This window comes from Cyanistes caeruleus, chromosome 15 (assembly GCF_971803275.1).
Source record: "Cyanistes caeruleus chromosome 15, bCyaCae1.hap1.1, whole genome shotgun sequence".
Taxonomy (NCBI): Eukaryota; Metazoa; Chordata; class Aves; order Passeriformes; family Paridae; genus Cyanistes; species Cyanistes caeruleus.
This window is the reverse complement of record NC_141715.1, coordinates 3298803-3417357: the sequence shown is the minus strand read 5'-3', so window position 1 is coordinate 3417357 and position 118555 is coordinate 3298803. Positions and strand designations below refer to the sequence as shown.

The 118555-nt window shown below is 62.3% G+C and overlaps 18 protein-coding genes across 36 annotated transcripts in view; 10 read left to right on the top strand and 8 right to left on the bottom strand.

Moving 5' to 3' along the window:
- Positions 1–3252: 3252 nt before the first annotated feature.
- Positions 3253–5873, bottom strand: RAB24 (RAB24, member RAS oncogene family). Of its 2 annotated transcripts, none has more exons than XM_086851860.1 (8): positions 5714–5873; positions 5254–5322; positions 5066–5144; positions 4873–4940; positions 4675–4774; positions 4282–4332; positions 4121–4183; positions 3253–3753 (listed from the first exon to the last, which is right to left on the bottom strand). In XM_086851860.1, the coding sequence occupies exons 1-8, from the start codon at positions 5828–5830 to the stop codon at positions 3605–3607; spliced, it is 696 nt and encodes a 231-aa protein (XP_086707986.1). In that variant the 5' UTR covers positions 5831–5873; the 3' UTR covers positions 3253–3604. The 2 variants fall into 2 exon arrangements, with proteins under 2 accessions (XP_086707986.1, XP_086707987.1); XM_086851861.1 differs by having other exon boundaries at positions 3253–3669; positions 5714–5872.
- A 78-nt stretch (positions 5874–5951) lies between these two features.
- Positions 5952–7768, top strand: PRELID1 (PRELI domain containing 1). The gene is made up of 5 exons (XM_086851862.1): positions 5952–6131; positions 6378–6603; positions 6683–6796; positions 7014–7092; positions 7494–7768. Exons 1-5 carry the CDS (start codon positions 6040–6042, stop codon positions 7628–7630), a joined length of 648 nt encoding a protein of 215 aa, XP_086707988.1. The 5' UTR covers positions 5952–6039; the 3' UTR covers positions 7631–7768.
- On the bottom strand, positions 6587–9412 carry MXD3 (MAX dimerization protein 3). 2 transcript variants are annotated; one of them, XM_086851865.1, is made up of 6 exons: positions 9102–9256; positions 8998–9027; positions 8782–8896; positions 8521–8686; positions 8247–8442; positions 6587–7834 (listed from the first exon to the last, which is right to left on the bottom strand). In XM_086851865.1, exons 1-5 carry the CDS (start codon positions 9254–9256, stop codon positions 8333–8335), a joined length of 576 nt encoding a protein of 191 aa, XP_086707991.1. In that variant the 3' UTR covers positions 6587–7834; positions 8247–8332. The 2 variants fall into 2 exon arrangements, with proteins under 2 accessions (XP_086707991.1, XP_086707990.1); XM_086851864.1 differs by lacking the exon at positions 6587–7834 and having other exon boundaries at positions 7859–8442; positions 9102–9412.
- Positions 9413–9666: 254 nt separating this feature from the next.
- LOC111935454 (lateral signaling target protein 2 homolog) lies at positions 9667–13471 on the bottom strand. Of its 2 annotated transcripts, none has more exons than XM_086851852.1 (12): positions 13358–13471; positions 12745–12885; positions 12533–12670; positions 12250–12452; positions 12081–12170; positions 11882–11971; positions 11662–11763; positions 11098–11579; positions 10910–11023; positions 10653–10751; positions 10403–10518; positions 9667–10322 (listed from the first exon to the last, which is right to left on the bottom strand). In XM_086851852.1, exons 1-12 carry the CDS (start codon positions 13397–13399, stop codon positions 10191–10193), a joined length of 1749 nt encoding a protein of 582 aa, XP_086707978.1. In that variant the 5' UTR covers positions 13400–13471; the 3' UTR covers positions 9667–10190. The 2 variants fall into 2 exon arrangements, with proteins under 2 accessions (XP_086707978.1, XP_086707979.1); XM_086851853.1 differs by having other exon boundaries at positions 10403–10515; positions 13358–13464.
- A 1561-nt stretch (positions 13472–15032) lies between these two features.
- FAM193B (family with sequence similarity 193 member B) lies at positions 15033–22829 on the top strand. Its single transcript, XM_086851834.1, has 10 exons — positions 15033–15434; positions 16695–16934; positions 17580–17802; positions 17951–18160; positions 18434–18848; positions 19791–19986; positions 20382–20618; positions 21129–22137; positions 22240–22315; positions 22461–22829. Exons 1-10 carry the CDS (start codon positions 15234–15236, stop codon positions 22555–22557), a joined length of 2904 nt encoding a protein of 967 aa, XP_086707960.1. The 5' UTR covers positions 15033–15233; the 3' UTR covers positions 22558–22829.
- DDX41 (DEAD-box helicase 41) lies at positions 22823–29031 on the top strand. The gene is made up of 17 exons (XM_023935823.2): positions 22823–23060; positions 23146–23244; positions 23335–23494; positions 23575–23649; positions 23966–24026; positions 24702–24838; positions 24999–25071; positions 25247–25400; positions 25496–25632; positions 25808–25970; positions 26059–26190; positions 26369–26440; positions 26672–26768; positions 27092–27241; positions 27373–27444; positions 27551–27661; positions 27855–29031. Exons 1-17 carry the CDS (start codon positions 23037–23039, stop codon positions 27989–27991), a joined length of 1854 nt encoding a protein of 617 aa, XP_023791591.2. The 5' UTR covers positions 22823–23036; the 3' UTR covers positions 27992–29031.
- Positions 28666–31656, top strand: DOK3 (docking protein 3). The gene is made up of 5 exons (XM_023935750.2): positions 28666–28755; positions 30066–30359; positions 30460–30553; positions 30639–30811; positions 30893–31656. The coding sequence occupies exons 1-5, from the start codon at positions 28699–28701 to the stop codon at positions 31604–31606; spliced, it is 1332 nt and encodes a 443-aa protein (XP_023791518.2). The 5' UTR covers positions 28666–28698; the 3' UTR covers positions 31607–31656.
- A 151-nt stretch (positions 31657–31807) lies between these two features.
- PDLIM7 (PDZ and LIM domain 7) lies at positions 31808–48577 on the top strand. Of its 8 annotated transcripts, none has more exons than XM_086851835.1 (25): positions 31808–31919; positions 33160–33266; positions 36545–36696; positions 37004–37034; positions 38621–38637; positions 39228–39382; positions 39719–39755; positions 40339–40377; positions 40483–40637; positions 40953–40989; positions 41641–41679; positions 41798–41952; positions 42291–42327; positions 42787–42825; positions 42955–43100; positions 43443–43479; positions 44264–44302; positions 44425–44582; positions 44927–44963; positions 45873–45931; positions 46016–46250; positions 46328–46508; positions 46663–46783; positions 47252–47367; positions 47656–48577. In XM_086851835.1, exons 1-25 carry the CDS (start codon positions 31811–31813, stop codon positions 47740–47742), a joined length of 2325 nt encoding a protein of 774 aa, XP_086707961.1. In that variant the 5' UTR covers positions 31808–31810; the 3' UTR covers positions 47743–48577. The 8 variants fall into 8 exon arrangements, with proteins under 8 accessions (XP_086707961.1, XP_086707962.1, XP_086707967.1 ...); XM_023935822.2 differs by lacking the exon at positions 31808–31919 and adding an exon at positions 32390–32516; XM_086851837.1 differs by lacking the exon at positions 31808–31919 and adding an exon at positions 32505–32995.
- Positions 48578–51231: 2654 nt separating this feature from the next.
- On the top strand, positions 51232–62147 carry DBN1 (drebrin 1). 3 transcript variants are annotated; one of them, XM_086851843.1, is made up of 15 exons: positions 51244–51416; positions 55590–55645; positions 55746–55858; positions 55990–56064; positions 56142–56288; positions 56450–56527; positions 56620–56771; positions 56915–56978; positions 57103–57162; positions 57318–57432; positions 58581–58718; positions 59729–59860; positions 60858–61420; positions 61499–61601; positions 61684–61876. In XM_086851843.1, exons 1-15 carry the CDS (start codon positions 51331–51333, stop codon positions 61752–61754), a joined length of 1953 nt encoding a protein of 650 aa, XP_086707969.1. In that variant the 5' UTR covers positions 51244–51330; the 3' UTR covers positions 61755–61876. The 3 variants fall into 3 exon arrangements, with proteins under 3 accessions (XP_086707968.1, XP_086707969.1, XP_086707970.1); XM_086851844.1 differs by lacking the exon at positions 51244–51416 and adding an exon at positions 51477–51496; XM_086851842.1 differs by lacking the exon at positions 58581–58718 and having other exon boundaries at positions 51232–51416; positions 61684–62147.
- A 516-nt stretch (positions 62148–62663) lies between these two features.
- PRR7 (proline rich 7, synaptic) lies at positions 62664–63696 on the bottom strand. Of its 2 annotated transcripts, none has more exons than XM_086851850.1 (2): positions 63279–63696; positions 62664–63176 (listed from the first exon to the last, which is right to left on the bottom strand). In XM_086851850.1, the coding sequence occupies exons 1-2, from the start codon at positions 63580–63582 to the stop codon at positions 62761–62763; spliced, it is 720 nt and encodes a 239-aa protein (XP_086707976.1). In that variant the 5' UTR covers positions 63583–63696; the 3' UTR covers positions 62664–62760. The 2 variants fall into 2 exon arrangements, with proteins under 2 accessions (XP_086707976.1, XP_086707977.1); XM_086851851.1 differs by having other exon boundaries at positions 62666–63149.
- Positions 63697–68552: 4856 nt separating this feature from the next.
- Positions 68553–83587, bottom strand: GRK6 (G protein-coupled receptor kinase 6). Of its 4 annotated transcripts, none has more exons than XM_086851847.1 (16): positions 83484–83587; positions 80357–80452; positions 77773–77885; positions 77395–77472; positions 77093–77193; positions 75770–75862; positions 75402–75465; positions 74668–74808; positions 73812–74002; positions 73014–73051; positions 72795–72884; positions 72500–72708; positions 72129–72266; positions 71763–71900; positions 71493–71627; positions 68553–70720 (listed from the first exon to the last, which is right to left on the bottom strand). In XM_086851847.1, the coding sequence occupies exons 1-16, from the start codon at positions 83533–83535 to the stop codon at positions 70715–70717; spliced, it is 1683 nt and encodes a 560-aa protein (XP_086707973.1). In that variant the 5' UTR covers positions 83536–83587; the 3' UTR covers positions 68553–70714. The 4 variants fall into 4 exon arrangements, with proteins under 4 accessions (XP_086707973.1, XP_086707971.1, XP_086707974.1 ...); XM_086851845.1 differs by having other exon boundaries at positions 68553–69990; XM_086851848.1 differs by having other exon boundaries at positions 68553–69990; positions 73812–73956; positions 74679–74808.
- A 3093-nt stretch (positions 83588–86680) lies between these two features.
- LOC111945909 (alpha-2Db adrenergic receptor-like) lies at positions 86681–87916 on the bottom strand. The gene has a single exon (XM_023948538.2). It carries the CDS (start codon positions 87854–87856, stop codon positions 86828–86830), a length of 1029 nt encoding a protein of 342 aa, XP_023804306.2. The 5' UTR covers positions 87857–87916; the 3' UTR covers positions 86681–86827.
- Positions 87917–88697: 781 nt separating this feature from the next.
- SLC34A1 (solute carrier family 34 member 1) lies at positions 88698–92825 on the bottom strand. Its single transcript, XM_023935818.2, has 13 exons — positions 92685–92825; positions 92353–92472; positions 92079–92261; positions 91631–91759; positions 91410–91553; positions 91189–91300; positions 90902–91097; positions 90618–90713; positions 90392–90491; positions 89995–90162; positions 89724–89840; positions 89443–89567; positions 88698–89337 (listed from the first exon to the last, which is right to left on the bottom strand). Exons 2-13 carry the CDS (start codon positions 92456–92458, stop codon positions 88783–88785), a joined length of 2031 nt encoding a protein of 676 aa, XP_023791586.1. The 5' UTR covers positions 92459–92472; positions 92685–92825; the 3' UTR covers positions 88698–88782.
- Positions 92826–94230: 1405 nt separating this feature from the next.
- Positions 94231–102308, bottom strand: RGS14 (regulator of G protein signaling 14). The gene is made up of 15 exons (XM_086851833.1): positions 102155–102308; positions 100524–100545; positions 99271–99425; positions 99072–99164; positions 98450–98593; positions 98167–98316; positions 97882–98002; positions 97671–97795; positions 97391–97594; positions 97222–97298; positions 96985–97111; positions 96620–96701; positions 96384–96442; positions 96077–96191; positions 94231–95811 (listed from the first exon to the last, which is right to left on the bottom strand). The coding sequence occupies exons 1-15, from the start codon at positions 102197–102199 to the stop codon at positions 95582–95584; spliced, it is 1749 nt and encodes a 582-aa protein (XP_086707959.1). The 5' UTR covers positions 102200–102308; the 3' UTR covers positions 94231–95581.
- A 1862-nt stretch (positions 102309–104170) lies between these two features.
- Positions 104171–106899, top strand: LOC111935385 (ADP-ribosylation factor-like protein 3). Of its 2 annotated transcripts, XM_086851832.1 has the most exons (6): positions 104171–104248; positions 104590–104760; positions 104850–104966; positions 105076–105126; positions 105836–106021; positions 106100–106899. In XM_086851832.1, the coding sequence occupies exons 1-6, from the start codon at positions 104231–104233 to the stop codon at positions 106145–106147; spliced, it is 591 nt and encodes a 196-aa protein (XP_086707958.1). In that variant the 5' UTR covers positions 104171–104230; the 3' UTR covers positions 106148–106899. The 2 variants fall into 2 exon arrangements, with proteins under 2 accessions (XP_086707958.1, XP_086707957.1); XM_086851831.1 differs by having other exon boundaries at positions 104231–104248; positions 105836–106239.
- A 49-nt stretch (positions 106900–106948) lies between these two features.
- Positions 106949–111098, top strand: LMAN2 (lectin, mannose binding 2). The gene is made up of 9 exons (XM_086851830.1): positions 106949–107091; positions 107373–107554; positions 107635–107753; positions 107836–107953; positions 108178–108257; positions 109370–109531; positions 109839–109953; positions 110340–110459; positions 110605–111098. Exons 2-9 carry the CDS (start codon positions 107413–107415, stop codon positions 110763–110765), a joined length of 1017 nt encoding a protein of 338 aa, XP_086707956.1. The 5' UTR covers positions 106949–107091; positions 107373–107412; the 3' UTR covers positions 110766–111098.
- Positions 111099–111397: 299 nt separating this feature from the next.
- Positions 111398–113838, top strand: B4GALT7 (beta-1,4-galactosyltransferase 7). The gene is made up of 6 exons (XM_086851943.1): positions 111398–111483; positions 111590–111943; positions 112426–112651; positions 112873–112956; positions 113117–113221; positions 113374–113838. The coding sequence occupies exons 1-6, from the start codon at positions 111437–111439 to the stop codon at positions 113527–113529; spliced, it is 972 nt and encodes a 323-aa protein (XP_086708069.1). The 5' UTR covers positions 111398–111436; the 3' UTR covers positions 113530–113838.
- Positions 113839–116193: 2355 nt separating this feature from the next.
- N4BP3 (NEDD4 binding protein 3) overlaps positions 116194–118555 on the top strand; it is a 5708-nt gene continuing 3346 nt past the window's right edge. Inside the window, exon 1 of one of the 2 annotated variants that reach the window (XM_086851289.1) lies at positions 116194–116634. The gene's annotated coding sequence lies outside the window, so the exon portion shown is untranslated. Of the gene's footprint in view, positions 116635–116915; positions 117050–118555 lie in introns of those variants that run through there. The other variant, XM_086851288.1, reaches the window with a different exon arrangement.

The window sequence follows — 118555 nt, the reverse complement described above, 5'->3', positions numbered from 1 at the left end:
AGGCAAAGTAACCCATACCCCTGGCAGACTCTGAGAGAGAGACGCTGCTGCAGCCTCGTGCTGGGGTCACACCTGTGCAGCAGCCTCATGCCAAGGCTGTGATGCTCTCTTGCTGTGTTGGAGGGATACAATCCACCTGGTCATTTAGTCCTGGATCAGCCCTAATTGCACCTAAGGTGGGTGAGAGGTGACTTCTGTGTTGATTCACTGGTGTGGAGCACTGTAGAAGCAGAATCAAGGGTGTAATTATCTCTGTCCCTTCCCTGGTGTCCCACGATGGCTCACAGGAATTTTCCAGACTCATTCCCTCTTCCCATTTCTGAAGGAGATGCAGGCTCTGCTCATACATGAACACTTTGCTGGTCAACATCCTGCTGCCAGGAAAACTGCTGCCCCTGCTCAGAGCAGTGGGCTGGGGTCAGTGGCTGTGACCTCCACCCCACCTCCAGACCCACTTTAGTGTTGGATTTCCACTGTGGGCAGGAGAGTCCCAGCTGCCCTTTGGTGACAGAGGAGCTCTGATGAGGGATAACAGCGTGGCCAGGGCCTTGTGCCCCCCTCGGGTTGAGGGTTGCAGAGGAGGAGACACCACAGGACCTGTGGGATGTGTGGGCAGGAGGGGAGCAGGCACGGGCCACTGTCCTGGGCCACTTGTTCTATATTCCCTGGTGCCCACTGTCAGCCAGGGCTCTGGTGAATCTAGCAGGAGAATTGTCACTGGAAGGAATAATCACCTCACCTACTGCACGTCTCCAGATGCAAATTAGCTCATGATAGCTTGCTTTATTGCTATTCTCCAGTTAAACTTTTCCTATTTAACAAAAAAAAAGCTCACCCGGAACCAGAGTCACTTCAATACACAAAGCATCTGGGTGGTACCATGGGAGCACGAGTTAATTCAGGGTTAAACCCCTGCAGGCAGAGGCTCTGAAGGTGTGGCTGATGTTAAAATTCGGGAGATAAGAGAGATTGTTGAATGTAAAGGACATTAAAGAACTAAGGTGAGAAGGTGCATTTGCTATAAAAGCTTCAGCTAAGTTTCACAGAAAAAAGAAAAAGAAAGAAAAAGAAAAAGCGGCCCTGACCTTGATGCTCTTGGCTGTGTGGTAGCCCTGAGCGTGCTGTGGGTGTGTGCCCAGCTCCTGTCGGGACACCACAGCCAGTGTTGTGACGGCAGGGGGAGTTTGAGAAACCTCAGACCTTCAACACCTTCTGTTTATTTTTAATTTCAGCCTTAACTTCTGATTTTGCTTGATGTTTGGAATAACCATAATTGTAACCTGCTTGTAAAGTGCTTTGCCCTAAATTACTGATGAGGCTTTCGGCCTTTGCTAGCCAGTGAGTGTTAAAGCAAAGTGGCAAATTGTGCAGCTACTCTGAAAGTATGGGGGGATGCTGTGTTTGATCTCCCAGGCTTTGCCCGCGCTAATTACCCACCCTCCTGTGATAGTGATAACGCTGGTAGCAGCATTTGCAGCCGAGGCTGCTCCTCCTGCAGCAGCACAGCTGGGCTGATGGGTGCTTGGGGCTCCCAGGGCCTGGGACACGGGACACTGGAGCTTGGGGACTGCTCTGCCACACACCTGGCTTCAGCAGGAGTCTCAGCTGTGGGATGGCAGTGCCCTTGCTTAGCAGGAGATGGGGGAACGCAAGATTCCTGCTCCGGGTCCTACAAAAGTGATGTAAGCAAAGTTTGGTGCCAGGGGGGACAGGACAGATTGTGTGAGCTTGGGCTGGAGGAGCAGCAGTGATGGACAGTCCCTACAGCACTGAATCTACCTCCTAGGGAAATCTGAGAAATGGGTGTCACTATGGCCTATTTCAAGGTAAAGTTTTAATCAAGTTTGCCCTTGGCAAAGCCCTTGGGCTATTGTGGTGCTATTGTAAACCGTTGGCAGCTTAGCACAGTAGGGCTGGACTCACGGCTCCTGGCCCACGGGCTGGGGCTTCTTGGCCAGCTGATCCCATCCCCCTGGAGCTGGGGCCGGGCTTCAGCACGTGTGACTGAAACAGGACAAGGAGTGACTCGGTTCCTTCAGTTTATGGTGGTTTTGAGACTCAAACCAGTGTGTCACTGAGCCCCATGGGGAGCCCGTGGAGCCACGTGAAGCAAGCAGGCATCTGCTACTGCATGTTCTTTGTGTCCGTTTGGTACTGAGCTGGTTTCAGTTTTTGTTTCTTTTTCTGATGTTTCCGAGTTGTTGACTTCAAAGAACTGGGTTTTGTGTATTTTTTTACACACTGGGAACTTGTTAAAAGGAAAAGCAGCAAGCACTGGGAGGCTCAAGGTGGAGCGTGGCTGGAGCTGAGGGTGGCCCCAGCTGGCGTGGGTGGGAGGTGAGATGTGAGATGTGTTGGCAGCATCAGGAGCGGCAGGGAGTGGCTCTCCCTGCGAGGGGCCATGGAAGCCTTTCAGCAGTGGAGCTCCCAGCCCTGCATATCCTTGGTGCCAAGCACTGCCCCACCAGCCTGCTCGTCCCCAGGACACCGTGTTGGGCACCGTGCCTCGCTTTTAATGTCCCCTGCCACCCTCCAGCACTGTGTGTTCCTGGCTGGGGTCCTGGCTGCCAGCAAGCCGAGGGCCCTGGGGAGGGTGGCTGCCCACTGCCCTTTCTCACTGCCCGGGGACATGGGGAGCCACTCGTGGCAGCAGCGTAAGTTGTTCTGGAGCCGTGAGTGAGAAGTTTGCTTGTGGGAGGAACAGAAAGTTGGTGTGAGCAGCCCCACGCTGCCTTCCTTCCCCTGTGAGGTCTGCTGCCCGCAGTGGCAGCAAATGGGGGTCCCCCACAGGCTCCCTTTCTGCAGGCTCAGGCAGAGGGAAACACACCAGGAGTCAAAGATCCCAGCCAAGGCAGGGGCCGGAGCTGGAGCACTGCAGGGGGGACAAGGGGGTGCTCAGCCCTGGCCAGGAGTTGTCTGTCAGTTGTAAGAAGGAATGTCAGAGCAGGTGAGAGAAAACTACATATTTCCAGCATGTATATTATTTTTAGAAGAGGGAGAGGGGAGAGTCTTGGACCATTGATTACTTTCATTTTGCTCCCCTTAGACTGTTGGCTGTGTATGTGAAACTTATAATGAAAAGAGGGTTGCCCTGCCCAGGTGCTCCCAGAACATGTACTGTAATTCTTTGTATATAGAAGAAAAATTACTGTAAAGTAAAGTTTAACTTTACTCTCGATGTCCTCTTGTGGTTTGTCTTGCTGAGTGGGGGGAGGCAGGGAAGGAGAGCCCTGACAGCCTCACGCGTAGGGGTACGGCTCAGACCACAACGCGTTTTATTTACATTGTACACCTCGAGAGAAGACGCTTAAATAAATCTGCAAAGAATCGAGCATCTCTGAGAGAATAAGTTACTGGCCACCACTGGGCCACCACAGCTCCCACAAACGCCACAGGTGGCAGGGAGGGGGGTCCCCAGGGTGACAGTCCATGATTCCCGGCAGTGCACGGCAGCCCTGTGCCGCTCTGTGTGCCAGGAGAGCAGTCCGTAGGCTGTGCTGCAGCCAGGCACAAACAGCTAAAACACAGCAGGTAAAAAACCGGAGCAGTCCAGCACGTGCCAGCTGCCCATCCGGCAGCAGCGATTCCCTTTTGGCACAGGGGCTCAGTGGTGGCAGCAGCTGTAGAAGTAGGGACTGTTCCTCTGGCCCAGGTTGACACCCTTGTCCTCTGGAAGAGAGCAGGAGCGGCAGGCTGCTGGCACATCCACGCCACCAAAGCTGCTGGTCCCAGCTGTGGGCCCCAGCAGGTCCCCTGGGGAGGGTTTGGTTTCCCATGGAGAAGTGGAGAGGTTCAGGGTCATGGCACAGCTCACAGCCATGGCACAGCCCAGGGCGGGAGGCACAGCCAGGCTGAGCATGCCTGGGCAGGGCTGGTGCAGAGCTGAGCCTGTCCTGCAGCTCAGCAAGGCTCCTGGCTGCCAAAGGCCACCATGATCCAGCTGGGTGGATGTGCTGCATGAGGATGCTGTGATGGAACTCAAACTCCACGACACAATCCCTGGCACGGAGCCACAGCAACCCCAACGGTAGTACTGCCAGACCCCCAAAGCTCATGCTCTGCACCCTCCCTAGAGGCACAGGAAAGGGTGCCTGGGGAGGGACAGGTCCTGCCTACTCACCTGTCATCACCTGGAAGGCAGAGAAGTTGACATAGTCCTCAGCCACCTTTTGGAACAGCTCGTCTGGGGGGACAGGAGGCATGGCAGGTGTGGGTGCCCCGCTGCCAGGAAGAGCCCCCAGCCCTGCTCAGCCAGGACAGCCCCAGTGAGGAGCTACTCACCCACGCTCTGGCCCGTTTTACTGGAGGTCTCAAAGAGGTCTGCTTTGATCTCTGAAATGAGAACCCAGGTTGGCACTTGCTACAGATGCAGCAGATATGGCTCCACAGGCTTGTCTGCCCCCAGAGTCACCCCTTGGGCACAGCTGCTGACAGCGGGCTGGCAGGGACCCAGGACAGGGCTCCCGGCCCCTTGGCCCAGCTGGCCACGTGCCTGCCCATGTCGGGACATGCTGTGCCCAGGGAGGTCCCATACAGGGAGCCCTGGTGCCATTATTCAATGTGTGGGCACACAGCAAGGGCAGAGCTCCTCGTGTGGACACAGCAGCTCAATCCTCCCTCACTCCCCAGCCACTCAATGCTCATGAGCCCAGGAAGGGCCAGCAGCGGCCGTACCGTCAGCGTAGTCCTGCACATCGTGGAAGTCAACGCCCCGCTTCCTCCTGTCCTCCTCCAGCAGGTCACTCTTGGTGCCACACAGGTAGATCCGGCAGCCCTGGGGCAGGAAAAGGGTCGGGAGGGGTGTGCTCATGTCCCCACCACCAGCACCCCTTGTCCTGTGGTGAGGCTTCACAGCCCCCTGGCCCCCTGTACCTCCTCACAGTTCTGCAGCTCATTCACCCAGAACTTGGCTCGCTGGAAACTGCCACTGTCAGTGAGATCTGGGGAGAGGAATCGGGGTCTGCTGACACTGCTCCTCAGTGCCCGACACACTGGTGTCACCACCACCACCCTGGGACCTCTGCAGCCGCCGGCTCCTTCCCTTTCCCGTTCTCCGTGCCCTTACCGTAGCAGACGACGGCAGCCCGGGCTCCCCGGTAGTAGATGCGGCTCATGGCCTCATAGCGCTCCGAGCCCGCCGTGTCCTGGGGGCGACAGGGAAGCGCTCGGCAGGTGACAGGAGTCCAAGGGGCTCAGGGCTCCCAGGGGGTGGCCAGGGATGTCAGCGGGGCGCTGGCAGAGCCCTGCACTTACCCAGATGCCCAGGGTCACTGTCTGGTCCCCCACGCTCATCACCTTGGCCACGAAAGCGGCTCCGATCGTCTGGAAGCGAAATAAGAGGAGCGGTGGGAACCGGCCCGGGGATGCGGGGGCATCTGGCCTGGGAACACGGCGGAAACCGGCGCAGGGACACGGGGGAGTTCAGCCCGGGGGGTGCCGAAGGAGGGTGAGGAAACGCGGGGAGCGAGCGCCGGGCGCGGGAGGGACGCGGTGGGTGCCAGCCCGGACAGGGGGAGGACAACACCAGCGGACGCCGTCCAGGGACGCGGGTGGCAGCGCCCCGGGGACACGGCGCGGAAACGGGGTGGCAGCGGGCAGGATGCGGGGCTGAAACGCCCGGAGCTCATCCCGGGGAGGCGAGGGAGACACGGGGTGCGCCATCCCGGGGACGCGCCGCAGCAGCGCGGGGCCGCGAGGTGCCGGTGTCACTCACGTTCTGGTAGGGTCCGGCGCGGAAGCGGCCGTGGGCGCAGCGCTCCACGAGGCTGCTCTTGCCCACCCCCTCCTGCCCCAGCAGCACCACCTTGGCGTCCACCCGCCTCCCGCTCATCCTGGCGCCGCCGCCGCCGCGGGGCGGGGCCGCACCGGGCGGGGCGGGGCCGGAAGCGAGCGGGGCGGGGCCGGAACCGAGCGGGGCGGGGCCGGAAGCGGGCGGGGTGCGGCCGGAAGTGCGCAGCGCGGGGCGGAAGCGCGCGGCGGGGCGGGGCGCGCGGGCCGCATGGCGGCCGCCCAGCAGGCGCGGGCCTGAGCGGCGGCCCCATGGGAAAATACTGCGCCAGCCTGGGCGTCCTCAAGGGGCCCTGGGACCAGGTGTTCGCCGCCTTCTGGCAGCGCTACCCCAACCCCTACAGGTGCGCCGGGGCCCTCCCCGACCTCCCGCCCCCTTCCGCCAGCCGGGTCCCACCGGGATTGGTGCCACCCCCCCTGTCCTCAGCCCAGCCCTGTCCCCGGGGGTCCCGCGGGCTCCAGCCTCCGGGGATGGGTGTCCAGCGGGCAGCTGGTTCCTCCCTCGCCTTCATCCTTCAGTTCCTGACGATTCCCGGCCCCGGGTGGGAGTTGGCGAGGAGCAGGACTTGATGTTTTCTCCCCCATTTTAGCAAACATGTCCTGACCGAAGACATCGTGCACCGGGAGGTGACGCCGGACCACAAGCTGCTCTCTCGGCGGCTCCTGACCAAGACCAACCGGATGCCGCGCTGGGCAGAGCGCTTCTTCCCAGCCAATGTCGCCCACTCCGTCTACATCCTGGAGGACTCTATCGTGGACCCCAAGAACCGAACCATGACCACATTCACCTGGAACATCAACCACGCTCGTCTCATGGTAGGTGCTGCCGCTGGGCGGGTGTGTGGGGGCTGGAGGGGACACAGCAGTGCCCACGGCTGGGCTGTGCCTCGTGCAGGTGGTGGAGGAGCGCTGCGAGTACCGGGTGAACCCTGAGAACAGCAACTGGACCGAGGTCAAGCGGGAAGCCTGGGTATCTTCCAGCCTATTTGGCTTCTCGCGGGCCATCCAGGTGAGCTCAAGCAGTAAAGCCGCTGCTCATCCCTGCTCTACCCTTTCCTTGTGCTGGTTTTTACACCCTTTCCCTTCATTCTCCCCCACCATCCTCATGAGCTCTTAAGGCATCCAGAAGCATCACTGTGAAAGTCACTGTGACTTTTCAAGCTGGGACAAAGCCCCAGGGGCTGTGTGTGACAGGGCTCGCACCTTCACTGATTTTTCTCTTGCAGGAGTTTGGTTTGGCCAGGTTCAAAAGCAACGTGACCAAGAGCACTAAGGGATTTGAATACGTGCTAGCAAGAATGCAAGGTGGGCACCAAGGGCAGGCTGGGGCTGACCGGGACGGGTCTCTTGGAGTTAGAGGTCACACTGGGAACACTCCAGTCCACGGGCAGGTTGTGGTTTGAACTGATCTGACTGTGAAATCCTCACCCCTTGCCTTTGCCCTGTATCTTGGCACAGCCCGCTCTTCCCGAGTGGAGCAGGCCAGCAGTGATTGCAGGGCCGGGCGAGGGTGGAGCAGGCAGGAGGGGATGGAACATGGCAACAGCCACGTGCCTGTGGTTCCCCTTTGCGACCTGCCTTGACGTGCCCTGACGTGCTGGGGTCAGGAACGCCGGGCTCATCTTCCTCCCTGTGTGGGGAAGTGCCTCGGTGGCGGGGCTGGTCTAGCCGGCACTCCTGTGGGGTTAATGGCTTCCATGTTGTAGGAGAAGCTCCATCCAAAACACTGGTGGAGACAGCCAAGGAAGCGACCGAGAAAGCCAAGGAAACAGCTCTGGCTGCTACGGAGAAAGCCAAGGACCTGGCGAGCAAGGCAGCCACCAAGAAGAAGCAGTATGTGTGAGGGGCCAGCTGCACCAGGACAGATAGGAGACTCCTTAGATTTTATATTTTTAAAGAAACTGTGTAAGTCTGACAATCAGCTGCTGTTTGACCCTTTCTGAGATGTAATTATCATTAAAGAATCTACTCCCACCTCTGATTTGGCTGAGACTGGCCTGGCTAGAGCTGAGCCCAGCGCTGCTCTCCGCTCTGGGGGTCCGGCACTCTGTAGAGAAGACACAGGCCAGGGTTTTACCAAGTGCCTTTACTATAAAGTGTTGGGTCTGTACAAGAGAGCAGGGTGGCTGCAGGAGCATAAAGACAGGTGGCTTAATGCGCTCATTTCCCCTTTCTGGCACTCCAGGGGCAGGAGACCCTTCCTGTAATCGTGTCTGCAGTGGGCAGCACCACCCCATACCCACACCAGAGAGTTCCCAAACTGCCTGGGGGTGTACAGGGGGAGGCAGGAGGGTGTCCTCGGTGACAGCTGGGCCTTCTTCCAGCACCTCTTCCAGTGCCTTGTGGTGCACAGCAGCTGCCACCGTGCAGTGCAAGCCCCATGCACCCAGTGCCACAGCCAGCGCCACCCAGCTGGGGGGGGTAAAGCCGGACTCTTGCCCCCACCTATGGCCCCTTACCCTGGCAGCTGTGATGAGGCTGGCCGAGGCCGGGTTTCCAGCAGGAAGGAAGCAGGCAGGCAGTGCAGAGAAGGCAGTGGGTGCTGTCAGGATGCGGGGCTGTGGGGGCTGGAGTAGCTGTGGTCCCTCCCGGTGCCAAAGCTGGCCAGCAGGTCCTCGCTGAACATCACACCATCTACCTCTACCTCGGCATCCTCTGGGCAACGGTGGAGGCAGGGTCAGGCCCTTGGCTGCTTCCTCTCCCTGCCCACTCTCGTTCTTTCCCCTTTCTTACCTTCCTCGGAGGGCTCTGAGAGCTGGGACGAGTCCAGGCTGTCGGCCCGTGCCCGTTCCACGTCAGTGGGCAAGAGCAGCAATTCCAGGCGCCGCTGCAGGCTCCGCTGCCGGTCCCGCAGCCGGTCCTTGGCCCTTCGTGCCCTCAGTTCCTGCTCCTCCAGCCTCTGGGGACCCGGTGAGCCGTGAGCGGGACGCGAGCTGGGCGGCCCTGGTGCCACACAGCACCTCCCGAGGATGCCGGAGCCACCACCCCCCTCACCTGGATGTGGAGCCGGGCACGGTGCAGGAGGCTCAGCGTGGTAGAACGGGACGGGCCCGCGCCCACCGGTACCTGCTGCTTGAGCCGCTCCAGGCAGCACCGGAGCTGGGCTCTCCTGCGGCCGGGCAGGGGGGGAACGACACGGGGGTGTCAGCCACGGACAGGCTCGGGCTCCGACACCCCCTGCCCCGCCGCTCTCCCCCCACGCCCCCGTACCTGTGCTTCTCCAGCTCGTTGTGCACCGACCTGCGGAAGAGACCCAGGCGATCAGCACCGCCACCACCGCCGTCCACCCGCCCAGCCACTCGCCCACCGCTCACCTGACGCTGCCCACGGCCCGGCGCGACGGCGCAGGGCAGAGCGCGGCGTAGCCGTGCTCGGCCTCGGCCAGGCCGAGCGGGTGCCGGTGCTCGCGGTGCTCCAGGAACTCGGCCGCCTGGAGCAGCACCTGGATGCTGGTGGCCGCGGGCTCCATGGCGGGAGAGGGGGGCTGTGGGGGGGGGGCCGCGAGCCGAGCGTTCATTGGCTGCGGGGCGCCCCGCGCCGCTGACGTCACCTCGGCGGGCAAACAAATTCAGGCGGGAAAGCGCGTGCTTAAAATTTGAATCGGCGGGAGGACTCGGCTCGGGCCACGCCCCCTTCCCGGGGTTCGCAATGGTAGTCCCGAGGCCACGCCCCCAAAGGCCACGCCCCCGGGAAAGGTGCGCCCGCTCCCGTGTCCGCCCACGCGCGCGCCCGGTGACGCGCGGATCGCCCGTGTCCGCCCATGGGAACCGGGCGGGAGCGCGCACGCCCTGCTGCCCCCAGCCCCCGCCCCACCCAGCCCACGGGTGTCCCCAGACCGGCCGCGCCCGCCAGCCCCACGGGAATCACCGCGGCCCAGACTGACGAGTTCTTCTCTTTTATTAAAATCCATCGGGTGGAGGCGATAGGGAAGGAAGGGGAGCACCTTCCTTATCGGGGAAGGGCCCCATCTCCCGGGCACGGCACGGGCGGCCCCGGGGCACCCGCTGTCATGTGAGGGCTGTTTGCACCTTCTCAGGCCAAGCCCCGGGGGGAGACTCTGCCCCGGGCCCAACAGCAGCCAAAGTTCACCTGAAGAAAAACCACCACGAAGCACATTTCCAGCCGGGGGGCAGGTGCACGGCAGCAGCAGGCGGCTCACCGAAAGCAGAGCAGGCCACGGTGCACCAGGAGAGGCGGTCCTGCCATCACTCCGTATAGGCTGCCACCGTCTGTGGGGTCCTGCCCCTGTGCATCGGGGGAAAGCCTAACACCATGTGGGGGGGGGTCCTGCCGCCATGCCCACCAAGCTCTGAGGATAGTCATGGGGCCGAGTTGCTGCCCAGCAGCCCCGGAGCGGCCCTGGGCACCCATCCTGCTGTGGTGCAGATCTGGCAGAGGGGCTCTCACTGGCTCCGGGCACAGCGGGATGCGGGAGGAAGGTGCGTGGTGTAGCAGTGGGTGCACACACGTACGGGTTTGGTCTGGCCATAGTGGGGCAGCACTGCAGTGTTCGGTGAGCAGCGGGCACAGAAGATCTGCCGGGAGACCAGAGAGGGGCTGAGCAGAGCTGGGTCTCTCAGGGAACCCCACATGCCCCAATCCAACCCCATCCTACCTTCCCACAGCTGCGGCAGTGGTGCCGGCGGCGTAGCAGGGTGAAGGGCGAGCGGCAGGCAGAGCACTGGCTGCACGTGCTGTCCGGCACCCACTCGGGCAGGTGGCGGGCACCTGCTGGGTAAAACACATTGGTGAAAGCCCCTCAGCCTGGCTCCCTTCACAGCCAGACCCCCTAAGGCAGGATGGGACAGGATCAGCCCCAGCCTCACACCCTGCCCCAGAGCCGTGGCACCTGGGCAGCCCCTTACCTGCCCTCCGGAGCCCGGCAGCCTCTGCAGGGCTGGAGCACAGTGGGCAGTCAGCCACACCAGGAGCACGTGTCACACAGGAGTCACCATCTTTCTCTTCTGCGGGGACAAGGGTTGTGGTACAGCCAAGCTGGAGCTGGGCGGGCACTATGGCCACTTGTTTTTCCCAAGCCTGGGGCTGTGGCCTTGTCTCACCAGGGATGGGCGATGGGCAGGGCAGAGAGGAGCAGTCCCACATGTCCCTGGGGATTACTCACTGCTGTCACTCTGCTCATCTGAGGGCTCCGCCTTTGAGCACACGATCTTGAAGACTGTTTTCAAGATGCTTCTCATGTCACTGGCAAAGTTGGTCTGGAGCTGATCAGCCACCCCTGCACCAGGAGGGCAGGGGGTCAGGGTGCTGGGGGGATCAGGGTGCGGGGAGGTTGGCTTGGGGGTCACTCACCCGAGATGCAGACGAAGAGGGTGTGCAGCATGTCCTTGGTGCTGCTGTAGCGGGAGCGCAGCTCCAAGCAGCGGGCACCTGGGGTGGCATTGACCCCCATCCCTGGGCCGCTCCCAAGGGGCTGGGGGCTGCGCAGAGGGGAGGTGACCATTACACCAGGGATGGTATGAGATATCCCTGTCCCACTGGATAGGGATTTGCCATCCTGGCCCTGTTCCCTGCCCACCGCACAGCCCCGCTGCCAATCGGTGCTCAGCTCATCCACTGCACTGGGGGGTCCCAGTCGCGTCGTGCTGGTGGGAGGTGGTTGGGTGGCATTAGGGACCTCCAGAAGACTGAATGGAGCAGGGGAGTCCACGCTGGGCACAGCTGCGCCCCAAGCTGGGGAGGTGTCTGGACTGCAGGGATCCTCCTGCTCGGCTGTGCACAGGCTCCTCTCCAGCAGGCAGAGCTCCTCTGCTGACAGCACCCGCAACAGGTCCCTGCCGTGAGGGGTCAGCATCAGCCCCGTGCCACAGCCCCACTGCTGCCCCACAGCCACACCCATCGTCCCCCACGGCACACCTGATCTTCTTCAGGAGGTTGTAGAAGGGGCTGAAGACCCGGGACATCTCCTCAGGGCTCCGCTCCAGGCTGAGGGGACCCTCGGGGTAGATGAGGAGACCGCTGTGAGGGGACAGAGCCAAATTCATGCTGAGGGTTGCCTGGGACCCCAACTCCCCATGGGGAGAAGAGGTTGGTACAGGGCAGGGAACATACCCCCTTCTCCAGGGGCTGCACCCACCTGATAATGGCCAGGCGAGGGATGGTGAACATCAGCAGTGGTTCGTAGCCATCAATCATCTCCTGGGTCAGGTAGCCCAGGTGCAGGGCTCTGGGGACACACAGACACCCTTACAGAGGATCTGAGCCTAGGGATGCTGCCTGTCCTTGGGGCTGGAGTCCCTGCAGCCCTCACCTGACACACAGTGCCCCTCACTCACCTCTCCACTGTCTCACAGAAGAGCACGATGATCTCCTGCTGCCTGTAGATCTCATCAGGAGACTTCACTGCCACCAGCGAGGACACGTAGCTGGAGAGATGGGGAGACTGTGAGGCCCCTACTGTCCTGGCACAGCCCAGGACCCCAGCACCCTAACCCTGCCCCTTACCTCAGCTCAAACTCTGCAAATAGCCAGTCAAATTGGATGAGCACAGCCCGGACAGGCTCTGGGTAGGAGCTGGGTTGGCTCAGGCTTTGCTCCCTCAGCACTGTCCGGACCAGCTCCAGGCTGCACAGCAGATTCCTGGCCTGGGGCCGCAGCTGTGCCCCATCTGATTCCTCCATCTCCAGGAAGGTCCCAGCCAGGAGACACTGCCGGGATAGGGACTGTCAGCAGCCAGCAGCAATGCCTAACCCCAGGGTCAGCTCATGGTGGGGTGCCCCAGGCTCACCTCAGCAGCAAACAGCATGTGGTTTCCCAAGTTGTCCACCAAGAGCTCCTCGGGGAACTTGACCAGGTAGTCACGGCTGTGCCGCTGCGTGGGGATGCATTCCTCCATGATCCGCTCCAGGACGGCCAGCAGGTGAGCCTGGGGAAGGCAGGGGTGTCACCCGCGGCTTCCCGGGGGGACCGAGTCACACCGGGATCCGGGCTGCCCCGTACCTGGCTGAGGTGGAGCTGGTTGAGGAGCACCAGGTACTGCTGCGGATCCAGTTCGGCATCCAGCCCGTTGATCTCGGCCACCACCCGTGTCACCCTCTCGTCGGCAAAGAAGAACTGGGAGAGCAGGCGTGGGTCGGAGCGCTGCGGGAAGGGCAGAGGGGTGATGGTGGGGGCAGCCCGCATCTCCATGTGCTGCTTCAGCGGGATCCCAAATCTCCCATTCCCACAGTCGCGGAGGGATCGGAGCTCACGGATCCACAAACACCTATTCGGGCAGGTACGTGGGACCTCCCACGGCAGCTCTGGCTCCTCCCGGAGAGCGCCGCCCTCCCCACCCACCCGTGCCTCAGTTTCCTCGGGGGCAGAGCAGGATGAACAAGCTCAGCCGCATCCCGGCAGCTTTGGCACCGATCCGTGCGTGGCTGTAAATACCGGGAAAGGTCTCCCAGAGTCCCCCCCCGCTTCCTCCTCCCGCTCCACCACGAGCGACCCCCGCCGCCCCCGCTGCGCCCGGGCTGGCCGGCGCCCCTGGATCGCCCCGACGGGGTCCCCGGGGGCTCCTCCGGTGCCGGACGCAGGGAGGGCGGACCCGGTGCGATCCCCCAGGTCTCACCTTGGGTCGGCGGAGCCATCGGCGGAGGGCAGCGGGCAGCATGGCGCGTCCCGCAGCTCTGCCGCCGCCCGGCTCCCCGCGCCCGCCGCTCGCCGACGGGGCGGGTCGGCACCGGGCACCGCCCGCGGGGCGGATCGGAGCGCCGTCCGCCCAGCCCCGGCACCGGGACGACCCGTCTGCTCCTCGACGGACCGGTTCTCTGTGATGGGAAGGGTGAGGGTGCGTCTGCCGTGGGGCGGGATAGGTTTCACTGCCGGCTTTCCTTCCCGGTCTCGGTTCCTGTCTCAAATTCCCGACTGCATCCCCGGCTATCCTCCCCGGGTTCCTCTCTCCCCGCAGTCCAACTTTCCGGGGACAGGGGCACCCTAGCGCTTCCCGCAGCTCCTCGAGCATTCCCGGAGTGATGGGGAACACCAGGAGAAGCACCCGCAGGCATCTTCACTGTGCAGCGCATGGGTGCGGAACGGGGTGATGCAGTGGGAAGGGGATAAAGCGGCCCTTCGATGGAACAAAGAGGAACCAAGTGGCCAAGAAGAGGTCCCGGAGAGTACTCGGGGTGTTGGGCACGGCAGACTGCCCCGGCTGTGCCAAAGGATGTGTTTGCTCCAAACCTGGCACTCCTGGCCACAGGATGTGGGTGCCGATAATGCAGGTGGCTGAAAGCCTAATGAGGTGGATTCATGGGGAAAAAATCCGTGGAGGATGGTTGAACAAACACGGCGGCGGCCCGTCCTCGGCTTCAGAAAGTCCCTGAGTCATGGCAGTGCCCAGGCTGCACTGGACGCTGTGGGACTGGCCCCAGTTTTGGGGCTCCCTCTGTACCCCACAGACTCCGGATCTGTTTTCAGCCGTATCCTGATTCCCATGGATGGGGATCCCTGTGCACACAGCAAGACTGGAACCCTGCTTGTCCCACAGGTTCCCATAGATCTGGGTACCACAATAAAAGGACATAAAGCTATTAGATTGTCCAAAGGAAGCTGCAAAGAGTCTAGAGGGGAAGTCACATATAAAGCTGCTGAAGTCCCTTGGTCTGTTCAGTCTGGAGGAGAGGAGACTGAGGAACGACCTCATTATGGGCTACAGCTTCCTCAGGAGGGGCAGCCGAGGACAGCTCCAATCTCTGCTCTCTGTGGTAGTAACAGGACCCGAGGGAATGGCTGGAGCTGTGTCAGGGGAAGTTTAGGCTGGATATTAGGAAAAGGCTCTTCACCCAGAGAGTGGTCGGGCACTGAACAAGTCCCCAGGGAAGTGGTCATGGCCCCAAGCCTGCCAGAGCTCCAAGAGCGTTTGTACATTGCTCTCAGGCACAGGATGAAATTCTTGGGGTTGTCCTGTGCAGGGCCAGGAATCACAGAATCACAGAATAGTTTGGAAGTGACCTTAAAGATCATTTCGTTCCATCCCTCTGCCATTCACAGGGGCACCTTCCACTAGACCAGGTTGCTCCAAACTTGGCCTTAAAGCCCCTCCAGGGGCGGGGCAGCCACGGCTTCCCTGTGTCCAGACCTCACCGCCCTCACAGGGAAGACTTTTTTTCCTAACATCTAATCTAATCCAGCTCTCTTTCAGTTTAAACCCGAGGAGTTGCACTCTGATGATCCATCTGGGGATACGATCGCGATGCACCCTCGGTCACGACTGAGGCACCGGCGCCTTTAGGAGCCGCGGGGAGCGGGCCCGGATTCGAACTCGCGGCGCTGCCGCCGCTCCCCCTGTCCGCCAGGGGGCGCAGCGCTGCCCTTTCGCAAGATGGCGGCGGCGGCTTCACCTCCCCGAGCGTTTCTCCCCTCCCTCCCTCCCTCCTTCCCGCGGGCAGGGGCCGGACGGGCCGCGCCGCCATATTGGCTGTTGTCCTGGCTGCGGCGGGCTCGCCATGACTCGCCGGCGGAACAAGGCGGCAACGGCGGCAACGGCGGCGGCAACGGCGGCAGGTGGCTCCGGGCCTCGCCGTGACAGGGTGGTGGGTCCCGACGTCGGGCCTCCCCCGCCGCCACCACCACCGGAACCGCCCGCCCCGCCTGAGGTGGCGGCGGCGGCGGGCAGCGGCGGGGAGTCGGGCAGAGGCAGCGCGCAGGTACCGGGGTAGCGCTGCGGCGAGCGCGGGGCTGGCTCTGAGGGGGGTTCAGCCTGGGCGGGACAGGGCCCTGCCCCTTGCACCCCATCACCCCCGGGCCCTGCCCCATCCCCGCCCCGACCCCCGACTCGGAGCATCCCTGCGGATGGGGCTCGGAGCGTTCCCACAGCGCTCCGCGGGAGGGCCCAGCCCTGCCACAGCCCTGCCACTGCCCTGCCACTGCGCGATGGCAGGTGGCTCCAGCATCCTCATTCAGCGCGCTTCTCGCTGCTGGACACACCTGGCTGCCGCCACCTGCTCCGGGCTGTGGGCAGGGAGGCGGGGGTGGGCGCCGGCTATGGATGTGCTGGGTGGATTGGGGACAGCCGTGGTGTCACCAGCCGTGGTTTCACCCGCCCTGATGGCCGTGTCAGCTGGGACACGGGGTGGCCTGGTTGCTCCCCCCTCGCCGTGGGTGGGCAGGGGGCTGTGCCCCCACTCTGTTCTCCTTGGCCTCTGACCTTTGCTTCACCTTGAGCCTGCAGACGCCATCTGTTTGGCAGCAGCAGTTCAATGCACGGCTCATTGTGGCAGGGCCCCGCTGCGCCGGCAGACAATGGGGGCCCCCTTGCCCGCGCCACGCCGGGCTTGTCACGGCTGTCAGGGCTCCAACCAGCCCGAGGGATGCAGCCCAGCTCCTGCAGGGAAGCCCCAGCCTGGCTGTGCCTGTTCGAGGAGAGCGTCAAGCAGCACGGGGGGCTGCACCCCACCCTGGCGCATCAGCACAGCTGTCTGTGCAGAACAAAGAGGCGGGAGAGAGGGCTTGGGGCTCTTGGGTGACACAGTGGGGGCATCTTTGATGGGTGAGGAGGAAGAGCTGAGGCTGCCAGACCCACCTTTCATTCAATCCCGCACATTCCTGCTTGGGATTTCTGTGGGTCTTGCTTTGCCATGCTAGTACCCTCAGTCTCACTGTACTAGAGGTGATGGTGGGAGTTTCTGATGACTTCCCAGCTTTTCTTGGTGGCAAGGCTGGCTCTTTGGCATGCTGTGATCTTCCCAGAAGCCCAAACGCTCCCAGCTGGCACATGGCAGGTTGGCAGCAGCTGGTCAGCCTGAGGCTGGTCTGCTCCAGTGGGAGAAGGTTCAATGCCACATGTAGACTACAAGAATTTCCTTGGTTTGGTGACAGCATCATGAGGTCTCCTTCACTGTCTCATCTGCCCCACATCTGCGCCGGATCACACCTGGGTGACTCACGGTTTGTGTGTCCTTCCTCAGGTGCTGCCCACCGCCAACCAGTCTGTGCAGACGTGCTGCCTGCTCTGTCACCGGGAGCGCAAGGACTGGGGAGGGCCGTCCCACAATGGGCTGGTTTCCCCGGGCGAGAGGCTGCCACCAGACTTCGTGCCAACACTTGTGCAGAACCTCCTGGGAGAAATGCCACTGTGGATCTGCCAGAGCTGCCGGAAGAGCGTGGAGGAGGAAGAGCGGCGGGCGGTGCAGGAGCAGGCCCTGGCGGTACGCGGTTATGGAGCTGGGGTTTGGAAGACAGGGCTGTAGCTGTAGAAATACGGCACTGACCACCCTGTGGCACTGACTGGGTGTGTGGGTTCCATCCTCACTCTGAGCTGAGTGTCCCAGACGTCCCTGCCCAGGGCTGCCTCTGGCCCAGCAGGGACAGGTCTTCTTGGGGCAGTGTGTGGTGCTGTGGAGGCTCATCCAGCAGCCTGCCATGGCTTGGAGCTGCTGGGCTGGCAAGGCTGACAGTGCCACTGCTTTCCTGCCAGCCCCACTCTGTTGTGCCGCATCCCCCAGCCCCAGGGCTGCTCCCTTCGTGACGCAGAGAGAGGCAGCGGCTGCCAGGGCAAGTGCCTGCCTGTGCGTGGGGCTCAGGCAGAGGAGCTGCCTCCTGCTGCCTGGCTTTATTTAACCCTGCCCTGGCGTGAGTGGGACCAGCACAGGCATGTGGCCCTTGGCATGGCACAGCCTCTGTGAGCCAGGCTGTATTGGTATTGGATGGAGAGGGTGTTTGTCACTCCCAAGATGGTGACAGGAGTGGTTCAGACGAACTGAGCCCCTACTGTGGTGGAGGGAGTCTTGGTGCTGACACTCTGGGGCCAAGGGTGTCCCCTCAGCCACTTCATTCTGTGTTTACTTTGATAGGTCTCGTTATCCCACACATCCTGCAAGTCGCAGTCTTGTGGGGGTGGCTCACACTCCTCTTCCTCCTCCTCCTCGTCTTCTTCCTCCTCGTGCCACGGGAACTCAGGGGACTGGGACCCCAGCTCATTTTTGTCTGCTCACAAGCTCTCGGGCCTCTGGAACTCGCAGCACACCAATGGGACTGCACAGGGCAGCCCTCTTGGGACCCCCCCAGCTGCACTAGGTGAGTTGAAACCAGCTGTGGGGTTGAGCAGGGTTTTCTGCCCAGTTCTTGGCTTAGCTGGTTTCCTTGTGGGCAAGGGTGGGCAGGCTGGGCCTTTGAAAAAGACAGATGGTGCTGGGATTCAGCCCCAGCTCCGCTTTCCTTCCAGGCGACAAGCTCCCCAGCCTTGCTCTGTCTCCGGAGTGTGCCAGCCAGGTGTCGGCCATGGCACCGGGGCTGAAGGCCTGTCCCTACAGCCACACGGCCTCTGCCACCTCCAGCAACGCCACACCGGGCTCGCCTCTGCCTACCTCACTCGACTTCTGCAAGACACTGCCGAAGCAGTTCAAAAGCTTGTGCCGGAGGGCCACCCCGCCAGGTGCGTGCTCAGGGACAGCACCAGCCACAGCCTCCCAGTCTGCTGCTCCAGAGCCTTTCCCCTTGCCCTGTTCTCCATGGGGCAGGGCTGGATCCTGTGGGAGAGGCACACTGACCCCAAGGCCCTGTGTGAGCAGGGATGGCTTCTGTCCCAAGCACTCTGATGTCAGGGAGGAGAAACAGCTTGTTCAAAGGTGGTGGGTGGCTCTGAGCATGGCCTTGCTCTGTACAGCACAGCCAGTGTCTGACTGTCTCTGCTCCTGCCTCTCTGCAGGTGAGGCCTTCCACTCCTCAGAGCATCATCAGCACTCCGACCTCACTGCTCCTCCCAACAGTCCCACCGGCCTCCCCTCCCAGCCACCGGCGCTGATCCCCTCCAAGCAGACACCTCCCCATCCGGGGCCCTTCAGCTCCCCACCGCACATCCCGCTGGGCACCTCCTCGCAGGCCGTGCTCTTCCCTGCTCCCAGCGCGCAGGCAGCGGCCCCCAAGCCGGTGTCCGAGTCCCCTCCGGCCAGCGTGGCCTCCCACAGCCCAGGGCCGTGCAAGAGCCCTCACTTGCCCCCTGCCAACGTGCCGCTGCTGAAGATGCCGCCACCGCTGTCAGGCTGTGCTCATCCCTGCAACGGGCACTGCAGCACTTCACTCATCCCTCCTCCTGCTTCCCACCAGCTGCCCAGCACAAACAGGTGAGTAGAGGAGCCCTGCCTGCTTCCAGCCTCTTTGCGGGGCCACGTGCCTTTTCTCCCATCCCTGCCCATGGATGCACTTTCCCTGTGGAGGGACTGACTGCCCTGGCATGGTGGTGCAGGAAGCTGCTGTCTTTGTGGGCCAGTTCCACTGTTGCAGACCAAAGGTCAAGCTCTTTCTGTCCCAACACATGTTCCTCCTGCGGATGTCCTTTGGTTCTGTGGTGCAGAAGAGGCTGTGCTTCTCCTCCAGCTAGAAGACCCAAAGGAACACCCTGATCAACTGCTGTTGGCCAACAGGACCTATGGCAGTGAGACCTGTCTGGCAGCTGTGGCACTGAGCAGAGGTCCTTGAGAAGATGAAGCCTGTGGACTTGTCCTGCTCATCTGTTCCTCTGGTCCTGTCTGGGCTGCCCATCTCCTGGAAGAGAGCACTCTGCTAATAAGCTCTCTCTGTGGAGAGCCAGTTGGGTCCTGAGCTGGATCTTGAGGAATGACGCTGTGGGCTGTGCCCTGGCCTCCCTGTCTCTGAGCTGGTTAGCCTGTGCCCTTGTGGCAGGCCTTGATCCGGGCCTGCCTCACGTGGGGATCTCTGGCAGCTGCACAGTCCCAGTGTTTCTCACTTGTGCTACCTGCCACCCCCAGTGAGTACTGCACCCTGCCCTGCTCCCAGCCTGGCTCACTGGGCCTGGCTCACTGGGGCTCTGCTGCCCCAGCTTCCTGCTGGCCAGAGGCCCTGAGGGCTGGGAGCAACAGATTGCTGCTGCCATGGGCTCCTTGGGCATCTCCCCAGAAGAGGAGCATGCAGAAGGGTTTGTCCTGCAAATCCTTCTGTTGGGCACAAGATTCCCCAGGAGAGCTGTTGCTACATGCATAGCATGGGGCAATTTTTGAGATCCCCTGGCGCTTGCTCACCTCTTGCCCTTCTCCCCTTCTCCTCAGGGACCCGTCTTGCAAAGGGCACAAATTCCCAAACGGTACCAGCTGCCACCCACCACAGCCCTGCGAGGCAGACGAGGGACTCGGGGAGGATGAGGACAGCAGCTCAGAGCGCAGTTCCTGCACCTCCTCCTCCACCAACCAGAAAGACGGGAAGTTCTGCGACTGCTGCTACTGTGAGTTCTTCGGCCACAACGCGGTGAGTGAGGGGCTGGTCTGCAGCTACCCCTGGTTCTTGCTCTGTGTGAGGAGACATCACTTGTGTACTGTGCCCAGAGTGCAGAGGTGGGCAGGTCTGGCTACAGCTCTTTTCTGCAGGCATGTACATCCCCCACTTCCCTTCTACCCTGCTTCATCAGCCTGCTGGTCCCTTGCTCCCGACTCGCAGCCGCCTGCCCAGCCCCAGGGCTCAAAGCAGCCGGCCAAGCCCTGTGGCTTGACGGTGGAAGAGCTCAGTAGGGCTGTGCTGACTTGTCTTGCTGAGACTGCAGGGGAGGGAGTGGCTGTAAGATCATGGGGGGGCTGTTGGGGGAGCCAGGGCTGCTTTCCCCTCATGCTGGCTGGTGCCTGGCTGACAGCACTTGCCTTCCACAGCCCCCAGCCGCTCCCACGAGCCGCAACTATGCTGAGATCCGAGAGAAGTTGCGTTCTCGCCTCACCAAGAGAAAAGAGGAGCTGCCACAGAAACTAGGGCACAACAGCAGCTCAGGGGAGCCAGCTGTGGACCACCGCAATGTGGACGAGCTGCTGGACTACATCAACAGCACAGAGCCCAAGCCCTTGAACAGTGCCAAGGCAGCCAAGCGGGCACGGCACAAGCAGAAGAAGAAGGTGAGGTTGGGCAGGGACTGGGGCTGCAGGAGGACCAGGCAGGGCTGTGCTGCTGGCAGGGCTTTCCCTTCTCTCCCTTGCATCCATTTGGATTCTTGAATTCTGTGTTACTCTCGTCCAAGGTGGCAGCAGTGCCTGATCCCATGTAGGGCTCCCCCTGCCTCTGTTCATGCAGAGGGTGGCCCAGCCCTCCTGCGTGATTTGGGCTGCAGTGTCCAGTCTGCTCCATGCTACGTTCTGACACCATGCATCTCTGGTAGGGAGAGGCAGTGCCATGAAGGCTCTTTCTGGTGCCTGGTGCCCGGAGCAGTATGAGGTGTGCAGTGACCAGCTGTTGCAATGCCCATGGGGGACATGTGACAAGTTTAGGGTCTGTGGAAGATGTGGCATGGCTGTGCTGAGCAGCTGCCCTTGGGTTTGGTGTCAAGAAAAGCTGGAGCAAAGCTCCGTGTCCTGCACCCTTGGTGCTGAGGCCCAGCCCAAATGATCCTCTTGGCACCTGTGTTGCAGGAGAAGGAGAAAGCCCAGCTGGAGGCGGAGGCCCAGAAGCGGGCAGAGCGTGCCCCTGCAGCCAGCCAGGCCAGGGAGCCAGCCGAGGAGAAGCTGCTGGAGTGGCCAGAGCTGGAGCTGGAGCGGGTGAACAGCTTCCTCAGCAGCCGCCTGCAGGAGATCAAGAACACTATCAAGGACTCCATACGGGCCAGTTTCAGCGTCTACGACCTCAACCTGGATGTCAATGACTTCCCCAAGAAGGCAGCTGTCCTGGAGCAGAAGAACCTGCTCTCCAACCTCAACGGGTCTTCTGACCTGCAGGACATAGACCTGGCGCTGGCCCCGCTCAGCCTGGGCCCTGCCAAGAGCCACACGCTGCTGCGGGGTGAGCTGGGACCCCGATGGGGCGAGGGGCCTGGGGAGCCCCCGCCGGCCCCGCCGGCCGAGAACGGCGTGGTGAAACGCCTGAGCGCCGTGCCCAGCCTGTCCCGCATGATCTGGGTGCAGTCCAAGGCTGTGGACTCTGCTGCGGACGGCAATGGGCTGAGCCCAGAGCCCAAGGAGGGACCGCAGCCCAAGGGGCCGGAGCCGCCGGAGTCGCTGCCTGCAGGGAGCCGGCAGCGGAAGAACAAGCGGCAGAACGGGCAGGCAAAGAAAGGGGAGGGCAGCACGCCTGTGCCCAGCAGCCAGGCCCGGCTGGAGAGCCCTGGTGTGAAGGGGCAGGTGCTGGGAACCAAGCACCCTTCCAAGGCCAGTGCCCCGGAGCCACAGCGGGCGAGCGGCTGTGCCGAGCCAGGGGAGGGCGGCAAGGGGCAGCCTTGGGGCTGCAGCAGCGCTGCCAGGGTGGAGAAGGAGAGAACGAGCGAGTGGAAAGGCCGGAAGGGAGAGGGCAAAGCGGAACTGCCGGAGCTGGCGCCGCAGCAGCCACCTGCCCTGGCCACCCACCTTGCCTTGGGGGGCTCCCCCCAGCCCAAGGGCAAGAACAGGAAGAGCCGAAACAAGGTGGAGAAATCCAATACCTCGATAGGTGAGTGCTGGGAGCACTTCTCTGCGCCACCATCCTCGCCCCTTGCCCAGCTGGCAGCCCCTCCCTGCCCTGCTGGGCTGACCCTCTGTTCTGCTTTCCCAGATGATGTGTTCCTGCCCAAGGACCTGGACGGGGCAGAGATGGACGAGACTGACAGAGAAGTGGAGTATTTCAAAAGGTGAGGGGGGAACCTTGTGGGGCTGAGCTCTGACATTGGGGCTGGAGGTGTGAAAAGTCTGGGAGCTGACTGGGGCTAGAGTCACAGAGTTGGCTGGGGGTCCCGGTGGGCTGGGGGCTGACCGGGGCTGTCCTCTCCCTGTCAGGTTCTGCCTGGACTCGGCCAAGCAGACGCGGCAGAAGGTGGCCGTGAACTGGACCAACTTCACCCTGAAGAAAACCACTTCCAGCGCAGCCCAGTGAGGTGTGGAGGGGCCATCCCCACTCACCCACGGCCGCTCGCCTCTCCTCACTGTGCCCTCCGCCTCACCTTGGTGGGGTCCTCGTTCGCGGGGGGCCCCGGTGCTCTCCTGCCCCGCGGGGACCCCCGGGGCTCCCTCCATCCTCCTGCCCCTCCCCGCGGGGTGATCCCGGCCGTCCCGTCCCCCTCTCCGCGGGCACGCGGCTCCCCGTGCCGCGGGGAAGGACCGTGCTGGACCCAATAAAGAACTTTTTAATTTTTTATTTTATTTAAACCCCGGTGTCTGCTGCTTTCTGCTGAGCCGGGAAAGTTGGAGGGCGGGAGAGAGGGGAATGCAGAACGCATTCTGCGGAAGTTTGGCCGCCGCAGGGATCCGTCTTGCCGAGTCGCAGCTCCCGCCTAGTGGTGCGCTCTGCGCGTTGCTAGGTGATGGCGCTATCCGTGAATACGTAACTTCCGGGATCTCTTCCGGGAAGGAGCCATGGAGGCCGTGGCGGAGCGGAAGGTGGGAGCGGGCCCGGCCCCCGGTACCCCCCCGCTCTGCGTTCCCGGTGCCCCCCGGGCTCCCCTCACCGCGTGTTTCCCCACAGAGGCAGCGCGAGGAGCCGGCGGACACGTCCGACCTGTCCGGAGAGGATGATGACGATTACGTGCCCTACGTGCCCGTCAAGCAGCGCAAGCAGCAGATGGTAATGGGGTAACGGGGCTGCCCCGGGAGGGCTCCGAGCGGCTTTCCCGCCGCGAGGCCGCTCACTCCGTCTTGGTCCGCGTCCTTCCAGCTGCAGAAGCTGCTGCAGATGCGGCGGAAGGTGGTGTCGGAGGAGGAGCAGAGGGACAGCGGGAGCGAGCAGCGGGGGGACGAGGATGACATCCCGCTGGGGCCCCAGTCCAACATCAGCCTGCTGGACCAGCACCAGCACCTCAAAGAAAAGGCAGAAGGTAAGGGAGGAGTTGCTGGCAGGACTGGGTGGCTTTCAGGGGACAGCACACCCCTTCATTGTTTCTTGGCTCTTCCCCAGCTCGGAAGGAGTCAGCCAAAGAGAAGCAGCTGAAGGAGGAAGAGAAGATCCTGGAGAGTGTGGCAGAGGGCCGAGGTGAGTGGGAGCTCTGTGTTTCAGATCTGTCTCCAGAGGTCTCAGGGCAGCAGGAGAGCTGTTCCTGCCTTGGACTCGTACTCAGGGGTGGGACCAGAGGTGACAATGGCTCCTCTCAGATGGCACTGCCTCGCTTGGCTGAGACATGGCTGTGACAGGGCTCTGGGTGTTCCTGTGCCAGAGGGGCTGTCAGTGCTGCTGCTTCTCCTCTTCTGTCTCCAGACATGATCTCCCAAACTTGTCTACTCAAGTAGCTCTCAGTGAGGTTGGTGCTGATGTGGAGAGTTTGCTCTGACTGATATCTTTGTTCCTGCAGCTCTGATGTCAGTGAAGGAGATGGCCAAGGGCATCACCTATGATGACCCAATCAAAACCAGGTAAGTTTCACAGCACAGCTCAGAAGTTGTGCTTCTGAAAACATCACTTCATCGTGGCTGAAGAGAGCTAAAAACCACAGACTCTTGCAGGAGCAGTGTGGCTCTGCAGCCTCTTGCCTGAGTGACTGGCTTTATGTCATTATCTGTAAAATTAAAAGCTGTTGAGTCACATTGGCTTGATAAAGGACATTTATGATAAACTAGAAGTCCTGGGGGTTGGTTTTCAGGTCTGGGAGGTCACTAAGCCACAGAAAGAGTCTGGAGGAGCCTTTGGAGCCAGTGTTGCTTGAAGCAGTGTTGTCAAGGTGGTGATTGATCAAAGACTGGACTCAGTGGTCTCAGAGCTCTTTTTCACCTTCGGTGATTCTGAGGCAGTGTCAGGGAGATGATTGAGGTGTGTTCAGATGTTTTTGTTGTGTCCCATCCACCATCCATAGGCAGTTCTCAGCTCTTAGCTTAGCACTTTTTACTGAGATTTTAGGGAAGGGTATAATGCATGGAACTGGCTCAGATCTGCTCCTGCGCTCAGTCCATGGAGCCCCTTGGGGTTGCCTGTTTTATCTGGGGAGATATTGGAGCCTAAGAGGGAGTTCCCCTGAATTCCTCCCTGGGAGCTGCTGGTTCTGGAGCCCTGGTCTCATTCTGCACCATCACCTGCTTCTGTTGCTTTCACAGCTGGAGAGCCCCTCGCTACATCCTGGGCATGTCGGAGGCGCGGCACGACCGTGTACGCAAGAAGTACCACATCCTGGTGGAGGGGGAGGGCATCCCACCCCCCATCAAGAGCTTCAAGGAGATGAAGTTCCCAGCAGGTAGGCCAGGAGAGGAGCCTGGAAGGGATCCCACCTTTTTCCTGGCTGTTGGCCTGAGGGGTGTTTGTCACTGGTGGAAGAGCTACTGCTGGGACCTGAGTGGGAAAAGAGAGGAAATAGCTCAGGTCACGAGCATGCGTTGTACCTTGTTCTCTGACAGCTATCCTGAGAGGCCTGAAGAAAAAAGGAATCCAGCAGCCAACACCCATACAGATCCAAGGCATCCCCACAATGTGAGTGCTCTGTCCCCATCCCGGAGTACAGAGTGGTTGTTCCCACACCCCACTCAGGGGTGTGGACCAGGCGCTCTTCCCTGGTGACAGATGCACCCTGTCACCTTGCTCAGCCCTGGAGGTTTGAGGTGTTCCATGATGTTCTTTCTGTCCATCGGCCCCATTTCTCTGGCAGCCTCTCAGGAAGGGATATGATTGGCATTGCATTCACTGGCTCTGGGAAGACCTTAGTGTTCACCCTCCCTGTGATCATGTTCTGCCTGGAGCAGGAGAAGAGGCTGCCATTCTCTAAGCGAGAGGGACCCTATGGACTCATCATCTGTCCCTCGGTGAGTGCTGGGAGGAGGCTGTGATTGACTTGCAGTGGCAATCCTAAATTCTGCCTGCACAGAGGTGTAGGAACTAGCTGGTTTTGTCTCCGTAGCGGGAGCTGGCCCGGCAGACCCACGGCATCCTGGAGTACTACTGCCGTCTGCTGCAGGAGGATGGGCTGCCCCCGCTGCGCTGCGCCCTCTGCATCGGAGGCATGTCTGTCAAGGAGCAGATGGAGACCATCAAACAGTAAGACATTCTAGGGGAGTCCATGAGGCTGGAGATGCTCTGTTTTCTGGCAGGGGGCTAAGGAGTGGCACCCTGGCTTCAGGACAGCATAGGGGTGAAAGTGATGTGCTAGAAAGTTGTCCTGCATGGGGCAGGAGTGCTGAGGGCCTGACTGCGGCCTCATCTCACCCCACAGTGGGGTACACATGATGGTGGCAACCCCTGGGCGCCTGATGGACCTGCTGCAGAAGAAGATGGTGAGCCTGGACATCTGCCGGTACCTGGCCTTGGATGAGGCTGACAGGATGATTGATATGGGCTTTGAGGGGGACATCCGTACCATCTTCTCCTACTTCAAGGTACTGAGCTGCCGTGGTAGGAGCATCCTGAAGCTTAATCCTGCATACACAAAGTTGAGTGAGTGCTAAAGGCTTCTTCCCTGTGCAGGGCCAGCGGCAAACCCTCCTCTTCAGTGCCACAATGCCCAAGAAGATCCAGAACTTTGCCAAGAGTGCTCTGGTGAAGCCCATCACCATTAATGTTGGGCGAGCGGGTGCTGCCAGCCTGGATGTTGTGCAGGTGAGGTGTTTGGGTGCTCCCTCGTGCCTGTGTGGGAGGCCAGAAACATTCATGAGGGTACTTAATTCCTTTTTCTGCCAGGGAGCTGGGGTTCATGGCCCTCCTTCCCAGCTGGCTAAGGGATAGCAAGCAGTAGCAATTCCTCTTCTGCCTAACCCACATCTCTGCTTGTTCCTAGGAGGTGGAGTATGTGAAAGAGGAGGCCAAGATGGTGTACCTGTTGGAGTGCCTGCAGAAGACCCCTCCACCTGTGAGTATGATGAGGACAATGTGGTCACACTGGGGCATGGGGGAGTTGGCAGGGGGGACATCCTGTGCAGAGTGGGCATGTGACTGAGGCATGTTCACATATGAGCAGGTCCTGGGACCAGTAGTGCTGTGTGCTCTGCTCAGAGGGAATGGGCTTCCCCCAGGGGCTGTGTTCATGCCAGCAGTGCCAGCCTGCAGAAAGGGCTCTGATACGAGGTCTGTGCTGTCACAGGTGCTGATCTTCGCAGAGAAGAAGGCAGATGTCGATGCAATCCACGAGTACTTGCTGCTCAAGGGTGTGGAAGCTGTGGCCATCCATGGAGGGAAAGGTCAGTGAGCGTCCCAAAGAGGCCTGGGCTCCTGGTGTGACTCCACTCCTGCCAGGGATATGTGTGGCCATGGAATGTGCCAGCCTGGAGCAGCTGTTGATGGTGTGAGGAAAGGCTGTGGCAGTGTCAGGAGTGAGCTCCATGTTGTACATAGCAGGCATAAACACAGTGCAGGTCCCTGTGGGATGTGGAGGCCCCACTGCTCCCTCATTGGCTCAAGGCTGCCTGAGGGGTGATGCTTGTCTCTGAGGCCATAGTATTTGCTGCAGTAGGTAGGGCTGGGAACTCTGCCCTCACTGATCTTCTCTGCTGGGCCTTTGCAGATCAGGAAGAACGGACAAAAGCCATTGAGGCCTTCCGGGATGGGAAGAAGGATGTCCTGGTTGCCACTGATGTCGCTTCCAAGGGCCTGGACTTCCCAGCAATCCAGCACGTCATCAACTACGACATGCCAGAGGAGATTGAAAACTATGGTAGGCACTGGGCCTTGTAGGAGGGCTCTCGAGGCCAGCAAGGCTCTGTGCCTGTCTCTGCAGTGTTTTGGGGCAGGGATGGTGTGTCACACTGTGCTCGACCAGGGCTGATCCTGTCCGTGTCTCCACAGTTCACCGCATCGGGCGTACAGGCCGTTCAGGCAACACTGGCATTGCCACCACCTTCATCAACAAGGCCTGTGGTAAGGAGCAGCATGGGGCTGGGGCTGGAGGAGGCAGCTGGGCAGTGACAAGGGGATGTTCTGAGCAAGCAGAATGTCTTTGCCTGACCTATATCTCTGCCCCCAGATGAATCGGTGCTGATGGACCTGAAGGCTCTGCTCCTGGAGGCAAAGCAGAAGGTGCCACCTGTGCTCCAGGTGCTGCACTGTGGAGATGAGACCATGCTGGACATCGGAGGTGAGAGACCCCAGGCTGCCACAGGGACCCCTGCGGGGCTGCTGTGAAACCTGGGCTCCAGACAGGACCCTCCAGCTCCCAGTGCCACAGCACTGGGGAGACACTGCTGTAGCCCCTTTGCTCTGGGGTGTGGGCTGCTGTCCTGGCATGGCAGTGTGTTGTCCTGGCCTTGACCCCGTCCCTCCTATTGCAGGTGAGAGGGGCTGTGCCTTCTGTGGTGGCCTGGGCCATCGCATCACCGACTGCCCCAAGCTGGAGGCGATGCAGACCAAGCAAGTCAGCAACATCGGCCGCAAGGACTACCTGGCCCACAGCTCTATGGACTTCTAGCCTGGAAAATGTGCTGCCTCTGGATGGGCCTGGGTTCCCTTTCAGCCCAGGGACCTGTCTTGGACTGCTGTGGCCCCTTTTCCAGAATTTTGGTCACTGGGACTGTTGCCATCTCAGCCTGACAAAGCTCCTGCCCCAGAAGGAAGTGTATGGAGCTGTGCTGCAACAGCCCGTTACATCAGTGGTGTGTTGGGCAAGCAGGTAGCAGTTCCTCAGGGCAAGAGAAAGCTCCAGGTGGGGCAACTGGTCTGGCCAGCTGCCTGCTGCCCCTGCCAGCCCCCTGCAGTGGTGAGGTCAGGGTCTTCTGTTGCTCCACACAAATCCACCCAGTTTCTCTGGGTCCATCTCCCTCACCTGGATTTGTGCATTCTCAGTGGGTGGCTGTTCCTGTCTCCCCAGACATGCTGGGAGGATGCTGCCAGGGTGAGGTGGAGCATGCCGTGGTCATGTCAGGCGCTCCCCAAGGTGCTTCCTGTGCTCTGCCCCCACGTTCTGCCCCACTGCCCTGCTGTGAGGGGGAGGGCGGGCACATGGACACCTCCTATGGCCCAGCCTCTGCCTCCCATCCCACACCCCAAAAAGGGGAAGTCTCTCTGAGAAGGAAGTCTGCCCCATGCCTTTCCTTCGACTGCATCAGTCACATTTTCTCTGCTGCGGGTAGCCCGAGTCCCTTATCCTTGCGCTGGCTGCCAGGGTGAGCTGGGCCCATGGAGAGACCAGTGAAGGACGGGATCCTCTATGTGCAGCACACCAAGTTTGGAAAGGTAAAGGGTTTGGGGTTGGTGGAGGGTTTGCCCTGGTTTGACATGATGCCGGGCCTGGGGCTGGGCCCTCAGCAATCTGGGAAGGGGCGACTGGAGCCAAGGAACTGTCCTTGGGGGAGCCCTGGGCTCAGCAGCCCTCTAAGTTTGGCTTTCCCTTGTGGCTGAGGGGACTCATCTGTGTGGGCATCCACTCTGGCTCGCCCCTGTGTTGGGTCCTTCTTGCTTGGTCACCGCGTGAGTCGCAGTGGAAGAATAAACATGCATTAATGTGGCACAGTTCCAGCGTGTGTGTGTGTGTGGGTGGGAGTGGGCCCGTGGGGCAGCACGTGGGACACATCCATGTGGCCTCCACTGGCCTAGCCCTGGGGGGCCAGCACCATCTGGCAACACCCTCAAGGCCTGTGCCCTTGGAGGGGGCACTGGGTGCCGCAGCCCTCAGGGCAGGGTATGGGTGACATGGTGAGAGTACCTGGGGTCAGGCCAGCTCCAGGGAGCTGTTGGGTACACAACAGTAGGTCCTGTTGGCACGCTGGCCACGCCGTAGCAAGGTGGCCATGTCCTGTGGGGGTCTCAATGGATGTGTGGGGCTGCAATCACACTGATCTCCCTGCCGAACAAAAGCCAAACCCTGAAAGCACAGCAGGCATCCCTGTGTGTGAGGGGCTGGTGCCCTGCCACGGAGGAGGCAGGTGGGCTGGGGGCGGTGGGTATTTTGGGTGCTTGGCTGCATCTGGTTCCTGCAGGGTGGAGGCTCTGCTGCACTTTTGAGGTATGTGGTGGCAGGCGCCCCCGCTATCCCATGACAGACTGGGACGGTGCTGGTGCTGCAGTCTCCCTTGGGAGGAAGCGGGCTGCTCAGCAGATGTGAGGCTGCCGGCAGGAGCCTGAGCAGCTCAAAATGGCTTTAATTTGCATCAGGGTCTGTCCTGAGAACAGCTCGGGAGCTCAGCTGCAGGTCGGCAGGCCAGCACTTGCAGCGGGGAACAAAGAGCAGGACCTAGTGCTCAGGGAGCCAGGAGTGAGTGTGACTCACCCCAGTGAGCCATGCCAAGCTCGCTCGGGGCAAGGCCCACCTCAGCCCAGCTTTGGGCCTGCCCTGCCCCACAGTTCAGGGGTCTGTGCTGGCCCCTGTTCTCTGTGCCCTCCAACAGCATCTGGTGGGTGCAGGCTGGGACTCCCCTATGCCCTTCGTGCCCTGTATGGCTCTTCCCAAGCACTGCTGGCCCTGTGTGGAGGGCAGTGCTGCCAGGTGCAGCGGCCAGCTCTTTCCTAACCAGTTTTTCCCTGCCTTTGCCCTTTCCATGCATTAGAGATCCTGGAGGAAGATGCGAGCCCAGCTGTTTGCTGCCAGCCCGTCCGGTGTGGCCCGCATGGAGAAGTTTGACGTGCGGGATGATGGCACGATCCCAGAGAAGATGTCTCTGCAGCGGTGTGCCCGCCGGGTGATCCGCCTCTCTGACTGCGTCTCTGTGGGCCCAGTGGGCACAGAGAGCTGCCCCAAAGCCACTGCCGCCTTCTACCTCACCACCACGGAGAAGAGCTATGTGCTGGCAGCTGAGCAGCGCGATGAATGGATCACCCAGCTCTGCCAGCTGGCCTTCCAGGTACTAAGAGACCTGCTTGGGTGAGCTGGGAAGCTCCAGGGCAGGCAGGGGATTTGTGCTCTCCCTCCCATCCCAGGTCACACTCATCCCTTTGTTTCAGGGTGCAAAACAGACAGGGCCAAGTAGTGCCAGGACGCAGCCCGGCCCTGCTGTCCCCATGGAGGAGAACTCCCTCTACTCGTCCTGGCAGGACCGTACGTGCAGGGGTGGTGAATAGGGCTGGAGTGGGCTGTAACTCAGTGCTGCAGTGCTGACCCCTGGCTTGTTTGGCTCCCACAGTGACTGAATTCTTGGTGCTGGTGGTCCAGACAGATGCAGCCACCCGCTGTGGGCTGCACGGGCACTACCTGCTCTCAGCCCTTCCCCAGAGCCTGACGTTGAAGGATCCCCAGTCCCACCAGCCCCTGTTCACCTGGCCCTACCCCTTCCTTCGCAAGTTTGGCCAGGATCAGGTGAGTCCCCCTCTTCCTTCTTGGGGCTGTTGCCTGCTGAGGGTGGGTGGCAACCTCTCACCCTCTCCTCTGACCCTGCAGGCTGTCTTCTCCTTCGAGGCTGGCCGCCGCAGTGACTCCGGCGAGGGCACCTTCACCTTCAGCACCCCACGGGCCCCTGAGCTCTGCCGGGCTGTGGCTGCTGCCATTGCCTGCCAGCAGCAGGGCAAGGACACCCCGGACCCCAGACTCTTCTGTGTCTCAGACCCCCAGCTCTTTGTACAGGGCTTTGAGCCCCAGGCCTGGGGGCCTGGGAACGATGATCCACAGCCCAGCCCAGCCCTGGCGGGGACACAGCCTGCCTCCCACCCTCCTAACAACCTCCTCCAATTCACCCCACCAGAGCCAGAGGGCTCGTGCCCCATCGTCTATGCCTCCATCGCCCGGGGCCAGCAGCCCCTCTTTGTGCCAGGGCAGCCAGGCTCTGGTGAGCCCTGGGCCGTGGGGAAGCCACTCCCTGAGCATCTCTACGAGAACATCTTCGCTGCAGAACCACATCCAGCCGGGGCCCAGGAAGAGGAGGAAGGGCAGTGGGAACTGGGGTGCCGACAGGCCCCTGAGGGCCACAGCAGTGAGGGGGGGCCCATTTATGACAACCGGGCCGCCATGGCACAGAACACCCGGGCCGCGGGCTGGGGGCGCGGGGGGCACGAGGCGCTGTCAGGGCGCTCCGGGCACAAGCCTCACAGCACCCTCCGGGCCAAGCTGGTGCGGCTGCTGAGCCGGGAGAGCCCCGGAGCTCGGGACTGGGCTTGATGTGGCCGGTGCCGGTCGGTGCCGCTCGGTTAATAAAGGCCCTTCCCGGACTCGGCTCCGCCGCTGCTGTGGGGGGTGGGGGGGGCGGGCGGGGGCAGCTCGGGCCTGCCCGCTAGGGGGCGCCGCCGTGCCCGCCCCGGCCGGCAGAGCCGCGCACGGTGATTGGCCGAAACGCCCGCTGGCTCCACCCCCTCCCGATCCTATATGTGGTGCGGCCGGGCCGGGCGGGGGCGGTGCCCGGGTTCGAGTCCCGCGTCGGCCTGTGCCGCACCGCACCGCTCCCGCCCGCTTCGCCGGGCCCCGCTGGCTGCGGGTGAGTCCGGGGAGCCGGGCCGTGGCGGGGGGCTCCGTTCTCTGCCGGAGGGGATGGGGGCGTGAGGGGCGGAGAGTTGAGGCCTGGCTTAAGGGGAAGGCGGGTGGTCAGGGTCGGGCCCATGTGGGGCAGAGCCGGCGTCCCCGACCCCCGGGAGGGGCGGCGGTGTGGGATGGGGAGGGGTCCCGGGGCCCCCCGCGGGTCAGGGTGGGGCTTCCCAGCAATAAGAAAGACTGCCCTTCCTGTGCACGGTGGGGACCCCCGGTGCAGTCGGGCCCCGTCCCGCCGGGGAGGGGTGGGGGGTATCCGCCCGCTCCGGGCCGCCCCGTCCCGGCGCCTCGCTGGGGCTTGCGCGGCTCCCGGGCGCCGGGAATGCCTGACACGCAGCTCTTCCCCCGGCCCTCCCGAGCGGGGAGCGGGCTGGTGTCGTCTTACACGCCTTATATAGCCCGCACCGGCCCGGGGAGAGCGGGGCCACGCTGGCCCCCGGCCCTGCAGCCGGCCCGTGCGAGGCGTGCGGAGCCCCGCAGCCGGCCCTGTCCGCCCTCGGGAGGGAGGTCCTGGGGCCGTTCGTGGGGGTATAGCGGCTTCTTCCAGGTAAAAGGTGGCAAGAGGCTGGTGCTGGCCCATCTGTCCGGAGCCTTGGCCGGCTGACAGCTGTCAGGCAGGGGAACGCCGGGATTCCCTCCTGCCAAAGCGCCGGAGATGGGCTCGATCCCGGGGAGCATCTGCTCGGCCGGCTGCCGGAGCGCCAGCCCGGCTGCTCTGCCAGGCGCCTCGGGTGGTATCACGCAGCTCCTGTGCTGCTGCTGATAATTCATCCGGCAAAAATGCTTCTGGTTCCCATCCTTCTGTACCTGCTGTTGCTTCTCTGTAGTCTGAACAGCCTTGGCTCTCAGCAGCAGGAATTTCTGGGGTGCTGCAAGGGAGAGCACATCCCAGATTTCAGAAATCAGAGCCCACAAACACTCCACTGTGGGTGGCAGCGGGACTGTGCTTGGCTCCCTGGCACTAGTCAGTGTTAGCCTGGGCCCCTCAGCTCTGACGTCGCTGGAGAAGATGCTGATGGATTTGGGGTGCGTCTCTAACCACAGTGTAGGATGGTCAGGGTGGAGTTACAGCTGGAAACGTGACCTACCTCCTGTCCTACCCTGCCAGGCACTGAGCCCTCTCCTCGCCTGCTCTCCCTGCGTTATTTCCATGTACTCTAACACCGGGATCACACCCTCTTCCCTTGCAGAGATGGGCGACATGGAGTCCTACAAGGTGATGCTGAATGGGCCGGCACCCTGGGGCTTCAGGCTGCAGGGAGGGAAGGATTTCAGCATGCCGCTCTCCATCTCCAGGGTAAGAGAAACCAATTGGTGACACCCATCCTTCCTCCTGCCTCTGTGGGAGGGAGGTCGCAGTGGCTGAGGCAGAGCAGTACGGGGGATGTAGATGAGCTGGGGCCCCGGGAATGCTGCATCCTGCTCTGCCTGGCTCCACATAGGCTTCTTGGTCCCTTATCAGCTGCAGCCCAGCATGGGGGTGTTCCGGGCAGAGAGCTGTAAGCAGAAACGTGAAATTCTGCACAGCCTCTGCGGAGGGGGGCAGGGGAGGCCCCTTCCGGACTGTGCCCACCACAGTGGGAGGGGATCTGCTCTCTGAGATGTGGGACTGGCTTCCTGGTCTGCATCCCAGCACTGGGCTTGGCATCCCAGGACCTAGCCAGTGCCCTTCTGCCCTCCTTTCCACAGCACAGCTCCCAGCTCTGTGCCTGAGGTCACTCCTGAAATGGGCATGGAGAGGAGGAAGCTGTGCTGCCTGTACAGGGATGTGTCTCCCTCCACAAAACTCTCCTGTTTTTTCAGTGAGAGCCATTGTGCTGCAGCTGGTTGTGCCCAAGGCTGCTGGTTTGAGCCTCTCTGGTTGTAATGTTCCCGGGCCTGACCCTGGGTGTGTGCAGGTCCCCGTGCTGGCCATGGCTTTGGCCACGCAATTGCCTTATAAGCCTTGGAATGTGACTGCATCGCCTGTGCCGCTGGCGCTTGGGCAGCTGGCACGGAGGCTGCTTCTCAAAGGACAGCTGTGCTTGTGGCATCAAGTGCTGCTTGGGGACCTGCCCCTGGCATGAGCAGGGCACTGCACACCTGTCCCAGAGGGCACAGATCTCTGTCCCAGCATGGAGCACGGCCCCTGAGGGCACTGTGTGAGGCTGGAGTCGCCAGTGCCGCTGCCCCGGGGCCTGCTGATCTCTGCTGAGCACGCAGAGACTGCTTCAGCGAGTTTATTCTCTAAAAAATGTTTCTCTTGGCTGCGAGCCAGTTCTTAACAAAGGGTCTGGTCGCATGGAGGAGCCTCCCAGAGCCTGGGGCAGGGGCCTCGTGGAGCAGTGCTTGGTGAGGCTTGGGCAGTGCTGCTGTCCTGGGCAGGGCAGTAACAGTGAGGACATTCCCAGGGGATGCAGCAGCTTTGGGGGCTCTCTGGTGAGGCTGGGCTGCATGGCAGGGCAGTGTGCTCCGATGGGAAGGTGTGAGCCTGTGCTGCTCTGCATTCCAGAGGCATCCCCAGACCCAGAGCATGCTGCTGTCCTTGGCCACTGCTTCCCGTGAGCTGGCCCTGCTGCAGAGGGCTGGAGGGAAGTCTCCTGCCCCAGCTTTGTGGGCTGCAGTGGGGCCCTGCTCTGCAGGTCTGCAGGGCTGGGCAGCACAGGGCAACGCTGGTTTGTCAATTGGTTTGACTTTCAGTTGTGTCCATCTGTGTGGCACCCCTGGGTGAGCAGTAAGGCTGTTTCAGCTCAGTGATCACACAAAAGAGATGCCACCATGGCCCTCTGCCATGTACCTCCTGTGGCACGGGGCTCTGCTAGGGTGCTGACATCCTGGCTAGGCAGGCTGTAAACCATGGTCCCTGTGCTGGGAGAAGGACTGAACTCCAGATAGCTGGATGCTGTGTGGTGCATCTGCCGGCTAGGAAAGAGGAGAGGCACTTTGGTGCTAGTGGCAGGAAGGTGCTGAGGGAGGCTCTGTCCTGGAAGCCCCTGGACAGGGCAGTAGGTGAACACCTCTCTGGAAGTGGTGATGGAGGTGCAGGGAACAAAAGACTGGGTGGAGAGGGGAGGAAGGAAGCCCTGGTTAGCAGGTCTGGATGGGAAGTAGGAGGGCTGGCACTGCCATGGCTCCTGGCTGAGCTGGCACCTGTCAAAGGGGTTTCCTGCACGTTGGCATTGAGGGGGACGGAAAATGCTGACCAGGCTGGGTGAGGCTTCATGACGCAGCCTGATGTGCTCTCCCCTTCCTGGGCAGTCGTGTGAAAACTTCTCCCAATTCCTGCTCCTGCCTCCAAACCCAAGCAGCCGCCCCATGCCTTCCCCAACCCTCCAGGGCAGCAAGCTGGGGCTTGCAGCAGCATGACCAGGAGCTGGGGGCATCCCTGCTGCTGGGCACCCTCCTGTGCCAGGCAGGAGGAATGGGAGGCCAGTGTGGGGATATGTGGTGGGGGTACCCATGTCCTGCTGGGAATAGCAGTGGGATGCAGGTGGAACTGGGCCACATCCAGCCCATATGGGGTGTTTGGCCTTGCATGGAGGGTGGTGCTGGCCTAGAGAAGGGATGTGTGGCTCCCAGGGTGAGCCGAGTTCTGCAAGGAGGGGCTGGGACTCTGTGGCAGGGATTTTTCAGCCCTCTAACAGTGCTGGGAATCTGGCTCGCTCCTTTTATGTTCATGTCGAACAGGACTTGAGGAAATACTTGGTCTGGGTCCAAGCGCCTCGAGTTCTTCCATGCTGGAGGAGCAGGAATGGCTGCAGCCTGCCCACGTCTGTCTGTCTGTCTGTCAGTGCCTGAGAGCTGTGTGCGGTGCTGCGGGCTCTGCTCGCCTCTGGCTGTGCATCCCTGGTGGGAGGAGAGGGCAGCATCTGCTTCCCAGCATGGGGTTGACGAACACCGTGCCACGGAGCCATGGCAGGGACAAGGCGCATCCCTGGCACTGTGGCCGGGAAGGGGAACTTGTGGCTGTGCTCCCGGCTGTCCCAGCGGGGCAGCGTGGGTGGGGGCGGGTGTCTCCCTGCCCCGGGAGGGCTCCTGCTCCTCTGTGGGAATGAGGTAATGTCTGTGCCTGGTGGGAACTGGACGGGAGCGCGGGCGGCTGGGGGGAGTGCCCAAGGGGTGCCTCCCCTGTCCTTCCCCGCCCCAGGCGAAGGGCTGGACATGCCTGTGGTTTGCAGTCAGATGTGGGCTGCCCAACGGGCCCTGACTCACTGTGCTCCCTTCCTGCCCTGGGACCACAGGGGTGACTCCAAGGGATAGCTGGGCTTCTTGTTGAGGCTGAGGCAGCACTGCCTCTGTGTTTGGCGTCACGGCGATGAGGCCCTGGGGTGCTGGCAGGGTCCCCAGCCATGCCAGAGGGCAGGGGCTGGGCAGCGCCCCAGAGAAGTGCTTTAACTTCTGCTGCTGCCAAAGGGAAGAGGCTGCTCTGGACTCATGCACTGGGAAATGGGGAGTAATCTGGGGATCCCCAATTACCCCTGGGTCAGGTCTGTGTGGTGTCCTGTGCTGGGGATCCTGGGCCTCATGAGGGTGTCCCTCTGCTCCCACGTCACTGTTTGGCTGTTCCTGCTCTCCCTAACTCTGTCTGTCCTGCAGCTGACTCTGGGTGGGAAGGCAGCCCAGGCCGGCGTGGGAGTGGGTGACTGGGTGCTGTACATCGATGGGGAGAGCACCAGTGCCATGACACACATCGAGGCCCAGAACAGGATCCGCGCCTGTGGGGACAGGCTTTGCCTCACCTTGAGCAGGTAGGAATCATGGGTCCCTCAAACATGGGGTTCTGATATAACTGGAGTGTAATCAGGGCCCTCTACCCAGTGCCACCTCCTGGCATCACCATCTCCCAGCATCACTGCTCCTTACTTAGAGCCAGAAGTCCCTGGCTGTGTCCAAGAGCTCTGCTTGCCTGGATAAGGCTCAACCTGACTGCAGGCCACAGGGCAGTGCCAGCTGGCCATGTTTCCCCTTGGTTGGGTGCTGCATCCCTGGGGTACCAGCATGCTGGTGGTGTCTGGACCAAGTCCAGTACCTGCCCATCTGTCTCCTCTCTTGCAGAGCCCAGAACCAGCTGGGGAAGCCGCAGAAGGTACGTGTTGCTCCTGGTGCCGCAGTGGCAGCTCAGCCTCATCTCAGGGAAAGGGAATCTCCGTGTAGTCAAACAAATGGACTTTGCTCCTGGGGCTTTTAGGGGGCTGGGGTGTGTTTGGAGGTCTAGAAAACCCAGCTAGAGGAGCAGCTTTGACCTCTGGCACTGTGAGGGATCAGAGGGAGAGGGATCTGCGCTGTAGGTGCCTGGGCCCAGACTGCCTGTGCCCCTGCTGGTGATGGGTGTGGGCAGAGATGCAGAGGGGCCAGCACAGGGGAGGAGGCTTGGCAGGTGCAGCACCATGTTTGCTAGTGCTGGGGAGTGCCCTGGCACAGGGAGGCAGGGCTGGGGCTGGTGACGGGTGGCTCCTGAAGCCACCTGCATGTATTGAGCTTTGTGCCATGGGATGGTTGCAGTCGGCGTGTGTGCATGCACCGCCCTGCCACGGGCAGCAGCGAGTGTCCGGGGCACCTACTAATCTTCAAATGACCCTCAGGCTGGGTTTGTGACCTGCTGTCGCTGGGCCAGGTGCCCAGTGGAGTGAGTGCCAGCCTGGCAGAGCCTGGTCTCCAAGGTGCACGTGCTGTCCGGCTTTCCTACCTGGCTGCCTGCTGCGCTGCCTGGCCCAGGGCTGCCCCTTGCATGCTGCTTGACGTGTGAGCCCGTGTCTGTGTGTTTTGTCTCGCTCAGGACTCACTCCCCTGCTCTGAACCCCTGAAATATAACTTCGCTCCCAGCACCGCCCTCAACAAAACAGCTCGGCCCTTTGGGGCCGGCTCACCTCCGAACCCACGGCCCGGGCTGGTGACGAAACCCGTGACGTACGCGCCCCTGGCGCCCGCCTGCACCCCCCAGCACAACGGGTATGTTGCTGTCCATCCTGCTCCCTGAGGATCGGGGGGAGCCTGCTGCCCAGCCCTGCTGCGCCTTGCATGCCAGGCACCCTGGGTGGGAGCGGGGGACAGTGCCCGTGCCGGAGCAACCGGTGGCTGGTGCTGAGGTGGCACAGCAGAAGTGTCACACACAGGGACACGCAGCCACGCTCGTGCCGGTCCTGTGCTCAGTGACGTGTCAGCCTGTGGGGACTCCTGCCAGGCTTGACATGGTGGCTGTGGCAGGACACTGGCTGGCATCTGCAGTGGCAGGGAGACGGTGGCTGTCTGTGCCTGCCTGGGGAAGTCCTGCTGTTCCCCTGGCTGCAGGAAGGGGCTGGGCAGAGTGATGGCCTCCAGTCCTGACCCATGGTTCTCCCCTGACTCTGCTGCATGTGTCCAGCAGCTGCTGGTCCCTGCTCCTCCTGCCAGAGCTGCCATAGGATCTGGGCAATGGGGCGGGATGTGGCATTGATTGCCCTGGGCATCCCGGCCTTTTCTGGAGGCCAAGGGAGCACAGTCTGGTCTCCTGGCATCTGCCCCTGTGCTCCCAGTGTGCTCTCAGCCTTGGGCGAGTTTTGTGTGAGATTCAGGGATAGGGGGACTAATGCAGACCATAGGTGAGTGCTGGAAACTTCTTGGGTGCTGCAGATCTAATTTCACTTTCCTTTTTCTTTCTTTCTCTCCTCCCTTTCTCTTTCCCTCTCCCTACAGGTGCTGAGCCTTGACAAGTCAGTAAGCCTTTTACCTGCTCTCTCTATCCTCCCTGCATGCCTCTTCCCTGCCAGTGCCCCATCCTCTGGGGCAGGGCCAGCCTGGGGTGGGCAGCAGGTGCTGCTCTGCCCATGTGGGTGGGTCACTCCTGTCACTGAGCTGTCCCCAGTGTAGAGGGGACAGCTGCCTGTCTCTGCCAGCTGCTGGGGCCCTGGAGTGTCTTGTGTGTGATCCATTCCCCAGGATGTGGCTGTGCTGGGCAAGGGCTGATGGGCTGTGCTGGGCACGGTGCCCAGAGCCAGGTGGCACTGCCATAAACAGCTGTGGTACAGCTTCCCTGATGGTGTTTTTTTGACCTTGGCTTATTCTTGCTCTGTCCTTTCTCTTTCTGGCCCTTGGGGCCAGTTTCAAATTGCCAGGAATGGTGGTGGTCATTCCAGAGTCAATCCTTCACAGGCCCAGCCTTTTTGAGGGAGGAGTTGTGGGGTGGGGAGTAAGACAAGGTGTGGCATCTCTGGTACTGGTGTGCTGTGATTCTGTGCTGGGGAAGGTGGGGGACAGCCCCAGGAGATCTGTCAGATTTGACAGATGACTCTGTCACTCACAGGCAGCCCCCACAGCTGCTGGAGTCCCCCAGCACCCCTGTGTGTGACCCTGTGAAGCTGCGGATGTTAGAGGACATTGATGACTCCAAGCCCCACAGCTGGACCTCCCAGTCCCGTTCCTTCCGCAAACTGTCGCGGCTGGTGGGCGCAGACAGCAGTGAGTTCCCGCAGGGCCTGGCACTGGCTGACTGCCCAGCTCTGCTGGGGAAACTGGAGCTGGATAAAGGCTTTGGTGCCTCGTGGAGTGTTGGTTTTGGCCCTATGGGGCAGTTAAGCCAGGCAGAGCTGCCTGGGGCTGTGTGGGCTCATGGTGGTGTTGCTGGGCTGGAGCTGTGCTCTGCCCCGTGGCCAGGCAGGGCTGTGTGTTGGGGCAGGTGGGCACTGGGAGGAGAGGTCCTTTTCCCTTTCCTGTTCCTTTTCCCTTTCCGCTGTCTCTGAGCCTCAGTTGCTGCAGACTGACTCCATCTCCCCCTTTCTCTCCTGCTGCACTCAGTGGAGGATGGTGAGGAAGAGCTTGTTAAAAAGCCCAGGTAAGGGGGGCATGTGCTGGAGCAGCAGCAGGAGCCACAAGGTGCCCACCCCAGGCTCAGCCCACATGCCTGGTTCTCTCTTGCTGCTTGCAGTCACTCAGGGGAAGCTCTTTGCTCTGTTGCTGTTTTTTCTCTCCCTCTCCAAGAGTTGAGCTGTTGGTGGAGGTGCAGAGCTCACCCTGCACTCACCCCACAGTGGGCATGGCCAGAGCTCAGCCACTGCTCTGGCCATCACCTTGGGAGAGTCCTGCCAGGACATCTACTGGCCAGACAGAATGTCCAGTGCTGGGTAGAACCTGCTGGGCACTGCTGGCACAAGCTGGGGAGGCCAAGCTCTGCCATTGCTTCTTGAGGAAAAGGGATGAGAAGGCTGGTGCACTGACAACACCTTGCTGGGGGTCTTGGGAGGTGCTAGGCAGCAAATGGATAATGTGCTGTGAGCCTGGCGTGGGGCAGCAGGATGGCAGGGCAGAGCTGGGTGAGTGTCTTTGACTTCTCCTAGTTCTGGAGTGCATTTCTGAGGGATGGGCTGTGCCATGGTCAGATACTGAGTGTTGTGCTGCTGTTCTTTCCAATATCACAGGGATGCCCATGGGTCCAGCTGGGGCACAGTGGAGCCATGGTGAGTGCCAGGTTCTGGTGAGGGCACCTTTGGCAGCACTGCCCTGTGCTGAAGCAGGGTCTGTGCTTGGTGCTGGCTGAAGTTCCTGCCCTCTGTCACTCACAGGCAGCCCCAGCAGCCTCTGGAGCCCCCCAGTACCCCTGGGTGTGATCCTGGGAAGTTGCGGATGTTGGAGGATGCTGAGGGCTGGCAGCCCCGCACCGGGACCTCACAGTCCCGCTCCTTCCGCAGACTGGCCCAGCTGACGGGCACAGATGGCAGTGAGTTCCCTCAGGGCCTGGTGCTGGCTGGGGATCCAGACTGTTTTGGGGGAACCAGAAGTTGGGAGAGGCAGTGGGGTGACCTGGGAGTTTGGGTTTTGTAACTCCAAGTAACTTCCTGAGGGCAGGTGAGCCATGGGAGCTGCCCAGGGCTGTGTGTGGGCTCCTGGTGATGCTGCTGGTCTGGGGTTGTGCAATGGGGTGAGGGGATGGTGAGTGGAGAGGCTGGTTTTCCTCCTTTCCCTTCCTGCTTTTCCTGGACCTTAGTTGCTGCAGACTGACTCCATCTCCCCCTTTCTCTCCTGCTGCACTCAGTGGAGGATGGTGAGGATGAATTAATTAAAAAGCCCAGGTAAGGGAAGTGTGTGCCAGGGCAGCAGCAGGAGCCACAGGGTGTCCACCCTGGGCTCAGCCCACAAGGCTTGTTCTCTGTCACTGCTTGCAGTCACTCAGGGGAAGCTCTTTGCCCTGTTGCTGTTTTTTCTCTTCTCCTTATCCTCCACCCTCTGTCCTGTCCTTTCCTTCTTCTTAGAGCCAAGCTTTTGGCAGAGCCACAGTCTCTGCCCTGTGCTCACCCCACAACAGGCACTGCCAGTGCTCAGCTGCTGCTCTGACAGTCACCTCAGGAGGGTCCTGCCCGGACACCCACCAGCCAGGCAGGCTGTCCCCAGATGAGGTGTCCTCATGCAGGGTGTTCAGGCAGGACCCACTGGGCACTGCTGGCACCGAGCTGGGGAGGCCAAGATGTGCTGGATGCAGTAGGCAGGGGTGGCTGCTGGCACTGACAGCACCTTGCTGGGGGTGTCAGGAGTTGCAGGGCAGGGAACTAAACCAGACCTGGGGCACAGTGTCATGTGGGGCCATGGAATGGCTGCAGGGCTGATCAGGAGTGAGTGCTGTCAGCATTTCCACAAGGCTCTTGTGTCTCTGGGGCTGTGGATGCATATGGGGAGAGAGGGGCTGGTCAAACATTGTTGTGCCACCATTCTTTCTGATATCACAGGGATGCCCACGGGTCCAACTGGGGCATGGGGCAACATCGGTGAGTGCCAGACTCTGGCAGAAGTGTTGGCATATGCCAGGGCATCTTCAGGGGTGCTTCCCTGTTCCAGAGCAAGGTCCAGTCCTGGTGCTGAGCTTCTGCCCTCTGTCACTCACAGGCAGCCCCCACAGCTGCTGGAGCCCCCCAGTGACACTGTGTGTGACCCTGTGAAGCTGCGGATGTTAGAGGACATTGACGACTCAAAGCCCCACACCTGGACGTCCCAGTCCCGTTCCTTCCGCAAACTGGCCCGGCTGGTGGGCGCAAGCAGCAGTGAGTTCCCGCAGGGCCTGGCGCTGGCTGACTGCCCAGGTGTGCCCAGCTTTGCTGGGGCAACTGGATAGAGGCCATGGTGTGTTGTTACATCAGGGCATTGGTTTTGACCCCATTTGGGCCCTTTGTGGCAGCTGAACCAGCGGCAGCTGCTCAGGGCTGTGTGGGCTCGTGCTGGTGCTGCTGGGCTGGAGCCCTGCTCTGCCCTGTGTGTTGGGGCAGGGGTGCAGCGGGAGGAGAGGGCGTTTTTCCTTCCTTTCCCTTCCCTTTCCTTCCTGCTTGGGCCTCAGTTGCTGCAGACTGACTCCGTCTCCCTCTTTCCCTTCTGGTGTGCTCAGTGGATGATGGTGAGGAAGAGCCTGTTAAAAAGCCCAGGTAAGGGGCATCAGCAGGAACCACAAGGTGCCCATGTCAGGCTCAGCACCCCCCAGCCACTTCACCCTTGCTGCTTGCAGTCACTCCGGGGGTGCTCTTTGCACTGCTGGGGGTTCTTCCCTCCCTCTCTGTCCCCTCTCCCTGACTTGAGGTGCTTTCAGAGCTGCACAACGAGCACAGCCAGCACTCAGCCACTGCTCTGTCACTTCAGGAGGGTCCTGCCCCAAGCACCCACCTGGGTAGGGGTGGCTGGTGACAGTCACAACACCTTGCTGGAGATGTTGGGAGGTGCTGGGCAGCAACTGATCTTGGTGTTTTGCGTCCTTTGTGGCTGTGAAGCAGCTGCAAGGCTGCTGGTCAGTATTTCCACGTGGCTTGTGCCTCCATGGGGCTGTGGGTGCATATGGCAGGGATGGTCAAACAGTGACTGTTGTGCTGCTGTTTTTTCCCATGTCACAGGGATTCCCATGGGTCCAGCTGGGGCACAGTGGAGCAGCGGTGAGTGCCAGGATCTGGCCGAGGTGTTGGCATGTGCCAGGTCACCTTTGGCAGCACTGCCCTGTGCTGCAGTGTTGGGCAGGGCTTGTGCTTTTTCCTGGCTGAGCTCCTGCCCTCTGTCACTCACAGGCAGCCTCTGGAGCCCCCCAGTACCCCTGGGTGTGATCCTGGGAAGTTGCGGATGTTGGAGGATGCTGAGGGCTGGCAGCCCCGCACCGGGACCTCGCAGTCCCGCTCCTTCCGCAGACTGGCCCAGCTGACGGGCACAGATGGCAGTGAGTTCCCTCAGGGCCTGGTGCTGGCTGGGGATCCAGACTGTTTTGGGGGAACCAGAAGTTGGGAGAGGCAGTGGGGTGATCTGGGAGTTTGGGTTTTGTAACTCCAAGTAACTTCCTGAGGGCAGGTGAGCCATGGGAGCTGCCCAGGGCTGTGTGTGGGCTCCTGGTGGTGCTGCTGGTCTGGGGCTGTGCTCTGCCCCATTGCCAAGCAGGGATGTGCAATGGGGTGAGGGGATGGAGAGTGGGAGGTTGGTTTTCCTCCTTTCCTTTTCTGCTTTTCCTGGGCATCAGTCACTGCAGACTGACTCCATCTCCCCCTTTCTCTCCTGCTGCACTCAGTGGAGGATGGTGAGAATGAGATTGTTAAAAAGCCCAGGTAAGGGGAGCATGTGCTGAGGCTGCATGTCCCAGGTGTCTGGGCACTGCTGGCTCTGAGCTGGGGATGCTGAGCTGCACCTTAGCCTTTTGGGCATACAAGGAGTGGAGGAGGCTGATGGCACTGGGAAAAGCTGGCTGTGGGATGTTGGGAGGTGCTGGGTAGCACCTGCACCTGGGGCACACTGTTCTGTGGTGTGGCAGAGCTGGGTGAGTGCTGCTGGCTCATTTCCTGTCAGCATCACTACTTCTCATGACTCTGAGCAAACTCTTTGCCCTGTTGTGGATTCTTCTCTCCCTCTTTGTCCTTTCCGTCTCCCAGAGCTGAGCTGGTGGTGGAGCTGCAGAGCCCACCCTGTGCTCACCCCACAACAGGCACTGCCAGAGCTCAGCCACTGCTTTGACCTTCACCTTGGGAGGTTCCTGCCTGGACACCCACCGGGCAGACAGTTTGCCCCCAAATGGGTGTGCAGGCAAGACTTGCTGGGCACTGCTGACACCAAGCTGGGGAGGGCAATGTGCAGCACAGTGTGCTGGACACAGTGTGTAGGGGTGGATGGTGACACCACACTTTGCCGGGCATTTTTGGAGTCACAGGGCAGGCACTGTACCTGGGGCACGATACATGGGGTGATGGAATCGCTGCAAGGCTGGTCAGGAGTGAATGCTGTTGGCATTTCCATGAGGTTCTTGTATCTCTGAGGTTGTGAGTGCATATACGAACCATGGGCTGAGCCGTGGATCAGCCACTGACTGCTGTGCCACCATTTTTTCTGATGCCACAGGGATTCCCATGGGTCCAGCTGGGGCACAGTGGAGCAGCGGTGAGTGCCAGTGTCTGGCAGAGGTGTTGCCATGTGCCAGGGCACCTTTTGGAGTGCTCTTCTGTTCTAGAGCAGGGTCTGTGCTTTGTGCTGGCTGAGCTCCTGCCCTCTGTCACTCACAGACAGTCCCCACAGCCCCTGGAGCCCCCTAGCACCCCTGGGTGCAACCCTGGGAAGCTGCGACTGATAGAGGATGCTGAGGACTGGCAGCCCCGCACCGGGACCTCGCAGTCCCGCACCTTCCGCAAACTGGCCCAGCTGACGGGCACCGACAGCAGCAGTGAGTTCCTGCAGGGCCTGGTGCTGGCTGGGAGTGCTGGACTCTCCCTGGGCTGCCAGGGTCCTGCAGAGTCTGGAGTGGCACTGGAGTGTTGGTTTTGGTCCACGTGGTCCCTGTGGGGTGGCTGAATCAGTGGGAGCTGCCAGGGGCTGTGCGTGGTCTCGTGGTGGTGACACCGGTCTGGGGCCTTGGTCTGCCCTGTGGCCGGGCAGGGCTTTGTTTTGGGGCAGGGGTTGGTGGGAGGAGAGGTTGGTTTTCCTCTTTTCCCTTTTCCCTCTTCTTGTGCCCGGGCCTCCGTCTGTGAGGACTGACTTGTTTCCTCCTTTCTTTCCTGCTGCACTCAGTGGAGGATCATGATGATGTGTTTGTTAGGAAGCCCAGGTAAGGGGAGTGTGTGGCAGCAGGAGCTGAGGGGCTGCATGTCCTGGGAGGAACCTCTTGGGCATTGCTGCCCCTCAGCTGGGAATGCTGAGCTGTGCCGTGGTGTCCCAGAAACAGTGGGTTGGGAGTGGCTGATGGCACTGGCCAAATCTCGCTGGGTTGTTGTGATTTTTGGGCAGCAACTGGACCTGGGGCACAGTGTCCTGCAAGCCTGGTGTGGGGCTGCAGGGCTGAGCTCATGGATGCCACCAGCTTGTCAGGGTTGTTTCTTGTTCTGTGGGGTTCTGGACAGCACCCCATTTTTTGCCCTTACCTCACTGTGACACCTCCTGTCCTGGTGCCATGGCCCTTGGGTATGAGCTTTACCCAGTTTACTCTGATACAAATAAAAGTTTGGTTTGTTGTCATCTCCTTTTTGAGTTTGTCTTGGAGAGGCACAGAGCCACTGGCTCTCCCTGTTTCTCTGTCCCCCCTCTTTCAGTGGGCTGTGCCTCTCTAGCCCTGGCTTGCCCTGCCTGTTCCCAGTGCTGCTGAGCTGGACCCTGGGGCTCCCTGCATCAGGTCATGTCCACATCCCCCTGCACCCCAATGAGACTGGGGGTGATCATCACTTATTAGTAGGCAGCCAAAGTCTGTGTGGTCCCTGGGGTGCCTGGTCAGTGTGGAGAAGCCCAGAACCCTCCCTCCTGCCACTCCCCAGACCACCCCAGTAGGTACCAGAGACCCTGGGGGTGCTGTGTCTTGGCAGGACTGAAGGCCCTTGGCTCAGTACCTCATCACTAAACCAGCTACTGCTGGGAATGAGGGCTTGGCCAGCTCCCTCCTGCTTGTTGGGGTGGGGAGCCCTGCCTGCACCCCCTGGGCAATGGGGGCAAGCAGGGCAGGCTGGATTAACTACTTGTTCTGTAGCCAGGTCTCCGTGCCGGACCCGTCCCCAGGAGCAACAATGAAAACTGAACCAGGACTGGGTGAGCAAAACACCTCTGGGCTTTTTGGGGAGGGGCTGCCAAGGGATCAGGAGCACTGTCCTTAAGTCTTGTGTGTGTGTGCAGCCCCCAGGACCCCCAGTGCCACCCCCAGCCCCACCAGCCGCCCACCCTGGGCTGTGGACCCCTCGTTTGCCGAGCGCTACGCCCCGGACAAGACGAGCACGGTGGTGAGCAAGCACAGCCAGCCAGCCACACCGACCCCCATGCAGAACCGCAGCTCCATCGTGCAGGCGGCCCAGCAAGCCCCCGAGGGGCCCGGCCGCACCCCGCTCTGCTACAAGTGCAACAAGGTCATCAGGTGAGCCCCGGCCGCCACCACCGCCACGCCAGCGTCCCGGGCCCCGGCGTGGCTGACGTGGTTCTGTCCTGCCACAGGGGACGGTACCTCGTGGCGCTGGGACATTATTACCACCCCGAGGAGTTCACCTGCTGCCAGTGCAGGAAAGTGCTGGATGAGGGTGGCTTCTTTGAGGAGAAAGGCTCCATCTTCTGCCCCAAGTGCTACGACACGCGCTACGCACCCAGCTGCGCCAAGTGCAAGAAGAAGATCACTGGGGTGAGTGTCCCTCAGCCTGCCCTCCATCTCCTGTCCTTGCCCTCTGCTCTGAGTGCCTGGCTCTGTCCCTTCCCACCATGGTCCCATCTCGGGATTCCTTGTCCCTTCCCACCCTTGGTGCCCCTGCCCTTGGCTGACAGCGGCTCCTCTCCAGGAGGTGATGCATGCACTGAAGATGACCTGGCATGTGCAGTGCTTCACCTGCAACGCCTGCAAAACTCCCATCCGCAACCGAGCCTTCTACATGGAGGAGGGACAGCCCTACTGTGAGAGAGGTAGGACCCAGGGACCCCACGTGTCACCTCATGTGGCCCTGGGGCACCACGGGGACTCAGCAGCTGCGCACAGGGCTAGGGGCAGAGCCTGCTCTGCAGGGCTCTCCCTGGGCAGTGGGAAGCACAGAGACCCCAATCCCACAGCCCTGAGCCCTCCATCCTGGTTCTCCCTAGCTGCAGGGTAGTGCCATCGCTCCTATGTTGCCATGGCAATGAGGGAGGATGTACATCAAAGCGAGTGCTGCATCCTGGGAGATGAGGTTCTCCTCCTCCCGCTGGAGCCCTGTGGTGGCCGGGCCACCCTGCGCCTCTCCGAGCTGTCTGGGCATTATCTCACCTGGATGGGGGCTGGCAAAGTTGTCCCCAGGCTGTGCCTGTGGGATCCCGGCGGAGCTGCAGCCCTGCTCTGCTGAGATGAGTAGCTGTAGTGCCTGGAAGTGCTGACCTGGGCTCTGCCTTTCCTCACAGACTATGAGAAGATGTTTGGCACCAAGTGCCGCGGCTGTGACTTCAAGATCGATGCTGGGGACCGGTTCCTGGAGGCGCTGGGGTTCAGCTGGCATGACACTTGCTTTGTCTGTGCGGTGAGCTGTGTGCCTCCCTCCCTGACTGTTCAGAGCCTGTGCCTCTCCCCAGCTGTCCTGCTCTGGGTGGGACACACCAGCAGCACAGCAGACCTGCTGCCACAAGATTTTTCCTACTTGTCTTCATTCTGGGGGCTTGGGACTCTGCTCTGAGCCTTCTGGTCCCTGGCAGTGCCCTAGGGCCATGTGCAGTGGTCCCTGGTCCCTGTGTGACACCAGTGCTGAGCTGTGGGGGATCCAGAGGCTGACTCAGGCCCCCAGCCTGACCACCTGCACTCTCCTCCCCAGATCTGCCAGACCAACCTGGAAGGGAAGACATTCTACTCCAAGAAGGACAAGCCGCTGTGCAAGAGCCATGCTTTCTCCCACGTGTGAGGAGTGGGAATTCAGCTGTGCCCACACATGCCCCTGGCCCTGCATGCTCCTCTCCCCCTGCCCTGCTGGCCCCAGGGAGCCAGGCTGGGCCCTTGGCCCTTCTCCTTGCTCCTGCCTCTTTCCTGGCAGCTTCTGGCTCAACTCCAGCCAGATACAGTGCTGGGTCCAGCGCTCCTTATCGCTGGGTGGCTTCTTATATGCTTCTCAACTGGCCCTAGGAGCCTGGGGAAAGGGATTCTGTATGGATCCTCCTGCCCCTGAGCCATGCTGCATGGTGGGCATAACTATGCTGAGGCTGGAATTGGAGGGGTCTGCCACAGCTGGGCTGCTCTCTTTCTGCCTGGCAGCTCAGTGCAGGAGCAGGGATACTCCTTACACGTACCTGAGTGAGTGAGGACCAGCTCCTGTCTCACTCTCCACCACCTTCCCTGCTGTGTGCTTGGGGCTGGAGACCTGGCCCAGCTCCTCTGCTGGGGACCTGCTCATGACAACACTCCAGCCACCCCTCAAACTGCCCTGGTGCCTTTCTGCCCCTGGCATTCCAGGGGCATCTGGGCCTCGTGCCCCCCACCCTGCTGGCCCTCTGCTCCCCTGGGGCTCGCAGCACCCCCAGCCTGGCGTGGCCCAGCTGTGGGCTGGCAGCGTGTGCTGATGGCCAGCCCAGCCAGACGGCTGCTCCTGCAAGGCTTGGGCACAGCTTCCTACCAAAGAGCTCTCTGCCACTGCCATCCTGGGGCCATCAGTGCCTCCCCCCCAACCCACACCCTCCGGTTAGGCTGCGCTGATGTAGCCACGGTGCTTTTAGTGCCTTCAATAAACACGTCTCTGCAAGTGCCGCCTGTCTCCAGGCCAGTGGTTTTGCCGAGTGAGGTGCGGCCGGCTGGGAAGGTCATGCTGTGCCCTCATCCCGCTCCCTCTGGGGCCTGACTCAGCTCTTTCCAGCTTTCCAGGGAAAATCTTGGCCTCAGATTTCTCCTCCTCTGCCCACGTCAGCCCAGGCTTGACCCCTTGTGTTGACTGGGTCATCCCTCCTGTAGCAGGCAGGACCACTAATGGAGGCAGTAATTAATCTGGGGGGCAAAATGCAGCAAGGAGAGATGGGGAAGGGGTCAGACCTTAGTGGTCTAGCAGTGTCCTCTGTGCCCTGGCCTTGAGTCCTGTAGAGGGGATGAGGAGTCACGGGGCACACATGGGCCACGTGCAGCAGCTCTGGGCGTTCTCCAGCGTGGAGCAGCCAAGCGTTCGCTCACGCGATGCAGCTGCCGTCCCGAAGGACGGGTGTGAGGCCACGCCGGCACCTCTGGCTGGAACGGGCTCGAGGGCAGCGGGTGGGGGGAAGTGGATGTTCTCCTCCCTCTCCACTCTGACAGCTGGAACGGTCATTAATAATTGCAGCTCTTGCCATGATGAGCAATTGTAAGGAAAATTGTCTTGCTCATCTACTGGAAGGTTCTGCCGGGGGCAGGAGCTGGCTGGGGGAAGCCAAATGCCTCCTGGCATCACCCGGATCTGGGCTGCAGTGCCACATCTTCTCACTGCCAGTTCCAGGAGTGCAAAAGCACATCAAAGATGGGGTGAGGAAAGTCGAGGGATAAAGACAGGCTGGGGCTCGGGCACATGAGAGCAATGTGGTCACACTGAGAAGCAGCAGGACACGGGTGCAACAAGGGACAGAAACAGCTGGTGCCTGCCTGGCAGGGCCAGCAGGAGCAGGGCTGAGTCCCAGCTGTGCAGCCAAGGTCAGAGGAAGCACAGGAGAAGGTGAGGTGGCTGTGGCCTCACGTGGGCAGCCCCTGAGCCAACCCTGGCGTGGCTGGACAGCGACTCGTGAGTGGAGGGCAGGGAAGGGGCAGGGGGAGGCAGCCGTGCGGGACAGGTGTGGGAACAGGTTCTGCCAGATCAGCCCCGGGGTGCCCAGCTGTGGAGCAGGGCCAGGGCAGAGCCAGGCTGCTACAGCCAACCTGCTTCTCCCCGGCATCTCCCAAGCATCCCCTTGTGCCACTGCAAGCTCTGCGCTCGTGGGGGGCTTAGCTCGGATCGTTCCCTGTTGCCCCTGGGGCCTCCTGATGACGCCTCTACCACCCAAGGTGCCTCTGCGCTTTGCCAAGGGCATTTCTTGCCCACCAGCTCTGCGCACCATGTGAGGAGCTTGTGCTCAGGCAGCGGAAGGAGGGTCTCGGGTGGTCTGCGGAGGTGGAGCCTTGGGAGGGGCTGCAGCCTCGCTGCTCCGAGAACAAAGCCTGGCGGCGGCAGGCTCAGAGCTCCCACCACATCCCTGAGCAGGGTCCCAGCACATCCCCCCCCAAAACCATCTGAGCCGCTTGTGGGGTGCCTGCCCCGGCCTCAGCCCCCGCGCTGGCCCCGGCAGCTGCTCCACAGCTGCTCCCAAACTCTCACAGCCTCTTAGGGCGGCTCCGGGACTGGCCCCGCTCGGAAATGCTGGTGCAAGGAGGGCGTGGGGGGAGCGGGAGGCACAGCCAGGGCCCACGGCACCCTGTCCCATGTCCCTTTGGGGTCATCCACGGGCTGCTCTGAAGGGCTTGTCTTGGGATGGGTCACTCGAGCGACATCCCCAAGCTGCAGGAATCAGGCCCTGTGCGTTCTCCATTGCTGCTCTGGCACAGAGACCTCTCCAGCGCGGTGCTGGTCCAGGCTGGGGGCAATGCTGGGGACAGAATCGCTGCCTGTCCTGGCAGGAGCGTTAAGATCTGGCCGGGAGTCCCTGCAGAGCCCTGCGCGGGTCAGTGCAAAAACAGCCGTGGGTTCACAAAGAGGCAAAACCTCCCGGAAAAGGGGCTTGTGGACACAGCCTGGAAGGGCTCTGAAGGGGGCTTGGAGTGGTGGGGATGGAGGGGCAGACGGGCAGCAGAGAGGCCCCCAAAAAGGCTGTATCCACTGACCTGGGTCAGTGCGTAGGGCACAGCCTACGGTGCCGTGTCCTTGGAGAGGAAACCTTGGGCACGGGGGCTCGGCATAGGGCAGCTGAGGGCGCAGGAAGCCCGGTGTGCCACCTCCCCTGGCTGTAGCGGACGTGGGGTAGGGGAGAATCTGGGGATGGAGAGGACCACCCAGCACGAGAGGTCTCCAGGGTGCAAGTTCCCAGGAGGGACAGTACAGGATGCGGGGTCCCCGGGGCGGAGGAGAGCCCGGGATGCGAAATCACCCGGCGTGCAGGTTCCCAGGAGGAGCTGAGCCGGGGTTCAGCGTCCCTGGGGCGGGGGATGGCCCGGGGCGCGGTGCTGCGGGGGCAGAGCAGAGCCCAGGCTGCGGGATCCCGGGGGCGAGCTGTGTGCGGGGGCGGCCCGGGGCGGGGGCGATGCTGCCCGCACCCCCGGGCTCCCGGCTCGGGGCCGGGCGGCGCGGCCGGCGGGGTGCCCTGGGGGCGCCCCGGGGGCGCGGCGGGGGCGGGGGCCGGGCGGGGGGGCGGAGGGGAGGGGAGGGGGGCCGCCGTTCGCGGCGCTAGGACCGGGCGCGGCGGCGGGCGGAGCCTCCCCGCCGCTCGCCCCTCCGCCCGGCCGCTGCGGCAGTGTCTCGGAGGCGGGCAGGCGGCCGGTCCCTCCGGTCCCCCGGCAGCATCCCGGCCCCGCCATGGCTGGCGTCGGCTTCGCGGCGCACCGCCTGGAGCTGCTCGCCTCCTACCAGGACGTGATCGGCGAGGACAGCCCCACCGACTGGTGAGCGCGCCCGCCGCCGCCGCCCCTTTGTCCCCGCCGCCGCCGCCGCCGCCGCCGCCCTTTGTGCACGGAGCCGCCCGGTAACACCGGCCGCGCCCCGCGCTGCGCCCCCCGCCGTCCCCGGGAGCCCCGGCACACAAAGGCGGGCGGGGCGGCGGGGGGTGTGCCCGGCTCGCCGCCCCCGGTGCCCGCACCTGCCCGCCGCACCGGGCCGGGGCGCGGTCCCCGCTTTGTCTGCGCCGGGCCGGCACGTGCGAGCGCCGGGACCCGCCGGCCCCGGGAGTCCCCGGCACGGCCCGCTCCGACCCCCAGCCGGGCAGCGAGAGCGGGGAGCGGGGGATTTCGCGCACGGCGGGGAGGGCCCCGTGGGGCTCCCCGGTGCTGGGCCCGCCACCGGTTCCTCGCCATTGTCTGGAGCAGGAGCCGCGGGCAGGGGCGCCCGGGGGACGGGGGATGGGGAGGAGATCGGGACGCCGCCAGCCCGGCCCCGGTTCCGACCGGCCCCACCGGTATCCCGGCAGCGGGCGGTCCCGCCGCCCGGCGGAGCGAGGCCTGAGGCCGCGGGGGCACCGAGCATCCCCCGCCGGTCCCGCTACCCTCAGATTCCCCTAAGCTCCTGAACTGCCACATCCCTGGGCACTCCTGGGGGGTCGTGGTGCGTCGGCCCGGGATTGCCCCGCCGGGCCGGGATTGCTGCTGAGTCGGGGAGGGGAGCGGCTCTCTCCACTGGGACCCCCGGCCGCTCGCCCTGCGCACCCCGGTGCGGGGCACCCGGTGTCGGGGCCGGCTGGATCCAGGCCCGCTGCAGGGAGCATCACCCACTGCCAGCCCACCCGCATCTCCCAGCCCAGCCGGGCGCCGGGAGGCTGGCTGGGGCCATCTGCCCCGCCATCCCCTCCCTGCTCTCCAGGGTGCCTCCGGCATGCAGGATGAGAATGCTGCCGGCACGCTGGGGCGCATCTCGCTGGGCAGAGCCGGGGCGCTGGACGGAGCGGGGTGCTGGCTGCATGCTGTGCATGATGCTTTTGGTGGGGGGCGGACGGGGGGGGTTACTGTGCGCCCACCATCCAGCCAGGGGCACCCACCGCCCCTCCGGGATACACCCACCACCCATCCGGGGACTCCCACCTCCCAGCTGGGCTGCACCCACAGCCCAGCCGGTCAGATGGCTACGTCTAAGCAGGTCCCTGCTCTCAGGACAGGGCTGTGTGGGCCTGGGCAGGTCCAGGTCGCCGGCAGCCCCCCGGGGGTCTCCGGAGGGCCCCACAGTCCCTCTGTCAGCCCAAGGGCGCTGTGGGCAAGCGCCGTGTGTGTTGCCGGCCAGGCGGCAGCTGTCAGCCCTGGGTACATCTCGCTTCCCGGCATCCGCTGCAAGGAGCCGTCCCTGCCAAAGCTGCTGAGAGCAGCAGAATCGGTTCCCGGGAAGGCGAGTGCCGGTGGCGGCTCCCCCTCACACACCTCCAGCGCTGATCCCGGCCAGGCAGTGATTCCCTGCCATCCCCATCCGCGGGGCTGAGTTTGCTCCATCGTCCCCAGTCGCTCCGTCGTCCCCAGCCACTCAATCCCATTGTCACCGGAGTGCCTGGCACTCCGTGCCCGAGGGAGCAGCATCCCCTCCGCAGGGCCCGCTGCGGGGCTGAGGGATCAGGGGTGATGCTGGTGGGGCTGCATCGGGCAAGGTGATGATGGGGACAGTCCCACGGGGAGGAGGGCCCAGCCTGGCTGAGCCAGGGAACTGCTTGGGAGGACACTGTGCCAGACCCTGGCCCTGGGCCGGTAGCGGGGAATAATACGCTCTTGCCCGGCTGGGATCCCTCTGTTTAGTCTGGGATTCCCCCTGCTCCAGCCCGGTCCTGGAGGGTCCGAGCATCCCCTCCCCCTGCCCGGCCCCGCGAAGGCTGCTGGGGCCCATTACTCGATCGGAAAGGAATTTGGTGCTGCTTTCTGAGCACGCCGACTCCCTGGAGCTCCCAGCCACATTGGAAACACATGTGCCGGGGCTGGGGCGGGAGGCTGGGGCGATGTGAGCCCTCCCTGGCCATGGCACGGGGGGTGGGCTGCCGCGGGAGCCCCGTTCTGGCACCCGGGGATGCCGCTCTGCCCACTCCGGTGAGCGGCGGGGCCATGCGAGGGCAGCGGGGCTGCGGTCTCTGATTGGGGTGATGAGGCATCCTCAGTGGAGCCCCACGGCTGCAGGGAGCCCCCCCGGGCTGCTCGGGGCATCTCCACCCACGGGTGACCCACATACCTGGAGGCCGGGGGTGGGAAAGGGCTGTATGGGTTGGGTGGAGGGATTAAAGCCCATGGAAGCGAGGTAAGCAACGCATGGTGCTGACAGCACCCACTGTGACACAGCTGGTGCCCACTGCTGGGGGTTGTGGCGATGCTGTTGGGCTGTGGGTCCCTGGGGGCACCCCTGGGGATGCTGCTGGCCCCAGCATGGCTTCCCTGTCTCCTGGAATGGAAACCTCCATCCTGGCGTGGAGTCAGGCTGTGCTGCTGAGCTCTGTCCACAGCAAGCCCCATCTGTCCTGGGAGCACCCCTGGGTTCAGGCAGCAGCCTTGTGCTCAGATACCACCCAGCACGGCAGGGTTCTGGGGAAGAAAAGCAGGCAGTGGGTGCCCCCAGCACCCACAGAGCTCCCCAGGCAGTGATGCCGTGCCTCTGCCCTACTTCTTTTCTCCTGTCTGCTGCCAGCTGTATCCCACCCTGCCAGCTTCCAACCCGCTGCCCTGGGCTCCCCCAAACTGCTGCCGTCCTCTCCCGTTCCTGGGGGAGCAGGGGCTGCATTTGCCACCCTTCCCTGTCACAGCCATCTCAGACGGCACTTTGCAGCTGTTCCAGGCCTGGAAGCTGGCGCCGGCTGGGGCGGCCGATTAGCGGGATCGGGATGTGCGGATTAAAGTCAATCTTGTTGGTGCAATTATCTGCGGCTCCCTGCCAGGGGCACGGGGGGCGGCGGGTGCTGGAGGCAGAGGGAGGCTCTCTTCCTCTTAGGCACCTGCCTGCTTTCCCCCTGCTTTTTAGTTCCAGCCGTGGCCCTGTTTTGGGGGTGGATCTGCCCGTAGGAACGCTCGATTCCTGTTCCCCAGGCTGTGGATTGAAGCTGCAGGCTTGAGTGAGGACGGCTTTGCTCGGCACAGCGGGGATTTTGGGGCTCTGGGAAGCGCCGTGCGGGCACCACCAGCCGAATGCTGATCGGCAGGGCCGCCCACCCGCGGCGGTGCAGGGATGTGGGGGATCCAGCACGGGCGGCCCTGGCTTTCCGGGTGCAGCGCGTGACGGTGGCAGGGAGGTTTGGGTGCCTGCCAGGCCCCGCAGGTCCCCACTGCCTGCCTGCCTCCCCCGCTCCCCTCCACTAATCACCTCGTCATCGGGGCGAGCTGCATCCCAGCTGGGATGGGGGGGGTTGCCATGGTGATGGAGGATGCTGGTTGCCTAGTGACATCCATCCCCTCGCCCACCCGCCCTGGACCAATTTGGCATGCGTGGTCCCCCCTCTGTTGCTGGCTGTGTGCCTCTGGGGAGGTGCTGGCTGGTGGGGGTCCCCACGGAGCCCCCAGAGGGGCTGGCCAGGGCATGGTGGGAGCGACAGGGGGTTTCCCATCAGCTGGGAATGGTTTCCAAGGAACAGTCTCCATGACGGCCCCATCACACTGGCGGCTCATTGATCTGCTGCTGCTGGTGCTCCGGCGTCCTCCCCCAGCCTGGTGCCTGCTGGGCTGGTCGCTCACGCAGCCGGGCACGTGAGTGGACCCAGGTCCTTCCTGGGGCACAGGGTTCTCCCCAAACCTGGTCAGTAGCGGGAAGGGTTGTGAGGGGACAGGGATGGGCGAGCAAGTTGCTGTGAGACTGTGTTGGCTTGCAGCACGGCAGTCAGTGCGTCCCTGTGCCCAAGTGACTCTTCTGTCCCCAAACTTGGGACCCTTCCCCAGAGCTGCCACCAAGGGTTGGGGAATAGGCCCTGCCCCACATCCTGTCTGCCTTGCCTGGCAGTCTGGCTCTTGGTGCCATTGATGGACAAGGGGTTGTTGTGGCTGTGGCTGTGTGCTAGTTTTGGGACAAGCAGCCAGACCCCAGGACATGCCCTGACCTCAGTGTACACAGGACGAGGAGGTTGGGGGCTGCCCCACGCTCCTCCTGGCTTTGGCTCACCCATGGTATCTCCCCAGGGCCCTCTACACATACGAGGATGGCTCTGATGACCTGAAGCTGGCAGCGTCGGGAGGTAAGGTCCTCTGTCCCCTCCGCCGGCTCGCCTGTGCCGGTGTTTCCCCTGTCACCCGTTCCTGGTGCTGGGTGCACGTGGGCTGATGGTGCTGTGCCAGGTGGAGGTTTGCTGGAGCTTTCTGGCCACTTTGAGATTCAGAAGGTGATGTATGGCTTCTGCAGCGTCAAGGACCCCCAGGCCGTGCTCCCCAAATATGTCCTCGTCAACTGGGTGAGTCTGGGGGCCGTGCTGTGCTGTGTCCACAGGGATATGGCTGGGTGTGAGGGAGCTGGCAGTGGTCAGGGGCTGTGGGCCACAGTCCTGCTGCCCCTCTCAGCTCAGTCCCTCCCTGGCTGCCACAGGTGGGTGAGGACGTGCCGGACGCCCGCAAATGCGCCTGTGCCAGCCACGTAGCCAAGATTGCCGAGTTCTTCCAGGTGGGTGACGCTGGGGAGGGGCAAGATGTTGCCAGGGCACTGATCCTGAACCCTGATGGCTGCTTGCACACCCCCAGGGTGTCGACGTCATCGTCAATGCCAGCAGCGTGGAGGACATTGACCCAGGGGCCATCGGGCAGCGGCTCTCCAACGGGCTGGCCCGTGTCTCCAGCCCGGTGCTGCACCGCCTGCGGCTGCGCGAGGACGAGAACGCCGAGCCCGTGGTAATGGCCCCATGGCAGCGCCGGTGATGGTGGCGGGATTGGGGCATCCCTCCCGCCCAGGGCTCCTGTCTGCTGCAGCCCCTCACCCCGTGTGCCGCTGTACTGTTACCCCCCTCGCTGATCCCAGCCCCTCCACCCTCCCTGCCTCTCCTCCGTCCCAGGGCACCACTTACCAGAAAACTGATGCCACCGTGGAGATGAAGCGGCTCAACCGGGAGCAGTTCTGGGAACAGGCAAAGGTGGGATACGGAGGGACAGTGATAGTCCCCAGGGAGCGGGGTGAGCTGCTGGGCAGCTGCTGGGCAGCCCCTTCATTCATCCTCCCCACCAGAAAGAGGAGGAATTGCGTAAGGAGGAAGAGCGGAAAAAGGCCCTGGATGCCCGGCTGCGGTTCGAGCAGGAGCGGATGGAGCAGGAGCGGCTGGAGCAGGAGGAGCGGGAACGGCGCTACCGGGAGCGCGAGGAGCAGATCGAGGAGCACAGGCAGGGCTGGGGTCGGGTGGGACGTGGGTACAGGATGGCTGCACACGTGTTGTGAGTGGCTGGGTGGGCACGTGGGTGTCCCCCCCAGGGTGGGGTTGGGGCAGGAGCCGATGCCCAGCGCCTCTCCCGTTTCCCCGCTGCAGGCGGAAGCAGCAGAGCTTGGAGGCGGAGGAGGCCCGGCAGCGCCTGAAGGAGCAGTCCATCTTCGTAAGCGCCACGGCGGGACTGGGGCCAGGATCGGAGCTGGGGCTGCCACTGGCATTACCCCCAGGGAAGGGCTTTCCCCAGCTGGGTGCCCGGGGCTGGGAGGTGATGCTGTGTCTCTTGCCAGGGGGACCAGCAAGATGAGGACGACAGGCAGCAGTTTAGGAAATCGGAGTCAGAGGTGGAGGTGAGTGCGTTGATGGCCGTGCCCAGCACTGATCCTCACTCCCCATCCAGCAGTGCCCACAGCTAGCTGAGAATGAAGCTGTGGGTCACATGGAGGGTGGCCCCACAGCCCCAGGCCACTGGGGTGGTGAGGCTCAGCCTCGCCCATCCCCACAGGAGGCTGCTGCCATCATCGCTCAGCGGCCTGACAACCCCCGGGACTTCTTCAAGCAGCAGGAGCGGGTGGCATCAGGCAGCAGCGATGCTGTCTCACCAGGCAGCCACAGGACAGGTGAGGGGCTGCAGGGGGGCTGTGGGCACAGGGGTGGGCACCAGGAGACCAGGGCCCAGGTGAGTGCAGTCAGCTCAACGGGTTGCAGTGGGATGTGGAAAGACCAGGGATGCAATGTGGGGAGGGGATGTAGCCTCTGCCATCACTGGCACTGTGGTTCTGGGTGGCAAGGGTATGAGGATGGCAGGGGACATCCTGCTCTGCTGTGCCACCATCACTGCCACCATCACCGCCACTGCCACTGCACCTCACGTGGCCCCTGCAGCTGGGGCAGCTTCTCAGAGGCTGGATGTTAGGTTGTCTTCAGCAAAATGGGGCTCACCCTGTTTCCTGTTGGGTGTTGTTCACTCTCCTGTCATAGCACTGTGCCCGCAGCCAAGTTGGCAGCGTGGTCGGTCCATAAGGGTGGGCAACTGGAAGTCCAGGGATGGCTTGGGAATAAATCCCATGGTGACAGCTGAAAGAGGCAGGAGAGAGTGAGGCAGATGTGGGGTGCTCAGCGTGCTGCCAGCTGGCAAGGAGTGCCCCATGGAGAAGCTGGGCTGCCCCATAGCCTGGGGCCCAGTGCTGGGACTCTTTTTGTGAATCTAGGGAAGGACTGTCTGTCCTGGTGGGTGCCTCCAGCCATGGGGCCGTGTCATGGTGCTGTGCTGGGGGGCTGTGCCGTGGGGCTGTGCTGGGAGGGAGCCTGTGACGTGTGTTCTTGTGTGGTGTGCCATGGGTTGTGCCATGGGCTGTGCCGTGGGGATGTGCTGTGGGGTTGTGCCGTGGTGCTGTGCCTCGGGGCACTGCTGTGGGGTTGTGCCGTGGGTCGTGCCGTGGGCTGTGTGTTCTGGCCATGCCGTGGGTTGTGCCGTGGATTCACGCTGTGGGGCTGTGCTGTGGCTGAGCAGATAGTTGGTCCCACGGCCGTGTCCTGGCCTCTCTCCCCACCTGGCCAGGCAGTGCTGCCTCACATCCTTCTGTCCTGCTGCCTTTCCATCCTCTTGTCCTGCCATTCTCCCACCATGCTGCCTTCCACCCTGCTGTGCTCCCATCCCGGTGCCCTGGTGCTCCAGCCCCGCCATGACTGCGCCGAGCAGGGACTGACCCATCTCTTTGCTCTCTCTCTCTCTCCGTCCGTCCGTCTGTCTGTCTTTCTCTCACAGGTCGCCTGCACTGTCCTTTCATAAAGACAGCTGACAGTGGACCACCTTCTTCCTCCTCCTCCTCCTCCTCCCCCCCACGGACCCCCTTCCCCTATATCTCCTGCCACCGCACTCCAAATCTCTCCTCTTTCTTCCCATGTAGGTAGCTGGGAGCTCCCGGGCGCGCAGCTCCGGGGGTCGAGCCGCGGGCAGCTGCCCCCCAGCCCACCCAGCCCCACGGCACACCGGACCGGCAGCGGCGGCAGCGCGGGCACCCCGAGGGGGACGGGCACCCCGAGGGAAACGGGCACCCAGGCGGGGACAGTGCTCCTGCTGGGGCTGGCCCCAAGCTGGTCACTGTGCCCCTGGTGGGGGGACTTAGGGCTGGCTGTGCCTGGAGAGGTGGTGGTCCACAGTGGGATGGATTAGACTGTGCCCATGGGGTAGAGTGAGCACAGGGCAGGCTCTGCCCGTGGGGCAGCTGTGGAGAGGACAGCTGTGCCCTGGATCGTGCAGCAGTGTGCCCATGGGGCAGGGTTGGGCAGCGTGGAAAAGGCTGTGCCAGAATCCCGTGCTAATGGGGCAGAAGGGAAAGGGACATCTCTGCCCTGGACCATGCAGGTCTGTGCCCACGGGAAAGCATTTGGCAGTGTGGAAAAGGCTGTGCCAATCAGGCAGAAGGGGATGGAACATCTGTGCCATGGACAAGACTGCCAGACTGTCCACAAGACAGCATGGAATGGGAAAGGCTGTGCCCAAAAATGTGTGGGGCTGTGCCAGTGGGGCAGAAGGGGCCAGGTGGTTCCAGGGGCCGTGTAGGGCTGTGCCCCCACAGGCACAGTTGACAGGGCACAGAACTGTGCCCACAAAGGCTGTGCCAGGGCACAGCCGAGAGATGCGTGAGCAGAGCCAGTGTGCACCGTGGCAAGTATGGGGCCACCTGTCCCCTTGCCCAGGAGATGTGGGGACTGAAACTCATGGGGGTGGTGGGGACACCTGGAGCCTCCACCCCACCACCCAGGAGGGGACGACGTGGTGGCAGGTACACAGTGACATGCGCTTGGCAGCTCTCAGCTGGGTTGGTGTGGGGCAGGAGCAATGCTGGGGTGCTGGTTCCCCTCCTCAACGTGGGCAGCCCCCCCACACCACCCCATCTCCCTTGTCTGCAGGCAGCCAGTCGGACGCCTTCCGCAAGGCCTCGGCAGCGGGCTGCAGCCCCTGCGAGTCCAGCCCGGCCGCCACGCCGCTGGGCGAACCGGGCACCCGCGCGCCCGCTGACCAGACGCCGGCAACGCCCAAAGGTGGGCGCAGGGCTGGCGCTGCCTCCCCCTGCCCAGGGCTGCCCGGTGCATCCCCACTGCAGCCCCCTCGATCTGCTGCAGCCCCGCCAACCGCGCTTGCATGGCTCAGTGCATCCATGCTGTCCCGCCCGCTTCCCCTGGCATATCCCGCCTGCCTCTGCTGTGCCCCACAGCGCATCCCCGCTGCAGCCCCTTGGCTCTGCTGCAGCCCCTGCAGCTGCCCATGCATGGCTCAGTGCATCCATGCATCCCTTGGCATATCCGCTCTATCTCCCCCAGCACGTCCCCGCCGTACCTGCTGCTCTGCGCCGCTGCATCCCCGCCGTCTCTGCTGCATCCCCCAGTGCAGCCCCACCGTCATTGCTGCATCCCTACCGCCTCCAGTGCATTTTCTAACTCCAGTGCATCCCTGCTGTCTCTGCTGCACCCCATGCCATGCATCCCCCCGTCTCTGGTGCACTCCCCCTGTTCCGTACATGCCGGCCCTCCCTGCTGCATCCCCCAGGGCAGCCCTGCTGTCTCTGCTGGCTCCCCCAGTGCGATGCTGCCCAGTCTGCCCCATCCTGCTGTACATCCTTTCCAGGGCTGCTGTATCCCTCTGTGCATCCCCTCTGCCCCACTGCATCCCCAGGCCACCTCAGCCAGCTCTGCTGCTGTCACCATGTGTCCCTGCTGCATCCCCACGAGCCCCTTGGAATCCTCTGGTGCATCCCAGCTTTCCCTTCTCCATCTTCTTAGGGCACCTCTCCCGTTCCTTCCACAGCCCTTTCTCCCTCCTTTCCACTCCCCAAGGGACCACCTTGTCCCTCCCCGTGTCCCCTCACTTCCCAGTGCATGCCACAGTCCCCTCCCTGCCCAGCCACCCCACCCATCCTTGCAGCATTCCCCATACCATGCCCGGTCCGAAGGACTCCAGATCCCCCCGAACTGCATCCCTGTCCCTGGTGACCCTCAACGAGGTTGTTCGTCCCCACTGACTGCTGTCCCCTCCTTGCAGAGTCCCCCAGCCCCAGCGCGCAGGAGCCCGGGCCAGCCACGCCCGAGCAGCACTGGCCCTTCCCAGGGCCCGAGGACAAGGCCGTCGAGCCCCCCGGGGACGAGCCCAGTCCCAGGCCAGTGTGGACAGCGGGGGGTGATGCCCTGGGGGACCTGGTGACCCTGGAGCCCACCGAGCCCTCCCTGCCACCTGTGGCTGACGAGCCCCAAACTGGGGAAGCCCCCAACCCCGAGAGCCTCATCGACCTGTGGCAGAGTGACGGGGTGACCCCCCCAGCTGCCTGGCCCCTGCCTGCTGCCCCTGTCCCCGAGACACCCCCGGCCATGCTGCCTGAGGAGGGGGCCCTGCTGAGCCTGGATGAGCTGCCTGAGCCCCCCGCCACCTTCTGCGACGCGGAGCAGGAGGATGAGGATGAGGAGGAGGCAGCTGGCGAGGGAGAACCCCAGTCCCAGGATCTGGGCTGCCAGCACACGCCCCAGGAAGACACCCCGGGCCGAGAGACACCCCCCATCACCAATGGGGAGATGGCCCCCAAGGACGGGACACCGGGTCGTGGGGAGCAGGTGAGAATCACTATGGGGAGAGGTCAGGGGGTGATGGGTGGCTAGGGGGGGTCCTGACAACCTGCCCCCACCCCCCAGGCCAGCGAGGGCTACTTCAGCCAGTCCCAGGAGGAGGAGGTGCCCCCCTCCGAGGAGCTGTCGGCCAAAGCCCCCCAGCCCGTCTTCTACAACAAGCCCCCAGGTGAGTGAGGACAGTGAGGAGGGGGAGTCTGTCCCGCTCTGGGGCACCCCAAGCCATCCTGACCCCTCTCCCTGTCCTCCAGAGATCGACATCACGTGCTGGGATACAGACCCTCTGCCCGAGGAAGAGGAGAGCTTTGGGGGGGCCCTGTAAGCCCAGGCCCCGCTGCCGGCACAGGCAGCTCGCCCCGGCCGGCGCGGGGCACGAGGGGGCTGCAGCCGGGGGCCGGGCCCCCCTCACCCCTCTGGGGCCCCGCAGGATGAGGCCTCCAGGTGGCGGCCGCCCCGCTGCAACCCCGCCCCGGGGCACCTTTTACAGCCCCCCCTTCTCCTCCTCTCTTTTTTAAGTTGTCGGTAGGAGCCGTGTCAGCCCCCCAGCCCTCCCTTAGCAGCCCCCCCCCGGTACCCCAGCGCCCTTTTGGGGGGGACGACACACGCTCGCATCCCCTGCCCGGCTGTGGGACAGGGTCCTCGTTCTCTTCGTGCCCCCCCGGGAGCCCCCTCAGTACTTTGCACGAGTTCAAAGAAAAAAAAAAAAAAAAAGAAATAATAATAAATGAATATGGCAATAAAGTGACCCGACCGAGGCAAGGCTGCGGCCAGCGGCGTCCCCCCCACTCCCCAAACCCCGGGAGGGAGCTGGTGTGGGGGCTTTTACCCCTTCCCCACTCCTTCTTTGCTGGGAGCCCCATCCTCCCCTGCTTGGCCCCTGCTTGGCCCCTCTCCCCCCATTCCCCCCGGAAACTTTTTGGAAAGCACAAGTTCTGTACCGGCGGTGTGCTCATGTCTGTTAATAAATAAAGCGTCTCCCACGGGGGCTGCAGCCTGCTGGGGCAGCAGGGAGGGCTGGGAGTGGGGGGCTAGGGCTGCCTTGGGGAGGGGGCAGTCCCACCATGCCAGCCCGCCAGGAGGCAAACCCGAGCCACAAACTTTTATTCTCAAACTGTAACAAACAAAAAATTTAAGAAACAGAGCAGAGTCCGGGTCCCCAGCGCCCCCGGCCATGGGGGGGCCGGCAGGGGCCAGACGGGGAACCAGCCCCTTCCGCGCCGGCGGCGATGGCCCACGCCGGGGCGGGTGTCCCTGGGGTGACACGAGCAACCGAAACCCCCCCACCCCCCCAGGTGCATGGCAAGGTCCGGGCGTCCCCCGTGGCCGCTTTAGACAGCGGTAGTCCTGCCGAAGAGGGGCATGGAGACCGGGAGGTGCCAGGGTCCCGTCTCGTAGGTGTCCCTGCTGCTGAGCTCCGAGTCCGTCCAGCTGGGAAACATGCGTGGGGAGCACTCCTGCTGCAGGTAGAGGTCCGGGCAGGCAGGGCCGGGGCTGGCTGAGCGGGGCAGGTGCAGCGCTGAACCGTAGCCGGCGTCCAGGAAAAGGGGTTTGTAGCTGGGAGGCTGCTCCTGCTTCTCCAGCCGCTCATGGCTCAGGAAAGGGGCGTTGATTTTGCGGTAGAGCCCCCGCGTGTCCATCAGCACCTCGCTGTACGGCGGGGGGGGCTCTGCCATCAGCAGTGCCTCCTCATAGCACGGCGGCTTTGACAGGTCCGACTCTGCAAGGCAAAGCCCCCCCCGGACCCCTGCTGCCGTCAGCGCTGCGCCCCGGCTCTCGCGTCGTATCCCCCCCAAAACAGGGGGAGGCACGTGCTCCGGGGATGCGAGAGCCCCTCCCTGCTCCTTACCGTGCCGGCAGCTCCAGGGCCGGGGGGGTGGGATGTGGTGGGGGTGATGATGGTGATGGTGGGGGTCGAGGCGGAGGCGGTGGGGGATGGCGATGCCGGGGGGGCTGCCCCCGTAACCCTCGTAGTGCAGTGGCTCCATCTCCAGCGCGCGCAGGCTCTGCTCCCGCAGCCGCTCCTCCTGCTGCCGCTTCACCCGCCGCCGCAGGTAGCTGCAGAAGCAGCACAGCAGCACGATGAGGCCCCAGATGAGCCAGAAGCCCGCGAAGCAGGTGAGGAAGGTGTAGGTGCCCTGGGACATCACCATCTTGGCAGCCGGCCCCGGGGGGGAGGCCCCCGCCTCTCCCTGCCCTCGGGATGGGGGACGGGATGCTCAGGGCGGCGGCAGGGTCAGGGAGGACCCGATGCTGTCAGGGCCGCCGAGGGCATCTCCCCGGGCCCGTGCCCGGCGCCGTCTCCTCTGGCCCGCGGGCGCGCCTGCCGTCAGGGGTCCGTCCTCGCCATGGAGCTGGGGGGGGCCGGAGCGGGTGGGTCAGGCCTGGGTGCGCCGGGCGGGCGGTGGGGCGGGGGGCCGGCGGGGCGGGCGGCGGGGGGACGGGGCTGCCGGGGTCCCGCTGCCCATCGCTGGGGGGGGACCGCCGGGGTGGGGGCCCTGCAACGAGACAGACGCGAGCGTGAGCGACTCGGAAACGTGGATGCCCTGTTCCCATGGTGACTCGCTCCACATGCGCCGCAGCGCCTGCAGCCAGGGGGAACCGTGCCTGGCACCCCATGCACCCCCCCACCATTACCCCCGTGGATGCAAACCTGCACAGCCCCCCTAGAATCGCCCACGGCACTGCTGAGCACCCTGGGGTGGGAGATGGATGCTGCAGTCCCACAGCATCATCCTCAAGATCACGGGGTGCCCAGAGGGATCCCCTTCTCTTTGCCCACCCAGTGCACCTTAAATGGGCTGCTGAGTCCAGGCAGCTCGTCCCGGTGCTGCCACACAGGAGGGTGACCCGGGGAGAAGGAGGGACGAGCAGAGGCGCCGCACGTGGCGCTCACGGGAGCACGTGCACCGAAGCCATCGCTGGCCTGGCAGCCCCTGGGGATGGTGGCACCCCAGCACAGCAATGCAGGGCCAGGGCTGGTGGTGATGGGAACCATCACCTTCGCCCTTCAGGCAGGGTGACAGCTCGGTCACATCCAGCCGAGCATCAAATGTCAACCGTGTGTGCCAGGGGCCCGTCCGCTCCTCAGTGAGCAGCACCCATGGGTGCTCACAGGCAGGCACGTAAGCACCCGTCAGGATTCTCATTATCGTGGTGTGGGAGAAAACGGGCTCGGCAGCAGGGAGAGGGTGAGCCTGGAGCGACGGCAGCCGAGGGTTGGGTGACCACGGCGACACCATCACTCCCTCGGAAAAGGGCGGAGGGGCGCGGGGTGCTCCATCAGCCCGCGGTGCGGGGACACGCTGCTGGCAAGGCACCACGGCAGGGCCAGCGGGTGCTGAGGGTGCCGGCGGGGCCGGAGGCCCGAGCTCGGCGGAAGGAAGAAGCGATGGGGAAGGAAGGAGCCGGGGGCCCTGACCGCGCTCCGGCGGGCAGCGGGGGCTGCTCCATCACGCAGACAAACGCGTGGGCTGAGGCAGCGCCGGGATGTGGGTGTTAGGGGAAGGGGTGCCCTGGCTGAGGCCAGCTCGGTTCGGGCAGCGCTCTCCACATCGGCTGCAACAGGCTCCGCGCCGGCAGCCTGGGCATCCCCGGGGAGGAGAGGTACCGTGCGGGAAGGGCCGTGGGTCGAGCCCCGGGATGACGGCCGGGGGAACACCGGGAGGCGGTGCAGGATGGGCTGGCGGCGCCGCGGACCGGGGGCGTTCGCAGCTGGGGCGTGCGGGGGGAGCGGGGCTGCCGGGGACGTGCGGGCTGGGGGAGGAGCGGGGCCGGGCTGGAGACACTCACGCCGGGCGGAGAGCGGAGCGGCCGCCAAGCCGGGCCCCGCCGGTAGCCCGGGGCCGCCCCGCTGCCCCCGGCCGCGGCCTGGGCCCCGCTGCCAGCGTCGCATCCCTGCTCGGTGCCTCCGGGGAGAGGGTGACACGCCGGCGGGGAACCTCCCCGCTCCCCGTGCCGGGCGCGGCACCCCTTCCTCATCCTCCTCCTCCCCCGGGGCGCGCGCCCGCCGGGGCCGGACCGGAGATGCGCGCCCCGGTACGCGCCGCGCGCCCCCGCCGCGGCCCCCGGTGGCGGCTCCGCGCGCCCCCGCCCCGGCCCCGGCGCCCCCGCACCGCGCAACAGGCGGAGGCGCCGCGCCCGCTCCCTCCGCGGCTCCCGTTACCGGCGGCGGCGGCGCACGTGGCTCAGGCGGCGGGCGGCGGCTCCATAGGGCGGCGGGGGAGGGGGCCCGGTGCGCGCCCGGTGCGCGGCACCGCCGCCGCCTCCCGGCGCTGCCTTTGTCTCCGGTGAGCGCTCCCGCGCCGCCGCCGCGCGCCGCCCCGCCCGCCCGGGCTCCCGCCCCGCCGCTCCGCCCCGCCCTCGGCTCGGGGAGGGATCCGCGGGCCCCCCGCACCCCCCGCCCCGGGACCCGCCGCCGCTCGGGGGCTACCGGCTGGGCACGGGTACTGCCACGGGAATCCCCCCCGCCGGCCCCGGGGAACGGCGGCGGGATGCCGGTGGCGAGAGGGCCAGGGCATCCCCGGGGGCGGCCGCGGGAGCCCCACGGGGCGGGGGCCGGGGATTCCCGGGTAGCGCCTCCCGGTCCGGGTGGGGTGAGGGCCCCGCGATGCCCGGTGGGGCGGTGCCACGGGCTTCCACAATCGGTAGCCCCGCACTCGCCCCGGAGGTACCCCGGGGGTGCTGCCACCCGTTCCCCCGGTGCCATCCCCAACCTCCTCAAAGGGTGACAACTGCGTGCTCCCGGGGTGACGGCCAGCACAGGGCCACAGGCAGGGAGGGCAGCCCAGCCGCCGCCAAGACCTGAACAGCCCCTGCCACATCCCGCATGGCCACTGCAGTGGGACACGTGGCTCTGCAGGGCAGGGGTGCCAGCCTGGCCCCCAGTACAGCCCGGCACCGAAATGGCACTGGGTGTCCTGGGGTCACCCCGCTCCCTTGGGCGCCATGCCCCCAAGCAGACCCCTCGCCGGCCTGGGCTGGGCAATTGTCCCTGAACTAGGGCTCCCCCAGTCATTGGCCATCGGGTGCTTGTCACCAGCTCTTCTCTGCCGTAACTGAGGCCGGTGGTCGTTGTCCCCCATGGGAGACGCCTCTGGCTCCTTCGGACTGCGCCAAGCTCGGGGTCCAGAGTGCCCGCTGTCCCTTCGCTGCGCCCTGGGGCCGTGCCAGGAGCGGGGCAGCGAGGTTTCGGGGAGGAGCCGTGCCAGATGCGGGTGGGCGATGGGTGTGGGTGCCCCACGCAGGCCACGACCCCGCCGCCGTTTCCTCCCCGTGGGCAGGGTGGCAGGCGCCCGCTGCGGCTGCACACACGGGCATTGTTCTGCCGGGGCCCGGCCGGAAGGACTTCCTCCATCCCGGCCGGGGGATGACCTGGGGAGTCCGAGTGCTGGCAGCCCGCTCCCACCACAGCCGGGCATAGCGGCTCCGGTGCCCGGCCGAGCCCGACCACCTCGCTCGCAGCAGGGCCGCAGTGGCCACGTGTCCCCCGGCCCCCTTGGCCCTAGCCCCGACTCACCTTGCTGGAACTCTCCTCCTGCGATCCGACCTCACAGCGCGGCCACGGCAGCCGGGCACTGCCGGCTCGGTGGTTGTGGGGGTGCCCCAGCAGCACCCAGGGCGGGCAGGGGGCTGCGGCCATGCGGGGGGGCCGGGGTGCTTCCTTGAGGCATGGGGACCGCAGGGACGGGGGGCACGGAGGGGCCCACGGGCATCGTCAGGTCAGAGCAAGGGCGGGCGAAGGGAGCCAGGCCTCCGGCCCCGCCAGCGCCGGGGGCCGGGAGCTGCCTTCCCCTTCCCCTTCTCCCCACGGCGGCGGGGGGAGGCAGGCGGGGGAGCGCTCCCCGAGCCACATGGTGGGCTGGAGGAGGAGCCGTTGCCCAGGCAACAGCTGAGAGCATCCTTCACCCCTGAAAATGGTGTGCAGAGCTGCTGCCACAGCCCCACGGCGCGGGGCACTGCTCAGGACCCCCACAGCTCGCCTCTGGCCGTAGGGTCCAGGTCCACACGCTCCAGCTCTGGACATAACACCAGCATCTCCTCACCTGCATGCTGCTACCCCCCAGCAAGGACAGGGATGGGGATGAGACACCCCGCAAAAGCTGGGGCACCACTGGGCAGGTGGGAACAGGCAGAGCCACTGCCCTGCCCTGCTCAGGGCTAGCCACGGTTCTGTTCACACCCCAGCTCTGCCCCACAGCCACCCTGTACCTGTGACAGACACACAAACACGCTGGTGACCCCAAGACCTTGGTGCCAGGGTGCCATGACCCAGGCAGTGCCAGCAGGGCGGCACAAGCATCCTGCCTGGTGCGTTTGGAACAGCAAGCCCCAAGCAGTCCCCATCCCCCCGCCTGTCTTCCTTCCTTCCATGGCTGCAGAAAATTCCTGGATTTTACCCCAAGATGCCCCCTCTGAGTGTGAGAACTCCTCCTCGGCCCGCTCCCATAGCAACTGTTCCCTAGCTACCCGGCCGCACTTGCTATTCTCATCCCAGTGCAGCTGCGTGTGGCCCCCCCGCGCTGCGCACGAGGCTGTCGCCGCTGCCACCAGCCCCGGACCCCAAAACCACATGTCCCCAGCCAGGCTGCCCCCCTTTGACTGTTTCACCCCTGGTGACCGTCCTGACCCTCACCCCGTGTCACCCACCTTGGAGGGGCTCTTCCTTGGGCTAAGGTTCCCATTAGGTTGCCACAAGGTTCCCATTCATGGTGGCCCCCCTGAAGCAGTAATTCACCATGACCAGAGGGCAGCAGGACTCTGTCCCAGCCCCACAGCACACCTGGGACAGCCCAGGAGGGGCTGTGCTGGGCATGGACATGCCCCAGAGGGGACCACAGCAGGCACAAGCGTCCCAACAGCACAATGCCTCATACCTGTCGTGCCCCGACACTGACCCAAAACATGCAATAGAAGACACTGAGGGTCATCTGTGATACTCAGGGCTCAGCCAACATCACCGTTTTTGCCCTGGAGAGCAACCCCAGCCCTTCCCCGCAGGACAGGAGCACCAGCAGAGCCCATGGCAGCCCAGAAATGAGGTCCCCACTCCCCTTCTTACAGCCACCAACCCTGTATGGAGCATGACCCCCGTGACACGAGAGCAATACAAGGCACAGTAATCTTTACACTTAACAAAAGGTTAAAAATTTAAATACTCTCTGACTTTAGTGCAAGGCAAGCAAATGATACCACAGGTCCAAGTAGGTGCTCAGCCCCCTTGGGGGGCCTGGCTCAGAATGAGCAGAGGCAGCAGCACACGCACACACGTGTGCACACACACAGAAGGGACAAGTTATTGCTCAGAACACAGCTGGGACAAGTGTACACAAGAGGGGATAGGACAAGCTGAATGGAGAGGTGGGCTGATCCCCACACTGCTCCCCACGGAGGGCTCCTGCCTGTGGGTGCAGGAGCTGTGCTGGCTCCCCAGAAGCCCTGGGGACACACACTAAGAGGGTCCCACTCACTCTAGGGTCACAGCTTCACATGACCCTGGGAAGGGACACTCCCTTTAGCACAGCTTTGCTCTCCAAGAGCAGGGTCCTTTTAAGTGTCTGCTCCTCCACCACTGAGCTGGGCCTGGGGACAGCCACACCCCTGGAATGCACAGGTCTGGAGCTGGTGGAACTGCGCTGTCACCATCCTGCAGCGTGCTGGGGATCACACCAACCCTCTGGCCACAGCAGCAGCAGGTGCCGGGGAGCAGCTGTGTCTCACCGTGCCAGTGGTCTGGAGAGGGGCTCGGGAGCAGCTCACCAGAGCTGGCAGCACATGTGAGATGAGGCAGGAGGCAGCAAGCTCCAGCAGACAGGGACATGAGGACAAGGCAGTGATGCTTGCTGCCAGGACACAACGGGAGACGCTTTGGCACAGCGCTTTCCTGCGCCTCGGGGCTGAGCAATGGACTCCGCTGGAGCCAGGACACCTCAGCACAGCCAGAAAGGTCCAGGAAACATGATTAGACACCTCAAGGCACAGAAGGCCTCTGTCCAGGACTCCCTGGAACAAAGCTGGGAGCGTCGCTCCTCCCATAGGAGGAGATTTGTGCCTGTGACATGGTGGGGGCAATGCAGGCCCCCACCCATAGATTAAAAACCGACGTGTGATATGTACAGACCGACATATAAATATACATCAAACCTGCGGTGCTGCTTCGGCACCGTGGAATGTGTCAGCAGAGCTGCTCCAGCCTGGCCTCAGCCCACACCAGCACGATCCCTCCCTCCCACTCTGGGCCCGGGACGGGAGAGGCAGCTGGCGGCAGCAGCACCATCCCAAGTGGCAGATTTGGAAGTGTCCGAGTTTGTCTCAGGGCTTGCCCCTGGTCAGAGGCACCTCAGCCCGAGCCGTGTGCTGCTGCCAGCCTTGGAATCATCCTCACAGTCTTCAAATACAGACGTATAAAACTGTAAACAAATCCACTTTGTGGGGCCACTGCGACCGTGTCCTTCAGGCTGGGCACTCGGGAGAGCCAAGGGGGTCCCAGGGGCTGGAGAACAGTCTGTGCTCTACAGCCGGGTGGGCTCTTCCTCGCTGTCGCTGCAGTTTCCACAACAGTCCTGAAGTCAGAAGGGCAAGGAGAAGGAGAGGGAGGGAGAGAGGAGCACAGCAAGCAGAGGGTGAGCATGGTCACACAACCCAGCCTACAGCTGCCCTCTGGCAGGGATGGGCCAGGCCCCCCCCAGCCTGTGTGCAGGAGAGCTACATGGAGGCAAGGGGCTGGAGGGGACCCCCAGACTGCAGAGAACAGTCCAGCTGCATCTGGAGGTTCAGCCCCTGGCAGACAGACTGGTGAGCACACAGCTGGCTAGCTCAGAAGCTGTGAGGAAGCCAGGCTCCAGGGACTGCAGCCACCCAGGGACAGATGCTTGGCCCCGCTCAGGGCTCAGCTGGCCATGAAAGCAGCTCAAGTCCTTTTTGCTGAAATAGGAGTCTTGAGCACGGGGCAATGCCAAACCCTTCACAGTTTCTCAACCCTTCTGTGTGTCCCAGACATCCGGAGAGGAGTGAAGGAAACTTCCCACAGCCCCCTGGGAGCAGAACTCCCAGCAGCGGCAGTGCAGGGGCAACTTTGGCTCAAGCTGAGGGCAAGGCCCCCCCACAAAGGCAGCAAGAGCAGGGATGCTGGATTAGTGGCTCAGGGGGCAGTTAGAACAACAAGCAGGTTGTGCTCTGCCAGGGGAAGGGAATAGGCACTGAAGGATAACACTCCTCTTTCCCAGATCTTGCCATGTCCGAGGGCCACCAGGTATTTCCCTGAGCAGAGCAGCCAGGAGTGACTGCTCACCTCTGGAAAGAGAAAACACGTGGGAAATCACAGCTCAACCCCTTCTACAAACAGCTGCCCATCCTCTGGCAGGTCCTGCCTGCCTCGGGGAGGGCTGGGTATCCCCAGAGCTGGCTCTGGCTAGGGCAGCCCACTGAACTGCAAAGCACAGCTCGGAGCTTGCCAAGGAGCAGGAGTCAGCACCAGGTGGCTGAGTGGGTCCAGAGCCAACCATGCTGGAGTCCTACAGCTGCACACAGCTGCTGAGAGGCAGCAGCCCAGGCTTTGCCAGGCCTGGAAAGAAGGCAAAGACTGTCCTGGGCAGAGGAAACAGGCAGACAAGCAAGCTCACAGCAGCTGCAATACATTTCTGTTCTCCTCATCCCTCAAAAGAGCTGCTCTCTGCCTGGCTCAAGATCTAGCAGAAGTGCTCTACGGAGCCCAGACAGCCTTCCAAGAGCAAGGATTTGTTCAAGGATGACAGGGAGATGATTTAATATTCTAGAGTCTTCAGCATCCCTCTGCCTGGGCGATTCCAGCATGTTTAGCCAGGACACTCCTTCCCAGCCCCCTTGATTCCCCCTGCACAGGGAGTGCCAGCCAGGCAAGGGCTGGCTCCCTGCAGCCTTGCACAGGGGTCCCTGAAAGCCCTAGGGTCTGGCCACCCAACACTAGGGGAGACTGCTCGCTGCCCTCTCGTGCCCACCTCCCTGCCAGACCTGCCTGGCACAGGCAGGAGCAGGATCACTGTTGCTGGGAGACTGGCTGGGGAGGAAACGCTGGGCAAACCCTTACCTGTCTGCTGAACAAGCGCTGGAGTAAGCCTTTTTTGGGCTGTGGAGAAGGCTGCCCTTTCCAGTCCAGGTCTGGGGGCACTGTGCCATCTGTGCTAAAGACATTCAGCTCCTTAAAACACTCTGTCTCGATCATCTGGAAGGGAGAAAAGAAGGCTGCAGCAACTGCCACATGGAGCCCATCACCAAGGGCCCAGCAGAGCACGAGAGCAGTGGGGACAGCACAGGGACACTGCCCTCAGCCGTGGCAAAAGCAGGAGCAAAGACCTACCTCATTCTGCCAAGGAATGGGCACACTCCCCGTGGCAAATTTCTGGTAAAAGTCGTTGTCTGTGGGCTCCAGCTCCACTCCTTTCACCGTGGAGAACTGCTCGATGTCCAGAACATCCTTGCAGTAGATGGCCTGGGGCTATGCAGCACAAAAATTGCTCTAATGCCAGGCTCCACCTTGATGTCACCACCTCCAACTGCTGCTCATGGCCAAGCCAAGGCCACCTCTCCCTGCAGCCCAGAACTTGCTGGACCCCTGTTCTGCCAGGAGCAGGGAAGAGGATGGGCCCCATCTCCCCATGCCAGGGTTCCCTCTTCTCTTGACAGCACCAGTGACTGAAAAGGTAAGGAACAGATGGGCACTTACATCTGGCTTGAAGGGAGGGTCCAGCATGCCGGCTTCCAGCCTCCTGAAGTTGAGGTGCTTGAAGAGAGGGTGTTCCTTCACTTCCTTGGCCCCAGCTCCTCGGCACCCCAGGCGCTCCAAAGGGTCTTTGCACAGGAGCTGTGACACAAAGGAAATCAATGTCCTGGGTGAAGGGTGTGATGTGCAAGAGCAGGTCTGGGTTCCTGCAGTGTGTTCTAGGGAGAGCACAGGCCCGCTAGGCAAGGAATGAAGGCACTCTGAACCCTTCTGTGCTGCCTTATCAAGGACAAGGGAAGCTGGCTGTCCTCTGCAGGGAGCAGCCCTGATCACAGACGTGGTGGGAGTGAAGGGACAGGGCTGCACAGCCGTACCATGGTGCAGAGGGAGCGGGCACAGGGCGAGAACTTCTCCGAGTACTCCTCCTGCACTTCCTTCACCAGCCGCTCCACCTCCTCCCGCTTGATCTTCTTCTTGCGCTGCTGGAAGGGGGACTGGCCCTCGATCATCTCGTACACCAGGCAGCCCAGAGCCCACCAGTCCGGGCTGAACGTGTAGCGCTCGTTCTTCACCACCTCCGGAGCTGCAGAGGAGCAGGTGTGAGGGATGTGTGAGGGCAGGGAGAGCACAACTTTGGAACCATTTTTTGCTTAAACCAGGGTCACTTACCCATGTAGCCAACTGTCCCCACCCTGCCCTTGATTGTTTGGCCCTCTGGCACATGCACAGCTAGTCCCAGGTCTGAGATACGGATGTGACCTGCATAGAGGAGGGGACAAGGTAACACGAGAAAGTCAGGGGGCAGTGTTTGAAGCTGCCAGAAACACAGGGTAACCCTGGTTCAAGCAGAGTAAGAAAAAACTCAGCTCCTCTTGACCCTGCACTCACCATGGTCATCCAGTAATATGTTCTCTGGCTTCAGGTCCCTAGGAGGGAAGGGACTTGATTAGCAAGGAACCTGTTGTCAAAGCAAAGGACACAAGCAACAGCCACATCTCAACAAGTCACAGATAAGCAACTTTAGGATGCAATGCCCCTGCCTCGGGCACAGAGATAACCTTCCCCTCACCCTCTGCTCCAGAGCTGACCCTGCAAGCTCTCCCCTCCTGGGCAAGAGGTGCAAGACAGCAACCTTCAACCCTCTGCAGTGAGCCTGAGGATGGGGCTCCCTCTTTGCAGGCTCAGAACTCACTATGGGGCAAGCCATGCAAGTGAGAAGGAGCAGAGGCTTCTCTGCTTATCCTGCCCCAGGGCAAAGTAGGACCAGAAGGGATTTCCTGGCCTGTGTTTAGCCATGCTATCCTAACACTGCATCACGCCCCTGTGAGTACAATCAATTTGTTTTCCCTTCTTCCCAGCTCTTGAGCACGTTGGGGCAGCCTACCCTCCTTTGTTCTAGTGTCAATACTGCCCAGGGAGTTCAGTGCCTGCCCTGAAACATTCATAGCATGATCACATCCTGTTCTTGGCGATCATTTACCAGCACAAGGAAGCCAAGCTAAGGTCTCCCTTTCCCCCACAAGATCAGCTTTCTGTTGCCAATTCCTCTCACTCAGCTCTGTGCTGCTTTCAAGCCTGAGTTTATTTTCTTGAGCACACAGACCCAGCTGGGCTGGTAAGAGCAGCAGGAACTCTTGCTGCTGCAGGCCCTACAAGCTCTCCCAGCAGGGATCAGGCAGCACGAACCTGTACACTATCCTCTCCTGGTGCAAGTCCTCAAGGCCACAGCAGATCTCAGCAGCATAGAAAGCTGCCCGGGGCTCCTCGAAACCAGCCTCTCCCATGTGGTAGATATGGAACTTGAGGTCCCCTCCATTCATGAGGGTCAGCACTAGGCAGAGAGCATCTTTAGTTTCATATGCATAGGCTAAGCTCACCTGCAATTCAGGGCAGAAAGGCTGTTAGAAGACACAGCTGGAAGAGGGAGGTGCCCACACTCCCATGGACACTTTGCCACCCAAGCAGCCATTCACAGGCTCGGGGCTGGGCCTTTGCCAGCAGAGGAGGAACTCTGTGAACCCAGGGAGGAGATGGCAGTACCCAGCAGTCCCAGCACACCCCCAGCTTTCCTTGGACAGGGAGGACAGTTTCCCCAAGCCAAAGCTGCTTTCTCCCAGGGGCAGGCAGCACTCAACAGCAACACTGGGGCAGCATCTGATGAACCCTCTGCAAAGGGAGGTTCAGGCTTTCCACACCTCACTGCACCAAGGCAGAGATCCCAATCACACAGCTCCTCCCCACCCCACTGTCTGGAGAGACAGTTCTCACTGTTTACTTGTGCCCCAAAAGTCACAAAGGCGCCTGTAACACAGACGGATGTTTGGGACTGACTCTGGGGGCATTTACAGCATGTTGTGGAGGCAGTAAAGGTCCTGCCACACCCCAGCCTTGGGAGACATGTGCAACCACCAGGATCTTGCACCATGGGCAGAGTTTGCTCCTGCCTCTCCGCTCCAGGTGAGGAGCACAGAGGTGCCAGGCTGGCTGGTTGGAGGAAGAATCCAGCATCACAGCAAAGTGAGAGCAATTCCTATGTACTTACTACAAACCTACTGTTCACTTTTTCCAGGATCTGTTTTTCATTCAGGGCCATGGCTTCTCCTTTCCTCTTTTTGATCCGTTTCTTCTCCAGTTTCTTGCAGGCATACATCTTCCCTGTGGCACGCACTTGGCAGGCACACACCTGGAGGGAGGACAAGGCTCAGCACCCTCCCACTGCCATTCCCAGAGCAGGGGTTTAGGTTCTGCTCTCAGGAAGAGGCACAGGAATGCAAAGAAGCCCATTGTCAAATCAAAGACACAGGTAATAGTGACAGCTCCAGATGTTACAGAGAAGCAGGAGCCAGCTGTAATGCCTCTAACACGTTTAGCAGCACCATGGCTGGTGCCTGGGAAGACAGAAGGCCACTCCATAAACAGAAGGAAGCCTGGCAGGAAGTTTACAGGAGTGCAGTTTGCTTTGTCAAGACACAGGGAACAGATCTGACTCTGCCCAGTTAGCAGCAGGCACTACAGGGCTCATGCTACCAACCCTGCACAACACCTCCCACACCTCCAGCACCTGGAGAGAGGTGAGCTCCTGCCTCTCAGGGAGAGCTGACAGGTCACAAAACACAGCCCAGCATGGAGTCCCCACAGCCCACACAGCCAGCAGCACCTGCCTCCAGGCGCTGGAGCAGCTTGTGGCACCCTGATGGCCAACCCAGCTGTGCCTCTGGCAGCAGGCAACAGTGGCTGCCTAGTACCCTGAACACAGAGGAAATGGTGGTTACTCACCTCCCCAAAACCGCCCTTACCCAGCACACGGTACTGGCGGAAAGTGTTTTTGGTCACTGGCTGCCTGTGAGAGAAAGGAAAACAATGTGAGATGTGAACAATGATTCAGGAGGGACTGAAGACCAAACCACCTGATGCCCTGGACTGACTGATTGTGGCTCACCCCAAACCCCTGCTAAACTGGGCCTTGCTTTGCTGTGAAGCAAGCAAGGTTGGGCTGCTGCTGGTGCCAGTAAAGGGCCCTGAGGGACAGCAAAGGCCAGGCTCTTGGCTCCTGCCAGGACCCAGATTGGGAAGGAGCCCCAAGGAGCCCTCAGGCAGGCTGTGTGAGGAGTGTGCAGGTTTCCCAGAGGTGAGGGGAGCATTACCGTTCCAGCCATTTCCACTGCAGGAAGCGGTTGAAGTACAAGCTGTCGAGGTAGTCGGCAAAGGGAGCCACGCTCAGGTAGTCGTGGATAAGCCTAGGAGAGAGCAGAGCCAGCATGGTTCCTGAGAGCTGATCACAGCCTTGGAAAAAGCCAGCAGTCCCAGGAAAGAGGAGGTGAACAGCCCCAAAAGACTGTTTACTTTGCCATCCCTCACCCAGCCTGGTGCTGAATTGCACACATAGTCCTGGCCCAGAAAACCCCGCTCCGTGCTAAGCCTGATGCAAAAGGAAGGTGCGTTGGAGGTACCACCATGACAAATGCAGCGCCCTGGGACCCGGCTGGCACTGCTAATTGTGGTCTCTTGGCACCAGCCAGGGCTGCAGGACAAAGGGAAACAATGGGACTCTGTAATTGCCCCTCTGCTCACAGGGCACACAGGCTGTAATCAGCTGCTAGCAACATTCAGCACCAGGCGCTGAGCTGTTCACTATCAGATGAATATCCAGCACAAAAGGCCACAGGGGATCCCACTCAAGAGAGCTAACTGCCTCAGAGAGCTGTGCCAGGGCTGCCCAGTGGAGTGAGGAGCCTTAGACACAGTGTCTAGACTGGAAACACGCATCAAGGAGAAGCGGATGGGCTCTCCCCTTTCAGAGCTTGCCAAGAGCAGGCAGGGCCCAGCCCGGAGGCTCTGCATTCAGACACGACTCTGGTTACCACACACGGAGCTAACACTCCCCAGAAGACTGCAGCAAATGTGCTGCCACAGCCCTGCACTCAGTTAGGCAACAAGCTCCAGCTCCTGTGCAGGGAGGGGTGAGGCTGCAAGCCCGGCTTGCCCAAGAGCTTCCGCTTCACGCCCGGAGCCAGGACCTCGGCCACTGCTTCTGTGATGGGAACAGAGGTGACCTTAGACCCCTGCAGCAACAGCCAGGGTAACTCAACCACAACAGCCACTTCTGCAGCCAGCAGGACAGGACAGCTGGCACAGACTGCTGCTATCAGCTCAGCTCGGCAGGAACCTACAACACCCTGGCACAACACTGGGAATAGCATTGGTACAGGGTCTTCCCAAATGGCAACTCCAGCTGGGAGGACAGACAGAGGTTTCTGCAGCAGCTTGTGGCTCCCAGAGCACAAGATATCCTTGTGCTCGCTTTTCTGGAGCTGCACTGCAAACTGCTGGCCCAAAACTCCCCAGGCCCCAGCCTTAGCAGCAGCTCTCACTCTCCCAGAGGAAAGGACCACAGGGGACAAGGTGAGTCAGCTGCAGCAGCATTCCCATGACATGTGTGACCTGCAGGTACAGCCCCTTCAACTTACTTAGTGCATTCCTTGAAAAGCTCCTTGGAAGGTTCCTGCTCCAGCCTCTCACAACAGGCATCCACCAGTTGTGAGGGAACTTCAGGCACATGGTCCTCACTCTGGGGACAAAAGGATGGAGTCAGACAGAGGGAGCAGAGTCCAAGGGTCCTGCCTTAGGGTCAGTGGGCAAAGCAGTGTGGCAGCTTGTGAGGTGGTGTGGTGGCTCAGCATGTTTGCTGTGGCAGGACATGGGCAATGTCAGCTGCTGGCTTTCCAACTGTTCTACCTTTGCAGGCAGCAAACACGACCCTCTTACTCACATTTGGCTTCAAGTACTTTTCAATCAGGTGCTGCCCACACTCTTTCCTCTTCTCATCTGGAGCAACTTCGTACCCTGCCTGGAGAGTACAGTGTGAGGGTCAGGTCCAGCCAGAAACCCAGCCTTGCTACTGGGCAACAGCTGTGGAGCAGCAACAAACTCTGCCCAAAGTTTCCCATACTCTTCTTGAAAACCAGATCTCCAGCAAACATCTCCCTAAGCAAAGGCCCAGCCCTATCTGTGCTCCAATTCACAAGTTTTTCCTACAGGAAAACCCAATGTGCCCAGAAGTACCTGCTGGAGCACCCAAACAGTTCGTGCCCAGGGTGTCAGAACATCCCTGTCTCCCCCAATGAAGCCTGACAGGCTTTGCTCTTACCACGGCGTCCAGGAACTTGACACAGCGTGAGAGCTCGGAGCGTGTCTCGCAGAACTGCCGGAAGAGCATGTGCCCAATGGGCTGCTTCTCGCACAGGCTGTGGTAGTCCCGCTCTGCAAACGAGGAGAAGGTCACGCTGCCAAATCCCAAAGGAGCAGTCCCAGCCCACTGCCCTGGCCAGGCAGCAGTGGGGGTACTGTGACTCCTCAGCTGGGCTGCTGACAGGTCCCACCAGCCAGAGACTCCCAGGAGAGTAAAGTGTATCCAGTGGGATGAGGGACTTTGTTCTGTTCAGCCTGAACCTCTTGTTCCCAGCCAAGGACCTCCATATCAGCTGCTTGCCTGAAGGCTCTCTCCTCTCTCCACAGACCAACTACTCCAGACACACAACTTTCCTTGGAACTTGAGGAACACACCAAGCTTATCTCAAGGCAGATCTTCCAGGCCAAGAGTTGTTCTGATGACTCCTTCAAACCACTTGTGTTCACAAAAGCCCTGCTGGAAGCAGCAGCACCAAAATGGGAGGCACCATTCCCACAGATGCCTTGTTGATGTGCACACAGCAGTCAAAACTCCCCACTCCATGGGACAACCACTTTCTTGGACATCAACTCTTGCAGATTCCTTCTACACTTCTCTGAACTCTGGCATCCCAAGCACAAACCCCTTTGACTATCCAGAGCACTTCCAGTTCTCTGCTTTTTTCCTCCCCTTCCACTCATGAGATGTTGTCTGGTCACAGGCCAGAACACATTTCTGTGACAGCCACTGCCACTGAGGGCTGGGGGCTGCCTGCAGTGCAGATGTGCAGCCACCCAGGGGATCCCAGCACTGGGTACTCCCAGCCTTCCCCTCCCTGTGCAGCAGTTTCTCCCGAGGAAGCTGCAGCTTCCTGAGGGTGCAGGAGAGTGCAGAGCCAGGCGGGCTGTGGTGGGGGAGGAGGTGGCCTCACCAGCTCTGCCGCACCAGCCGGTTTCCTTGTGTCTGCAGGGGAAGGAGTTCCCTTCAGCTGGGGAGGACCAGAATTTGTTGTCGGCGAGATCACAAGCTTTTGGCTGCCCTGGTCGCTGCCCAGGCTCACACAAGGTTACTCCCTGTGGTCAGGGCACAAAAAGCTTAATTCTGCAGTGGGCAACCAGCCCACCGTGCCCACGGTCCTGCCAAGACTCTGGAATAGGAAAGAAACTCCTTTCCAGCAGGCAATGAGGTGAAAAGAGAGACACCCCAGCCAAAGAGTGCCCAAGCACAAGGAACAGGGTCATCTCTCCCATGGGAAAACCAAGTGAAGCTGCTGCCACCTGGGTCAGAGCACTTCTCACGTGCCTCTCTGAGGGGAAGTGAGACACGGGTGGTGACAGCCAGTGGCTGGGAAGGACTTGCTTCCCAAATCTTCACAAGGTCGCTGTCCTGGATAGCAGCACAGCAGACACAGAGACCACCAGCACTCAATGCTGGCAAATGCGTGAAGTTCAGTGCTGGAAAACATCATGACAGCCACAGGAAGGGTGGCTGCAGGCATAGGATGGACAAAAGCTGAGGGAAAGTTCTGCTGAGGGCACAGCAAGTCAAAGAGGCAGAAAGCAGTTGGATGGTCAAGATGGGAATTGCAAGGAGAGCCAGAGTCCTGTTCAGCACTCAGACCTTGCGCCAGAGAGGCAGCCAACAGCAAATCCAAGGCTGGAGTCTCCATACAGTCACATCTGGCTGTGAAGCCAGCCCTGAGAGATGGTGCAAGGGCTGTGTGGCAGAGGGAGGTGGGGACAGCCTGCATTGGGCTGCTGTGAGCTCGAGGGTTCCAGTGTGGATGAGTGAGATTGACTTTCTCCAAGTACTACAGTTCCATGGGGCCCAAAGGACTGCCAGGACTGGAAAACCTGGGCAGGGCAGAACTGAGAATTTGAGCTGCAGAAACCTCCCAAACCCATTCGTTTCAGTGACACCTGCTCTGAAACAAGGCCAGTGCTGTGCCATTCTCCAGCTGGCAGCTGAATCCGGATTGAAAACTTAAACAAGCTCTCCTCTTCCCAGGAAGCAAAGCACTTGCACTCTCTGTGCCCCAAAACAATTTCACATGATCTCAGGACCAAGCCTGCTGCACAAACAACATTAAAACCATGAAGAGTACAAAGTACAGAATGAAAATGACAGGCCAAGCCCTGCTCAACACCAGTTCTCATCCACTCCACACAGCAAGAACCCAGTTTGCCTGACAAGAGCTACTGCTTGAATGTTAGAAGCTGAGGTCTGTGGAGCTGAGCTGAATCCAGCCAGGGAGAACAGAGAACGTTAGCAGGACCTTTGTTATTTTTACAAAGGCACCCCAGAGTGACACTCCAAAACTCTGCAGCATGGAGCAGGTCTGTTTGCACACAGAAGGTGATGTTCCCCTAGTGAAGCTCATCAGTCTTACACATGTGTGGGTACATGACCAGCCACTTACCTACCTATTATTTCCTCCCCACCCTGAACTCCAAGTAATCCTGGCTGGGATTTGCCCCGTTATATGTCCCTGACACTCAGCTAGGGATGCACAGCTCCCACCCACACACTGGCCCACTGGCTCCCACCAAGCACTGCATCTCACCCAGGGTTTGCCGAAGGTCCTCGCAGAGGCTGATGTGAGGGAACTGCAGCATCTGGCGCCATTTCTTGCTCTTGCCTTTCCGGTTTCCTCCACCACCTGCAGGGCACACAAAATCTGTACCATGAGTCAGGAGGCAAAGGTGTCTGACTGCAGCCTAGCCTGGCCTGAGGAAGGAGCCTCTCTCTAAGTCCACGCAAGAAAAATGAGACCTAAGTGGTACCACCATCTCCTGAAGGGGCAGAAGCCTTGACTGGAAATGGACAGACCAACCTCTGGATGCTGAACAAATCCCAAACAAGAACTTGAACACCTTTCATGATGGGAGAATCCCACCAGGGGCAGGAGAGTCCACAGCCAGAGCAGTTCTTGGCTCCCAGCCTGTCCCTTAGCAGCTCTGCATAAATAATCACCTCTCCAGGCCATGCCCTGCTTGGTGTGAAGCTTTTCCTGGTGCAGTAAAGGTGTTCATGCCATCTATTTATTCCAGACTGATTGCTTACTCCAGGGAGGGGCTCTCAGAGGGAGGACATAAAAACTGGGAGACAGGAATTCCTGCTCTAATCCTGGCTCCACAGACAACCCACTTCATTGCCTGGGGCTCATCACTTCAGTTTCCCACCTGTGAAGTGGGGACACTCCCACCTTTCTCCAGAGATAAACCAGCCTCAGAAAATCCAGATCCAAGAACCAGGTATTATTCCAGCTTCAGCTGCTGGAGTGAATGCCCAGTGCTGTAGGACAGGGTGGGAAAGCTTCTAGATAGACCAAAAAATTTACATCATAGCAAGCACTAAGTACCGATTGCTGGGATCAGCCAACCTCCAGGGATTGCTTTCCCAGTGCCAACACACACAATTTCCCACCTCTCTTTGGAAATCCATTAAATCACCCTGCCAAAGTGGTCAGGCCAAGAGTTGGGCCCAAGGCCCGGCCTTCTGAAATCACAGAGGGGTTGAACATAATTTATCACCTCTTGAGAAACACTTTCATAACACTTTCCTCCACTGCAGATGCAGTTCAGCCCCAAACTCTAGACACAGCTCCCCGGCATCCAGCTCCCTGCGCTGCCGGACGCCCCACACGGACAGGCAGGTGGGATTGGGGCCATCCTGGTCAGCCTCATGCAGTGCCAGCCCCAGGTCCGAGCCCCTGGCACACCGTGGGTCCCTGCACTGCATCTGCCCTGCACCAGCAGCTGGGCCGCACGATTGTACAAACTCAGGAAGGAAGTGACTCAAGGCTAAGCAGGGCTGGAAGAAACCAGCGGCGCAGACACCTTCTTGTCAGCGACAATGAAGCGGATGGGGGCAGCGAAATGAGGGCAGGGGAGGACAGGCCATCCTCACCCCAAGAGAGCTCAAGGAAAGGCAGAGCAAAGCCCCACAGCACCCGGAGGTTGCATTTCCTTGAGTTGTTTGCTTTGAAAGGAGGCTCCAGCGTCCTTCACGCACGGTTCTCCCCCGCCCTCCCAGCACTGTGGCCCCACAGTCCAGCAGGGAGCTGGGCTCCTGCACAGCAACCTCCCAGCACCCCTGGCTGGGGATGGGCCAAGGGGCTGCCTCCACCCAGAGCTCTCCAGAAGCAAGCTTCAGGGCTGGGTGATGGATGAGAGCTGGTCTGCTGTCCCTCTGTCAGGGCAAGAGGGATAAGAACCCTTCACCTTCCCTAGGCCCGATCAAACACAGGGCATGGTTGTGCTGTGGCAGCAGCTGAACGTGGTTGTCAGCAGCTCCTCAGCACATCCCAGCTCAGCTCTGCACTCCCACACCAGCCTAGGAAGCTCCAAAAACGCTGGGCTGGAGAAAGGAACCCAGCCCTGTTGGATCTGGCCTGCAAAATTGCTCTGTCCTATCACAGAAGTTGTCTGAGCTCACCCCAGTGGCCACCACAGCCACAGGTGGGTGAGCCACAGACAGGCAGCACAGACACCTCCGGCTCCCACAGCCCAAGAACCACCTGGTACAAGTGTGTTGTTGAAACGGGGTTGTTTCTGCCTGCAAACTGCCCACTGTTGCCGAGGGAGAGGCACCAGCGGAGCACCAGGAGCACCAGCCGTCCAGCACCTCATGCTGCATCAGTGCCAAAACTCCATTCCCCAAGGGCACAACAGGAGCCAGTCTCTGGGTCACTCTGTGTGAAGCTGGGCCTCGTGCCTGGAGGTCACAAACCCTGCTGCTTGGTTTTGAACCTAACCTTGCCATTATGAACCCAAACGTCATGGTCCACCACGGTTGCTGTGCCAGGAGTACTTACACTTAGCCTGGTTTTTAAGCAGATTGGAAATGTTTCTGCCCGTGCAAATTTAATTTCGCTGCTTTTTGCTCCCACAAATCTAATCTCTGAAGCTCTCTAACTGGATTTCAGTGGGTCTCTCAGATTCCAGGATGGCTCAGTCTGACCAACTGCACACCATGGGACAGGGGACACTGCACTTCCCCACCACATACGTGATCTAATGAACGCATCGATGCCTGGCTGAAGCGGATCTTCTGTGCAAAGCACTAGGATCCTGTGTGAGACATCCCATCCCCTCCTGAGGCTTCTCCACGCAGCTCGCCTGTTGCAGCCCCGTTGCTGGCAGGCTGCATCCCACACGGGGCCCTGGGGTTCAGCGTGGCCCTGGAGCAGCGGGAGCGGTGTGGGCCCGCGGCAGAGCTCCAGGAGCCCCGGAGATGGGGGCCGGGGCTGCTGTGAAGGAGGCGGACGGGTGGGGCTCCCCGCTGCAGTTTCGGGATCGGCCCGTGTGTGGGAAGCAGCAGTTTACCGGACCGAAATAAACTTTTTTTTTTTTCTCCTACAGCACCCAGAGCTGCCTCTCCCCGGTGCCAGAGGAGCTGGAGCAGCCTCTGGAGTGGGCAAGGCGGGCGGAAGATGGGGCGATCTACACCGGAGAGGCAGCGAGATCGCCCGGGAGGGAGATCAACACCCCCGGAGCGAGCACAGCACCGGGCAACCCCCACGCCGGACGGGGGAACCGAATGCCTGTGCTCAGCCCGCGCCGCCGCCTCCCCGCTCCCCGCCAAAGGCCGCGATGCCCCGGGAGGGACCGCCTCGGCCGAACCCCGGGGCGGCACCGCCGGGGCCCGCAGCCCGGGCCTGCCGCCCCGCCGGCTCCGGTGCCGCTCACCTTCGCGGGCCTTGAGCAGGACGGTGTTGGCGACGATGTTCTCCAGCTCCATGGGCCCGGGGGCGCCGCCGCCTCCCGCCGGCTCCGCTCCCCGCGCTCGGCCCGCGCCCGCCGCCCCCCGCCGCCGCCGCCGCGCCCCGCCCCCCGCGCCCCGCCCGGCCAATGCAAGCCCTCGCTCCTCCCGCGCCGCGCTCTCATTGGCACGTCCACTCAGGAAGCCCCGCCCCCTCCGCACGGCCACCGCCCTCCCGTTGGCCCTGTGAGGTGCGGCGGGAGGGGCGGGGCCAGGTGAGTGACGTCATGCAGCGGCCATCGGTAAAGCGCTGCCGGGACGAGGGATCGGGCGCTGATTGGAGGGCGAGATGTCACTCAGAGGGGGCGCCGCGAACTGATTGGGAGAGAGTTAATGGCCCCCACCTCAGGGAGCCCCGCCTCCCACGTCATCTGATTGGGTGTGGAGCTGCCACTCAGCCGCAGAACGAGTCTTAATAGGACATTCTGTGGTGGGTGGGACTGAGCGGTTCCATATAAAGGAGCGCCGGGGGCTTTCTGGAAGCCGTGAGGGTGTACGAAGATCCCTGATGTCGCGGTTGTGGTGCCGTCCCCTCGGGCGTGGATCTCTCTGAGGTGTCCTGTGCTCCCTTGTTGGAACCAGTTACGTGTTTAGGGGAGCCCTCCCCCATTTTTGCAGCCTCAATAAAGTCCGAGCAGCCATGCGTGTTTCTCCGGTGTCTCGGTCAATCCCGGTCCCGGGGTGGGTGAGCCAAGCTCCAGTGCTGTGCCCTGTTTCCGTGGTCACCGCTGCCGTGGAGGTTGATGTTTTTCATCCCCCAGAGCAGCTGACTGTGACAGCTCATGTGCTGTTCTGGTGTTTGAGCTCCCACCAGTTTCTTTCCATCAACTATTTACTCTAAAACCCATTTTTTTAAGCTTATACCAACATTAGCGCCAGCATTACCCTGTGTGAGGAAAAGCTGTGGTATGGGAACCTCTCCCCACCTGATCTGCAGCAAAGCAAAGCTGGTTTCCCTGCACTGCTGGCCTGTACTGCAGCACCCCTTGATGACCTGTCAGCCCCTCAGGTCACCTGCCCATCTCCCTGCCTCTCCTGGGCACAAAACCGCTCCTTAATCTGCTTAAACCAAGTGTCTGCCCTGGCTTTGGAGTGAGGACATCACCTCTGCCTTCGCACGGCTTCTGTCTCTTGCTCTGGCCCGTGGAGATGTCTCCTTCCCAGTGGCTGGTGGCAGCAGGTGTGATGGTGCTGGCCGTGGAGGGGATGATGGGCAGGTCCCTTGACTGCTGTGTGTCAATGGCAGCCTGGGCCCATGGCAGGAGAGAAGGGTTCATGGCTGTAGTGAGGATGATGATAACACAAACTACTCTCAGCACTCACTGTCCATGCAGTTGGTACTGCCTGTGGCCGCTGTGCCCTTCAGCATCCACTGGAAATCAGATGTCATGTCTTCAGGGTATGAATCTGCAGTGATTAGAAGGAGGAGGATGCTTTGCCCTGCCACACCTTGGGGGTAATCTCTCTGTCACTCTGCCTGAAGGGATGAGCTCATGCTGTGAGAGCTCCTCTTTTAGAGCTGCTTTCCTTCCAAAGCTGGCACATGTTTATTTTGAACTTAAAATGAGATGACTGTTTCCATCCATTTCCAGCATTAACCCTTGGGTTGCTATTTTCTGTTTCCTCACACCTGGCATTTTTCAGCACCGTTCCCATCACTGACAAAAGTCATGGACAACAGGAGGCTGCTGGAGCAGCACCAGTGTCCATAGGATCCTGATGTCCCCAACAGATCCAGCAGCAGCTCAGGTGGTGGAGCTGCCACTCTGCTTTTTAGCTCTGTGGAGGGGATGGCTGGAAAGGGAGAGCTGTGTGCTCTCCTGTGTGCCAGGAGAACGGACAGTGCCTGGTACTCTGGCTGGGGCCCTGGGATGCTGCCACAGGGCTGGTACCCCCTGGGAGAGCTGGCCTGGCCAGGTCCCCACTACTTGCCCTCGTCTGGGTATTTTTAGAGGCAAAATGTTGTTTAGTTGTGAGAAAGAGAATGGCGGTGGTAGGAGGGGAAGCTGGGCAGCAGCGATAGGGCAGCTCCTTCCGCAGGCAATGCCTGTGCAGCTCCAACCACTGGGGCCAGACGCCTCCAGGAGTCAGCACTGGGACCCATCCCAAGCCAATTCCACTGGGAACCTCTGCTGACTCCAAAGCTCACACCATGAACCTCCCCACATGGGGCCAGCAGGCACTGTGATCCTCACTGTGATCCCTCCTGGGGATCCTCACTGCTGCGAGTACCCACATCCCATCCAGCATCCCATCCCATCCAGCCCCCCCAGACCCCAGCTGAGCTGCACCCACCCCGACAGGGGCTGGGGGGGCTGGCGGGGGCCAGTGTTCCTTGGGCTCCAGCTCCCAGGCGCCAGCGGCTGTTTTTAGCCAGAAGAAAGTCCAATGTTTTGAGATTTTCTATTTTGAGCAGCAAAGCTGAAGAAGTGGAGCAGCCCCTGACCCCCGGGTGTCTGTGCAGAGCGATGCAGGCAGCCAGGCAGGGTGGGTGTGGGGCAGCTTCTGCCCCCCAAGGGGGATGCGGTTGCCCCCGGGTCTTCGCCCCACAGCTGCCTCTGTGGCCTCTTGCACGTCAGGCTGTGCCGGAGCCTGTTCCCATGCGATCCCATCTCTGACACTCTCCCAAGGGAGAACGGCCTTTCCGGCACTGAGATATCATTCCTCCTTTCCCTCCTGCAGCAAGATCCCAGTCCAGCCCCCAAGCAGGATGTGGGGTGTCCACACCAGACCTGCGACCCTCATTCCCCACCGTGGCTACGTGTGTGCCCTCACAGAGCCCCCGTGACATAGCACAGCTGGCATGTTCCCAGAGGGGACAGCCCCGGCAGAGAGGCTCAGACTGGGCTGCTGTGGTGGCACAGCCAGCTCAGCCCAGTGCTGGTGACACTGCCACGTGGAGGGTTTTGTCTCCTCGCAGCAGCTGTGGGGTCCATCCCCTGCACAAGAGAGTGCGGACATTCATCTGAGAGTGGGGAGGGCTGGTACTCACTGGAGCTGCCACAGCAAGTTGTCACCACCACTGCTGCAAGACATACATGTGGAGTGATGCAGGTGACAAAAGGTGCTGGCAGCTGGTGCTGCTTTTTGGGCTCCCTGGAGGCAGATGCCAGCACCAGGCACAGGCTTTGGTCTCGTTTTATTCAGTCCTGCATTTCCAGAAGCACCTCAAGCTGCACACTGGCACTGCCATCCAAGCTCTGTGGTAGGGCCAGATGCTGTGAGCACTGAGCAGGGTAGGGGGCCACGTCCCCGCTGTCCCAACGGGTCCCTAAGTGCAGTGCCGGCGGGGGACGGCGAGGAGCCGGCGGAAGGCAGCACGGAAGTCCCGGTTGAAGAGGGTGTAGATGAGGGGGTTGACGCTGCTGTTGCAGTAGCCGATCCAAAAGAAGAAGTTGAAGAGGGGCTTGGACACGTGGCAGCCCTTCCCACAGAGAGCCCCCAGGCTGTAGGTGAAGAAGAAGGGGAACCAGCACAGCATGAAGGCCCCCATCACCACAGCCAGCACGACGGTGAAGCGCCGCTCCCTCGCCCGCACCAGCCGGCGGCGGCACAGCAACACGCTCTGGTGCTGGCTCCGGCGCCTCCATCCCGGCATCCCAACTCCCGACACCTTTCCATCACCGCTGGAGGGGCGCGGGGAGCGGGCAGCGAGCAGGGCGGCCGCCCGCCGGGCAGTCAGGCGGTAGATGCGGCAGTAGACGGCGACCATGACGAGGCAGGGGACGAAGAAGGAGGCAGCGCAGGAGGCCAGCACGTACCAGGTCTCCTGGCTCAGCTGGCACTCCCGCCCGGCCGGCCGCGGCCGCAGGAGCGGTGGCAGTGCCACCAGGGCCGCTGCCGCCCACACTGCCCCGATCATGGCCTTCACCCGCCGAGGGCTGCGGCGCAGGTTGAGCCGTGCCGCCCGTGTGACGGCCCAGTAGCGGTCGAGGCTGATGGCACAGAGGTGCCCGATGGACGCGGTGCAGAGCAGCACGTCCAGCGCCAGGTACAGGCTGCACCACAGCCCACCAAAGTACCAGTAGCCCATCACCTCGTTGGCCAGCGAGAAAGGCAGGACGAGGATGGCCACCAGGATGTCTGCCGAGGCCAGGGACACAAGGAAGAGGTTCTGTGGGGCTTGCAGAGCCCGGCTAGTGGAGATGGCCACCACCACCAGAGCGTTGCCCACCAGCGTGGCCAGCAGGACGGACAGGGCGGCCAGCAAGATGAGTCCCGTGGCTGCTGGTGAGTGTGGGGCACTGCCAGCGCCGCTGCTGTTACTGGAGATGTTGGGAAGGGCGCTGGCTGGCTCCATGCTGGCCCGGCCCCTCAAGAAGATAAAGCCCCATGGGGCTTTCCCCCACCCTGCTCACCGGTCCCGAAGCGGCTGCGGCGCAGCCCCAGCATCGCTGAGTCCCCGGAGGGTTCTCCCGGCTGCCTGACTCCTTCACTGACCCGGTCTGGTGGCGAGGTCGTCCTGGCCCAGTGGTTGCCCGGCTGGGCATGCGGGACAGCGGCGGTGCTGGGAAAACAGAGAAGCTCCCACGGCAGCGCTGCTGGCTCTGCTGGTCCCAGTCCGGAGGAGGGCGGGCGGGAAGGAGGGAAGGAGGGAAGGGTGGGCCGATATCATTGGCAGCAACCCAAACATCTGTGGGCAGTGGGAGAAGCTGTTATTGCCACTTAAAGGGCTCCTTTCAGGGTCGCCATGGCAGGAGGGCTCCAGCCACGGGTGCCAGGGTGCCCGGTGGTGCAGGGGCACTGCCCAAGCATGCCGAATCATCATCCTGCTGATCCCAGCCCAGCAGCACCACAGCAGCCCAGCACCTTGCCTGGCTGCCCCGTGCTGTGCCTCGCTCACTGACATGCTGCTGTGGCACACAGTGGGGCACCATGGACCCCACCAGCTCAGCCCTTTGGGGATGAGGCAGGAGCCAGAAGATGCTGCCTGTGACAGCTCAGTACGGGTGGCTACAGACCTCGGGGTTCAGCTGTGGCATCATCACCATGTGTCCTGCAGCACGAGTGTTTGGTGTGCCCCCAGCACCAGCTGGGCTGAGCAATGGTGGTGGGTGGGAAACGGGGAGCCTGGTGGGTGTGGGGTACCTGTGACAGCAGGGTTTGCAGAGGGAGGACCCAAAGAGACACACACAGGGGCGTGGGCGCTCCCCCTTTATTAGAGCCGAGCAGGGACGGTGGGCACCAGCGGCCACAGGAGCAGCAGCCCTGTGTGTGCATTGCCAGCTAGAGCCGTGTGGCACCGTGCGGGAGAGGGCGAGGAGAGCCCACCCGCATGGTGGGGCTGGGCATCTCCTCGGGGTAGGAGAGGGCGGGGTTGTCCAGCCCCAGCCTGGCCTTGTCGCGGGGAGCGCCCTCGTGCTCATCCCAGCCCTCGGGGCTGCGGCAGCGGTCGGTGCAGCACAGGGTGGCCTGGGTGATGACGCGGTCCAGGGGCTGCAGCGAGTGCATCCAGGCGGGGAGGAAATCCCAGGTCTGCAGCCACTTGGGCAGGCGCCCGGGGCTGTGTGCCTGCAGCGCGTTCACCAGCCCGACGAAGAAGAGGAGGCCGAGGAAGGGCGCGCCCACCCCCACCAGCGCCCGCCAGCCCGCCATGGAGATGCCGAAGATGAGGGAGGGCAGCAGGAGGAAGCAGACGATGAGGTACAGCACGGCAAACCAGCGGTACTTGGCCGTGCGCTCGCCCAGCGCCTTGGCCATGCGGATGGGCAGGCGGGTGAAGGGCAGTGGGTACCACAGGAGGATGCCCGAGATGTTGAAGAAGAAGTGGCACAGAGCAATCTGCAAGGATGGCATCCCCATCAGGCCAGGCACGTGGGCTTCCCCCAGCTCCTGCCCTGCCCGGTGACCCCATCCAGCCCAGCCATGGCCCTCGGCTGACTGTACCTGGAAGGAGCTGGCGAGTTTGTCCCCTGGGCTGGCTAGGGCAGCCAGGATGGCAGTGGTGGTGGTGCCAATGTTTGAGCCCAGGGTCAGTGGGTAGGCACGCTCAATGCTGATCACTCCCAGGCCTGTGGGAGAGGCACCCTGTCCATCCCATACCTCCTGGCAGTGCCATGCCCATGCTCTCCCAAGGAGGCACAGCTCCTTTTGTCCCTCTGAGTGCTTTAGCACCCACAGGCCAGGGGATGGCACACGGCAGGGCATGAGGAATGGCTGGGACTCACCGATCAGGGGTGTGATGGCCGAGGTGAAGACAGAGCTGCTCTGCACCACAAAGGTCATCCCAGCACCCACCACCATGGCGAAGTACCCGGTGAGCCAGCTGAGCGGGTGTGGGAGGTCTGCCACAGCATGGCCATGGGCATGGACACAAACAGGGACATGGGCATGGACACATCAGGGCTGGGGGTCAGGGGCAGCCGGGGACAGGTCTGAGGATGGCAGATGGAGATGGGTATGGGTGGCCATGTGGCATGTGGTCCCCATCCTACTCACCAGTGTTGATGACCTTCTGGATGGCTTTGGCCACCTGCCCCTTGAGCAGGGAGTTGAGGAGTTTGACCAGGAGGATGAGGCAGGTGCAGAGCACGACAAGGGACCCGGCCAGCAGCACCAGCCCCACGGCCAGGTCAGGCAGTGGTGTGTCGGTGAAGAGGTGCTCACCTGCCCCACAGCACGGCTGGGCAAGGGGCTGGGGCTGGCCTGGCCCCGCTCACAAACCTGCCCCCACAGACAGCCCCACACCTCGACCCCAGCGCAGCATCTCCCAGCCCTGCCCCACATCATGACTCCAGCACTTCTCCATCATGTGTACAACCCCCAGCCCTTCTTGCACCTTCCCAGCCCCATGCTCTGTGCCACAGCCCTGCCCAAGCCCTCCACACCCACTCACACTTCTGCCTGGTGACGTTGTGAAGGACCTCGATGCCCTTAGTGCTGCAATGGCTGGGGGATGTGCAGTTTGGGGGGCTCCCAGGCCCTGCAGTGGCGATCTGCAGGGAGAAGGTGGGCTACAGCTGCACCACAAAGGTGGGTACCACAGGAGCAGCCTGCCGTTGCCCACCACCCATCCTCTGTGGGATTGTTTGGTGGCCCCAGCAGGGCCACAGGCCCCTCACCTGTGGAGATGCAGGGCCACACCAGACGCGGATGAGGCTCCGGTTGCGCAGGCTCTCGTCCCCTGTCGCGATGCCCGTGATCACAGACTTGTCCAGCTGCAACAACACGCATGTTGGAGAGGGCTAACAGCACCCACGGGCTGGGGACATCTTCACTGGCATGGGGACACCACTGTCAGCCTGGGGACACTTGGATACAGCTGCCATCAAAGGGACACCAGTGCTGGAGACATCACCACCAGCCAGTGGCATACTACGCTGGCAAACATAACAGCTGAGGAGACCTGGATGATGAGCTTGGTGAAGGGCTCTGTGATGATCTTCAGCAGGTCAGGGGCATCCTTCCCGCTGCGGATGTTGAAGGTGGCCACAACCAGGCGGGTGATGTGGTGCAGGTACCCACTCACCACCTCCAGTGGCAGCAGTACCAGCACTGACAGCCAGTTGAAGCAGTCGTGCACCGTGGCACCGGCAAAGGCCCTGTGCAGAATGAAGGAGCCCGTTGGCATGAGGTGGTCCTGAGGAGCAGCCCCCAGCCTCAAAAGTGTCCTCTGACCCATCCAGCTCTCACCGTTTGAACTCACTGCGGTCACCAGCCTGCATGAGGGCCACGATGGTGTTGGTGACCGAGGTGCCGATGTTGGAGCCCATGATGATGGGGATGGCAGAGCGCACCTCCAGCACTGGGGACAGAGAGACCTGCTAGCCTTGTATGGCCCGGCTCAGGGTGACCCCATCCAGCCATCCTCTCCCTCAGCCTCAGGTCCCCAGGAGCCTCATGGGCACACTCACACCCTGAGGAGACCATGCTGACGATGATGGAGGTGGAGGTGGAGGAGCTCTGCACCAGCACGGTCACAAGGATGCCCACCACCAACCCTGCCACTGGATTGGAGAGGATGGCGTTGTCCTTGAAAATGTCCCCCGCCACCTTGCCTATAAGAGAATGTGAGCACAGGCTGCTGGCACTGCCAGTGCCACCAGGTTCCCAGGCATCCCTGCCACCCTGCTACCTCCAGCCAGCTGGAAGGCAGAGCTGAGCACGTCCAGAGAGCACACGAAGAGGTACAGGAACCCAAACATCAGGGGCACCTTTAGAAGGGAGACACAGAAGGACTGGACCCTGGCCCAGCACCCGAGCTCTGTGCAAGACAAGAGAAAGTGTTAAACTCCTGCTATGGCATGGTCCTGGCTCCCCAGGCTCCTACAGCCTTATGCCACTCTCATGGCTCTTGTCACAGATCCCAGGGTCCCCTCCATCTCCTCCCACCCTGGAGTGCCTTGTGCCAGCTCCCCCATTGTCCTCAGCTCTTCCCACATCACCCCAGGACACTGAGGGTCTCTCCACCAGCACTCCCCTCCCATCCTGGCACCCCAAGTACCCCAGGTGCCTCTGTCAGATCTCTGGGGTGTTCCCTAGCCCAGGGGCTGTGAGACCCCCACCACCTCCCCAGGTCTCACCTGGCCTCTGCAGCTCCTCCAAGCCCAGTCGGTGCCCCTGCCAGGACAGCGCGTCCAGCTCGTACCGCTCCCGGCCCTCGCGCAGGCGCCCCGGGGAGCCGGGGCAGGGGAAGCCATGGTCAGGGCAAGGCACAGCACTGACGGTGAAGGGGCAGGTGTGGGCACCCGGCAGCCGGTGCAGAGCTGGGGAGAGAGGGCACCTACGTTACAGCCCCGTCCTTGCCAGAAGCAGAGCTGAGCCAGGTGAGGAAGAGGAGGAGGAAGAGGTGCCTACCTTGGGGGCTGGGGCAGTAGGCGAACTGTGGCCCATGCACAACCCTTCCTCCTCGCACCGGGCAGCGACCGGGCAGGACTGGGCTCTCCGTCCGGTAGGGAAGCATCGCTCCTGCTGAGGCTGAGCAGAGGTGGCCGCGTGTCACCACAGCTGTGTTGCACCAACTGCCACGTCCCCCCAAATCCCTGCAGTGCTGGCACCACTGAGGAGCACCATCCCATCATCTGTTGGTCCCCTGGGCCACCTGCTGCCGCTGTGCCACCCCAGCGAGCTCCCAAAGGGCAGGCAGGGCAGGCAGGAAGGGGACTCCTCCCGCCCAGGGCTCAGCTCACCTGGGGCTGGCCAGGCACTCAGGACAGTGCCACTTCCACATGCCACATCCGCGCGTCCGTCCAGCGAAGTGGCCCTTTATACACAGGCCAAGAGCAAAGTCTAAGGAGCCCCGTGTTGCCCCTCGCCTCCGCTCGCTGCTCACCTCCTCCCCAGAAATTCCTGCAGTTAATGGGTAACCCCCACACACCCCACGTCAGCCGTGGCCCCGGCAGGATGGGGCACGTGCTCCCAGGGTACCGCGGTCCCGGCACTCCCCGCCTCGCCTGCCCGGGGTCTGGGAGAGCCACAGTGATGGGCAAAGGCAGGGCACTGCTGGAGCCCAGTGCCCAAGAGGTGATGCTGGAGGAGCCTCAGCTCTCCATTGTTTGGTGCCTTTGGTTTATCCACTGCATGAGAGGAAGAGGAGGAGGAAGAGAAGGGCTTGCTGCTGGTGCTGCTGGGGCATCCATCACAAATCAGAGGTGAGGCCGTGCACACACATCCAGCACCTTCAGTGCCATCGCAGCATCAGCCATGAGGGACCCAGCTCTGCCCAGGGCAAAATGTCCTCATTCCCAGGGCAGTGGAGAGGGGTGATCCCTGTGTCCTGCCACTGGTGGTGATGGTGGCACACAGCTGGGCTCTGCCTGTGCCAGTGGCTCAGTGTGGGGCAGCCAGCAGTGCTGAAGGGCTGTGTGGGGCAGAGCCTGCATCTCCCTGGCACCACATCTCCCCGGCATGTGCGATGGGTGAGCAGGAGAGGAGTGAGGCCAGCACTGCTGTCACCACCTCCTCAGTCCTGTTTATCATTACCTGCTGCTTACACACCTCCAGCCAAGTTTCCATCCACCCACAGGACACCCAGCCAGCTTATGTCCACAGCTGTCCAGGGGAGAGACAGTGGCCAAAGGCTCCTCCAGCCCTGTGCTGTGTGTGGGAGTGGGCACAAAGAGGTGTTCAGCTGCCACATCCCGGTTTCCTCAGGATTAAGCACTGCCAGAACCCATCACCACGACGAGCTAGGTGTAAATGTATGGGCGGAACAAGGGAAGATCCCTTGAGTACTCCAGGCTACTCAGAGACAGCCTGGGGACACCTGTGCCACTGCTGGAGCATCACTGAGCCACCACTGAGTCACAGGCTGATGGAGCTGAATGCTCAGGAGGTGCCACAGCAGGGGCATGTCCTGCCTCCGCAGGGGACCCTTCTGTCCGGGGCTGCAGGAGGTTGGTGTCCGCACTTGCCCCGTGCCCAGGGGCTCTTGGCCAGCTGCCCCCACAATCATTAACCCAGTGAGGCCCTGGCAGCTCTGGCTGTCACTCATTGACAGGGTCGGGGCTGAAGTCCTCGGCCTGCAGCTTCTCCTACTCCGTCAGCAGTGCTGGGAAAACAAGCTCCTGGCACTGCCCCTTGCTGCCAGTCAGGGTGGCACTGGAGCCAAGGGCTGGCCCCGGCTCTGCCATGGGCCTAGGAAGGCTCTGTGAGGGAGAGGGGGGTTGAGGGGACATTGCTGCTGGGAAAAGCACCATCCAGCCTTGATTGACAGAGGAGCGAAAGAAAGGTACATCCAGGCAATGCTCTTTATTTCCCCTGGTTCCACACCACAGACAGAACTGAGCAGCATCACAGAGACACAGGGGGGCTCTGACTAAGGCCACAAGGCTGCAGCTGGCTGTGGCAGCATAGGGCTGGGTGGCCGTGGCCCTACCTCTGGGCAAGCCTGGGGGGCCCTGGGTCACCCCTCTGCCTCTGGCCAGGCAGTGGTGATGGAGTGGTTACCCAAGGCACAGCCAAGAAGGACTCTGGCACGTATAGACTGTGGAGGGATCTCCTGGCTGCTGCTGGGGAAATGTCTCCATTGGAGATTCTGTCTGGGATCTCTGGGGCCACTGGGCTGTTGGGCATGGGGACCAGTAGCACACAGCCAGGACTGGCAGATCGAGGCTCAAGGCTACAGCCCAGCACAGCCACTGGCAGGAACGACAGGCTGGGCACACGCTGGGGACCTGCCCACCAAAGACTGAGGTGCTCAGCACCCAGGGGTGCTGCATTCTCCTGGCACCAAGCAGAGCTGTCCCAGAAGGCTGAGTACCCACAGCCCCATGGGGATGGGGCAGGGTGGATATGGGGATTTGCTCCTGCGTGTCCCTCAGCAGCCACCCACGCAGGATCTCTGGCAGGGAGGAGGAAGGCTTTTTTGGCACCGTCTGCTGGCTCTGCCTCTGTCTGCCCAGGGCAGGAACCACTGCTCCAAGCAGAGTTACTGTGGCAGGATCAGGCCACACTCACACAATGCAGACATAACAACCTGCCCAGGGCACAGCCCGGCTGGGCCACTCTCACCCTCCCCAGGAAGGGTGGACTTGCAAATCAACAACGGGGCAGCCCTGTTCCCACGGGGCCAGGGACTGGATCTGGCTCTGAGCTCCAGGCACATGTTCTCCTGACCCTGCCTGCCCACAGCACCACAGTTCAGGACTGGAGCCTGCCTTTCCTCCCCACCCACCCTGTCTATCCTGCACACCCTTCAGTTGGAAGGGAGCTTTCCCCACCCCAAACAGTGGGGCTGTGTCATCCTGACACAGGCAGGATGTGCTGGGCAGGCAGCTCTGCTGCAGGCAGAGGCACTGGGCAGGACAGTGCCAGGCATGCACCGGATGTTGCAAAGTGCTTTGCAACGAGGGTTCAAACTATCTACAGGACTCCCTTGATGTGCACTGGGATGTGGCCCCACAGAGGGGCATGGCAGCTGCTCAGCCACTCACAGCAACACGACACGATGGTTTGGGACAGGACGTGGATGAATCTGCAGTCCAGGCAGTGTCAGCGGTGCAGGGCAGGGGCTGTCGGGCCCCTGTGGAACCCCGGCATGGCCTGGGGGTGCCACGCGCCAGGTGTGGATGTGCAGCAGGACACATCAGAGCTTGTGGTTGAACGAAGGCTGAGTCAGTGCAGGCTCTTCCTGAGGGCAGCTGCTTCCCTCGGAGCCAGCCTGAGGGGCACTGGGCTGCTCCGACCTCTCACAGGCATGGTCGTCCCGCACGGGGAGCTGGAGGAAGTCAGGCAGGACCAGGTCCTCCTTAGAGAGCAGCCCACGCTGGTCGTTGGCCCGGCAGCTCTGGGCACGGTTCAGAAGCTCCACCAGCCCTGGGGAAATGCAGATCATGCACCTGAGCCAGGCACTGGGGCTTTGTCCTAGCACCTCGGCTGCCCTCTCCGCCTGATATGGCCCTGAACGTGTCCCAGGCACAGCATCTGCACCTTCTGCCTGCTGCATGCCAGACCCCAGGACCCCACAGCCCATTCCCAGCTCCATGGGACCCTGCACCCATCCCCAGCACAGCGGGGGCTCTGCATCCCTCAGCCTGTGTTTTGCCCCAACCCCTCAGGATTCAGACACGCCAGGTCTCACCTTCCAGGTCATAAGTGCGGCGGTTGATGTTCATGGCAGCTGAAGACTGTGGCCTGGAGAAGGAGGAGGGCACCTCCCACCGTGTGTCGGGCTCTGCTCCTGTTGGGCTTCCCTCCTGCAAGGAGCAGCCATGGGGCAAAGAGGCAGCGCTCCCCTGGGCTGTGTCCCCATCACCCTCCCACTGCCTGGCTCCTGCCTTGGCACCCATGGCAAGTGCTGGGGCCACAGCAGGGCCCAGCTTCCCTGTGGACCATGAGAGCAGCTGTGAGAGCATCTCTGACCAGGGCTGGTGGGATTTTATGCTCACCTCACTCCGGAGCAGAGAGGGGGCAGCTGCAGCCTCAGCGCTCCCCATCACTCGCATACCTGCAAGAGAAGTGATGCTCAGTGCCCCATTCCAGCATCCTGGTCCTGGTCCAGCCAGTGACAGGATGGACCCTGTTCCTGGGAGCAGGAGCCATGGCCTACAGACAACAGCCTGACCCTGTGAGTGCTCTTCAGGTGTCCTTGATGGGACATGGTTTGGGAGGGAGGGCATTTTACCTGCTGGTGTTTCCAAGACAAGTTTCTGAGCAGACACTGTGCTGACCAGCTTCTCCAAGTCCAGGGTGGCTGGCTCACCTTGCTGCAACAGGAACAGCAGCCAGTGTCACACTCACTGTGGCACAGGAAAGGCAGCCAGGCTGAGGACCTGCTTGGCCAGCACAAGCAACACCCACTGGTCCCTCCCAGCACACAGCAGGGTGTCACAGCCCATCCCAAAACCGGTGATTCCAGGAGCCTGGAGGCTGTCCCCAGCTCACAGCTGCTCCCCACCACCACCTTACAGCCAGCAGCCCCTGGCCCCAAACACAGAGCTCCCCCCAAAGCACAGGGGCTGTCTGTGCCTGCCGAGGCTGGAGCCTCACCCTCCGCAGCAGCGCCTGCTCCACGCTCACGCCGTACTTCCCCAGCACCGGCTGCAGCGCTTCCCGGATGCGCTTGGTTGACTTGGCTGTGATGCGGATGGTCTTGTTGAGGGAGGAGATTTCCAGGCTGCAGAGAGTGGGGGAAAGAGGTTGTTACAGGCAGGAGCAGAGCCAGGGCACTCGGGACTGCCTGGGGGACTGGGTTTGAGGCACATCAGCCCCAAAGCTCCCACTCACTCAAAGCTTATCCTGTTCTCCAGCTTCACCTCCTGGTCTGCCAACACGGAGCACTCCTGGTCCAGCACCAACGCTTTCTGCAAGAGACAAACCATCAGGAGAGAGCCAGCAGAGTGGCACGTGGGATGGTTTGGCTGGCAGAACCCCTGCTCCCCTCTGCCTGCCCTACCTGCTCATTCCCCACCAGGAAAACCTTGATGTCGGGGAGGCTGAAGCCGCGTTTCTCACATATCCCTGCCAGCATGTCCCGGATGGAGTGGCCGGGCCGGACAGAGGCCAGTGAGGCCGTGCCATCGGGCAGGTACACACAGCAGTACTTCATGGGCTTGGCTGGCAGCTCTGCCTCGCTGCCCCCCAGGCTCTTCTGTTGGCCCTAAGGGAGGGATGTGGTGGGATGAGCCCAGCCAGTGGCAGCGTGGTGCCGTGGGATTGGTGTGGTGCCAACTCACCTCCGTCCAGGTGCTGGTGGCCGTGCTGGCTGAGGACAAGAAGCCCAGGTCCAGGCTGGCTGAGGAGTTGAGTGAGCCCTGGGACTCCCTCCACAACATGGCACTTCTGCCACCTTCTCCCCCCTCTAGGACAGACAGAGGGATGGTGGTGGGGATGTGAACACCCCTCAGGGTGGTGTGGCCCCTCTGTCCTCCTCAGCAGAGCACCCACCTGCCCAGGACGGCTCCCGCCGCTCTCCCTTCCTGAAGGACCGGTGAGGGCTGCGGTTGGCACCACTGCCCGCTGTCTCCACGCCCAGTGGCAGGGACTTGCCCAGCTTCAGCTTCGACTTCTGCGGTGAATTGAGCACCATCTCAACATGGCAACACCTGAGGTTTCCCCTCGCCTTTCCCTGGTCCCCTGACTGCTTGTCTGTCCTCAGCCTGGGGTTGAGCAGCAGGGAAGGGACCCAGCACTATGGGGACATGTTCCCATTCCCCTTCTCCCCTCACTCACCTTGCTGAGGTCAGGAGGGGGGCTGCTGCTGCGGGAGTGGGGCCGCAGGTCAGGCAGGGGCTGCCCCTGGCTCTCTGCCTGCAGGCAGGCCTGGTAGAGCGGGGATTTCACAAAACGTGTGTAGCTGTCAAACTTCATCAGGTTGAAGATCTAGAAAGGGAGGATGTGTGTGTTTAAGACCCCTGCACACCTGCAGCCCCATGGCTACAGCAGTGATACTGGGTGACGTGGGGTGGCTCCCCAGGCCCCCATCCCGTGGGTGGAGCTCAGGTGCTGCCCATACCTGGAGCTGCTGGATGCGAAACATGTCTGGGGAGGGGGTGGCCAGCATGTCCTCCCCAATCCAGGCCTGCTTGTCAATGTTCACAGGACTGACCGAGTGGCTGGAGAGGAACTCATCGTAGATCCGCCGTGCCTCCTGGGCCAGCTGAGGGGACAGAAGGCCAGGCTGAGACCAGCAACCCCCTCCTCTATACCACAGCAGGGGAGCCCCCTGCTCACCCCACGGAGACACCTGAGCCCTGAAGAACCAATCTGTCCTAGGAGCAGCTCAGTGCCTGGACTTCAGGACCAAGCTCTGGGCACAACACACCAGTGTCCCCACAGAGGTACAACCTGAGGGAGGAACCATCCCTTGCAGACACCTGTCTCTGTCCCCATGATCTGTCTAGCTCTGCCCTTGGTCTTTCTTGTTTGTCCTCCCAGAAATACTCTCCAATCCCAGGCTGGGGAAGCACTGTGGCTTTTCAGATCACATCCATCTCCTTATTCCTTCTGCAAGAGCCCCCAGCCTGCTCAGCCCCCCCAGAAAAGGGGTCTGCCAGGACCCCTGGACATGCAGGCTGGACAGCTCTGCCCACATCCCTCCCAGCAGCTGTGTGGCCAGAGCTGCACGGAGCTGGTACCTGCTGTGTGTCACTGGCTGGGATCTGCTGGAAGCGCTCACATGCCTGCCAAAAGTAGACGTTTTCAGCACTGAACTCCTTCTTGAGGAACTCCTGCAGGACAGAGAGATCTGTTGGTCTGGTGGCACTGTGGCTGTGGGACAGTGGGTGTCCAAGAGTGGACAGGAGCAGGGACTGAGCTCTGGGCTGTGACACTCACAGTGAAGTAGGTGACAGCCACACGGTCCTGCAGCAGCGTCTCGAAGGATTCAGCCCAGCTGACCACAGAGCCCTGTGTGGATCCACACGTGGCCGGTGGGCCTGGCAGGCTGTTCACACTGTGGTTGCTGCCACGGGCCCGGGAGGCATTTAACTCTGAGAGAGAAAAAGGGTCAGTTCTGGTTGTCTCCCTGTCCCCAGCACCAGCAGCCCTCCATCTGCCCCATCTAGATTGGACCTGGTGAGTGCTGGGTAGGGAACATGAGGAGCATCACGGTGGCATCCTTGGAAGATTGAGCACCAGGATGCCACAGCTGGCACTTCCTGGCATGACAGCTCTGCTGGCAGTTGTGCCCACCCTGGGTGTCATTGTGACTCCACATTGTTCACTCCGATGTGACTCATTTCTTGGGGTAAGACAGCCGTGGAGAAGGCACCCACGGCTTCTTCCCAGCCAGCAGGGAAAGTGGTGTGGAAGGGGACACAGAGGGCACACAGAGGGGAGGGGAGCTTGGAAAGTGGGCAGAGGTGCCTGAACCCACTTTCTCTGTTCCTCTGGCCAGGACGAGGGACAAACCCAGCATGTGTGGAGGGCACAGAAAGTGTCATTTCCAGCTCCCAACCTGGAGGAAACTCCACTTCAGGGAAAACCCAGGGTAACCATGTATTCAGAAAGATGGAAGTTCCCAGGGGCAACCCCAGCTTTGGAACTGGTTTGACTGGTGGGTCATTTGCAAGAGAAGCTAAAGGTATGGAAACAGTGCTGTCCTGGCAAAGATGGCAGGAATAGAGGAGGTGTGTCAGGTTGCTCCTTTGCCAGACATCCTCCTGGTGGTCTAAATCACGAGTAACTGGGGCCAAGACAGTTAAATAAACCATCTGAGATACCCAGTGCACAGCCAGACTGACAGACAGACAGACTCCCTGAGAGAATCTGGGGCTGGCTGGTACCCATGTTCTCCTTGCCCCAGGAAGCCACTCAGCCCTCAGCACCCCACAGTGCCAGCTGAGCAGCCAAAAGGAGGGACAGGCACCAGGGGCCATGTGGGAGGGATGGGGGGACATGGCCAGTCCTGGGCAGAGGGCTCAGCCCTGCACTGCAGGGGCTCTGCCACCTGCCCATGGCACAGCCTGTGCTGACACAGGACCTCACTGTCTGCTGGCTCCCTGCCCCTGGCACCAGGCTGCCTGTGGGCTTCCCCCTCCCCTGAGGATGATGCTGGCCTCCCGTCCCAGGGCAAAGAGCAGCCTTACCTCCATCCGACACGGCCGGGCCCTGGGGAGTGGAAAGAAGAGAGGTGAGAGGGGCTACATGGCATCTGCTGGCCTGATGGAGTGGCAGCAGCACCAGGGCAAGCCCAGTCTGAGCCCAGAGCAAGGGACACCATCAGCAAACACTGCTCTGGTGTTACCTGCCCCGTGGCAGAGGCAGGACACAGGACTTCCAACCCAGGGCAGTGAGTAGAGAGTTACAAAGAGGGTACAGCCTTTCTCCTACCTCTCCATGGACTAGGGCCAGGCCAGAAACTGGGAAAGGGCAGATGCTATCAGATGTAACCCTGCCACCCCAAGTAAGAAGGGAGGAGAGAAGCAACCTCCACAGCACAGGAAGAGGAGGGGAGGAGGGGAGGGAAGGAAGGAGAACCACAGCCCCAGGCAGGCAAACTGCCTGTTCCTTCCTTGGAGCATGGAGCTACTGAAGGGCAGATGCCCAAAAGCAGGGAGCAGGTGCTGCCAGCCCAGGGCACAGCAGGACAGGGTGTCCTGCAGCACCCGCTGGGCCACCCCAAATATCAGCCCTGGGGTGTACCTTTGGAGTACCCAAGGACCTGGAGCAAGCAGGGAGATGGGCAGAGCCTTCGTAGCTGAAGCCCAGCCATGCACTGGCTGCACGGTGCTGTCTGCCATCACTGAAGTGCTGCCCACATTGGGGTGATGCCCTTGAGTCACCGGCCCGTCCCCCCAGCCTGCCAGCCCCACACACCCCCTGGCTGTCTCCATGCCAGGCCCACTGCCTTTCCCTGCTAGCCCACCCCACTTTCCTCTGCCATGTTTCTTAGCCCAGTCCCACGTCGCTCGGTCTCGCCAGCTCCTCGCTCCTCCCCATCCATCCCTGCTGCCCACACTCACAGCCCTGCCAAGCCCCACAGACACCGGCACTGCTCACTCCTGTCACCCCATCCCCATCCCTCACCGCTTGTCCATTACCCAGTGCCACACATCCCCACTCACAGCGCTGTCCAAGCCTCACAAACCCCTGCTGCTCACTACCCCAGCCCCAAACGTGCCCGCCCGCCTGTCACCCAGCCCTAAACACCCTTAAAACCCTCTACAACTCCGCCTGCTTTGGACACCCATCCTGCCCTTCCTGCCCCACACCCTCCCGCCTGTTTCCTGACTCCATACATCCTCCGTGGGTGTCCACTGCACACCCCTGCCCGCCCGCTCCGCGATCCCGCACATCACCCGCCCGCTCCCGAGCTCCGCGCCGCCGGCCGGGGCAGCCCGGGGATGGGGACCGGCCCCGGGGGATGGGGACCGGCTCCGGGGATGGGGACCGGTTCCGGGGATGGGGACCGGCTCTGGGGAATGGGGACCGGCCCCGGGGATGGGGACCGGCCCCGGGGATGGGGACCGGCCCCGGGGATAGGGACCGGCCCCGGGAATGGGGACCGGCCCCGGGGATGGGGACCGGCTCTGGGGAATGGGGACCGGCTCCGGGGATGGGGACCGGCTCCGGGGATGGGGACCGGCCCCGGGGATGGGGACCGGCCCCGGGGGATGGGGACCGGTTCCGGGGATGGGGACCGGTTCCGGGGATGGGGACCGGTTCCGGGGGATGGGGACCGGCTCCGGGGATGGGGACCGGCGCCCCGGGCACTCACCATGCGCCCGTTGTGGACCACCAGCAGTTTGCCCTTGCCCTGCATCCCTGGCTCGGCCCGGCCCGGTTCGCTACGGGCGCGGCCCGCGGCCCCGCAGCATCCCCGGCCGGCGGCGCGGCTCTCCCGGCCCGGCCCGGCCCGGCGCTCCCGGCACTACCACACTACCGCTTTCGGCTCCCACAGGAAGTGTCGCCATGGGAACCGAGACCGCAGCGGGGGGAGCGGGGCCGTCCGCCCGCCCCGCGCCGCCGGCACCGCCCCGGTGGGCACCGGCCCCAGCTCCGAGCCAGGAGCCGCCGCGGCGCCGCTGTATCTCCGTCCCTGTCCCCGTGCCTGTCTCCATCACCATCCACATCCGTTATCCCATTCCCATCTGCATCCCTGTTTCCCATCCCCATCCCATTCATTCCCTATTCCCATCCCCATCTTCATCTGCATCCACATCCGTGATCCCATCTGCATCTCTGTCTCCATCCACATCTACATCCGTGACCATATCCCCATCTGCACCCCTGTTCCCAAACCCATCCCTGTTCCCAAACCCATCCCTGTTCCCAAACCCATCCCAGGCTCCATTCCCAGCACAGCTGTGCTGCCCTGGGGTCACCACCCTGTTGTCCCCACTCCCTGCATCCTGGGCAGCCTGAAGGGGCTTCTCCCGGCCATTGCATCACCCCAGGGAAGGGGGGTCCAGGGGCAGAGGGACATCAGCTGCCACCAGACTGGTGCCACTGGTCACAAAGGGTCTGGGGCTGGCCCCAGGTAGGGCTGCCTGTGCTGTGTGTGCTGGCAGAACCTGGCAGAGAGGAGCAGTGGACGTGCAGCTTGGAGTCACCAAACTGATGCCTAAGCAGTTTTGCCCATCTCCTAAGGTTGGGGTTCCATGCTGATCAGCAACCACAAACCAGTGGAGGATATTTTAGATTATTTGTTAGGAAATCTCAGTAACTAGCAGCGCAGGATAAACCACAGAGCACCATGGCAACCCGCTCAGGGAAATGCTAATAATGGGGACATAAGGTGGGTGATTAATCTATCAAAAGCAGAACCCTAACATTAAGTTGGGTGCAGATCTATGCAGAAAAAAATGAAGCTTTCCCACCATGATCAGGCAAAAAAGCAGAGCAGCACAAGCAGCCACAGCCCTGGCAGGGTCTCTGGGTGGGGGGAACAGAGGGTGGAACCTCTGGCTGCCCCTTTGCCCCCTGCCACTGCATGGAGCAGCCATGGGATGAGGGGTTATCATGCTGCTCCCCTTTGCTTTGTGGGAGTGTGGCTGTGTTGTTTGGCTTGGCTTTGCCACCAGAGTTATAAATAAAAATGTCTCTCCAAGAGTGCGTGACTCACGGTCCTCACCGCAAGGATAACCTCTCTGCTGGGAAACCTGATCTGAGGACAGAACTGCAGCATGCAGGAATCAAAGACATTGCTTAATTAATGCACTTAGTCCAAATGGAGAACAGATGAGCCCCTCACCCCACCTGGGTTGTGGGTGGGATGCTGGGGAATGTGTCTGAGCCCCTCTGGAGCGCTGTCCTGTGTCATCCCCAAGCTCCAGCTGCTGACAACCCAGCCCTCAACCTGCTCCAGGGCCTGGTGGTTTCCCTGGGGCAGCACTGGGGAGCTGTGGCAGTCGCTGACGTGGCCTCAAGCAGGCTCAGCAATTTCTCCTGCCACCCTGCACGGGGACAGCTCGTGGGTGCTGGTGTTGCCTCAACGTGAGGTGTCCCAGTGTGGCAGGCTGTGTCAGCCCTGTGCCTGGGCACAGCATCTCCCAGGCTGGAACCCCTGCCCCACGGGGAGAGGGATGCCCGGTGCCCCAGTGCCCCAGCCCGGGGGGACCTGGTTTATCCCGGGGGTAGGCGATGGCGGGGCGACAGCTGGCTGGAGGATTTGCTGAGGGCATTATTTAATGCTGTGGGTAAATGGAGGAACAGCAGCTAATTCCGGAGCCTGTAATCCTCTTCCTCCCCCGGGGCTGGGGACCGTGCCAGTCACGCAGCCGCCGGCGGGCCCCGGGAAGGAGCCCCTGGCAGCTCCCCAGGCGGTGCTGCGGGCCGGAGCGACTCGCAGACCATGGGTGATGTGCAGAAGGTAAGTGGGGTCCGGTGACATCCCACCAGCTCCAGGTGGGGTGTGCTGCACCAGCTCTCAGTGGTGGTGCCAGGAGGGCTGGCAGAGTAGGGCTCTGCCTGGGGTATGTCCCCCCAGCCTGCCCAGGAGCTGGGAGTGGTCCCAGGGCTGGGACTGCACACCTGGGAAGGGGGGAATTGGGGCTGGGCAGATCTGCTGTGGGGCCACCCCGAGCATGAACACCTTGGGAGCTGGGCCTTGGTGCTCATTCAGGCCATAGGCACAAGGTACCCAAAGCCAACAGTGTACCCAGTTCCCCCCTCCCAAACAAGGGTGCTCTGCAGCAACCCGGCACCCCACAGGGCTCCCCTAGCACCCCCTGCCCCCAGGGGCTGCTCTCCGTCATCCAGAAGCTGAAGGGTTCCCCGGAGCAGGAGCTCCGCATCGTCCTGCTGGGGCTGGATAACGCGGGCAAGACGACGCTGCTGAAGCGCCTGGCGTCCGAGGAGGTCAGCACCATCACCCCCACACAGGTAGGTGCTGCTGGGGGCCACGGGAGGTGGTGGAGGGCTCAGGTCCCACCCATCCCTTGAGTGACCCCAGGGTTTGTGACCCCGCTCAGGGATTCAACATCAAGAGTGTCCACTCCCACGGTTTGAAGCTGAATGTTTGGGATATTGGGGGGCAGCGCTCCATCCGCCCATACTGGAAGAAGTATCTGGGCAGCACAGACCTGCTGGTGAGTGGGGCAGCACCCCCAGCCCTGTGCATGCTGCGTGGGCCCTGCAGAAGGGCTGTGCAGATGGGCAAGAAGGAACCCCTGACTGTCCCTTTTGTCCCCACGGTAGATTTATGTCATTGACAGTGCTGACCAGAAGCGTTTCGAGGAGACAGGGCAGGTATGAGTGGTCTGGTGAGGGGTGGCTCTGGGGCTCGGATCTGTATGGCACCAGCTCTTTGGGGATGAGGGGGAAGCAAAGCTGCTCTCAGTTGTGGGGCAGCGCTGCAGGGGGGCCAGGCTGTCCCCAGAGCTCTGTGGGAAGGCTCAAGGTCAGTGTCTCAGCAGGCAGAGATACCCCACTCCATGGCCCAGCTCCCCCTGAACTGGGATGCTCCAGTGCCCAGCACAGGGGTGACAGTCCCTGGTGAAAGTGACCCCTCAGTTCCCAGCTCTCATCCCACCCCACCAGGTTAGTGATACAGCCAAACAAAGGTTTATGAGCAGCAAATTCAGTTACAAACCCTGGGAATAAAGCTCTGAGAGGGGAAGGTGAGACTCCAAGTGCCAGCCCCGGCTGTTCTGGCACCAGACGGCGGTGTGGGCGTGCCAGACAGCTCGGGACTGCCAGGAGCCTCCTGCAGCTGCCCTTTGCCCAGGGCTCTCAGTGCTGGGGGGGTTTCAGTCCTCAAGTAGCCCTGCATGTGGGTCCTGGTCTGATGGAGTTCCAGGAGGTGAAGCTCCTTTGGGAGCTTCTCTCCCTTGGAATGTCAAGACCTCACAGCTTCCTTATCTGCCACGAGCACCAGAGAGAAGGGATGAGGCATTTGGAGGGCTGAGGTATCTGTGGAGGAGGGCAGCAGCCCTGGGAGAAGCTTCTCTCTTGGCAGGAGCTGGCAGAGCTCACAGAGGACGAGTCCCTCACGGGGGTTCCGCTGCTGGTGTTTGCCAACAAGCAGGACCTGGTGACTGCAGCACCCGCAGCCGAAATCGCAGAAGGGCTGAGCCTCCACACCTACCGGGACCGGGAATGGCAGATCCAGGCCTGCTCAGCCCTGTCTGGGGAAGGGGTGCAGGTAGAGATGGGGGCCTGTGGGCTCTGCACAGCTGGGAGAGGGCCCAAGGGCCTGCGCTCACATCCTTCTTCCCTCCAGGATGGGATGAACTGGATTTCCAGCCAGATCATGAACAGGAAGAAGTGAGAGCTGCAAAGTGCCCGATGGGACTGAGCTGCAGGTCCCTATGCCATGGCCAATCCCCCGGTCCCTTGGCTCCCGCCGAGCCTCGGCTGGGCCCTGAGCCTCAGCCTGCCATGTTCTGATGATTTTCCCACCCAGTCTTCCACTAATCAATTGGCTTCCCCTCTCCCTGCCTCCTGGGCTTCCACGGGCTCCTCGCACCCCCTGACCCCCCTGCAGCCCCCGTGCTTTTGGAGGGAAGCACGTGTCCCACCGTGTTGAGGGCTTGCACACCTCCAGCACGAGAACCTGCCCAGGACTTGTCCACCCACGCTGCTGTCACACCCCACAGGGGCTGCTGTGACCCCCACAGTGCCCCGGGCACACCGGGCACCCCGACACGGCGCTGGCTACACCTCTGTGTCCCCCCGTGCTCCCCAGGATGGGACTGGTGCTGTCCCGTGGCTCGGGACAGCCTCTGCTCAGCACCTCTCGCTGGCCAGAGGAGCCCCCATGCGCGCACAGGGCAAGCACCAAGTCGGGACCAGTGACCGGAGGGATGTCCTTGCCCGGTGCCACCGCGGGGTCCCTGTACCCCTGTGACAAGCGCTGTGTCCCAGCCGGGGCTGCTGGGGCCTGGCTGGAGTTGCCCATCCGGAGGGCTGGGAGATTCTGCTCGCGGGCCACCACGGCTGCCGTGGCGGAGGGATGGGGGAGACCGGCGGCAGCGGCGCGGGGCTGCCCTGCGAGCCTCAATAAAGCTGCTGTGATGTCCACACTGCCTCGGCCTGTCCTTCCTGCTCTGCGGCCCGGCGAGGTTCGCGGGGCCGTTCCCGAGGCCGTTCCCCGGGCCCCTCCCGGGGCCGTTCCCCGGACCCCTCCCGGGGCCGTTCCCGAGGCCGTTCCCCGGGCCCCTCCCGGGGCCGTTCCCGTTCCCGTTCCCGTTCCCGTTCCCGGGACCCGTCGGGGTAGGTCACGTGTCCCACGGGCGGCACGAGGCGCGCACGTGAGGTGGCCCAGGGAAGGCGGGCGGACTACATCTCCCGGCAGGCCCCGCGCCGCCGCGCACGCGTGGCGCCCGCCGGGAGGCCGTTCGGCCCCCTCCTCCCGCCTCCCGCCGCGCAACGGGAGCTGCGTATCCCGCTGGCCCCGCCCTTCTCCCCTGCAATAGGCGGGCAGTGATGCCGCTCACGCCCAGGGGCGGGACCACGCTAAAATACGGTTTTTAATTGGCTGTTGCGGTCGCCAGGCGGGGCTGAGGGCGGAGCGCCGGAAGGCGGAAGCGGAGCATGGCGGCGGGTGCGGGCGGGCTGGTGGCGGCGGCCGCGCTGCTGTTGGCCCTGGCCGGGCCGCGCCCGGTGCCCGCCGAGCTCACGGATGGCAACAGCGAGCACCTGAAGCGGGAGCACTCGCTGATGAAGCCGTACCAGGGTGAGCACGAGGCCGGGGGAACGCGCAGGGCTCCCCGCGAGCGGCCCGGGCTGATCCGCGCTCTGTTCGCCCCTTTGCAGGTGCGGGCTCCGCCGCGATGCCCTTGTGGGACTTCCAGGGCAGCACCATGGTCACCAGCCAGTACGTCCGCCTGACGCCCGACGAGCGCAGTCGGGAGGGCTCCATCTGGAACCGCGTGGTGAGAGCCCGGGGGAGGACAGCGGGGGCTCGGGACGGCCCTGCCGCCTCATGCCCTGACGCCGCTGGGGTTTCTCCCACAGCCCTGCTTCCTCAAGGACTGGGAGCTCCACGTCCACTTCAAAATCCACGGAGCCGGCAAGAAGAACCTGCACGGGGATGGGCTGGCGCTGTGGTACACGCAGGAGCGCCTGACGCCAGGTCAGTGCCCTGGCCCGGGAGGCAGCTGGCCAGGGAGCGCCTCTGAGCTCCCCCGCTCTGGTTTCACTAGGCGGGGGTGACGTGTCCCCTGTGTTCTGCCCTGGCAGCAGGTGCCCTCAGCCACCTGCTTGGCACTGAACAGCTTGTACAGCACAGAACTCTCCGAGCACAAATTCTGACTTACTTCTGTCTCTTCTTCTCTCCACTCTTCTGCCCTGTTCCAGGTCCTGTTTTTGGCAGCAAGGACAACTTCCATGGACTGGCTATTTTCCTTGATACCTATCCCAATGATGAAGCAACAGAGGTGAGTGGTCCTGGCTGCTTGTGCAGTGCCCAGCAAGCTGTTCGCTTCCTGCTCCAAGTGCTTCTCACCTGATCCAGGGAAAAGTCTCTCCTTAGCTGAGTATGGTTTGCTCTTCCTGTCCTGGGAGTTGGTAGAGAGAAGAGTTTGTGTGCATTAATGGAGATAAGAAGTTCCTTGCTCTTTGCTGTGCTGCTCTTGGCTACACAGATGTTTCCAAGGCATCATCTCTGTACAGGAGAGCAGGCACAGAGCTGGTGTAACCCCAGCATCACCTGCTGATGTTCATCCTGTCATTCCCTGACCTCTGTGCTTTGGATACTACTCATTCCATGATGTTTCTGCCCTCATTTTCTCTTTGCAACCCATCTGTGCCTGAAAGAAACTCCTGGGCTGCCTTTTTGCTCCAGAATTCCTCATGGCCATAGGACAGATCAGTCCTGTGAGGGCTGGGGATCCTTTTATTCAGTCCTGCTCTGTGTTTGTGAGAAAACAAAACTCTGCTTTGGGGTTTGTACCATTAAAACTGTGATACTTCAGTCATAAAGCACCTGGAAGTGACCCATGTCCCTGTTGTCTTGATGCTCATGGGAGGTAAATTCCCGCCTCCAGTTGTCATCTTCTGGTGTAGGTAATCCCCTGATCACCAAACCGTGTGTGTGGTTTTGCTGCTTATGTGAGATTTTTGTCCGTTCTGGGTCTTATGCTCAGGGAAGGGAACAACTGGATGTGGCAGTCAGGGCTAGCTGACAAGGTGGGGATTGGTCACAGGTTGGACTGAATGCTCTCAGAGGTCTTTTCCAACCTAAATGGTCCTGGGATTTTTACCCAGCCACTCTGCAAGCGTGGGACAGTCTGTTTGCCCTGGCCATGGAGTACGGAGTGGGTTTATTCACAGAATCACAGGATGGGGGTCTTGAAATGGGAGGTCAGAAAGGGTGGCTCTGCTTTAGGCAGCTCTGGCTTGGTTCAGAAGCAGCTTTAGGTGGAGAAGCAGCCCTGGTGTTGTGGTGCTGTGCTCCGTGGCTGCCCATGGCCCTGCCGCCGTGCCGTGCTCCCCGTGCGGCTCTGGCTGTGCCCCCGGGAGCTCCAGCAGGCGCTGTCTGTCCCCACAGCGCGTGTTCCCCTACATCTCGGCCATGGTTAACAACGGCTCCCTGACCTACGACCACAGCAAGGACGGGCGCTGGACGGAGCTGGCCGGGTGCTCCGCTGACCTGCGCAACCAGAACCACGACACCTTCCTGGCCGTGCGCTACTCCCGGGGCCGGCTCACGGTGAGACCCACAGGGGGCCTGCATTTCAGGTGGGGCAGGGCTGGCTCTACCAGGAGCTGGAGATGGTGTTCCAGGCTCAGCCACTGCCTCTCTGCACCTCCAGCTCCAAAAGAGGTGCAGCCAGGTGTGATAGTGGTGTGCCAAAAGTGATTGCCTGGAGAGGGCGTGTAGTGTCCCTCACTGGGGATACTAATGAATCATCTGGACATAATCTATCTGATCTGGGAGGGCCCTGCTTGAGCAGGGAGGTTGGACCCTGTCCCATGGTTCTGAACATTCCTGCTGTGACCCTCTCCTGGTTTTGCAGGTGATGACTGACGTGGAAGACAAGAATGAATGGAAGAACTGCATCGACATCGCAGGGGTGCAGCTGCCAACTGGCTACTTCTTTGGTGCTTCTGCTGGCACTGGAGATCTCTCTGGTGAGAGGGGCTTTGCTTAGGGAAACACGTGGTGGTTGGAGCCTGGATTAAGTGACCCTGTCTCAACAGGGGAGTCGGATCTCCAGATCTCCCTTCCAACCCTAAAAATTCTGTGATTGTAACACTGGATGTACTGGATAGTTTCCGTGGCTTCCTTTCTCTGAATTGTTCATTGGGCTCTTGAAACCCTTTTTGGACCCATGGCCGGGGAAAGGAGGCACCCGAGAGCTAAGGAACGTCTTTGGATTGCAGTTTGATACCTGGGGATGAGGGTGGCTTGAGAGGGGAGGAGACTGGACCCCGCAGAGGACGGTCTGAGGGGTGTTCCGAGTGTGTGGACATCTCAGAACCTCTGATGGTGCTTGGTGCTCATGGTTGTTCCCCAGACAACCACGACATTATCTCGATGAAGCTGTTCCAGCTCATGGTGGAGCACCCTGTAGAAGATGAGACTGTTGACTGGACCAAGATTGAGCCGAAAGTCAGCCTCCTTAAATCCCCCAAAGGTGAGCCTGTGGGCTTTGGAAACCTTCCAAATTGGATTGGGATGTCGGGGCTGGACTCTGGAAGGCACTTGGAGGCGTGACACCTGGCAAAACTCCGCAGGAGCCGAGGTTTTGTTGGTCTCTCTAATTGTTCTTTCCCTTCCAGACAACGTGGATGACCCAACGGGGAATTTCCGGAGCGGGCCACTGACAGGCTGGAAGGTGTTCCTGCTCCTGCTCTGTGCACTGCTGGGCATCATTGTCTGCGCTGTGGTGGGAGCCGTGGTCTTCCAGAAACGCCAGGAGCGGAACAAGCGTTTCTACTAGTGGAGCACCTGTGCCCAAACCCATCTTTTTTTATGGGGCGCTGTAAAAAAACTGTGGTTTCTAAATGCTGTTTCTGAGAACTACCAGAAGTATTTTCTTACCTGTCTGTCTGGCTGTAACCCCCGCCTGGCCCTTGGCCTCCCACGGGTTGGACTGAGGGGGGTGATGCCTGCTGGCTCCCCAGAGCTGCGGTGTGGGAGCCTGGAGGTTGCTCCCCGGTTTTTCCAGCTATCCCTCTGCCTTGCTGGGACTTGCTGTGCTGCCTGGGGCAGGTGTGAACACGAGGGGCTGAGGGGCGGGGGATGCGAGTGGGGCATTAAAGGACTGACACCACCCGTGGTTCTGACTCTGTCTGATGGGGAGAGAAGCGGGGCTTTGCTGCGGGGGTGGTGCTGAAGGAACTGGGGCTGGGGTGGTGGGGGTGCAGGGCGGCAGTCCTGGGAGGATCCCGAAGGAGCCGCGGGCGGGGCTCTGCGCTCCCCGGCACCTGCGGGGGATGTGCCGGGGTGTCCCCGCGGTTTCCGGAGGAGCCCCGGCGGTGGGGCGGGATGGAGGGGATGTCCCCGGCGGCCGGTCCCGCCTCCGTCCCGCCCCGTCGGCGGAAGAGAGCGGGGCCGTGTTTCCGGGGGAGCGGCGGGCGCAGCCAGCGTGTCCCGGGGCCGGGGGGCGCCATGGGCCCGGCCCGCCGCAGGGACGCGCTCCGGCTGCGCGGCGGAGGGTGAGCCAGCCCGGCGGGTCCGGGGGACGCTGCCGGGGGATGGGGGCACCTGGGGGATGGAGGGGCCGGGGTCCCACCGTGCGCTGACCCCCGCGCCGTCCCGCAGGTCCCCGCCGCTCCTGCGGCTCTTCCCCGGCCGCCTCTCCGCCTTCCCGCTGTTCCTCCTGGCGCTGCTGCTGGGCTTCGCTTCGCTGCTCTGGCTCCAGCTGAGCTGCTCGGGAGAGGGGCCGGCGGCGGGCGGGCAGCACAGGGGGGCTCCCCGGCAGCCCTGCCCGGCCCCCGCTCCGCCGCAGCCGCCCCAGGAGGAGCCGTCGTGGGGACCGCACCGGCTGGCGCTGCTGGTGCCCTTCCGAGAGCGCTTCGAGGAGCTGCTGGCATTCGTGCCCTACATGCACCGCTTCCTCAGCAGGAAGAGGATCCGCCACCGCATCTTCATCCTCAACCAAATGGATCATTTCAGGTAGCGTCTCCCTGTGCCAAGGGGGTCCTTCCCAAAGCTCTGTGAGTGCTGGGAGGGTCTTGCAGAGAAGCGCAGGACCAGGGCAGCGGGATGTCAGGGGCAGTGCGTGATGCTCTCCCCAAAGCTGCTCCTTGTAGAGCTTAGAGGTGGACCAAGTGGTGATTTGCTTCCTTCTTCCTTAGCAAAAATAGAATCTTAGCGTAGAATCCTTTATCCTTGGGTATCTCAGCTTTCTCCTCAGTGTCACAGGTCTGCAGCAGCAAACATGGGGACTCTGGAAGTCAAAGACAGGCCGTGGGGTGTTTGGAAATGCTGTTGCCCCCAGCTCACTGTGCAGGGAGAAGCAGGGATGCAGTTGCAGGATGGAGTGCTGTGTTTGCAGGTGTCCCTGTTTGGGGACCGGTCAGACATTGAGCATTGATGGGGACAGCAGGGACAGTGGCTGCTCTGTGTGGCACTGAGAGCCCCCAGTCCCGTGGCAGGTTTAACAGGGCATCCCTGATCAACGTGGGCTTCCTGGAGAGCGGCAACGACACCGACTACATCGCCATGCACGACGTGGATCTCCTGCCCCTCAACGAGAACCTGGACTACAGCTTCCCGGAGGCAGGGCCCTTCCACGTGGCATCCCCCGACCTGCACCCTCTCTACCACTACAAGACCTACGTGGGTGGCATCCTGCTGCTCACCAAGCAGCACTACGAGCTGGTGAGCTCCTGGGTGGGATGTCCTGGAGAGTTTGGAGCAGGAGCTGTGACATTATCATGGTGAACTTGGGAAGTGGGGACCGGAGTCAAAATGGTTTGGGGACAGAGCCTGTGGTCTGAGCTGCTGGGGGGCAGGACAGGGGAGGCTGGGCTGGGGTCTGCTCCTCCGAGGCTGTGGAGTTGTGCTCGACCTTGGCTGGTATGGTGCTGTTCTCATTCCAGTGCAATGGCATGTCTAACCGCTTCTGGGGCTGGGGACGGGAGGACGATGAGTTTTATCGGCGTATCAAAGGAGCTGGTCTCCAGGTAAGGGGTCTCTGCACCCTCCTGGTTTGAAATTGCCCTTTTTTGTGTCTCTTCACCTGGCTCCCACTGTGGCCACCCAGGTTTGGGGTCTGGGGAAGGCAGCCCTGTGCTCCAACAGGAGTTTTCCAGCAGCTTTACAGAAGCTCTGCTCCTCTCCCAGGTTCGTCGTCCCTCTGGAATCACAACTGGATACGAGACTTTCCAGCACCTGCATGACCCAGCCTGGAGGAAGAGAGACCAGAAGCGCATCGCTGCGCAGAAACAGGTGGGACCTGTGGCCAAGGGGGATTTGGGCTGTGGTCACCACATGCTCTGAGCCCTGGTGCTCATGTCCTCCTCTGCCAGCTCTGGCTCCCTCCCCAGGCACTGGGTGCTTCCCCCTTCCAGCCTGGGCTGAGCAATCTTTCTCTTCCTCAGGAGCAGTTCAAGGTGGATCGGGAGGGAGGCCTGAACAACGTGAGGTACCGAATCGAGTCACGGACAGATCTGAGCGTGGCAGGAGCCCCTTGCACCGTCCTTAATATCTTGCTGGACTGTGACACAAACGAGACCCCCTGGTGCACATTTGGCTGAGCCCGTCCCTGCGTGCCAGTCGTGTGCTCTGTGCTGGTGCCAGGACTCCGTGGCTGCCGTGGAGCTGCCTGGAGCAGGCAGGGTTTTTGCAGCGGATGAGCATGGCAGTGCTGGCGAGACACAGAGGAACAGAAGAGGCTGAGAACTGGACTTTGCTGGGAGAAACAGCAGAGGCTGAGAATGGGACTCGCTGGTATCGCTGCAGGCGCCGGTGCTGCCTCCCAGGGCAGGTGCAGGAGTTGGTTTTCCTGTGCTGGACATGGCTGAGCTGCCACGCAGCTCACAGGACAATAAAGAACTGTCAGGACACCTGTGAGTTGTGAATGCCCTGGGCTGTGCTGGCACTACTCCATTCTCCTGTTCCCTTCACCTTCCTTCAGCACACCTGTTCTGGCTTGGTCCCAGCTCCTGTCTGTGTGACAGGTGAGCTCTGAGCTGCTCTGGTTCAGAGCCCAAGCCAGTCTGAAATGGGCTCTGAGAGAGATGGTGCCTCTTCCAGCTGCCAGGTACCCCCAGGGCTGAGCTGTTGTCATTTCACTGCAGGAAGTGGTTGTGGTTGAGCCGTGCCCAAACCCCAGCATCCACAGCGCTGCTGGATGTCAGCACTTGTAGGCCAGGACCTCTCTGGGGTGAGGAGAATTCTGGCTGAGCTCTCCTTTCCTCGCCTGCCTTCCGTGGCATGTGCTGCCTCAGCCTTTGTTGGGGGGGAAATTGAAAAATCTGATGTCTCCCCTGGGGTCTTGGCACACGTTCTGGGTGCTGCTGTCTCCTCAGGCTGGGTAGAGCCACTTGAACAGCCAGTACCCCTCCGTTCAGCATCACCACTAGCACTGGCACCAGGCCCTCCGCATTTCCTGGCCCCTTCTGTCCTCATCTCCTGCTTGCACTTCCTGGAGTGGTCGCTCTGCATCCCCAGAGAGAAGCTGTTGCCATCCTGGGAAGACAAGGAGCTCCAGAGAGGAGGGAGGGAAGGAGGGAGAGAGGGAGGGAGAGAAAAAAGCATCGGTGCCAAGGGTGGGGGACATGTACCCTGTAGGGGCTGTAGGACGGGGTGTCTGGAAGGATCTGGTGCCTTCTGCTCTCTGTGCTGCTTTGGAGCTGGGAGAGGAGTCTGGAGCCCTTGGATAGGGTGTGGGGGGCTGCCTCTGAGGCAGGGATTGAGGTGCTGGTGCAGGGTGGTGAGGATCTGATTTGCATCATGGAAGCAGCAGGCCCAGCCTCAGGGCAGTGAGGGGATGTGCTGTCCAAGAGTTCCTGATGGCCTGTCCAGCCTGGTGGCTCCAAAGCTCTGCTGGAATCTGGCATGAAGGTGCTGGTGAACTTGGGCAGCTGGTGCACTTCTCCACAGGTGTTCTCAGGACCAGTCATGCCCTTGCTGTGGGCAGCCAGAGGGAGATACTGGCCCAGCAGTCCCACTCCTTCCTCTCCATGGCACGGGTTTGGGATTGGCCATCTGTATGGCAGCCCCTTCCCGGTGCCTGAACCGCAGCCAGGGCTGGTGGAGGCAGATCAAAGTATTTCTCTGCTCTGTTCAAAATAGATGACACAATTTGGGGCAGGTTTCATAAAGATGTAGCTGTGCAGAAACAGAGAGCATATGTGCACCTCGCACTTCGCTCAGCGCTCCAGGCTCCTCTCCCGCTGCCTGGCAGCTATTTCTCAGTTCTGCTCGCAGCCCCCTCATCCTCCGGTTGCTTTTGTGGAAGAGGCGCCCTGCTGGAGACCCGGCTTCCTTTTATAGCCCTGAATGTGACTCGGAGGTCGCTTGGCTCTGCTCCCCCCACGCGCTTCGATATCGGCAATGGCCCAGCAGGAGGGGATGAAGTTTTTCCCCATCGCCTTTCAGCAGATGGGTAACAACACCCTGCCTGCTGGCCCAGGAGCCCTGCAGAGCCCAGCCCAAAGCCTCGCAGCATTCTCGTGCTCTCAGCAAGCCCAAGGAGAACATCAGAATGCTCAGGGGCAGAGAGGGTGCCTGGAGGCCCAGCCCTGCCCCACTGTGACCCCCATTCTGGGGTCCCAGTTACCATCGCTGAGGCCACCTGGGGTGGATGGGGGCACAGCAATCGATGGCTTCTATTGCCAGGTTGTTGTAAAGTGGGTGGTTCCAGAGCTGTTTCCTGGTGAACACCTGGAATTGCTGCAGTATCTTAGAGGTGGGCACTGAGGGGTGAGGTGAGCAGAGAGAGGGGACCGGGGAAAAAAGTGAGAGGAGGCTGAAGCTTCTCTGCTTGGAGAAGCATCCCTGGCTGCTGGAGTGACCTGGCCAAGCTCGGGGGCTCTGTGGAAGCTGCTGTCCCAGGCAGAAGCACCCGTGGAGGAGCAGGGAGCGGGGCAGAGGGGAAGGAGGGGGTGGCCGTGAGCAGCACCCCTCGCAGTCCCCCGGCATCACCGCAACCCGCCCGGACCGTGCGTGGTGCCGGGGGCCCTTTCACGGCCGAGCTCCAGGCAGAGGCCCGGGACCTCGCAGCCCCATTCCCGAGGCCAGCAGGATGGGAAACGGCTCCGTTGGGAGGGAAGGGCTCCCTTGTCCAGAGGCCACGCGTGCTGCTGCGCACCTGGGCACGGCAGCTGCGGGAACGGGGCCCGGGGGAGCGGAGCGTGCCTTGGCAGCGCACCGAGGACACTGCCAGCATGTGAGCCCGGCGAGCAGCGACCGGGGACAGTGTGTGTGTGTGGGAGAGCACCGGCAGCACAGCTTGAGGACTGGGCTGTGCGGCGGGGGGAGCACAGCGGATGCGCCGGGCTGGGGAGCACGGGCACCGAGGGATGGAGCAGAGCTGCCGCAGCTGTCCCGGCTCCCGGAGAAGGCCGGGACACCGGTGACCAGCTCCACCCCGTGCCGGGATCCTCGCTCCCTGCGGCTGCCGAAACCGGCTCCAGGCCAGGATGTGGCAGCGCTGATTCAGAGGGATGAAGCGTGTCCCGTCTCACTGGCGCCGGGCCAGGCGAGAGCCCCCCGGGGGTACACGGTGTCCCCCGGGGCTCTGTGGGGCTCCTGCCCGCCCGCGGCTGCTCAGGGGGGCACACGGGGCTGCTCTCACAGAGCACGGCGCAGGGAGTGTCCTACGGAGCCGAGACCCCTCTCCACGCCGCAGCTACGAAGTAAATATTTCTTTGCACCCTTGGTGGGCGATAGCCGGGAGTACCAGCCCGCCGGCCAGGGGGTTACGGGAGCCGAGTGCCGCCGGAGCTGTAGCTGGGGGGATTTGCGGGGGTCTCCCCGCCATTGGGGGGGGTTTAGCGCAAATGTCGGCACCGCACGGCGCCAGCGCGCCCTGCCCCGCCCCGCTGGTGGGCACGGCCGGGCCGCCCCCCTCCTTCCTCCTCCTCCTCCTCCTCCTCCTCCTCCTCCTCCTCCTCCTGCTTCCCGCCCCTCCCGTCCCGCCGCCCCCGCGCTGCGATTTGCCGGTGCCGGCTCCGCCCGCCGCCCCGCGCGGCCGCGGCCGAGGGGCGCGTTCAAACGCGGCGAGGGAAGGAGCGGAGCGGAGCCGGGCGGGACCGCAGCGCCGCCGGCATGGTGAGTGCGGGGCCGGCCGGCCCCCGCCGCCCCCCATCCCCTGCCCCGCGGCCAGCGGGGCTTTGTCCCGGGCTCGGCCCCGGGCACCGAGTGCCCCCTCCGCCTTCTCCGTGCCGGAAATTCCGGCGGGGCTGCGGGGAGGCGCGGAGGGGGCTCCGCGGGGACCCGCGCTCGCCTCCCTCCAACCCTGCCGTTCCCTCCCGGCTGGGAATGGGAATGGGAATGGGAAAAGGAAAAGGTTTGTTGGCCGTACCCTGCCCGGGCACGGCTGGGACTGGGAGCAGATGGCGAAGGAGCCAGGCTGGCCGGACCGGTGTTTTGCCGCCTGGAGGGTGATCCCCTCCCTGCCGCAGGCAGGACACCTTCGGGCTCCCCCGGCGTTTCCCAAACCTCCCACAACCTGACCTACTTCCTCGGCCGCCTGTGCCGGGAGGAGCCGCTGCGGGGCTCGGCCGAGCTGCTCCCCAATGCCGGGGGCTGCATGTGCATCCACGGCCCCCTCCCCAGCACCCTGGGGACATCCGCGACCCCTGTGCCCGTGCGCGCCCGGTGGCACCGCAGGCAGCCCGGATCCTCGCAGAGGGTCCATCCCCGCTGCCCTTCGTGGGGTGCCGGTGCCCGGAGCAGGTGTTGGGCTCGCAGAGGGAGGTGACAGCGCAGGCCGGGAGCTGTCAGACAGGTTTGTGCGTGGCAGCAATTAAAAGCGGGGTGTTTGTTTACCCGGCGCGTGGTGCTGAGAACCAGGGCAGCTTCCTGGGTGTAACCCGGCCCCGGAGCCCTCGGCGAGGCTGGGAGCGGTGCTGGGGGCTCTGCCTCGCCCCTGCCACGCTCTCTTTGTCCCCTGCGCTGGTGTGAGGCCATCGTCCCCTCCCTAGCGCTGGGGAGCCAGAGCCGAGGCCAAAGGCATCCTCTCATCCTTCCTCCCCCGGCCACCTGCGCAGGAAGCTGCATTGTCCCGTCAGCATCCTGCCCCTTCCCAGCGCCCCACGCCATGTCCGGCCGCGGGGTCCCCGCACGCACGCAGCAGCGGGGCTGTGTCCGCCCGGCCCCTGCCCGCTGCCGGGGAGGGAATGCCTGTGGATGGATGGGGCCGTGCGAGCTGCGGGAGCTGTGCGGGACTGTCCCCGTGGTGCCCGTCCCGTGCAGGCCTGATGGGCATCCCCAGGGACGTTTTGGGGAGGTCTCCAGAGGGTGTCCGGAGCCGGAGGTCCCGGCGGGGAGGTTGGGTGCCGCCGGGCCGGGGCTGGCGCCAGGCCCGGGCAGGTGCTGCCGGCTCTGGAACTCGCCCGCCTGGCTGGGCGGCAGGTGCCTGTTCTCCTGTGCTGGTGGCGGCCCCGGCCCCGGCCGCGGGCGGGAGGTGGGGCTGGGTGTGGGAGGAGGCGCTGCACCGTGGTGGGGGCAGCGGCGGGGAGCCCCCGCCCCGTGCGTGCTGTGCCCTGTCCCCCGGGAAGCTGCACGGGAGATGGCAGAGCCATCCCAGTGCCAGGAGCCCATGTGGGCTCTGGG

Excerpts from the sequence above, each read along its gene's own strand:
- DOK3 (XM_023935750.2), top strand. The coding sequence starts at position 28,699 with ATGGAGAGACCAGTGAAGGACGGGATCCTCTATGTGCAGCACACCAAG. Across the intron at positions 30,360-30,459 it reads TCTGCCAGCTGGCCTTCCAG|GGTGCAAAACAGACAGGGCC; the intron begins GTACTAAGAGAC and ends CCTTTGTTTCAG. Across the intron at positions 30,554-30,638 it reads CTACTCGTCCTGGCAGGACC|TGACTGAATTCTTGGTGCTG; the intron begins GTACGTGCAGGG and ends TGGCTCCCACAG.
- PRR7 (XM_086851850.1), bottom strand. The coding sequence starts at position 63,582 with ATGGTGATGTCCCAGGGCACCTACACCTTCCTCACCTGCTTCGCGGGC. Across the intron at positions 63,177-63,278 it reads GCCCTGGAGCTGCCGGCACG|GGGTCCGGGGGGGGCTTTGC; the intron begins GTAAGGAGCAGG and ends TGACGGCAGCAG.
- LOC111945909 (XM_023948538.2), bottom strand. The coding sequence starts at position 87,856 with ATGGAGCCAGCCAGCGCCCTTCCCAACATCTCCAGTAACAGCAGCGGC.
- B4GALT7 (XM_086851943.1), top strand. The coding sequence starts at position 111,437 with ATGGGCCCGGCCCGCCGCAGGGACGCGCTCCGGCTGCGCGGCGGAGG. Across the intron at positions 111,484-111,589 it reads CTCCGGCTGCGCGGCGGAGG|GTCCCCGCCGCTCCTGCGGC; the intron begins GTGAGCCAGCCC and ends GCCGTCCCGCAG. Across the intron at positions 112,957-113,116 it reads TCAAAGGAGCTGGTCTCCAG|GTTCGTCGTCCCTCTGGAAT; the intron begins GTAAGGGGTCTC and ends CTCCTCTCCCAG.
- RGS14 (XM_086851833.1), bottom strand. The coding sequence starts at position 102,199 with ATGCAGGGCAAGGGCAAACTGCTGGTGGTCCACAACGGGCGCATG. Across the intron at positions 98,594-99,071 it reads CAGCCAGTGACACACAGCAG|CTGGCCCAGGAGGCACGGCG; the intron begins GTACCAGCTCCG and ends CTGTCCCCTCAG. Across the intron at positions 96,192-96,383 it reads CCTCTCTGCTCCGGAGTGAG|GAGGGAAGCCCAACAGGAGC; the intron begins GTGAGCATAAAA and ends TGCTCCTTGCAG.
- LOC111935385 (XM_086851831.1), top strand. Across the intron at positions 104,761-104,849 it reads GCACCATCACCCCCACACAG|GGATTCAACATCAAGAGTGT; the intron begins GTAGGTGCTGCT and ends GACCCCGCTCAG. Across the intron at positions 104,967-105,075 it reads TGGGCAGCACAGACCTGCTG|ATTTATGTCATTGACAGTGC; the intron begins GTGAGTGGGGCA and ends TCCCCACGGTAG.
- PDLIM7 (XM_086851835.1), top strand. The coding sequence starts at position 31,811 with ATGTGGTGCGGCCGGGCCGGGCGGGGGCGGTGCCCGGGTTCGAGTCCC. Across the intron at positions 40,638-40,952 it reads GCTGACGGGCACAGATGGCA|TGGAGGATGGTGAGGATGAA; the intron begins GTGAGTTCCCTC and ends TGCTGCACTCAG. Across the intron at positions 46,251-46,327 it reads AAGTGCAACAAGGTCATCAG|GGGACGGTACCTCGTGGCGC; the intron begins GTGAGCCCCGGC and ends GTCCTGCCACAG.
- FAM193B (XM_086851834.1), top strand. The coding sequence starts at position 15,234 with ATGACTCGCCGGCGGAACAAGGCGGCAACGGCGGCAACGGCGGCGGCA. Across the intron at positions 15,435-16,694 it reads CGGGCAGAGGCAGCGCGCAG|GTGCTGCCCACCGCCAACCA; the intron begins GTACCGGGGTAG and ends GTCCTTCCTCAG. Across the intron at positions 19,987-20,381 it reads AGTTCTTCGGCCACAACGCG|CCCCCAGCCGCTCCCACGAG; the intron begins GTGAGTGAGGGG and ends TGCCTTCCACAG.
- PRELID1 (XM_086851862.1), top strand. The coding sequence starts at position 6,040 with ATGGGAAAATACTGCGCCAGCCTGGGCGTCCTCAAGGGGCCCTGGGAC. Across the intron at positions 6,604-6,682 it reads TCAACCACGCTCGTCTCATG|GTGGTGGAGGAGCGCTGCGA; the intron begins GTAGGTGCTGCC and ends TGCCTCGTGCAG. Across the intron at positions 6,797-7,013 it reads GCTTCTCGCGGGCCATCCAG|GAGTTTGGTTTGGCCAGGTT; the intron begins GTGAGCTCAAGC and ends TTTCTCTTGCAG.
- GRK6 (XM_086851849.1), bottom strand. The coding sequence starts at position 83,535 with ATGGAGCTGGAGAACATCGTCGCCAACACCGTCCTGCTCAAGGCCCGC. Across the intron at positions 80,453-83,483 it reads CCTGCTCAAGGCCCGCGAAG|GTGGTGGAGGAAACCGGAAA; the intron begins GTGAGCGGCACC and ends TGTGCCCTGCAG. Across the intron at positions 74,809-75,401 it reads GTAAGGGCGGTTTTGGGGAG|GTGTGTGCCTGCCAAGTGCG; the intron begins GTGAGTAACCAC and ends TCCTCCCTCCAG.
- DBN1 (XM_086851843.1), top strand. The coding sequence starts at position 51,331 with ATGGCTGGCGTCGGCTTCGCGGCGCACCGCCTGGAGCTGCTCGCCTCC. Across the intron at positions 56,065-56,141 it reads AGATTGCCGAGTTCTTCCAG|GGTGTCGACGTCATCGTCAA; the intron begins GTGGGTGACGCT and ends GCACACCCCCAG. Across the intron at positions 56,979-57,102 it reads TGAAGGAGCAGTCCATCTTC|GGGGACCAGCAAGATGAGGA; the intron begins GTAAGCGCCACG and ends GTCTCTTGCCAG.
- LOC111935454 (XM_086851852.1), bottom strand. The coding sequence starts at position 13,399 with ATGCTGCCCGCTGCCCTCCGCCGATGGCTCCGCCGACCCAAG. Across the intron at positions 12,453-12,532 it reads ACATGCTGTTTGCTGCTGAG|TGTCTCCTGGCTGGGACCTT; the intron begins GTGAGCCTGGGG and ends CTATCCCGGCAG. Across the intron at positions 11,024-11,097 it reads CCTCTTCGTCTGCATCTCGG|GGGTGGCTGATCAGCTCCAG; the intron begins GTGAGTGACCCC and ends CTCCTGGTGCAG.
- RAB24 (XM_086851860.1), bottom strand. The coding sequence starts at position 5,830 with ATGAGCGGGAGGCGGGTGGACGCCAAGGTGGTGCTGCTGGGGCAGGAG. Across the intron at positions 5,323-5,713 it reads GCGCCGGACCCTACCAGAAC|ACGATCGGAGCCGCTTTCGT; the intron begins GTGAGTGACACC and ends TTTCGCTTCCAG. Across the intron at positions 4,333-4,674 it reads TGTGCAGGACTACGCTGACG|AGATCAAAGCAGACCTCTTT; the intron begins GTACGGCCGCTG and ends TTCTCATTTCAG.
- SLC34A1 (XM_023935818.2), bottom strand. The coding sequence starts at position 92,458 with ATGCTTCCCTACCGGACGGAGAGCCCAGTCCTGCCCGGTCGCTGCCCG. Across the intron at positions 91,554-91,630 it reads TGCCTTCCAGCTGGCTGGAG|GCAAGGTGGCGGGGGACATT; the intron begins GTAGCAGGGTGG and ends ATTCTCTTATAG. Across the intron at positions 89,338-89,442 it reads AACTCGCCAGCTCCTTCCAG|ATTGCTCTGTGCCACTTCTT; the intron begins GTACAGTCAGCC and ends CCATCCTTGCAG.
- MXD3 (XM_086851864.1), bottom strand. The coding sequence starts at position 9,304 with ATGAACGCTCGGCTCGCGGCCCCCCCCCCACAGCCCCCCTCTCCCGCC. Across the intron at positions 8,897-8,997 it reads AACGAGCTGGAGAAGCACAG|GAGAGCCCAGCTCCGGTGCT; the intron begins GTACGGGGGCGT and ends GCCCGGCCGCAG. Across the intron at positions 8,443-8,520 it reads CTCAGAGCCCTCCGAGGAAG|AGGATGCCGAGGTAGAGGTA; the intron begins GTAAGAAAGGGG and ends ACCGTTGCCCAG.
- DDX41 (XM_023935823.2), top strand. The coding sequence starts at position 23,037 with ATGGAGGCCGTGGCGGAGCGGAAG. Across the intron at positions 24,839-24,998 it reads GGAGATGAAGTTCCCAGCAG|CTATCCTGAGAGGCCTGAAG; the intron begins GTAGGCCAGGAG and ends GTTCTCTGACAG. Across the intron at positions 26,191-26,368 it reads CCAGCCTGGATGTTGTGCAG|GAGGTGGAGTATGTGAAAGA; the intron begins GTGAGGTGTTTG and ends GCTTGTTCCTAG.
- LMAN2 (XM_086851830.1), top strand. The coding sequence starts at position 107,413 with ATGGCGGCGGGTGCGGGCGGGCTGGTGGCGGCGGCCGCGCTGCTGTTG. Across the intron at positions 107,555-107,634 it reads GCTGATGAAGCCGTACCAGG|GTGCGGGCTCCGCCGCGATG; the intron begins GTGAGCACGAGG and ends GCCCCTTTGCAG. Across the intron at positions 110,460-110,604 it reads CCTCCTTAAATCCCCCAAAG|ACAACGTGGATGACCCAACG; the intron begins GTGAGCCTGTGG and ends TTTCCCTTCCAG.